Here is a 121896-nt window from a genome sequence, read left to right as displayed (position 1 = left end):
CTGACATCTCCTCCTCAATGACGTTGTCTTCTGTTTGTAAGCAATTTGGCAAGGGAAGACAGAAAGGTGCCCTTGTAAATATGGAAAGGGCATTCAAAGGTTGCACTATACTTGGAACTGACCACTGCATCCAAAAATGATACTAAATAAACAATGTCCTTCCACTGATGATGAATGTAAAATTATGTGGAATCCAGCAGTGACAATAGTATGTAAATAGTTTTGCACAAGGTAGGAAAAATTGCAAAGCTGCCTATCATAAAGAGGTGTGTCCTTGCTTACTTGCTAACTGGGACTGGCAACTGTCTCTAAGTGTTGCAGTCACTGAGATCCATGTTGCCATGCCAAGTTAGAACCAAGGGAATCGAGCTGAGGTGGCGCAGTGAGTAGGGTGCAGTACTGCAGGCCACTTCAGCTGACTGTTATCTGCAGTTCAGCGGTTCTAATCTCACTGGCTCAAGGTTGACTCAGCCTTCCATCCTTCCGAGGTGGGTGAAATGAGGACCCAGACTGTGGGGGCGATATGCTGACTCTGTAAACCACTTAGAGAGGGCTGAAAGCCCTATGAAGCGGTATATAAGTCTAACTGCTATTGCTATTAAGAGACATATCTTGTGATTGTGACTTGGCAACTTTACTTCCACATTCTCTGCAAATGCAATGGTGGAAGTCAGTTGTGAAGCTTGCAAATGACAATCATGAGACTGTGGGATGCTACAACAGTCATAAATGCATGCTGGTTTTGATGTATGAGAACAGCGATTGCACAGATGCTTCAATGGCTGTAAATGGGAGGATGTTTTCCAACCATTGAAGTTTTGAATGATTGCTAAACAAAACAGTTGGTAAGTAAGCACTACCTGCATTGTTTGGCTTTTTATTTTAATCAACATTGCTTTACATCAGGTAGACTCATGTAAAGAATAACTAAAGTTCAATTAACTTGCTAGACAAGTCTTCCAATCCAACAATGCTTATACATTTATACAACAGTGAAGAGAGAATTCTGATTTATTCAAAGGAAGGAGGTTTCCTCGTGGACATTGTATCAAAATGTAATAGCCCTTGCCCATACCAAGGCATCTACATGTACCTCAGAGCTTCAGTTTGGGGTGACTATGTAAGAGATAACTAAGCTCATATGTTTAAAGTGAGAGCAGAGGACCTTTGTAGTTGTAGCATTGCATATGCTTGATCATGACATACTCAACGAAGAATTATAATCAGATAATAAAACTCAATTAAAGAAAAAACAAAGGGAAGGCATTGGTCTTGCAAAGGTTACTCTTGAGGCAACTTGATAATTCTATTGATTTCATAGGGAAGTTGATTGTGTGAAACAAGGGTGAGGAACGTCTCCAGATTGTGCTGAACTACAACTGTTTTAGGTGGAAGCTCAGCAATATCCAAAGGGTTCCCTTGGGCTGCAAATAAGTCTGGATGACAAGATAATTTACTGGATGGAAACAAGGACAGGCAGAAAACCTCTTGCTGCCATGTAGTGATTATTCTGATTTCTGCAGCCCAGATATGGTATGTCCATGTACCCTTGATAGTGAGTGAAAAAAATACAAGTAACTTGTTTCAGAATCAAGTTTTACACACATTCATGTGTGTGTGTGTGTGTGTGTGTGTGTGTGTGTGTGTGTATTGTACTGCCATATTTTAGAAATGCCTATGCCTAATGTAAGATCAACTGGGCTAGACGAAAAGTTAACAAGTCCTGTATGCTTTTCTCACAATAGCCAACCGGATGCAAAGAATTGCATACAGAATACAAATACTATACTTCTTTCCCAAATGTTGTATCTCAGGAACTAACATTCAGATATATGCTACCCCCAACCTTAAAGGTAGTCTACAGTTGTCATGGCTGGTAGTCTTTCTTGTAGTCTTTTCTCCATGAATTTCTCTGTTCTTTAAGCTCTGTCTTCAAAGCCCATGAAATAAAACTGCAATCACCATTGAAAACCTATTTATAGAATTTGGAAAAGGCACAACCTTCTTGCAAATGGTTAGCAGCCAAATACCTACTTTGTCCTCTTGTCAGTTCAGTGCAACCTATGATTTATTTTATATGTGACATGCAAAGGGGGAGGATGTAAAATAAGAAACCTCAAAACAGAGTTTACAATATTAAAAATGCACTTCCATTGTTATAAAAAAGAAGAAATGGATTTACTCCGCAAAATTTGCCATTAATACATTTACAAGTAAAAGTTAGAAGCAGAATTAAAAAACAGTTGAGATTCTCAAAAATAAAGTAGAATTTTAAAAAAGGGTTCAACAATATTTATCAATCTGTACAATAAAATTTTACATACACATTCACAGATGATACATTGGCTTACTAAGGAAATTGTGAGAGGATATATCCCTGAATTTTTAGAACAAAACTATGTGTTAAAATTCAAGTTACACTTGCTATCAAGTAGTGAGAATTTCTTTTTCCCAAATATTAGCGAAGCAGAAAATCAGGGGAACATGATATCTTATATATCACCATTTAAAATCCTACTGCCAAGTAAAATTGAGGTATATGACAAATAGGAGCATCATTCAAACATAATTTGAACATGGTTTTAGCACACTTTTTTTAGAGAACAGGCCAAGTAGCACCATGATGTGAGTTGAGTTCCAAATCCATATATAGATATAGATATATATATATTGATATATAATATATATTTATATATTTGTACATTATTAAAATACTAAAACATTGCTTTAAAATTGTTTACAAGTTACTATACATCTGTTTTGCTTACACTTTTATACAAACTACCAAATTAAAAACCATCACAGCAAGCCAGCTGCCTCTACTGTATTCTCCCCAAGCCCCTAACTTCCTACAGTACAACCCTGTATTTCTTTGTGTTGACCCTTCTCAACATTTCCTAGAAAATATGGCCACATTACACTGAGCAGTGCCATATACCATAACATAAATAATCCATGATTAAATAAAGCAGTAACCATCATCTGTAGAATGCTATGGATCTTTAAAAAGTAGCTCAAAATCATGGCAAAATGGTCAAGTTTAACACGTTTTTGTATCTGTGACATATATATATATATATATTAAAAACTTAAAATGTGTACTATTTCAGAAAGGAGTTTTTCATTAAAATAGTTAAAATTAATATTTACAATATACCTGTGTAAGACGAGCACCAAAACACAAAGCTTGTATTTTTTTTTAATCCCGTTACCTCTGGTTGAATAGAGTAAATAAAGGATTTATTTTTTCTCTATTCTTTATTTAGCGAGTGTTTGAGAAATGGTTTTCAGTTTGTGTCTATAATTGGCTTAAAAACCTTGTCCTGCTGTTTGCAATTACAAATACCTTCTCCCCATTCCATCTTATATAAATTTGCCCCAATCAAATTTGCCCCAATATTGTTATTTTAATCAAAAGATTGTAATAACAATAATTGTAATTTGTTGAACGCTTGTAGAAGTTGAACATTTATGGGAAAAGAAATCTGCTGTTATAACAATCTTGTTTGCAGCCCTTGGAGCCTAACCTAAAGGATTTACTGAACATTTGGAAACCTTGAATTTATTGAACCTGAATATCTTAATTTTACAGAAAGCCACTTTGCTGGAAACGGGCTCCATCTTTAAGGTACTATCTTAATAATTCTTAAGTTCTTCATTAAGTCTTGAATTAATAAGTTTTCACCAATCTTGGACTATGATTCTAACTGCAGATTACTCTCTACAATCTAACAATAAGTTATTAAAAGTACATGCTACCCGACTCCCAGTGATTCCAGGTAATATTGAATTTAATATGCATATACTGCATACATTTATTCAAATAAGTTTCTTTTAATGTTACAGTAAATGTCTGGAAAGTTTTAGCACCCAGATAATATTATTCAGTGGCAACACTGCAACAACATCTAAAGAGTTTTTCAAGCACCATTCACAAAACATTTTTCTATTGTTGGCTGCTCTTAATCAGATCTTTGCCAAATGAAATGAATTCTGGTGAGATCCAACAAAGCTTATTTAGCACGGAGAAGTAGCAGAATGAGAATTCAGGGCTGTACCATGTAAGCCTTATTTGCATATTTTGCAGTTTTATCTTGATTTGATAATCAAAATAAAACTGTTATCTTCAATCGCTTTATTCAAATAAAAGAAGACCAGTTTCTTTTCTTATTTGCAATTCTGTGGGGCATTAAGCCACCGGGAAAATATTCCTCAAAATGTTAGCATAGATTGAGAAAGGATCAGAGATGGGCATCACATAATAGAGCAACTGGTTTGCCCAGCACCGAAACTGTGAGAAATCAGAAACAGGCAAAATAAAGCCTGATCATACCCATACTGTGTCATCTAAATCCTTTTTTGTTAAAGTTAATTAGGAAGTTTATATTGCATTTTGCATGCACTGAGTGCCAAAAAGGTTTGCCATCACTGCTATAGCACCTACAGAACATGGGGATGCTGAACACAGGACCTTAATATTTCAACTGTTCCTGTAGATAAACCAGAATGGATGCATACCCCAGTACTAACCAATGGTTAAGCTTTGTTTGTTTGAGAGATGCCATCAATTCCACGGTTCAGCCATTGAAGTGTGAGGATTAATTCTTCTAGGGCTGAATAGGGAGAGGTCTTCTTAGTTTAAAAAGGTGCCTTTTTCCTTTCATTATTCTAGCTGCTACTGGCACATTCTGCCTGCAGTGCTCATACAATAGCTTTGTTGGATCTTGCCCTTGTTTCATCCAGGTTTCCATGCTTTAAAACAAGTGCGTCCAACCCACAGCTATTGGTTGGACACCCATGCTTTAAACAATGAGTTGTAGCTGATTTTTTTTTTAAAAAAAATCAGATTAAGTGGATGTCATCACAAATGTAAACGTTTTGTTTATGGATTAAGGAGAGCAGGATTTTTTAAAAATCCTATCTAGTGCTAATAAAAGACATTAAAACTTGTCTAAATGCTGCAGTAGACACCATTTTTATATCTAGCACCACGTTTTAGAATAGCCGAAACAAATTCAGTGCTTTTGTTGTAAGGGTAGCTATCCTGATTAACATTAATTTATGTTAAAATCATAGCCAAAACAAAACAAAGCGAAACAAAAAACAAACAAACAAAATGTTCCATGCTAAAAACTACATTTCCAGTAAGCATTTCAGTATACCATCAGTTTAGCACCTAGCAGAATCTTCAATTTTCTGCAGAAGAGACACTACAGAGTTTTCACCATTAAAAACAAAAACACACTCTCTTGCTTTATCTGCTCCTGAGCAAAATGGTTATAGATGTACATTAAAAAAAAATTATGGTCATTCTTTTTTTTACCAGTAGTCATAGCAGTATTTCAGTCCCAGTTGGTTGTTATGTCGTCTTCATTTTGCATAGGATACTTTGGTTTCAGTTTCGAATTGTGACTTGTGACAGCTCTCCAAATAGATGCAGTGGTAAAATTACTTATTTTGCTGGGATGGAGGAGATCCCCTCAATGACAAGTGAAAAAGAAAAATACTGTGTCTTGCTCAGACTCTATCTAATCTAAAGGGAATAATTACTAACTTTTTTTTAAAAGGATGAGGTAATAAACAAAGGTGACTTTTATATATATCTGTTATAAGGCCCTGTAACCCGTGTAAAGGCATATGGAGATGTGGTTACTGTGGAATTTGTGGTAAGAGACATCGTCCTTTGTGCAAGGGACCTGATAAATCTAAAATAGGTTGGTTCCAGGTTCTCGTTTAATTCAGCAGGCTCCCGTTTTACTTTTTTGCCATGTACTTTCTGAGGCACATAATCTGGACCATACTTCTCACAGTCCTCTTCTTTTTCTCTTGCCTTCTCAGCCATTTTTGCCTCCCACAAAGCCAGCCCATGCTTTGGCTCATTCATACTTTTGTGTTGGTAGAAGACAAGTGATATCCTTGTAGGGTGATTCCTGTTGGGGTTTTTCACGGGAGTTGTAGCATGGAGTTCACGCTTAGCACACTCTATAAGGATTGATCCATGGGATGGGGCCACTGCAACGCCACCTATTTCTGGATCCAGAAAACTCTGCTCATTGTCTGACCAGACATCATCAGGGTCCTCTGCATTGAGTGCCTCTGTTTTATTTGCACCTACTTCGGAAGTAGTTCTATTAGCGTTGAAATCTGGAAAGAGGTTTGACAGCCCATTGGCTGCCTGACTATTTTTGTTCTGGAGATGGAGTGAATGAGAAGAGCCATTGAACAGGCTGTGATAGTCATGGGCAAGGTGTGCTGGGGGATACAGATGGTCACCATTTTTATTCATGAAGTCCACACCTGGATTATTCAGATTAGATTTCAGCCTGGAGGTGATGTCCATAAAAGGGTTATCAGTCTCATGCTGGGCGTAAGATGGGAAAGAACCTGCATGGTGAACATTTGGTCTAAAGGTGCATTTGTTGAAAGCATCTACTGGCACATTTTGGTTTCCATAATTCAAGTACCTGTGCCCAAAGTTCTGATTATTTGCAATCCTATGCTGATACAATGTATGTATTGGAGGTAGACTTAGTTTAGACAGAGAATCTTGGTTCTGATAGCTAAACAAGTCCATATGCTGAGTCTGAGCAGAATAGGAATTGTAATAAGAACAATTGTCTATTGATAAGCTTCCATTGCATGGGTAATGAGGATACTGGTTATTTTGACCTAAATGAATAGAATAGGGATTGATGAGGCTGGAAGAATTCAAATAAGGTCCTGTAGGTTGTGATGAAGTTTGGTAGATATTCATTGGATTGGATCCTCCATAAGGATTGGAAGGATGCGTAGAGTTAGAATATGGATTAGCTGGATTAGCAAGACTCATATAGAGATTGGTAGGGTCAGAAGCAGAGTATAAATTGCCATGATTTGACTGAGGTTTAGAAGGAAGAGCCTGGCATGGATGTTGATAAAGTTGCTGTTGTGGCACAGCTGCTCCTGAAAGATGCAAAAGATCTGTGCACAAGAAAGAGAAGGGAAGAGCTTTAAGGTGGAAAGAAAATATTTATCATTTGTATAGAATTAATTCAATGATGGAAAGATGTTGCCCAATCTAGTTTTCATGGAAGAGGTTTGTACAATTGAATTATGCCACAAATAAAGAGATATGGGAAATTACTGCAGATCAAACATGAATGTTACCCGCATCTTTCCCCTCTGAAAATAAAAATAGCCTTCTTGATGAATCAGGCCAAGGCTCAAATGTTGGCACTGTTTTGTTTCCCAGATATCTTAGGAGGGCTTGGAAGCAGGTGTGAAAAATAACACAGGTACTCGTCTGAAACATGTATTCAAAGCCCTTCTAGAGTTGTGCAATATTTGAATTCTGATGTAAGCAAACGGGCTTCAAATCTGGCATTTATATCCTCTTTGTACCAGTTGGAACAAGGGACGCAGTGGCTCAGTGGCTAAGACGCTGAGCTTGTCGATCAGAAAGGTCAGCAGTTTGAATCCCTAGCGCCGCATAACGGAGTGAGCTCCCGTTACTTGTCCCAGCTTCCGCCAACCTAGTAGTTCAAAAGCATGTAAAAATGCAAGTAAAAATATAGGAACCACCTTTGGTGGGAAGGTAACAGCATTCCGTGAGCCTTTAGTCATGGCCACCACATGACCACGAAGACATCTTTGGACAGCGCTGGCTCTTCAGCTTTGAAACAGAGATGAGCACCGCCCCCTAGAATCTGGAATGACTAACACATACATGCGAGGGGAACCTTTACCTTTACCTGTTGGTAATTTCTTTAAAAAGTCCTCTCTTTCCTTGGATTTATAGTCAAACAGGTTCAGAGAAAGGATCGAAGGAAGTATAATGAAGCAGTAATAGGATGCAATCAAACTTTTACACTTGTTACCTCAACTCAACCAGAAGCCTGCACAACTACTTGATGCTCTAAGAGCCCAGGTAAAAAAATGACTCCTTTAAGCTTCTGAAGGTACCAAAGACCAGATCTGAAGCACCTTTGTACATTTTGTTCTAAGTAGTGAACATTTCTATTTTTATCTTTAAAAGGCATCCAACGATCAGTCATCACTATGCCTAATGAATTCTGAATGGTTAACTGTACTAAAAAGCATTTCTTTTGTTTATTGTAAACCCCATGCCAATCAGCTATATTAGATGAGCTCTGCCCCAGGAGCTTTGTGAAAGTTAACAAAACAAAATAAATAACACCTCCTTTTCTACTTTCTTGGTGTCATATATAATTTACACACATTGACATGTCCCCTTTAAATAACCTATTCTCCCAATAAAAGTGTTTCAAATATTCTAGTCTTTTCTCATAAAAGATTCTTTGAGTCTCTTGATGGTTTTGATTGCTCCCTTCTGCATTCCCCCCCCCCAAAAACATTATATTTTTTTCCAGTTATGAGTGAGAATTTATAAGGGTACTATGATCCTGGTTGTCAGTTTTATCTTAATTCCCAGCATATATTTTCCCCGCCCCAAACGGCTACATATTGTGTCAACATCTTCATTCAGCTATTGATATCAGTGATATCAAAATGTTTTTTCTTGGTTAGTTGGGACCCCATCAGTATATATGTTAAGTAAGGTTTTTGTCAAAATATTTATCATTTGGCACCTCTTTAAATTGCATTTGTCATGTGTTTGTCCACTCAAAAGATGTCCTTCTTAAGCTCTTTATAGACACTTTGTTGGAAGCCCTAATTCCTCAGCATCTCATAATCTATTGAATATAGAAGGGATAGGATGCAGTAAGAAAGTTAAGAATTTGCTTTCTGTCCCTTTTCTTTGTCTTTTACGTATCCTATACTTAAAATGATTGCTGATCTCCTATACTTAAAATGATTGCTGATTTCCTCCAACAATGGAGGAAATATGGATTCTCCTTTTGGTAGGATGTAGCTAGCTAGGTGATAGACCTGTCCTGTAAATAGATCTCCTTTCTGTTTTAGAAATAAATCCTCTTTTGGTAATTATTGTTGAGATCAAATTCCTACTGTAAGGAAGACACATCCAACTCACTTTTTGGGTTTTTTTAAAACCTTGAGTAGTTTAATTAGAACAGAACAGATCAGAACAGAATAACAGAGTTGGAAGGGATCTTGGAGGTCTTCTAGTCCAACCCCCTGCCTAGGCAGGAAATCCTATAGCACTTCAGACAAATGGCTATCCAACATCTTAAAGACTTCCAGTGTTGGGCATTCACAACTTCTGGAAGCAAGCTATTCCACTGATTAATTGTTTTAACTATCAGGAAATTTCGCCTCAGTTCTAAGTTGTTTCTCTCCTTGATTAATTTCCACCCATTGCTTCTTGTTCTACCCTCGGGTGCCTTGGAGAATAGTTTGACTCCTCTTCTTTGTGGCAACCCCTGAGACATTGGAACACTGCTATCATGTCTCCTCTAGTCCTTCTTTTCATTAAACCAGACATACCCAGTTCCTGTAACTGTTCTTCATATGTTTTAGTCTCCAGTCCCCTAATCATCTTTGTTGCTCTTCTCTGCACTCTTTCTAGAGTCACCACATCTTTTTTACATCGTGCCGACCAAAACTGAATGCAGAATTACAAGTGCGGCCTTACCAAGGCATTATAAAGTGGCATTAACACTTCATGTGATCTTGATTCTATCCCTCTGTTTATGCAACCTAGAACTGTGTTGGCTTTTTTGGCAGCTGCTGCACACTGCTGGCTCATATTTAAATGGTTGTCCACTAGGATTCCAAGTTCCCTCTCACAGTTACTACTATTGAGCGAGATACCACATATACTGTACCTGTACATTTTGTTTTTGTTGTATAAATGTAGATTACTTTTTTTACCATTGAATTTCATTTTGTTAGATAGCACCCAATGTTCAAGTTTGTCAAGATCCTTCTGTATCTTAAGCAAACTTGGCCACCTCACTGCTTATTTAAAAGAATCATTGAAAAATTAAAAAGTACCAATTCTAACTGGTATTTCTACTTGCATAGAAATTTACCAACATTATTAAACATAGAACATTGTTAAACACAATTGAGAAAAATAAGGAAACATGCTGGTTCATTAAGAGAAGAACTGACTCCATGGACTCAACTAGATGAGTGCAAAAATGCCACCAATGCTTTCATGTGCATATTTTAAAATTGAAATAGCAACCACCCCATAGTTCAATTTGATCAGAACAGCAATTATTTAACCTTCTTCTCATATAATGATCTTGGACTAAAATAAACATTCCTCCTTCTCCAGTGTAAATGTACTGTTACTTTCTCTAAAAGAAAGTCCCACTGATTTTAATCCAAATGACTTTATATCTAAAATGATTTGTCCTAAATAAGCCTCTCATTTTGCAATAGATTCTGAAATTTTCACATCCAACCACAAAGTGAAAGCATTGTGACTCAACTCAAGTCAATGATTCTGTAAAGGTAAAGGTCCCCCTCGCACATACGTGCTAGTCGTTCCCGACTCTAGGGGGTGGTGCTCATCTCCGTTTCAAAGCTGAAGAGCCACAGCTGTCCGAAGACATCTCTGTGGTCATATAGCTGGCATGACTATTTTTTCTACTTGCATTTTTACATGCTTTCAAATTGCTAGGTTGGCAGAAGCTGGGACAAGTAACAGGAGCTCACTCCGTTATGCAATGCTAGGGATTCGAACCGCTGACCTTTCTGATCGACAAGCTCAGCGTCTTAGCCACTGAGCCACCGCGTCCCACAATGAATCTGCTTAATCACATATTGGGGAATAAGTGACATGCTAAGACATATGCCATTGTCATACAATTTTATTTCCATGTGATCCTGTCTCATATTTCTCATGTTCAAAGTACAAATAGCCCATATGGTACATGTGACAGAGCTGACATCATAGCTAATGTCAGTAAAAACATACCTGCTAATTGCTTGCTATGAGCTGATGCTTCTGCATTGACCTGCTTTTGACGTGCTGTGGCTGGTTTCTCTCTCTCGTGTTTGTTAGGCCCATTCTCCATGGAGGCCAGCTTTTCTGTTGCTGCTTTCTTGGCTTCCAATTTTTTTTGCCGACAGGTTTTCACAGGTTCTGCCAGCATCCTTACTTTTCGTCGGAAAGAACTAAGAACCTGGATGCTACCATTTCGCTTTTTTTCTTCCTGACCTTCTGTGCTTCCAAACTCATCTACATTGGATATTTTATACAAGGGTAGCACATGCAATTGCTCATCTTCTGGTGTTTGGCCAATTTCACGATTGTCTTCTCTGGTAAGTGTGCAGACCTGTTAAAATAATATGATGGAAGACACATTTGGACCAACCAATGACACGAGGTTAAACTTGGCCTACAAACGATTATGACCATAACCTTAAAGTCACACATGGCTAATTTTTCCTGAGAGGCAGCTTGTAAAACTAAATTAAACATGGATTATTTTTAACCACAAATATTCTATTTTTCAATAGCTTCCCCAGGGGTCAGTAACCCATTAAAAACAACAATAACAAATAAAAACATAACAATCTAAAATAATCTAGACCATGGAAGAATGTTTTGTGGGATTTGTTCTCTAGAAGATTCCATCATTTTTAATTACTTTTCTCCTTTAAAAAAAAACAAACAACCAAAACATTTAGAGGTCAGCGAGCGCCACCTAGGGGCACTTTGGACTCCATTTTGTCAACATCTTTATTCCTGTATTCACTACTATTTGTACATTATGTATGTTTGTATAAAATGAAGACTTTGGCATCTTTTTTCATATTAGGAGCGCTTAATATTCCTGGGAAATAAATGTTCCAGTGATGAAATCCATGAACTGATGACACAGATTTGGGAAAATATTGGTGAGTAAATCGACAAGGAATGGCTGAAAAGAAGAGAAATGGAGGATGCTGATATGGTCAAGGCAAATCCCAGATCTAGATCGCATTAATATGCTGTGAGGTGATTTGATATGGGATGTGCCCCTATGTCAAGGATCTTGACAAACTTGAACATTGGGCGCTATCTAACAAAGTGAAATTCAATGGTGAAAAAAGTAAGGTTCTACATTTAAGCAAGAAAAACTAAATGCACAAGTACAGTATATGTGGTCTCGCCTCAATGGTATACCTGTGAGAGGGATCTTGTCCACTGTGAGAGTGGACAACCATTTAAATATTAGCCAGCAGTGTGCAGCAGCTGCCAAAAAAGCCAACACAGTTCTAGGCTGCATAAACAGAGGAATAGAATCAAGATCACGTGAAGGGTTAATACCACTTTATAAAGCCTTAGTAACGCCACATTTGGAATACTAGATTCAGTTTTGATCGCCGTGATGTAGAAAAGATGTGGAGACTCTGGAAAGAGTGCAGAGAAGAGCAACAAAGATGATTAGGGGACTGAAGGCTAAAACATATGAGGAATGGTTGCAGGAACTGGAAATGTCTAGTTTAATGAAAAGAAGGACTGGGGAGACATGATATCCAATATCTCTGGTCTGCCACAAAGAAGAGGAAGTCAAGCTATTCTCCAAAGCATCTGAAGGTAGGACAAGAAGCAATGGGTGGAAACTAATCAAGGAGAGAAGCAACTTAGAACTAAGGAGAAATTTCCTGACAGTTAGAACAATTAATCAGTGGAACAACTTGCTTCCAGAAGTTGTGAATGCTCCAACACTGGAAGTTTTAAAGAAGTGATTGGATAACCATTTGTCTGAAGTGGTGTAGAGTTTCCTGCCTGGGGAGGGGGGGTTGGACTAGAAGACCTCCAAGGTCCCTTCCAACTCTTATTATTCTATTCTATTCTATCCTATCCTATCCTATCCTATCCTATCCTATCCTATCCTATCCTATCTTATCCTATCCTATCCTATCCTATCCTATCCTAATCCTATCCTATCCTATTTTTCATTTATAAAAAAAACCCCTGCAACCTGGGTTGGTTTCTTCCAAATATCAGAAATTAGAGCCAACTTAGTATTTCTACAGAAATAAAATGAAATAAATGGCATTATCTTTTTTGTTGAATAAATATTTGCTAATAATACATTTAATAAATAATAAAGTCAATTTTTCATGTTTTTGTCCAGTTGTGTCACCTTTACTTTTATATGTCGCTTGAATGAGGATAAAATATTGATAGGTCCACATATGTTAAAATTGAAAAAAAATTTTTACATGAGGTGTACTTCTTCACATACATATTCACATCAGCATACAGGTTGCTAATCATTGCTGAATAGGGAATGGTCTTTTTGGTTTAATCCTATGTCAATATGTCAATCAATAAGGGAATGATTGATTGAAAGATTTCAAATTTGGTGATCAATCTAGAAGTAGCACTTTGGGAATATATCTAGCAACCAATCTTCATTGGCACTCATGTTTAAAAGAGATCAGTATTGTATTCCTTTTACATTGCCTTGGCAAATGATTAATTTCACTTTAGCAAATGAATGGATTTCTCAGCTCTCTTCAGCCAGCCCACCTAAGAGAAGGAACTTAAAACAAAGCTGAAAGAAGAAAATGGCAAAGCACTTCTCTATACTGTTCGAGAAAAGTATATGTAGAAATTTGGATACTGTATAATGAAATTGTCATGTCAGAAGAATACCTTAATGGGAAGAATGAAGTTTCAAAAGTAGGTTTAGAAATGACAACATGGACATACCAAGGAAGTATGTTTATCTCAAGTGCTGACATTGAGTTCCTCTTTTTTAGAATGATACATATAACTGGAACATATGAGAAAAGAAGTAGAAACGGAGGAAATCTTGCAGAATCGCCAGAGTGGAAATTAAGCATATCTAATTGGATATTTTAGAAATGTGAAACTTGTGGATCAGAATATTTAATTAAATTTTTGTATACTACAAATACAATGACAGAAGGCATTAAAAAAGTCTGTGTCAAATACAAAATGTGTTAAATGCTGATACAACGCCTATGATAATATGCTGGCTTATAAAGCAGTTCCTACATTAGAGACTGTAGTTTGCATGTAATGGGATGAGCGACCTTGGGCTACAAAAGGGTTTGTACTAATGGCATATTGGCCCAAACTGGTTAATTTTCTCCATTACCATTAGTGGAGAATGCTGTACAAGAAATAGATATGACTAAAATAACCTTGACTACACATTCTTTGTTTAACTAAAAATGTTATGTGAATGTTTTAATTAAGGACCAAATGGAAGTGGAGAATCTATTATCCCAATAAATAATAACTATGTCATAGTTATATTGCGTGTCTATAAAACTGTGAAAAAGAGGGAGGATGTAATTGATCTGAAAGAAGAAAGTTTGATTTTGTTTGATCAAAGTTGATATATGCAGACAAAGGAAGCCATAGGCTTAACTAGGAATGAAAGAACAAAATATTGTATCAAAATGTAATTCATCTAGATTGTTGTGTATATGGAAATATGAATCTATAGATTGGTGACAATAAATGATAGTAGTGGAAGAATCAAATATGGGTTTTGGGGGAAAAATGCAACATTTTGGATAAATAGAATCCAGAAGAAATTGGTGAGGATTTAATGGATAGTATAAGATAAGAAAGTATAGAAAAATATGGGTGATTCAGGGACTCAAAAATAAATAATAGTGTCTATTTGGTGAGTATTTTAAAGACATTGTAGAGAAATGAATGCAAATATAAAATGGTCATTGTGGTGATTGTTTATGATAAAAAATTGAGTGAGAGAAGGATATAAGACTGATAAAAGCTTCTAAATATGGGATGAATTATATGTTGACAATATTAAGAACAGATCATGGGACAAATAGGCATGGAAGAAAAAGATGACATCAAACTAAAGTGAACGTAGAATGAATTTATGAAAAGAAAGTATGATATATACTTAATATATCAGAAGATGAGTAGAGTAGAAGAGGGAAATATGTATATATAAGAATGATTGCTGGAAAAATTAGGACAAAAGAAAGGTACTGAATAATATAGAAAAAAGACGACAAGATATGTCTGCTGGAATAAAAAATTGTGATAAAAAATGAACTACTTGAGACATGCAGATGATAGCACTTTATCAGCCCAAGTGAGAAAGATGCAGAAGAGTCCATTATGAAAGAAAATGTAGAAAGTGAAATATCTGTGTTAATGTTAAATATTAGAAAAGCAAAAATAGTGTTAACCAGAATGCTAAGTGAACTTACAGTTGATGGTGAAGAAGTGAAGATGGTAGATAGTTTTGTTTTCTTGGATTCAAGAATAGATAAAGATGTACAGTGCAGGGAAGAAGTAAAGAGGATATTAATCCTAGGGAAGAAGGCAATTACAAATTTAGACAAGGTTATGAAGGATAAGACTTTGTATGAGAACAAAGATCAGAATAGCTAAAGGAATGGTCTAATATAATGTATGACTCTGAAAGATGAACAGCAAGAAACAGCAAGAAAAATCCTTTGGATTATGGAGTTGGAGCTCTTACTAAGAATACAATAGCCAGTAAGAAGAACAAATTAGCTCTTGAGAAAATGTATCTTGATTGCTCCCTTGAGGCAATCATCAGCAAACAGAAAGTCACAAAGGCTAGGCATGAGATGTAAAGAGATGATGAATTAGCAAAAAAGGATTATGTGTGGCAAAGTTGAGGGGGAAATGGGAAGGAAAGACAACAGATAAAACAGATTATTATTTTCTTCACTCCCAGCATGTATCTTGGAGGTTGCCTGAATAAGTTCCTACAGCTTACTTAACAAGAATTTTCAGAAGGGGTTTGCCATTGTCTCTGAAAGTTGAAAGTGGCTGAAAGTGATTAGCCTTAGATCACTGAGCTGGCTTTTTGCCTAAGATGAAACTCACACTCTCCCAGTTTCTAGTTGGATGCCTTAACTGCTCCATTATGCTGGATTTCCAAAGGGATGTATGAGAAATGGGATGAATACATGACTGTAGAGGACATATTCTTTATGAGTACGTGGAACACCTTTCAAAGGGCTTCAATCTTTTTTTTTATTAAAAAGTTTTTTTTATTAAACACACATTAAAACATTGGACACAGTGTAACCATCCTGGCAATGTCTTTACCATACATGCCACAATATAAAGTTAAAAATTATAACCACCATGCTTATTTACAATTGGTCTATTCCGTATTTACAAATATAAGGATATCGTATTTCCATCCAAGTTGCTTTGTTCTTGCGTTATACATTTTCACTGTTATGATTTCATACATAATTCTAATCTCCATTCTATACATCTTAGTCATTGCTTATTTTGGGTCTTTCCTTTTTTGTTCCAACCATTGATAAAATTTATCCCAGATCTTATAATATTCTGATTCGTCTTTGTTCTTCAGTTCCCACATCAATTTATCCATTCCAGCACAAATTAGAATTTTCCCAATTACTTCCTCTTCTTGTGGAATTTCCCTTTTTTTCCAGTTTTGGGCAAAGACCATTCTTGCTGCCGTAATCATATGTATTATTAAGTAGATTACCCCCTTGTTATGTTTATCGTTTATGATTGCCAAAAGAAATAGTTCTGGTTTGAATTCTATTTCCTCTTTGGTTATCTCTATCAGCTACCTTTGAATTTTCCACCAATATTCTTTTGTTTTTTGGCATGACCACCACATATGGTATTACGTGCCTGATTCATAATCACATTTCCAACAATTTTGCGCTAAATTTCTAAACATTTTGGCTATTCTCGCGGGTGGCAGATGCCACCTATAAAACATTGCCAATGTTATTTTCCTATTCCTTTCCCATAGTTCTTGCAAAGGGCTTCAATCTTGTATGTCTGAAAAAAATAGTACTAACTTTACAGCAGTTTCTGTGGACTCCAATGCATACATTCTGCAATACACAAGCCAATCAAAACTGTATACTTTAAAGTTTCCAATTTCACTGTATTTCACTGTACTAAAAAAAAAAAAAAAAAACAAGAGAGCAAACAGGAGCAAGGAATTTAAGAATTAACCTTGTAAGGTAAAGGTAAAGGTTCCCCTTGCATATATATGCTAGTCGTTCCCAACTATAGGGGGCGGTGCTTATCTCCATTTCAAAGCCAAAGAGCCAGTGCTGGCCGAAGACGTCTCCGTGGTCATGTGGCTAGTATGACTAAATGCCAAAGGCACACGGAACACTATTACCTTCCCATCAAAGGTGGTCCCTATTTTTCTACTTGCATTTTTACATGTTTTCGAACTGCTAGATTGGCAGATGCTGGGACAAGTAACGGGAGCTCACTCCATTACACAGCACTAGGGATTTGAACCGCCGAACTGCAGACCTTTCTGATTGACAAGCTCAGCATCTTAGCCACTGAGCCACTGCGTCCCCTAATTAACCTTGAGAACCTCATTTTTAAAAAATTAAAAGCCTAGAGGATTTGCATTCATACTGATGCAATATTTCACAATTTTCCTTGGTAGCCATCATGTGCCAACTTAATAGAAATAGAGATTATGAAAAATGAGGAACTTAATGCAAGAGGTTTGTTGTGCACGAGTAATGGCTTGGTGAATCACTGACTTACCAATGTACTACCATTCTGCATATTGTGTAGGTCTCTATGAGCATGAGCACAAAAATCCAAGCAGGCAGTGACCCCTGAGAATGGACGACCTTCTTTTAAACCCAGACGACATTCAGAAGCTCTGTTTTCATGTTCAATCTAGACACAAATATATTTATATCGATTAACTCCAAGGTTAACTTCAGCCCAACAATCAAGTAACTAATACCCCAATTAAGGAACTGCAAAAGAACCATCAGTAAACAGCCCAACCAAAGAATCTCTAAGACCACCCACAAGCAAGTCACCAGAATATAAACTGACAGCAAACATTTCTTACTACGATTGATGATGTTACCTTGTTAGGGTAATGTAACGTCAGCAAGAAAATAAGCAAGCTCAGAGAGCACCAAGACCCCTTATATTTATATTATTTCATTTACCAACTGTGTGTTACCAAATTGCTCTTGCAAATAGACTTTTTAAGTTCTGAAGTTGTAGCACCACAGGGCTATAGCCAAGCTGGGAACAAATACAATAGTTTGAAATTAGCAGTGCTCATTCGTCTAAAATTATTAGCGGGCATTAATAGGCTGCAGTAGACCTCTTAATTTCATCTATTTATTTTCTCTCCCTTTCATAATGACAGATGCTATTCATCAACAGTAGTCACATAAGACATTCCCCAAAAATTCATAAAATGAAATATTGGAAGGAATTCCTCCATTTGTTCTCAGCATTTCCCAATTTTTTAAAAAATATCCACTTTGCAAAAGGAGATTTGGGGAAATCCAGCTTTAACATACCGTGTTTCCCCAAAAATAAGACAGGATCTTATTTATTTTTTTTGACCCCCAAAATATGGCTTGGGCTTTATTATCGTGTGTGTGTTTGTGTGGTGGTTATTGTTTTGGGGTTGCCGGAAGGTTGCTCTCTTGTGAGCAGGCTCCCAAAGAGCCGGGCACAGCCTCAGGGCGAATGGCTATGTTGCATTGTCACAGCAGCGCAACACAGCAGCCATGAGGGGACCACGCGCATGAGGAGCCACCCAGCAACCCCCCCTTTCCAGCTGGTAACAGAATATGCATCATCACGTTATAATCCAAATTCTTCTCTTTAATAACATAACAATATTTCATCATTTGGGCATCACTGTGATTAGGAATGGCTGAAATATACCTATTGCTCTACTTCTGTTGCTGAGGGCACTTCAAATTGAGCCTTTCAGTCTCTCTCTCTCTCTCTCTCTCTCTCTCTCTCTCTCTCTCTCTCTCCTATCTATCTATCTATCTATCTATCTATCTATCTATCTATCTATCTATCTATCTATCTATCTATCTATCTATCTATCTATCTACCTGTAAGGCCACAAGCAAGGGTGAAATCCAATTCTGACAGGTTCTGGAGAACCGATAGTGGAAATTTTGAGTAGTTTGAAGAACCGGCAAATGCCACCTCTGGCTGGCCCCAGAGTGGGGTGGGAATGGAGATTTTGCAGTATCCTTCCCTCAACATGCCCACCAAGCCACGCCCACCAAGCAACTCCATGCCCACCAAGCCACACCCACAGAACCAGTAGTGAAAAAAATTGAATTTCACCACTGCCACAAACTGAACATACTGTATGTCACCACAGTTAGTTTCTGAAAACTTTGTCTCTTGCAAATACTGTGTTTTAAATTAACCAGTTAATTTTTGTTGATTTATTTCATCATCTTCATTCAACTACCCCATAATCCCTTGTGGGGTGGAATCTGGGCAACTGAATGGAGCTAGCAGAGTGTTTTAATGGCCAGATGCCCTTCCTGTTGCCAATGCAGAGTTTTGTTTAGCAAATATATTCTCAGTGTATCCAGAGAGAAATAACTGCCTCTACCTCAAGAGCTCCACCTGTAGGCCACTGCAACACTCCATCTCTAATTCTTTCATATTAACGTATAATATAATGTATAATTAATACATAATAAATATGCAGCCTCATAAATGAATTCTACCTTCTAAGTATGGTAGTTTCTTTCAAAGTCTTGGGAGACTTATACATTGATAAAATAAAGCAATGAATCTTACATTTCTGTTTTTCTTTACTCACCTGATTGTTATAGGCGTCAGGTGCCAGTTTCTTGTAAGTGGGGGCCATCAGAGTTGACAAAGTTTGCAGATTGGATTCTAGCTTTTCTTCCTATTTTTTTTTTAAAAGAACTTCATTCATTAACAGATAATTACTACTTTTAGCTAATAGCTTTAATTCTGAAAACACTTATGGTTATTTCATTCAGTATAATGTGATTCAACAGATCATAAAACTATTTCCCAAGAAGAGCATGGGGCAAAATGATGTTTTCAAATATCTGAAGGACTTTTGTGTAGATAATGAAGGCTGCTGCTGTCCTCCGTTGTTCCAAAAAGCAATAGAATCAGTGAATAGAAATGACCGGAAAGTAGATTCTGGCTTAAAATTAGAAAAATGTTCAGCAATATGACAGATTGGCTTAGGGAAATAATGGGATATCCACTAGTAGTATTTAAGCAAGATGTGAATCAACATCTGTCAGGAATGGAAAAATTGAAAATAACTGCACTGGAAGTGGGTTTGAATATGTTTATTTGAATTCTAAATAACGTGATTCCATATTAAACCCAACTGATCCAACTTACGTATTGTTTCAGTTCTTGGAATTCTTTAGATAGAAGAGCAATGTTTAAAACTTACAAATAAAAACAACAAAAATGTAGAGTTGAAGCGGAATACCCATACTAAATAAAACAAAAATGGACTATTGGCACTGCCAGTCTTCTTTTTGTACCAAATCTCATCACAATAATTTATCTCTTTCTTTCTTCCCCCTCTCTATCCCCTTTCCCCCCTCCCTCCCTCTCCCTTCCTTTCTCTCCAGGAAAAATAATTGAAGGACCACCCTACCTCTTTTGGATCATCGCCTAATAGTTTAAACTTTCTTGGGATCTTGCTTCTGGCAAATTTGCAACCATTGTAGTACATACTCCAGGAACAACCAAAAGAAAAAGAAGCACCGCAAGTCTCAGGATCTAGACCTTGGCATGCACAGGTTCGTCTAAGGGGGGAAAAATAGGAAGGGCTATCAGTATACTTCCAATATACCATAGCTATTTTAAAGCAGTTTCTTCATCATATATTTATCACATATTTATCACATATTGCCTCTGATTACTATTGAAATGTAGCGGTTTTAAATTAAATAAGAACCAGTGTAGTTTAGTGATGAACAGACTGTGGTAGGCATGGTGAGGCACAGATTCACCTCCAGCTCAGTCATGGAAGCTATCTGGGTAACTCTGCACCAGTCATTCTCTTTGCCCTAATGTATGTGATTGTTGTGGGGAAAAATGGAAAGAGAGAGCACTATCAATACCTGAGCTAAAAGCAGGATATACTTCTAAATTAGAGATGACGAACAATGGCTCCTTATGACTTAACAGAATAACAGAGTTGGAAGGGACCCTGGAGGTCTTCTAGTCCAACCTCCTGCCTTGGTAGGAAACCCTACACCACTTCAGACAAATGGTTATCCAATCTCTTCTTTAAAACTTCCAGTGTTGGAGCATTCACATCTTCTGGAGGGAAGTTGTTCCACTGATTAATTGTTCTAACTATCAGGAAATTTCTCCATAGTTCTAGGTTGCTTCTCTCATTGATTAGTTTCCACCCATTGCTTCTTGTCCTGCTCTCAGGTGCTTTGGAGAATAGCTTGACTCCCTCTTCTTTGTGGCAGACCTGAGATATTGGAACACTGCTATCATGTCTCCTCTAGTCCTTCTTTTCATTAAACTAGACATACCAAGTTCCCACAACCGTTCTTCATATGTTTTAGCCTCCAGTCCCCTAATCATCTTGGTTGCTCTTCTCTGCACTCTTTCTAGAGTCTCCACATCTTTTTTACATCATGGCGACCAAAAATGAATCTAGTATTCCAAGTGTTGTCTTACCAAGGCATTATAAAGTGGTATTAACACTTCACGTGATCTTGATTCTATCCCTCTGTTTATGTAGCCTAGAACTGTGTTGGCTTTTTTGGCAGCTGCTGCACACTGCTGGCTCATATTTAAATGGTTGTCCATTCTCACAATGGACAGGATCCCTCTCACAATTATATTATTGAGCGAGACCACATATACTACATTTTTGGGGCTTTGAACCGGTAGTAATGGCGGCAGGCACCCACTCCTGAATGCCCACCATGGCTATGCCCACCAAGCAACCAGGCTGAGAACCCCTTGCTAAAACTTTTGAAGCCTACCCCTGACTACATATACCTACTTACCTGCTTTTACAGTGAAAAGAGGTCCCAGATCTGTAAGTTGTCTGCCAACCTGGCCATGCTATTTGGGAATATTAGGAGTTGCAGTTTGAACACATTTATTGTATGCTAAATGAGGAAACTATGTTTATTAGGATCTATGTCATTTATATTTAAACTGTAAGAAAATTTTACTTCCTGGAGGTGAAGGAAGTACATACTTCACTTACTCTTCATTGAGTGCACACCGCCGGTTTGTGAGTGTGCCATACTTCATTAAAGTGTCAGACAACTCAGAGTACAGCTTGTCTGCTAGGCTCTGAGGTATTCCTTCCCACACCAAGATAAGTACAACTATCACAGCTGTTTCACAGTGGTGGCCTGCACGTTCTCGCACTAAACAAAGAAGTTTTTCTTCCGTTCCATTTCGACGAATCACCTGAAAGTATACCAAAAAATATTTTTCCTGTAAAAAATTGTGGAATTTCAGGTTAGCAGGCCACATTAATGCTTTTGTCCAGTTTTGGGAAAACCAGATTTCTGCATATCTTTTGCACACCATAGTTCTCTGGTTCAGCTTGCAGTTTCTTTCCTTGTTTGAAATTTTCAAAGCAGGACTGGATAAGAATCTGCCTACAACTTGAAAGAGCTACTATGAGCCAGGAAAGACAATGGACCAGATCTGTGATGGCAAACCTATGGCACACATGCCAGAGGTGGCACACAGAGACCTCTCTGTGGGGATGTGCAACATCATCAGCTGCTCTTCTGGGTTCCATTGCTTGCATGCACGCCAGTCAGCTGGTCTTTGCATGAAGAACAACTGGCCAGCATACATACGTGTGCTGGAACCCGGAAGAGAGCAGCTGGGCAGTGTGCATGCGTGCCAGACCAGCTGGGCTGATGCGCATATGCACACTGGAGCCCAGAAACGCAGCTGGCTGCCATGCACATGTACACCAGTCAGCTGCTCTCTTCCAGGTTCCAGCGCTCCAGTGCATGCACGCTCCAGTTTTCGGCACCTGGTGCCGAAAAGGTTAACCATCACTGCACTAGATGGATTAATTGCCCATCATTATATCTTCTACCCAATTATACATTAAAAGGTAACAATGATTTAATAGTGGTATTATTAAAAGTTCATGAACTGTGGGGCTTCATTCCAACTTTAGGTCTGTGAGTTTCAAATTTTAATAACAGATTTGGAAAGGCAAGATAGAATAAACCTAGCATAATTTAAAAAGATATAACATAGTGAGATGGCAGGTCCACAGATTTTTAAAGGACTTATGTACATAAGACAATAATTTCATCTTAGTATACATCTTCTATAAAATTTCCAAGATAGAACTGTTATTAATCTGTCACATTTTCTTAAAAAATATATTCCCAGTTAACGTCTGTGATTTTAAAAAAATCTGAATAAGATTTATTTTTGTTAACATGCACTAATTTTATCTATAGAGATGAACAATATCCTTTATAAGGTTTATTATTTATTATTATATTCTTACCCATTTAGCTATAGGGCAGCCTTGAACACTTCTGCCTTCTTTTCCCGTGTAGACAATTTTCTCTATTCTGATGGCTTTGCCTTTTTGCCCATATCTTAAAAAAAAATCAAATCATGAAATGAATAAATATAAAAACATGAAGTTCATATAAATGTAAATGCGATCATATAAGAACACGGGAAACTTTTACTTTATGTCTTAAAATCCTTTCTTGTATTGAGATTATTTATTATCCATAGCATTTTAATTAGCTTGGTGCAGATTTTAAGGAGAGAGCAAATCCAAACCAAATCAAAACAAGCCAAACCAAACCCAAATGTTTCAAAAGCACTTTAATGCGGAAAGTTAATTTTGCTTTATATTTGTAACATAAAAATGTTTTACTAAATGTATATTTATAAAATATACATTTATATTTTTGCTTGTTAAAGATCAATTGAGTTTATGTTTCAATAAGGCAAATGAAGCTTCCCCCAAAGTATAGGAAATTTTATATTGCAAGGAAAAACAACAGCAAGGATCCAGAATTCATTTCAGCTTAACACAACCTAGTCATTTTTCAGGGTTCACTGATAAATACGCGCTTGACAAAAGCGCGCCGACGAAACCGCGGGGAGAAAACCGTGAGTTTGAAATCACACTGACGAATGAGTGCAGAAGCGTGCCGACAACAGTGTGCCAACAGAAGCGCGCTCTTAAACCTAACGCTAAACCTAACCCTAAACCTAACCCTAAACCTAATCCTGAACCTAACCCTAACCCTAAACCTAACCCTTACTCTAACCCTTACCTTAACTGTAATCACGCTTCTGACGGTGCTCTTTTGTTGGCGCGTCTTTGTGGGTGCGCTGTTGACGTCGCGGTTTTAACACCGCGGTTTTGTTGGTGCGCTGTTGTCGGGCGCGCATTTGTCGGGTCATGATTTTTCAGGCATGTAAAATTCAACTCCTAGAAATTTCACCAATGGCTACATTGGCTGTGGAACTGACAACTAAGTCATCATATGTAGAGAGTGCACAAGTTGGAAAAGGCTGTAATAGATCAAACAGGTTTTATACAAGCACTCTCATTGTTACTTAAACATAGAATACTACTATGTAAAGTGTGTGTGTGTGTGTGTGTGTGTGTGTGTGTGTCTGTTATTGATTAATGAGTCTTCAAATTGCACTGGAAATTTATATCCATGAGTGTTTAATTGATTAAGCTCATTTCTTTCTTTCTTTCTTTCTTTCTTTCTTTCTCTCTCTTTCTTTCTTTCTCCCTCTTTCTTTCTCTCTTTCTTTCTATCTCTTTCTTTCTTTGTCTTTCTTTCTCTCTCTCTTTCTTTCTCTCCTATCTCTTTCTTTGTGTTTCTTTCTTTCTTTTTTTCTCTCTTTCTCTTTCTTTCTTTCTTTCTTTTTCTTCTTACTCTTCATTTACTTCTTCAAAGCAAATAGAAAAGCCAGAGTTTGTATTTTGTTGTGATTTAACAGAGAGATTTCTTAAAGTACCTATGCTATGCATTCAAGATTGACCCCTGATTTCATTATCCAGCTGCTGCCCATCTTATTTGGAAGACCAATGAATGCCTTTTCATGTAGGCATTTGCTGGCATTTACCTGGAAATGGGCAGCTTATGACAGTCAACAGCAGAGCTGTCCAATATTGTGACACTCCATTAAACAGACTCTGACCAGGATTGGTAACGCTAGAATAGACAATCTAGCAATAACTATAATGGCTTGCAATGATGGTGTTATTTGTGCGTAGATTGGAAGAAATCCTGACATGCAAAAGTGGATAAATTTTTATATCTGCTGCATGCTTTTCTAATTCATTACCTTTCCTCCATTATTTCTCTAATAGCAGCGACATTAGGACCAGCTCCAAGGTGAGTATAGAAAGGGCCCTCGTCTTTTTCAATTATCTGTTCTGTTTAAAAAAAAAAAAGAAATGAAAAGATTAATCGGTATGTGTTAAAAGTTTTATATCACCCAGCTTTGATATAGTCTATACCTGTGAACCTATGGCACGAGCAGCCATTTGTTAGGGCACACGAGGCGTTGCCCTGTCAGCTCCAGTGTGCATGCGCGCGCTGCCAGCTGACTTCAGCTGTCATTTTCGGCCGTTTTTCGGGGCTCCTGGGGGGAGGCCATTTTTGCCCTCCCCAGGCTCCTAGAAAGCCTCTGGAGCCTGGGGAGGATGGAAAACAGGTCCATCACGGGCCAAAAGCCGGGGGGGTCACATGTAGATGTGCGCAGGGGGGGTTGCATACATAGAATTATGGGTGTGGGCATGCCCGCACATGACCCCCATGCGCTCCCCCTGCTTTTGACATGCGGTGGGAAAAAGGGTAGCCATCACCGGTCTATACTGTCTATTTAAACAATCAAGGTGAAGGGTGAAAACAAATAAAATATCTGTAAGGTTTAACAATAGTTTCTGTTCTACAGCATGATGTTTCTTAACAACATAACTAAAATTCCAAACTGGGGAAGCTTACCCTTTCTTAATAAACTATAAAAATTGGCAGAATTTATATCATTTATTTTGTAAACAATAGCAATCCAAACTTACCCACACAGCTACAGGAAGGAAAATCATACTGGGTTTTGACAGGTGTGTCCAGCAAGTTTTTTAAAGGTGTATCTAGTAACGAAGAAGGTGATTCCAAGAAATTATTGAGGGCTGTTCCAGCACTTCTTTTGGTTGGTGTTTTTTCATTCGAATGAATGGCTTGTTGTTCTAAAGAGGTGGCGTGGCTGTTGAAATCTGTACCATTACAATTCCTTGTCAGAATAGTAATGGGTCCTGCAGCCTCAATTTTGACCTGTTTGGGTGATTTGATAGTAAGGGACTTGTGATCAAAGGGTGTTTTGACCTGAAACTGTTTCAACTGCTGCTCCATGGTTTCAATGATACTCCTTTGTTGCATGTTCTCACAACCAAAGTGCTGAACCTCTTGTTTAATTGCTTTCTTCCATGGTTTGTTTTCCAACTGTCCAACTGGTGGAGGAAGGCAAGCATTCACCTTTGAGCCGGTTTCAGTTTTGACAGATTTGAAGCCCATAGCTTGACATGACTCAGCTTTATTTTGATTAGCCTGTTTATTCAAGATATGCCATCTAATAGCAGCATGCTTTTGAAAATCTTTGTGAGGTTGCGAGGGAAGACAGTGCCCATGACTCTGATCTATTGCATGGGATGCTGCTTGCTGACTGTAGGGTGAGTAAGTTGGCTGAATCTGACTAGCTTGTGAGTTATTCATGTTGGTAGTCATGTGAGAATATTCCTGTGTTTGCTGGAAGGGCAGGTGTAGAAATGAAGTTGGTGGAGATGGGGGGTTTTGTTCCTGAAAGCCCTGGGGCAGATCTTGGTTAGGAGTTATGCTATTTGGATAATATTGCATGTGCTGCAGGTTGCGAGATATATTTTGAGTTAAGAGGTCTGCGTTTATGGGATCTTCCTTCTTCTCGGAAACCAAATGCATGTTGTTTGAGCAGGAATGCTTCATTACATTATTTGTCTGATTATAATGGGATATTTTGTTGGCTGTATTTGAAATATGGTCCACTCTGGTCTGGGGAACCTGTACTGGGAACTCAACTGATTTGTAGTAATTACTTCCCACTTCAAAGCACTCTTCTAATTTAAGCCGATTTAAGGATGTTCCTTCTCCTTGCTGCTCTTGGCTGTTGCTTGACTGGGGGAAGATTTGGGACAACTTTGTGGTTTTTATTTGTTGTGTGGGGTTCATTGTTACTTGTGAATTCTGTGGTGGTTGTATTGGCTGAGTCTGGAGTATTGGAGGCAAAATTTGTGAATGTATGAATTGGTCATCCTCAAATGGAAGATCTAAGTGCTGGGGTTTTAATGGTGCCTTCAAAGCCTGTTCAAGGTGGAGTTCAGATTGTGGTTGAAGGTTAAAGTGCCTTGAATTTTGCTGCTGATCATTCATCTTTTTGGATTGTGGCGAGTGCTTTTGGAATGGGACGTGCAAATCAGGAGTAAAATGATGAGGCAGTTGTGCTCCTTCACTTTTGAATAGTGCTGGTATTTGCTCACCCTGCATAATGTTCTGGTAGCAAGATTGTCCTATGACTCCTTTTGATTCATTGGAACCTCTAATATATTGTTTTGGATGTGTCTGCTCAGGTGAATTTGTCTGGAGCTGAAGCATGGTCCTCAAAAGTGTTTCATTTGATTTTGGGGAAGAATCACTGGGGTGAAAGGGAGGGGAAGTCATTCTCATCCAAGAAGCTTGTGAGTGGGTTTGTGACTGCTCTAAGTGATTTTTCACCAGATCTTTGTCATGATCAAGAGTAGTCTGCTGATTAATCTGGCTCAGAAGATGTGGAAAGTGTTGCAATTCTTTACTGTTTCTTAATCTTTGTGGATCCTGAATTTTAGACTCCAGTTTGGACTGAGTTTCACTAGGATCTTGCTGCTTTATTCCCAATATTACTGTACTGAGATCAACATTTGTTTCACTCCCATTTCCTTGTGAAGCCTGAATCTTGTATTGATGATCCTGTTGAGAACTGAGAGTTTGTTGGCAAAAACCAGACACTTTTTTTGCATGCTCTCCCTGATGATGTTGCTGCCCTCTGTTATTTTCTTCTGTCAGATTGAAAATATTTCTAGGATCTTCTGAACCTGCAGCGGAGAGCACACAGTTCATTTCCTGCCCTGGAGAAGGTGGCGCAATAGGGGGTAGATTAAAAGAATCATTCCTGAACACGGAATCTTGTTGGAAGGAAGCACCGGTTTCTTCTCTTGGTTGTGACAAAACCTCTGAGCTACTATCATGAGTCTTCAGATTGTTGTTAGAACTGAGTGAGAAATCCTGACTGGGGACCTGCCCTGCGTTTTCTGAAACTTCACGGCTGTTTGTAGGTGGCTGGTAGGCATTTCCTGACTTTGGCTGCTCTGAGTTCATTATTTCTGGATGATGAAAATTGGTGCTTGCTTGTATGATGGATCCTTTAGTGGAGTTTTCTATATCGTGGATTTCAGTAGCTACAGAAGCTAGCACCTGAGGCAGCTCAGAGTTTGAGGTTTGAGCGGAACTTATCTGCCCTGAGGTATGCAGTAAATGTGATGTGCCACATGTCAACACATTAATAGCCCGAGTATTTATGGCATTTGTAAAAGATGTAGTTGTCTGCGTTCCACTGAAAACATGTTCTGGATTATACTGAGACGTTTTTTCCAGGAATTCACCATGCATGTTTCCCATGGAAGAGGCAGAAACTATAGCACCATTAGGCATTGGAGTTGCCTTGTTCTTATATGCCATGTCAATGTCCCTGTTGTGGCAGCTGCTATTTTCATCCCCTTGTTCGTTCTGAATCTGGGGAGCTGGAGAAGTTTCTGAAGCACCAGAGTTGCATCTTAGAGACTGAATAAGAACTGAAGATGTACTTTGTTCTGTTCCAAAACCCACAACATCCTTCTCACTGCACAAATTAGAAGCACCTGCTTGGTTGCTGACAGCGCATGTGCCATCTTGTCCTCTTTTTGCTTCTTCGTCTTGTTTAAGCTTCTTGTTCAGGTGTAGTCCGTACAAAGAAGGCTCACTAAAAGTGCGTTTTATCCCACCGTTTTGCAAATACCCACTGCAATGTTTTTTTTGCTGAAGGAGGTCAGGGCTTATTCGACTACTCTCATTCCTCGTTGCAGGATGCTTCATTCCATAGTTGGCCTTCCCATGCAGCCACATAGGATTGCCATTCAGTTCACTGTAGATCTTTCCCACTGATGTGTTTCCATTGTGCAGCTTCACTGACAAAGGCTCAGCTTGGCAAACACGAGAAGGATGTGGAATTAAAAAAGGATTTAAACTATTGCCTTCATCATGATTAGTTCTGTCCTGTTCCATCTGGCTTACTCAAGGGCCATCCACAAGGTTATCCTCTTACTGGATCTGGAAAGAAATGGGAGAGATAGAGAAAGGCATGTTTATTTGGCTTTCATACTATGTTTTCACACCTATAGAACATGCAAACACCCATGTTTCCAAATAGCCATCTATTGTATATATGATTTTCAAGGTTCTCTGCTTTGTATATCAAAAATTGCTTCACAAATTACATTAGAATGATAGGTAACTCTTGAGCCCTGGAGGTACCCATGATTGTTCCTCTGCAATTTGACAACTAAGGTTATAAGAACAAGTAGCAAGAAGAATTGAGACTCCACTATTTTTTAAAGACAATGGTTTTACAATCTATCCACACACACAGCTGAGGAAATTAGGCCCATATAGTTAAATGTATGGCTAATGCTAAGGCAAGTGACGTGGTGGCTCAGTGGCTAAGATGCTGAGCTTGTCAATTAGAAAACTTGGCAGTTCGGCAGTTCGAATCCCTAGCGCCACATAATGGAGTGAGCTCCCGTTACTTGTCCCAGCTTCTGCCAACCTAGAAATTTGAAAGCATATAAAAATGGAAGTAGAAAAATAGGGACCACCTTTGGTGGGAAGGTAACTGTTCTGCGCACCTTCATCATTTAGTCATGCCGGCCACATGACCACGGAGACATCTTCAGACAGCGCTGGTTTTTGATTTTGAACCAGAGATGAGCATTGCCCCCTAGAGTCGGGAATGACTAGCACATATGTGCAAAGGGAACCTTTACCTTTACCTTTTAATGCTAAGGCACAGAAAGCTTTTGTGTACATGGTAGATTTCTTCTACATAGTGAAAAGTCAGATAACTCTTATTGTCCACTATGGATAGCACAGAAAAATGAATTAAAAAGCTATTATTTGCTTATGAACCACATCATACTACTGAAACCTTATGTTTATAAAGAAGAGTGGACAATAATTTGTATCAATAATAAATAAATAGATAAATAAATGTATCTAGAATTCCCTGTATATTTAACATGCACTAACCTAGGATTTTTTTTGTAATAGGATTTTATTAAGTTTCATTATAATATAAAAATATAGAAGAAATGAGAGTTAGAATAGAAAAAAGAAATGGGGAAAGAGAGAGAAAAGATAGACTTAAATTTTATTTGGTGGGGGAGATGATTACAAAATAGTACATCAACTTTTTATTTTACATTTCACAAGATTTCAATCCATTTTTATAATTAGAAAATCATTCAAATCATCAAAACTTAAAATGAAAATGCCTCATTTTTTCAGTTTTTAGCAAAAAATCTATTTGTTTTTAAAGAGCAACAAAGCTATATAATTTTATTTAAATTAAAACAGTCAGTTTCACCATCTATGCTAACTCTATCACATTTACCATCCACACTTTCACTGTGGAAAGTATAGCGTCTTTCACTCACCTACATTTTAAAATACTTAAACAATGTATAGAGTACTTACTAATTTTTTTTAAAAAATGCTAGAAAATCTCTGGTTTACATCTCCATGTTCAAACATGGAGATGTAAACCAGTTTACATCTCCATGTTTGAACATTCCATGTTCAAAGTCATGATCAATAAATATGACTTGTTTTTCTTCTGGGTTTTCAGAAAAAGAACCTGTATCTATTACATTTCTGATAGGCAATGTAACAGCTAAAAGACATATTCATATTCCACAAGATCAGATTGAATATAACCTTCAGGAGAAGGTTCCGAATTTGACAAGGTAGGATCAATCAGGACCTTGGACAGAGTATTGTGGAAAAACTGGCAAGAAAGGACAAGGGTCTTCTGCATTTTACAACCTTGCTGGGCTCACACCAGAGGTGGGCTTCTTCCTGGTCAGACCAGTTCAGGCGAACCAGAAGTTCTGACCACTGGCTGAACCGGCCCACTTGCCCCTGTGCTATCCTGTCCTATGTAACTAACTCTCTGGCTCCCTCTCTCCGCTACTCAGCTGAGTTCCACGCCTCACCTGCTGTAGTCACCAGAGCTGTCTGAGAAGATTGGCTGTGAGTTTGAAGCTGCATTTAAGCACGGAAGGTGCATGCACGAGTGAAGCGAACCAGTTGTTAAGGTATGTGCAGCCCACTTCTGGCTTCTCTCCTTGATTAGTTTCCACCCATTGCTTCTTTTCCTTCTCCAAAGCACCTGAGGGTAGGACAAGAAGCAAGGGGAGGAAACTAATCAAGGAGAGAAGCAACTTAGAACTAAGGAGAAATTTCCTGAGAGTTAGAACAATTAATCAGTGGAACAACTTGCCTCCAGAAGTTGTGAATGCTCCAACACTGGACGTTTTTAAGAAGATGTTGGATATCCATTTGTCTGAAGTGGTGTAGGGTTTCCTGCCTAAAAGGGGGGTTGGATTAGAAGACCTTCAAGGTCCCTTCAACTCTGTTATTCTAAATTCTAAACTCACTTGTGGTTTTGGTGACAAAGAGTGGCAGCTATGCTCTTATCCATGGGCTTCTAAAGTTTAGGAGAAATGAACTTTACTAATCTGGGAAATATGATTTGGCAACATCTTCTGTTCCAAAAAAATCTTAATGTGGAGGATGGGCAAGGTGTACAGATCACCTACCATGCAATTTGAAATTAAGAATATTCATATCTTGTAGCAGTGAAGTAAATAATTTTCTGAGAATATTGAGAATATGTTAGAGAAATATAATTTGTAATTAATGTGTTAATTTTTGACAGGATATATATAGAGAAGATATCGAGCAGGAAGCAGGAGTGCTATCTGTTCCATGAAGCATCTCTGTGATAGGAGGGAATATTTATTTATTAAACTTATATACTGCCTATCTCACCATCAAGAGTGACTCTGGGCAGCTATTCCTCTTGGTTGGTCCAATTATTTTGAAGGATGCAGATCTTTTTCTAGAAATAAAAATTCTAGATCTTCCTTAAAAAGTTCTTTTCCTCTTTCATGTTCCTTATTCCCTTAAGCAAAATACATGGGTAGAAAGCAGTGAATCAGTTATATCTTGATCCATTTCAGTTTGATATTATTTTCCTGGCTCAGTGTGTTTATGTTTTTCATAGTTAAGGGGAAGAACTTAAAGAAGTAGGCAATTCACTGATTAAGTAATTAACTAGTGGATGGGGTTTTACTTCTCTGCCAATATCTCAGTTCCAATCAGCAGTCTTTGGAAAGAAAAAAGACAGTTGTGAACTTTTAAACAGGCCAATGCAGGCAGATACAAACAGGACTGTTTAGTGGCTGAGAATAGCACAAAACAAAAATAAAGGTGAGTTTAGGGATAGTAGGGAAAAAACCCAAGGCACCAAAAATAGGATAATTTAAGACAAAAGAATACCAAGTTATGAATAATAAGTACTATTATTCCCAGGAGAGAATTATGTTTTCTAGTTTTTGCATAAGACCAGCAATTCTAAACTTGGACAGCTTTCATATCTTCGGACTTTAGTTCTCAGAATTCTGAACAATGGCTAGTCAGAGAATTCTGGGAGTTAAAGTACAGAGATATAGCAAGATGCAAAACAATGGCCTAGAATATGCAAATTATGATCATTGTATTTAACTTCCTTAATTATCAACTCTATAACTAAGCATATATTTTTAGATTGATGTCTTTATGAAATACAAATGATGAAGTTAAAAAAAATCATTGGCACAAACAGAAGCTTTGACTTCTAATAAGTAGGGAGTTGGTTTAACTTTTAATAATGTAGTTTGATTTTATTTCCTGCATTAAAAGCTGCAAGATGTATTTTGAAAGCATTCACTTGTTTTCATTCATGTAATTTTTCATTCATGTATATTTGATTCTTATTTGCATGATAAACTAACATTTTGGAGTAATCCCGTTTGAAATTTTTTTTTGTAGATGAAACAAGGGGATTAATGCATTGGATCAACTTAATGGTAATCAAGTTTTTAAACCATCTGAGTTACTGCAAGAGACATATGGACTGCAACACACTTAATTTGTTTTTAAAATACAAATAAAATTGTATTGATAAGGTAAATATTTCTTTCAATAACTTTTTTCTTTTCTTATATTAAATAATGAGATAGCATCTCTGTGCTAAATTAGAGGACTTGATTATGAACAAGTTGATAGGTATAGGGATATAATAGAAACCTGATGGAACTGAGATAATTAATAGAATACTGTCATTCTTGCATACAAATTTTATGAGAATGACAAATTATGGTAGGATTTGTTCTTTATATCAAGGATGGCATAAATTGTAGCAAACTTTGGAAGATAAATTATTCCATAGAATTACTATGAGTAGCAACATTGCATACAAATGTAAATTACAATGTGTAAATATAGCACATTTTTAAATTGGTGAAAGAAATCAGGGAGGCATATTGTACTAAAATGCGCCTTAGTCTGACCTAGCATGCTTTATTTTAAATTGTAGTTGGACGATTTAATTTGCTGAACTTGCTTTAGAATGCTTATAAAAATATTATTTATAATTTTGATAGATATCCTAAGTCTACTAGTAGAGGCAAACTAAAGTTCTGGAAGCTATTGATGACCCATAGATGTTTGATGGGAACCTTGGATCTGGAGGTGGGATGGCAGAGTTTGTGAGTTTGTTTGATATGGGAGGGGGAGAGAATGCGAATTGGACAGGCACTACCATTCTGATAGTGATGGTAGAGGGAGTTATTATTTGAAAGGTGCATTTGATATTTTACACTCTTACTACCTTCTAGCTACTCCCTACTCCTGCTCAATAAATCCATTGTAGGCCCTGGGCTCGGATTCCTGTTGTTTAATCCCAGGTCAGCTTATAATAAGGCTATTCTTATCCAGAAATTTATTTTGAATGAGAGAAATGAGCAGGTGTACATTTATCCTTCAGACTTAAAGCAGCTACCATTAGTCCTAACAATGTTGAAATATTTCTGATCCAATTCCATCCTTTGCTCCTTGGAGATCATTTCCTGCTTTCCATAATTAATTCCTTTAAACAAATTACATCTCAAGAGTTTATATATAATGAAGATTTAAGTTATTTTAATTTTTTTTAAAAACCCAAATAATATTACAGTGTTAGTCCTCAATTTACAATCACAATTGAGCCCACAATTAAATTAAGGGAGACCTTTGTTAAATGAATAAATGAACTGTTGTAAGTCAAGGACAACTGTACTAAGAAAATATTTCAGTAGTAATGTTTAGAAACTGCAGAAAAAAACAATTACTACAACCTGCCTTCCATTGAGGATCTGTATACTGCACTAGTCAAAAAGAGGGCTCTGGACATCCTAGACATAATTTGCTTCAATTTCTACCCTCAGAACGACACTATAGGACACTGCACACCAGAACAACTAGACACAAGAACAGTTTTTTCCCCCGAACGCCATCACTCTGCTAAACAAATAAATCCCCCAACACTGTCGAATTATTTACTAAGTTTGCATTACTATTACTATTAGACTTCTCATTGTTCCTATCACCCATCTCCCTCCACTTATGACTGTATGACTGCAACTTTGTTGCTTGTATCCTTAGGATTTATATTGATTGTTTCCTAGTATGATTTGATTGCTTATTTGTACCCTATGACTATCATTAAGTGTATCTTATGATTTGTGACGAATGTATCTTTTCTTTTATGTACACTGAGATCATATGCACCAAAGACAAATTCCTTATGTGTCAAATCAGACTTGGCCAATAAAGAATTCTATTCTATTCTGTTTTACTGCAAATTCTAAATAATTCCTAAAAAAAACCCTTAATAAATATTTTAGCATTTGGTTTTGAATGACATGTTTAATACTTCCTTTTCCTTTAGAAAGATTCTGGAACTACTAAAAATAAAGTACTAAGGAGGGGAACTGGCAAGGATGAATTCTAAAAGAAAAACAACAACAAAATCCCTACTTTATTTTTATTTAGTGTTTGATTAGCTTTGCAGAACCATGGTATTCCATTCCTATCTAATGACTGCTTAGCAAGAAGAGAATTAGGTGGGAGAATGCCCCATTAACTACACTCAAAAGACATAATAGCATTGACCAAGGGCCAAAAGGAAGAATGGGTGGGGGGGATCCTATTTAATTCCCCTCCCCCCATAAACATGGTAATATACATTTATCTGTACAAATCGGGGAACAGTAAATGATAGAATTGAAGGCAGTGCTGCAATAATGAGGCCACAAACAATCCATATCGCATTGTGGTTCTTTTTTAAAAAAAAAAAACTGAGTAAATTATATCTTTTCTAAGCTAGATATCTACTATTGTGGTTTACTTTTCACTCTGTTCAGTAATTGTAGTTGAGCTGAGACAGTTAGCCACTTTACTATGGGTTTCCCTCCCCTCGCCAACCATTATGTATTAGAAATTCAAGGCACATGAGTAGCATCTGCGAAACAATTATTGCATCTAGGACCAACTTCGCAGTCTAATCCATCATAATTATGACTGGCCTCCTTGAAGATGTCATGATGCATGACTTAGAACAGCACATTAGTATGCAAATGACCGAGAGTCTTATTTGTCCAATATGCATTTTAAGAAATCTACTCCCACCAACTGATGCTTTGAGACACAAGGAAATGCTGGTATAATAGTTTTCATATGAGACACAAACTGTAAATACTAAGAGAGGCACATATTTCTGTGGGTTTGCAAAAGAATCCTTTCATCCACCTTCCTTCATTCTTAAAAAATGTCCCTTTATACCCTGTCACAGGTAGGACATTAGCAAATATGCCAAGAAATCATACAAAAAGATGAGTCATAAATTGTGGTTATCATTGTTTCATCTGACTTCCAGAAAAGTTTTCCTTTGAGGGGCTCACCATTTTTCTGAGAGAGAGAAAAAGGACAAAATATTATGTCAATAAATACTATCTGATAATTATCCTAGCAATCAGCTAGAGTGAAGTTTACTATCTATTTTCCCTGCTACAAAACCAAATTACATAATAGAGGGGTGTCAAACTCAAGCCACGCAGGCTGGATCAAGTTTGGGGGAGGTGCTTAGATTTGGCCCACGCGATGTCTCTGTCAGTGAAAATGGAGCTCGCAAGGGTTGGGAGGCTGTCACAGCCAAAAGTGGGGGTGCGGATGGCCCTCCCAAGCTCTTTTTCACTGGCAAAGGGTTGCAGGATGCTGTCACAGTCAAAAATGGAGCTTGGGAGTCTGTTTTTGCTGGCAGAGAGTTTGGGCCACCACAGGCATCCCCAACACAAGTGACATTTGGCTGGCCACCCCCACCCCCCCACCGAGATCAAACACAACCCTGATGCGACCCTCAATGAAATCAGATTTGACGTCCCTGGCATAATAGAAGGGATCATATCAATTTTTCTATTTATTGCTCTTTTTTTGCCTTTTTTTTGTATTTTCAAATAGTTGTATTGACATTAGCTTAGGATAATGAGAAAGACCAACAACACCAATAAGAACATTCTTAGATCAGACCAAAATCTTCTCTAGTACACTCTCTGCCATCTAGTAATCAAACACTTCCTTTGATAGGTGCTTTCATCTGTCTCATTTTCAAATTATTTACAGTTTGGTAAGAAGAATTTTTAAAGAATTATGTTTTCAATTATGATCCAGATAGAATGAACTTTTGTATTTTTCATAATTCTGATCTTTATTTTTCTCGAATATAGCTGTTGTTTCTTTACCACCGGTTCACATTATCATCCATGAATCTTAGACACAGATGCCCTGGAGATCTTTTTTCTTTTTTCAGTACTTTCAGTATTTGTAAAAAAAAAAATTTCACCAGGAACTCATAACTACCATTTTCCATCCTAATCTATGTGCCTGGAATTTCAACTTGAATATCTGATATCAGTATCATGGTCCATAATCTCATTCATTCACCCCAATTTTTCCATGCACAACACCCATGATTGGTGCACATAATTTTCTTGAAGTATTATATTGAAGTGTTTCTCATTTTCCTTCTGGTTCTTATATCATCACTCATTTCTAAAAAAATATTACAGAACATGAAAAATAATATAGTTGTCATTAAAATAATTGTCATGCCATGGAAAGGAAAATAAACTGAAGACAAAAAAGTATGTTTTTCGGTGTAAACAGTGTAAAAAAATGACAGAAAATTATGAAGATTCCTATCAGAGGTAGTATTCGGTAGGTTCTGACCAGTTCTGGAGAACTGGTAGTGGAAATTTTGAGAAGCTCATAGAACCGGTAAACACCACCTCTGACTGGCTTCGCCCCCATCTATTCTCTGCCTCCCAAATCCCAGCTGATCGGGAGGAAATGGGGATTTTGCAGTAATCTTCCCCTGGAGTGGGGACGGAATGGAGATTTTACAGTATCCTTCCCCTGCCATGCCCACCAAGTCACACCCACCAATCCATGCCACACCCATCAAGCCACGCCCACAGAACCGGTGGTAAAAATGTTTGAATCCCATCACTGATTCCTATGTCCATTCAAATTACATAAAATAATATTATTATAGGCACAAAATATATATTTAAATTATTTTGTTCTAACATACTGAAAGTTTTCTGACTAGGAAATATTCTACATACATCTAAATATTATAGCTTTTCTTATTTTTGTACCACACTTATTTTACAATGATCCAGTTTCATGTCTTGTACTTTAACAGAGATTAAAGTCCTACTCAATGCATATTGAATTTCTTGGGGAATAGAATTGTAATGATGAAAAGAACAATTTAAACAATCAAGATCAATCATTTGCTTGGTGAAAAAAATCTAAATCAAATTATCTCTGAGAAGCAACCATCTAACCTCTGTTTGAAGACATCCAACAAAGAAGACCTCAACATCACTCCAGGAATTGATTTCACTGTCCAACAATTTTTTATCAATAGGGAGGTGTTTTTATTTTTTTAGCCCTTTTGAATATTCAATTAGAATCTTACAACTTAAAGCCATTATTTCCTTCTGTGTATGTTCTTATAATATTTTGTCATAATATGTAGTTATACTTTCTTTATTGTTCCTTTGATTTTTTTTGGCTTCCTATTTTTTGACTCTTTTTGTTCACTTTGCCTAATATTGTTTACCTTGAAAGAAAATAGTGTGATGGGAATACAATGCATGTATATATACTTTTGAAAATTTTCCAAGACACTTCATTGGGTATCATCAGAGCACAGAAAATGGCTCAGTGGCTAAGACATTAAGCTTGCCGCATAAGGGTGTGAGCTCCCATTACTTGTCCCAGCTTCTGCCAACCTAGCAGTTTGAAAGCATGTAAAAAAATGCAAGTAGAAAAATAGGGACCACCTTTGGTGGGAAGGTAATAGTGTTCTGTGTGCCTTTGACATTTAGTCATGTTGGCCACATGACCACGGAGACGTCTTTGGACAATGCTGGTTCTTCGGCTTTGAAACGGAGATGAGTACTGCCTCCTAGAGTCAGGAACAACTAGCACATATGTGCGAGTGGAACCTTTACCATTACATCTGACAGAAAAATATGGAAGATGATAGATAGATAGATAGATAGATAGATAGATAGATAGATAGATAGATAGATAGATAGATAGATAGATATTCAGAAAATTTGCTGATCTGATTTCTATTATAGAAAAGCTAAATAATAAAGAAAGTAAATATTTCTCTGGCCAATAGCAAGAAGAAGAATTTATGGAAATACATCTTAACTATGTAATCGATCTAGCAATATTTGCAATAAGATAGTATTCTGGTATACTATGTATCACTATTATTCAATTTAACAGAGGTGAAATTCAAAAACATAGTAGTTTAGGGGACTTCAGTTACACACTTGAAGATGTCTTGCTAGGAGGCTCTCAGGATATCATATCCTGAATGACAACGATGGTCTTGTCCCATTGAAGCTCACTGTACTCCTTAATCAGGTCACAGGATATGGTTTGTTATGTTTTAAAAGACATGAACTAAGCATGTTTTAATTGGTAATGTATTTGCTGAAAAGGTTGAATATAAATCCAATACTGAGATGAAATTAATGGGAAAGACATCTAAATTGTATTTTTTAAAAGCAATTTTTTTCTTGAATAGAACTGTTCCTTGCATCGTGTTTCATCAATGATGAGATGGTATCAGTAGCCTTCGATTTCACTGGTATATGGTGATGTAGCACATTCCACTTGTGGTTATGGCTGAAAAAGGAACAGTAGCCTTCTTGGAAATGTATTAACCACAAAGCCCAATTAATATGCAGCATTTATATGCAAATGCAGGAGGAGCTTTCTTTCTCCTTGATAGTCACTTGTAGAGGCAACAGCTTTTACCAGAGCACACAAAGGGCTACAGAAAGAACAGGTGTCCATCTTTTTATGGGAATGTAGCATACCAAACATAATTTTAGCAAGGCAGATACACCATTCATAAATATATTCTCAAGACAAAGATCAGCAACAGATCTATGGAACCAATGAAATAAACCAGTCTTTTCTCAGAAAAAAAGCAAACAAAACAAAACAAAAAGGCAAGATTGGAAACTCTACTCTATTTCTTTCTAAAACTTCACCCTGGAAATATTTACACAATTGTTATGATGGTTGTAAAGTTCATCAGTGAAATCACAATAATAATAATCATTGGCGGTTTACCTGAAAGCTTGCTTGCCCCTTGTTTTACCAACTGTTCGTAGTAAGAGTGGTGATTAAAAAGTAAGTTTATGGCCAATTCTCATATTCACAACCTTTCTGGGGCTGTGAAACAAAGAAAAGCTTAAGTCAGTGTTTTTCAACCACTGTGCCGTGGCACACTAGTGTGCCGTGACATAGTGTAAGGTGTGCCGTGGGAGAATTACTTTATATATAGTCAATATAGGCACAGAGTTAAAATTTTTTAACATTTTCTAATAGTGGTGTGCCTCGTGATTTTTTTCATGAAAAAAGTGTGCCTTTGCACAAAAAAGGTTGAAAAACACTGGCTTAAGTAAGGTCGTAAGTACAGTTGCAGTTTCACTTACCAATCATTTTGCCTCATGACTGAGTTGCCTGTCCCAACTGTAGTTACTAAATGAGGGCTACCTGTTTTAGCGTACTGCAGTGATGGTGAACCTTTTTGGCACCAAGTGTCCAAACTGGAACATGTGTGCATGTGCATGCAGCGTGTGCATGCTGAAGCAACGGAAAGCTGAAGACCAGCTGGCTAGTGTGTGCATGCCTGATTTTTGGGCATTTCTGGGCATTTCTGGCCATTTCTGGCCATTTGGGGGCCATTTTCAGACCATTTTCAGGTCATTTTTCAGGCCATTTTCTGGCTCTTTTGGGGGCTGTTTTTGGACCCCAAAATGGCCTGAAAATGGTCCGAAAACAGTCTGAAAAATGGCCTGAAAATGGCCAGAAAATAGCCCAGAAAACGGCCTGGAACACAGCCTGTTTTTGATTATTTTTCAGGCTGTTTTCAGGCTGTTTTCCAGCGCTTCAGCACCCGCAAACACCAGCTGCTCGGCACGCTTGTGCATGCTGGAAACCAAAAGAGCAGCTGGTGACTGTGCATGTGCCCACAGAGAGGGCTCTGCGTGCCACCACTGGCATGTGTGCTATAGGTTCACTGTCACGATCCTAGCGTCTGCAAGGAAAAACAGTCCTTTTGGTTGTTGCTAATATTTGCATGCTTGACTGCACAATTTTGTATCGTTCATACGGCTGTATAGTTCATATGGTGAATCAATGTATGATGCAATGTTTGATGTTTGTGCTGCAGCTCAATTGTCACAGCAGAGTCATTGGGTTGAGAATCTGCAGTTGACTGGCTTAATTTTGTATGTAAGGGAAGACTGAGTTTCCTTGCGCCTAGTCTAGCCCCTTAACTTCTAGACCTTAGAGAACACTGCATACAACAATATCTGTAGGCAAGGGGTGGGGGAAATCCCACATATCCACTCTGCACTTGAATTAAAAGAACAGCAAAATGGGCAGATGACTTTTTATTTCTAGCTACCAGTTCTACATAAATTTAACCGTTCTGTGCATTTGATGATGCAATTCATAAAAAAGTATCCCTTTTAATGAAATGTATTATTCAGAAAAGGTGTTAGCAAACATCTTGTTTTTGGTCATCATTAAGTAAAGCTTGGAACAAGCATCATAAACCTTTCATTATTTCCCCATTTTCCTTTTCAAATACTTTCAAAGTTTTGAAAACAGACCGCCTGAGTATCCTCTGACAGGGCAGGGATTCACTTAAATTGGTAATCTTTCAGTTACACCAACTATGTAACTTTAGCTTGTTGAAATAGCATTAAATCGCTTCCTTCATTTTTATTATTATGGGCAATACATGAAGAGTTAATGAAAAATGATCCAGTGTCAGTTTTAACACAGAATCCCTTCACACACGGCCAACAGTCAATGTTATTTCACAGTTGGAAAACTTCCGTTTATAACACTGCTGTAATCATGGCTGTGCAATCGTATTCATTTGCTGAAAGTGAGCTAAAAATTTTTAAAGGGGAAGGTTGAATTTCTTCTTAACAATGAAGCAACACCTGTTGCACAAAATTACTTTTTTGTAAAGGTGGGTGGAGGTTTAGGGCGGCAATTGTGAATGAAGGTTTTATAGAATAATAAGTAGATACAAATTCCGGATTATTTTTTTAAAAAAGAAAGTTACTTAACAGCGACTTCAAAATTATATGAAAAATAAATAAAGCTGGGTTTTCAGAGGAAGAAATGGCAGACTGAAGACAGTTCACCAAGAGCAAGTAGATCGGCTCTTTGTAACTTGCCTCCAGAAAAGAGAGGGCTTAAAACCTCCCATAAGTGGCTCCCTCTCTCTGGAGCATCATTCCCCCAGAGATTAGAATGGCCCCCACTCTAATACTCTTCCAGAAGGCGCTGAACATATGGTTATATATATATATTAGAACAGTTAGAACAATTAATCAGTGGAACAGCTTGCCTCCAGAAGTTGTGAATGCTCAAACACTGGAAGGCTTTATGAAGATGTTGGATAGCCATTTGTCTGAAATGGTATAAGGTTTCCTGCCTAGGGGTTGGACTAGAAGACCTCCAAGGTCCCTTCCAACTCTGTTATTGTATTGTATTATATTCTATAAGCCACCTTGAGTTGTCATGGGCAAATAGGCGGCAATATAAATTTAATGATAAATAAATAAATAAAAAAGTGCTCCAGAAAGTTGCTCCTTTCAAGGAGACAAGGGAATCTTGCTCAAACCACAGTTGATGCCTTTAAGAGATTCACATACAGCCTTTTCTAATCATTTTCAGAAATTAATTGCTTTTCAGCTGTTAGAAACCTTTGGATCCACAAGTGTAACAGCACCAGGTGAGTTTTCTTCAATCCTTAGTGAAACAAATGTTACCTATAAGTTTTAAGAACTTTTTTTAAAAAATGGTTTTGGAATAAATAGCAAAAAGGTAATTAAAACTTTGATTTTGCAAATGGACTAATTGTGTCCAGATAAATTTGAAATAAAGTTTTGGAATAAATTATAAAGAATACTTCCCATGGGAAAATGCTTTTATTTTGAATTCTTTAAAAAAAATTAAGATAAGACTTTACAAACTGTGGAGTCCTTGGTGTTCTCTGTGTTTGCTTACAGACGTTTCATTATCCAACTAGTGCTTATCTTGGGGTTGATTGCTGGAGAGGATGTGTTTTGTTTCCGTCTTAGCTTTTTCAAACATTAAAGTAGAAAATAATATCCTAATTAAGGAACTATCAAGGATACCTCCAGCAACACTAGAAGGACAAGCTACTGTATATAAACAGGAAGCAAAGCCCACATTCACAAGCACAAATGACGTTACCTAGTTGGGTAATGAAATGTCTGCTAACCAAGTTCAAAGAGCACCAGGGATTCCATAGTTCAGTCCTGAGCTACACACATTCTCTAGCAATTAAACTTTTAAAAATGTACACTAGAGGGAACTAAAGATTACAATTAAAGGAGAACAACACATTAACTCAATGTACAATTATAGAATGAACAATGGATTCAGAAGTTAATTTTAATAATGCCAATAGAGGCGTATGTCTCTATGAAGAAAGTGCTAAACAAAATGATGTTAAATAAGCATACAAAAAAACCTATGTCTTAATAATTAGAAGGGATATACAAACAATCACAACAGTGATTGACCAGAATAATGTTCTTATATTAGATTTACAAAAGAGGTTGCTAAAATTTTGAAGAATCTTAGAAGAAGGGGCAAAAAAAGAAAGAAACACAATCAGTTCTAAGACATTATTTGACTGGATCAAAGATTTGGATTAATATAAACCAAAGGAAGGAATATAAGGTTGGTTTATTTGATCAAAATTAAAATAGATATGTTGCTATTTCTGGTAACCTTTAATGGCCTGACATGTTGATGATTTATAGATTTGTTTATAGATTAGAGAAAGGATATGGGAAAAAGAGATCATTTGTTGCATTTTAAGAGGAAGGCGATAAATTACAAAAATTGATGAAGTTGATGAAGTTGAGAATTCATTTCTTTATATATTTCTTTTTACTATATTTTTATTTTTCTCTTTTTTCTGCATCCACTACTTTTTATTCTTCTACTTTTTAAAAAAGTTTGTATTAGTGTTTACTGCTGTAATTGTAATCTTTAATAAAATTACTACCATGCAAACAATTAAGAACGCCACTAATAGTATTCCTTAGTTTTTAATCTTTTTCCTGCATCTAATGAATTCATACTACTGTCTTATTCTAATAGAATTCTCTAATTTCATTGGGCAGGATCTTCCATCTTACAAACTATCTGACACCTCTCAATTCATTTTCAATTTTCAGAAGGCATCAATGATACTGTAGTTGGCTTTTATTTCTTCATTTTTCTTTCTCAGGCTAACCAAGTGCCTATTGATCTGCTAGGGGGAATTTTTTTTTTGGGGGGGGGACTCTCCCTTTAACTGTCGCACAAACGTCCTCTTGCTCATTTACTGAAAGTGAATCTAGTTTCACTTCTACAATGAACTTCTACAGCTTCTTTTTACTCAGCAGGAAGCTGTCAGTCACCAAAAATGGATTATCACTGACTGTCGGTTCCCTCCACATATGTATCTTGATGTAGAGGCTAGGGTTCTTTGACACTAAATTTAACACTCTTAACTGACTCCTTTTTGGTGTTCCCAAAAGATATTGATCCTCCCATTGATCCAGTCAAGTATTGTACAAGAAAGTCTAAAATACACACACAGACACACACTTATTTGTATAGTTGTGTACTTCTAATCATATCCTACATTCTTTTCTGTTCTATCTAATATTCTCTAAGAAACCTCAAATCTTCTGAACAAAGAAACCTAACAGGAAATCCATTCCATCAGAACATGTACTCTACATCTAGAGGGAGGGAGGGAGGAAGAGGGGGGGAGGGAGAGGGAGGTCAACTGGATTTCTTTAAAAAATAGTGATTAAAGATTAAATTTCCAGATTAGCCTAGAGCACTGACCAGGCATAAACCTGTTTCAGTAACAGCAAAATTATTGCATTTTAAAGCTCAAGATCACTTCTGGCCCAACTTTAATGTTTTATATATAGTATAATGAGCCACGGTGGAGCAGTGGTTAGAATGCAGTACTGCAGGCTACTTCTGCAGACTGCTGCCTGCTGCCTGCTGAAGGTTGACTTAACTTTCCATCCTTCAGAGGTAAGTAAAATGAGGATCCAGATTGTAGGGGGCAAAATGCTGACTCTGTAAACCGCTTAGAAAGGGCTGCAAAGCACCATGAAGCGGTATATAAGTCTAAGTGCTATTTCTAAGAGCTACAATGCTCAAAATAATTTGGCAGCGAAACATATCCACAAATCAAAGCCTATTTGCTTGTGTTAATTACAATGTCCAATTTTGTCTATATATCCTCCCCTTCACCAAAAATAAACTTCTTTATATATTTGCTACAGACAAGTACGTTGTTGTAAGTATTTTAATAAAGAAGAATAATGCTTATTTGGAAAACAAGCCAATATATTGGAGGAGGAGAAAAGAGATAGGAAAGATTTTATGATCTGTAGCAATAAGAAATAAAATTGGAATAGAGTCCAGAGTTACTTTACAGAGTGAGATGGACAGCATATCTAAAAAACAAACAAACACTTACTATTACTATTGAAGACATATATTATGTTGTTCTCCATCATTCTCCAAATGTTTGATCTGGTAATCACATTTAGAATTTTGAAAACTTATTCTAGGCATTTTTGCAAATTCGATGTAGAGATGGAAGTTGTCCCCTTTCCTAAAATAAATCCATAAGGGATAAAGGCATCAATGTTCCAAAAATTATTTATCATTTCTCCCTACTATGCCAGCTTAGCTTTATCCTTTTGTTATGGCCACTTACCAAATTGATAGCAGGTGAACTGGAATTCATCTCCAAAGTGGAAGCTGGCATTTTGCTTTACAGTATGGCCACACTTTTAATTAAAATGTTTATTTAAATGTAAAAGATCAGGTAGGATAGAGGGCACTTGGAAACTGCTCATTCCACCAGCACTTTAGTGCTCCTGAGCACACTAGGAACTTCAGACTTAAGTGGATAATGGAAATTTACCTTGCAATGGATCATACCAGGGGTGGTATTCAGCGTGGCACGACAAAACCGCGCTGGTCAAAATCGCAGCGATAAAATCGTGGCGCTAAAGCCGCGACGTCATCGCCGCGCGTCATCACCGCCGCGACAACAGCGCGGCAACATAAGGGCGCTTTAAAACAGCGCCACGGCAGAAAGCCGACTTTATTTAAGGTAAGCGTTAGGATTAGGTTTAGGGGTTTGTTTTAGGGTTAGGTTTAGGGTTAGGTTTAGGGTTAGGTTTAGGGTTAGGTTTAGGGTTAGGGTTAGGTTTAGCGTTAGGTTTAGCGTTAGGTTTAGCGTTAGGTTTAGCGTTAGGGTTAGGTTTAGGGTTAGGTTTAGGGTTAGGTTTAGGGTTAGGGTTAGGGTTAGGTTTAGGGTTAGGTTTAGGGTTAGGTTTAGGGTTAGGTTTAGGGTTAGGTTTAGGGTAGTGAGTGCTTGGGAATGCGCGATTTTGCCCTCCGCGATTATGTCATTGTGGTAGGGTCGCATTTTTCCCCAGCGCTTAGAACGGCGCGATTTAGTCTTCGCGCTTATGTCTCCGCGCAGAAGGGCTTCGCGGATTTGTGGTGGAACCGGTATTCAGCAGGTTCTGATCAGTTCTGGAGAACCGGTAGTGGAAATTTTGAGTAGTTCGTGGAACTGGTAAATACCACCTCTGACTGGCCCCGCCCCCATCTATTCTCTGCCTCCAAGTCCCAGCTGATCGAGAGAAAATGGGGATTTTATAGTATCCTTCTCCTGGAGTGGGGAGGGAATGGAGATTTTACATAATCCTTCTCCTGCCACACCCATCAAGCCATGCCACAACCACCATGCCACACCCTCAGAACTGGTAGTAAAAAAATTGAATCCCACCACTGGATCATATTATGTTTGCAACTATTCCTTTTAATATTCCTTGATAAATGGGAAAAGACAGAAATACAAAGTAGAATAAACATTTCAAAATGTTCTCCCTTGGAGTTCGGAAGCATTTACAAACCCTTACAAAGAATTTTGTTGATATTTCAGCATGATGAATGGCTTAGTTCTACGCCAACTTAAACTGATTAATATAGTGTTATCTATTCATTCCCATTCTCTTTCACACTTTGGAAGATAGCTTCAAATTTTGCTTACAAAATAACCAGAATCTGCAAAGCTCAATTGCAGAAAATTAAATAGAACCTCCATTAAAATAATCTTCCAATATTTCACAGCAGAATTGGGGGTTATTTGAAACGCTCAGAGAAAACTAGATTGACTGAGGCTACATGTAAGTACCATTCAATACATTATGAAATAGAAGATTCCATCCATAGCTTCCATATTTCTGGCAGTTAGCCAGCAATGTATATATGTCACTGAATGGAAAGAACTGTTTTTGGGAACAGCATACAAAAACATCTTCGGGGGAGTTCATCAAAAGCCCAGGTGCTAGATTAGTTTAAGCATAATAATTTTAAATGTAGTTGAATTATCCTGTTGCATGCATCTAAAATGGGAACAATAAATGTGCTGGGTGAAAGAAGGGATGGAGCAGAATGAGAATGTGGAGAAGAAACATCATTGTGACCAGTACACATTGAATCCAGAGATGGTATTCAGCCAGTCCTCTCCAGTTTGGGTGAACTGGTAGCAGCGTCTGCAGGAGGCTCCACCCACATAATGGCCCCAACATAATATGTGACCTTCTGCGCATGCACAGAAGGCGGTGCACATGCGCAGAAGGTGCAAAGCCTGAGTGTGCTCACATTTGCGAAACAGTAGGGAAGGTAAGTAAATCCCACCACTGATTGAGCCAATCATATGTATAGATTTAACACATATGAACATCCATGTTAACACAGTGCCTCTTTCAAGGGTGGAGGCTGGCAATTCAGAGAATGACAGCATTTTATTTACTTTTAATCACATTCAGGTGCTTGTTGCTTTGATTATCTAGCTGGGATCATTCTTAGAAGGAACAGCATCTCCAAATAATCATTAACAGTAGCAGGAAATCATGCCTTCTAAGCAGGATAACCAAACATTCAGAGCTGAGAGAACTGAGCAGCTAGTGAATATTGATAAATATGCAGTACAAATAAATAAAAAATATATGTGATGATCAGTATTTTTATCATGCATCCAAACTGACCTCAATGGATCGAATCACTAGCTGCATAAATACTGACAGGTGCCGTCCCCCAATAAATAGTTGATATGGAAATAGTGCAATAATTATAAATAAAAACAGAAATGAGAAAACTGTGTATTCTGAGGAAAGGAACAAAGATACAGATAGTTTCCTAAACACTCTCATTTTAATTAGTATTTCTTCTGCTGGAAAGACTCATTTAAAGAAATGACAAATGAACCTTTCCCAGTCAAAATGAATAATGATATTCATGGTATCTGTTTTGTAGTCATCTTTCTGAATAATAAAAAAAGCAAACCCCAAATGAAATATACCATATTCTCTAAATGAATTAATCCAAAATTCCAATTTTCCAATTAAAACTCTAACTACATTTTACGATAGTCCCATGGGATTTTTTTCAATGCTATAGAATGGCATTTATTTATTTATTGAAATTTATTAACTGCCCAACTCCAATGAATTCTGGGATGATCTATGGGACGTAAAGTTGAAGCTTGTTAATATTTAGGTACCCTATGCTCTTTGAAGCCTGGAAACCATAAATCTATTTTAATCAGGTATTTTTCTTCCTAAGGTTATTCTGCTAAAAGAACAAAAGGAAACAGGACAAGGAGCTTCCCCTCCTAATTTTCATTGGGCTTCAGAAAATCTGTCAGCTTTTGTGAACAAGTAATAACAGCCACTGGCAAAAACTGTCTGCTATTTTGAGTTAAATTATTACTGACTATCACAAACCTTTCATTGTTTCCATGTTTTTGTTCTGTTTTCCAAACACCATTTCTCCTCCATAATAGCAAATATTATTGTTGCATTTGAGGGAGGGAGGGATGGAAGGAGAGAGGGGGAGCATACTCATCTATAGAAGAAATGCTGTCTAAAAGAGAAAGGGGTTTAATAACCTGTGCTGATTTCCTAGTAATTAAAATGTTAAAAGGTAAAAAAAATGTAAAAAATGTTACCTCTTGGTAACCTCTTGGTCATGTAGTATATATCTGCAATGATTAGAAGATTCAGCCTTACTTCTCCTCCCTTTCAGAAATGTTGAATCAAACTTTAGTTTTTTTTAGAAATGTTAAAAGTTAAAAGGTATGCACGAACATCCATATCTTTAACTTTAAATATTAAATGTTCAGGACTGAAGGAAATAAATTACATAGGTTCTCAGATCAGTAATAAAGCTGGCAACTTCATTGAAAAGGAAAAGATTATTATTATTATTATTATTATTATTATTATTATTAATAATAATAATAACAACAACAACAACAACTCCGCCGTTGCCGGTCCCAAGCCTGGATGAGAAAGGAGGAGGGTTGGGGTCAGGTTGGCATCTGGTCCCGTAAAAAAAACACCGCCAACCCATACAATATGGTGAAAAAAAAAATAAGAATTCCATACTGCATCGGTCGTCGCGTGGGTTAACAAGGGCCGCGGCGGATGTTGGGGTCCCTGGACATCCGTCGACAAGTGGGCTACAAGTGGACCAGCCAACAAAACGACAAAAATATGGTGCAGATGAAAACCGTGCCATAATGGCCTGTTACTACAACTCAGAGCCAGAAAAAAGAGGCTATTTAAAGCGAATGTATGAATTATGGAAACAACAATATCCAGATTCAAATGTTAGTGAACAACGACTAGCAGATCAAAGGCGATTTATTATACGGAATAAAGTGTTTAGTGAAGTTGAACATGAGGAAATTCAGGCAAATTGCAAAACCCAAAAAACAATATCACAAGCGGAAATAACTGATATTCAAGACACAACTAAAGACATTATAGTAGAACTCCCAGAAGAAGCTCTCGGGGAGGAAATAACATCACCACCAGTTCACCACCAACATCACTAGAACCAGTTATCACTGAACCAACTGATGAACTAACTCAAAAACAAAAAGAATTGAAGGATAAGATCATGGAGCACTTTCTGCTTAATGAGGAAAGGCAACATTTTCCATCACTAAAAACTGTGCCTAAGAAAATTTTGGCCCCTATCATGAAAATGGTTAATGCAGTGTTTTCAACAATTGAACCGGGATCCATCTTGGAAACAAACCAGTTAATGTACAGCACAGCTGTAATAGTCACTAATGAACTAGGCATTAAAATTAAAGTACCTAGTCACACAACAGAAAAAGCATCAAAGCCAAAGTGGAAAATCCGTTTAGAACAAAAAATCAAAAAATTAAGGGCAGATGCTAGTAACTTAAAGAACATGCATGAGCAACGGCTTAAAAACAACAAAATCATAGATCGGCTAATCAGAAGATTTAGATTGGATACAAGAAACATCAATGAAGCTGTAGAGATTGTAAAACAGCAGATAACAGCAACAGCTAGAAAAATTGAAAGATATGAGGCACGAATCATCCAATATAAACAAAACCAGCAATTTCGATCAGACCAACGGCGTTTTTATCAAAGTCTTAATGTGAATGGTGACACCAAAAGTGAAAAACCAGAAAAACAGGCCACAGTTGAATTCTGGAAAGAATTGTGGGAAAATGCAAAGGACTACAACAAGGAAGCAAAGTGGATACATGACTTTGAGAAAAGCATTGGCAACAAACAAATGCAAGTATTAGAAATAACAACTGAGATGGTCAAAAATCGAGTTAGAAAGGTAAAGAATTGGACATCACCTGGAAAGGACCAATTACATGGTTTCTGGCTCAAATATCTGACCAGTTTACATGCAATATTGGCCAGGCAACTGAATGAAATTTTACAAAAGGGCCAAATTGATGAATGGTTGACAACTGGAAAAACATACTTGATTCAGAAAGATGCAACTAAAGGAACAACACCTGAAAATTACAGACCAATTATAAGATTATAAGTTATAAGATACACAGCTGGTATAGTTAACTGGACACAAGCTGATTTGGACCTTTTGGACCCAAAAACCAGGAAACTAATGACAATGCACTACAGTTTACATCCACGTGGTGATACTGATAGACTATATCAGAGCCAAGGTGGCGCAGTGGTTAAATGCAGCACTGCAGGCTACTGCTAGATCAGCAGTTCAGCGGTTCAAATCTCACCGGCTCAGGGTTGACTCAGCCTTCCATCCTTCCGAGGTGGGTAAAATGAGGACCCAGATTGTTGGGGGCAATATGCTGACTCTCTGTAAACCGCTTAGAGAGGGCTGAAAGCCCTATGAAGCGGTATATAAGTCTACTGCTATATCTGCCCCGAAAATCAGGTGGCAGAGGATTATTACAAGTGAAGCAAACAGTTGAAGAAGAAAAACATGCACTGGCTGATTATTTAAAAGAAAGTCAAGAACATCTATTAATCGAAGTAAAGAACAAAAATCTACCGAAGGCCCAACAGACGAAACAAGAATACAGAAAAGATGTGATAAAATCAAGAATGGAGAGTTGGCAGAACAAAGCACTGCATGGCCAATTTCTGGAAAAAATAAAAGATAAAGTGGACAGTGAACAAACTTGGTTATGGTTAACAACAGGTACATTAAAGAAAGAAACAGAGTCACTAATCCTGGCTGCGCAAGAACAAGCTATCCGCACAAATGCCATTAAGGCCAAAATCGAAAAATCCTCTGATGATGCCAAATGCAGACTTTGCAAAGAAGCTGATGAAACTGTTGATCACATACTCAGCTGCTGTAAAAAAATCACGCAGACTGATTATAAATTGTGGCACAATTCAGTAGCACAAATGATCCATTGGAATTTGTGCAAAAATTATAATATTAAAACAGCAAAAAACTGGTGGGAACATCAGCCTGAAAAAGTCACCGAAAATCAGATGGTCAAGATCTTGTGGGATTTCCGTATACAAACCGACAAAATATTGGCGCATAATACACCAGACATCACACTGGTTGAGAAAAATAAGGTCACAATCATAGACATCGCAATACCAGGTGATAGCAGGGTTGCCGAGAAGGAACATGAAAAAATCGCAAAATACCAGGACTTAAAAATTGAAATTCAACCACTATGGCACAAACCAGCAGTGGTAATTCCAGTGGTAATTGGCACACTGGGTGCTATTCCAAAAGCACTGGAATTACATTTAAAACAGTTAAAAATTGACAAAATCACCATCAGTCAAATGCAAAAAGCCGCACTGCTTGGATCCGCACGCATATTACGAAAATACGTTACGACGCCCTAGGCCCCTGGGTGAGGCCCGACTAGTAACCAATGCCAAATCCGGCAAAACAACTGGCCGCTGTGATACAATTGTATAATAATAATAGATACAGTGCTCTGAAGAGACCACAGGTTAGTGCTTGTCCACTCCATAAAAAGATGCAAATTCCAAATTACTATTACATCATACAGGAAACAGAAATAATCTTGGCTGAAATGTTTCATGTTCATGTATCTAAATTTCCCTCTGTTTCCTGGAAATTCTAAACTTTAATCCATACGTATAAGGAACAATATTACCCTGTGTATTCAATGGAGTTCTCTCCTTTCTTATAAAACACTTTTTCCCTATTCCTAGCATAGGAAATATGTTAAGTATTTGATTCCATCTGTGGTACAAAACATTTTTCCCATGTGGAGATAATTATTGTCACTGATCCTCTAGCTAGCAGTCTGGCAAGCAGATACATGCACAAGCAGTGGGTATGTCTGCCTATCATCGTATTTCTGAGCATTATACTCCAAATCACGTCATGTTATTATTGCACAGGGTACAGTCCTATGTTTAGCCAGATAGACTTGTAAGTTTAGGATTTATACATGAATACACATGTTCAGGAAAGGAATACAGTATAATTATTATCCTACATTGGGCATGACCTTACAAATTAACTCAAATCAAATGGAATGCAATTTTTTCTTGAGTAAATGTTGTAAATGTAATGGGTAAGTTTTTGAAACTAAGGATTGCATGAAGGATGCTTTATTAAAATCCTTTTGCGTGCCAAAATTCCAATTAGGACAAAGAATTTTCTGATAACCTTCCATTTCAATTACTGCAAGACATTCTGCATGAGTTAGTCCATAAAGATGAGTTTGATATTCCAGCAGCGGTGGTCTTCAGCAGGTTCTGATCATTTCTGGTGATCTGTTAGTGGAAATTTTGAGTAGTTCAGAGAATCGGTAAATACCACCTCTGACTTGCCCTGCACCCCTCTATTCTCTGTCTCCCGAGTCCCAGCTGATGGGGAGGGAATGGGGATTTTGCAGTTTCCTTCCCCTGCCATGCCCACCAAACCACGCCCATCAAGCCATGCCCATAGAACCAGTAGTAAATCCCACCACTGTATTCCAGCTAGCTTTAGGATTTATAGGCTGTGCTACAGATCACAACCCTGGTCATGAAAGACACGGCAATGGCTTTTGATGTTGGTCTTCAGAGTTTAGTTTATGGTCCTTATCAGTTTGGACTCTCATCCCTTCGGGGAATGCTTCTTGCAGTACAAAGATCTTTGAGTTCAAGTCCCATATTGACCATGGAAGCCACTTTTGAGCCAGTCATTTCCTCCCACTCCAACCAGGGTGGTTGTTGTGAGGAAAATAGAAAGAGGAAGGTATGTTGGATATGTTCACCACCTTGTTTGTAAAAATAATAAATGTGGGATACACACAAACAAGCAAATACTGACTAAACATTTAGAGCTGAAAGAGTTTCCTCAGTCTCCCAGAGTTGAGAAAGACATTACATGAGAGTAGGTGGGTGGATAACAATAGCAACAGCATTTAGACATTTACTGCTCTGTATATAAGGGATGTGGTGGCTCAGTGGCTAAGACACTGAGGTCGATCAGAAAGGTCAGCAGTTCAGCGTTTTACATCCCTAGCGTCGCATAACGGAGTGAGCTCTCGTTACTTGTCCCAGCTTCTGCCAACCTAGCCATTCAAAAGCATGTAAAAATGCAAGTAGAATAATAGGGACCACTTTTGGTAGGAAGGTAACAGCGTTCTTGTGCTTTTGGCATTTAGTCATGCCGGTCACATGGCCACGGAGACATCTTCGGACAGTGCTGGCTCTTTGGCTTAGAAACGGAGATGAGCACCACCCCCTAGAGCCGTAAACTACTATCACGCATGTGTGGAGGAACCTTTACTTTACCTTTACTGCTCTGTAATGCTGTACAGCACTCTCTGGGTGGTTTACAATGTCAGAATTATTTGCATATTGCCTCCAAGAATCTGGGTCCTCATTTTACCAACCACCTAATGATAGAAAGTTGAGTGAATCTGGAGTTTTGTCAGCACTGAACTCTAGACTTTGGACAGAGTTTGCCTGCAATATGGCATTTTAACTACAGCACTACCAGGGCCCTGGTTTGACTAGTTTTCTATTGTCCTATCGTGGCTTTGCAATGTTATTCCTCCATATGCTAGATCAGTGTTTTTCAACCTTTTTTGTGCAAAGGCACACTTTTTTCATGAAAAAAATCACGAGGCACACCACTATTAGAAAATGTTAAAAAAAATTAACTCTGTGCCTATATTGACTATATATAAAGTAATTCTCCCACGGCACACCTTACACTATGTCACGGCACACTAGTGTGCCACGGCACAGTGGTTGAAAAACACTGTGCTAGATTGATGCAAACATTATGTATCTTAGCATTAAATGAAGACCAATATTTTGCTTGTACATTCAAGATTTTGTGTTTATAACCCCACTGTGATTTCTTTATCCCCTAAGTGTCTCTCCATCAGTATTATTGTGGTGTGATTTTAAAGGACTGTTTATTGTACTTGGGTTTATTTTTTTTGCTTATTCTGAGATGCCTACTCTGAGATGTAGCCCACCACAAGAACCTTTGGATAATGAATAATATATAAAAACACACACATAAATTTTCTGAGATATAATACCATCTGTTGAATTTAAGAGAAAAAGAGACTACATCTGAACCAAATATGAGATTTGAGAAAATGTTTTCTTTTGTTTGATACTGTATGTGTATGTATGTTTGCAAAATATGTAATTTTTGCTTTGAATTAGCTTGACATTCCCCTGAAGAGATTTTATTTTCGTTGCAGTTTGCTTTCTAAGTAAGATGTTAGTCAAGAGCCATGTCCTAAAATAAACATGTAATAAGGAAACTGGAAAATAAGTATTGCCTGGCATTAGCTGTGTTTTGTGATACCTAGTCTTTATGTGTTAGCATTATGCACAGATATTTGCCTATTCTCTTTTCTTAGAAAATGCACATGCAATAGCCTTTCTACTCTAGCTGTAAAAGGACAGCAGTTCTTAGTTTGAGCATCTTTCTATCCTTACTGAATAAAAAAGTAAAGTTGATAACCATAATATTTGGCTGTCCCTCTCTGCTTAGGAAGCCTTCCAATAACCTAGAGGCTTGGGCTCCCTGCTTTTAAGAACAAAAGAAAACAGAACAGAAATTGGGACAACAATGTCATTCTATGATGACAGAAGGCCAACTCTACTGGTATGGACATGTCCAGAGGGCAGCATCTTCCACCATGTCCAAGACTGCCTACCAACTAGAAGTCAATGGTCGGCGACCTCACAGGCATCCAAAACAGAGATGGCAAGACACCATCAACAAAGATATGGAAGCCACAGGCCTGAGCCCTGAAGAAGCAGCTGACCCTACAAAAATGTGGTTCAGTGATCCAAACAGCGGGCCCTGCACCTGTGGGAATATGCTAGGAAGAAGAACAAGGAGGAGATCCTATGTTCTACCAGATTGACCTAAAAGGATGAAATTAAGGTGAGAAACAAGTTGTTTGTATGAGTATGTGTGGATAAATAGTTATACAGACAGTCAGTCAATCAGTCAGACAGACAGACAGAGAACACAAGTAAAACCATAGGAAGAGTATAATTCTTTTCATATTTTATTAAACAAAGTAATTTAAATTCATAGATAACTCAGTGGGAATCTCTAGCCTTTTGTAGCATGACAAAATACAAATAGAGTTCTGTTAATATGCTACTACATGTGAGAGAATCCCACATTAGTCCTATCTCTGACAATATTGTTCAGGTCATGCCAGCAGCCTGTAGTCAATTGTACATTCAGCATGACGATCTACAGGAAGAACGCTTCATGCCTACACAGGAGTTGGCTTCCATGTGTGCCAAGAGTCTGCATGACTGAGCAACATCAGTGGAAGGGGGGGGGGATTTTCCAGAGAACAAACTGGTGAGCAGACATAAAACAGTGATGCATGAACAGAGCTTATGTTTACTGAAATAGTAGTTTACAATTTCAGCCTCCAGTTTATAGCTGCTCAGCACCCATAAGAATGAGGCTACACGAATTAAAACCTAAGCAGGAAAATCAGTGCCTATTTCAAAACAGCAGGAATGTACAATAGAGAAAAGTAGCATAAGAACATGAGATGGAGGAAGGCTGGACAAATATGCCCCCAAAATAAATAAATACACCATCTGTAATTGATGCATGCATTTGTTCAAAATCAGGCTGCAGCCTGACAGCAGGGTGATTTATTAAACAGAAGTCTGGAAAAAATCCTACCAAGTTCACCTAAGGACAGAGGGTAGTATGCATCATGGCCAAACATGATAAATGAGTTCATGTGCTATCAACTGGAAGGTCAGCAGTAACTTAAATAACCTCTTTGAACACAAGAGGTTTGTGTTGCAGCCCCCAAGTACTTTCCAAGAAACGCATTTAGTACGAGATCTTAGGAAGCTGTCTTACATGATGAACTGCACAGGCATCTAGCCAAGTGTTGTCTACAGAAGTTCTGTTAAGACTTTTAGGCAGAGAGTTTACCACTCTGTATTTTAACTGGAGGTGTCACAAAATGTGCATTAACTGGAGGTGTCACAAAATGTGCAAAATGTGAATCCTGCATTTAAAGAATGTCATCTCTCCACGAAAATAATTTTCACAATCAAAATAAATATTTATGCTTGAAAACAGAAGTTAGAGAGACATCTGAGTTCTTAGTAGGAAACCCATTTTTAATCACCTTGGGTTCCTATGAATCTATCTATAACTTTAGGACCAAGCAACAGATGAACACAACTGTGTTGCACTGGCATTCAGAAAAGAGTCCAGAAATATACAGTATATGATGAGACATTTATGAGCCAGTTCATCTTTAAAATCATGTCTGAGTGCAAATGATCCAACATGCTTGTTTCAAGTACTATTTAGTTAGTGGATAATTCTGATTTCTGTAAAGTCAATTAAACTGGCCAGAGTGCTTTATCTTAATTCCAGAAGAACATGCTGATCTGATCTGTATTATTCAGTCTTCATAGAATGAAGAAGTAGTCCTTGATTTATGACCATAATTGAGACTGGCAATTATGGTTGTACATTTTGATGGTCAAAAAGCAGGCCAACATATCTGATCTTATGACCTTTTTTCTGGCAGTCATTAAATCACTGAAGTCATTATGCAAATGTTATAGTCATTAAGTAAACCCATTATTCACAATGGGCTTTTTTTTTTTTGCCAAAACCAGCATGTAACTGTGGGATTGTAAATATGAGCCAATTGCTGAGTGCCCAAAAGGCAGGGGCTGGAAAGGGGGACAGCCATCAGAACTTTGGAACTAGGTCATAAATAACTGTGAGTGGGACCACTATATGACCAGTCATAAGTCAAGGACTACCTGTATTGAAGATATCTAGAAAAACAGCAGTCTTGTACTATAGGAAATCAATCTCCTTCAACAAGTACCAGGTCTTATTATAAATGTGAGCATTCAGTGACTATATTTGTGGTGGAAAGTAGTCTGGATTCCCAGGAGGAAGGGTTGCATTCCAGCAGGCAAAGAGGCAGCAAAACATGGAAAGTTTGGTCAGAAAAAAGAGAGGGTTCTCTAAGTATCCCTATTGTCAGTGGTGGGTTTCACATTTTGTTACCACTGTTTGGTGGGTACATGCCCCCTTCTGTGCATGCGCCCAACCTTCCATGCTTGTGCTTTGTTCACATGTGCACCTTCCGCACATGTGACAGGGCTCAAAAATGTGCCTAAATAGGACGACAAAGAGCTGGGGTAGGTAGACATGCCCACCCGCAATTTCACTACCAGTTTCGGTGAACTGGTCTGAACCGGCTGAATACCACCTCTGCCTATAGTGATGAAAATAGTTGCTTTAGTTTGGCAAAAATTCTGTCTACAGGAACAAAGAAGGAAACTGCTCAGCAGTAATTCCATATGTCTTTCTTGGTTTTGCAGCCTTGACAATATTTTATATTGAGATGTGCATATAATTGAGATGTATGATATCTTATCAAATAGTTTCTATATCCTGTCAAGAAAGAAGATTAAAGCAATCTTTCCCCCCTCATCTTTTCCAGCAGGTTAAATTAATGATTTTGATGTAGCCTAAATGCTACTTTGGAAGGACACAAAGTCCAGGTTCTCAATACTATTAAACCCAAATGTTTGCAATTCATCTACATTAGCTTCTTGTTGTTCAAGGGGAATGGAGGCAAAGGAACAGGAGTGTAAATTATTAAAGCCCAAATACAGCCAAACACTAAGAAACTTCCACTGATCTTATTCTATGGCAGTAAAGTTACTTTATTCCACTCTTCACCACTGAACCAAATGCAGCTTTTATGGAAGACAGAAAGAGCTGTTTTGGAATAGGAACTCAACATAAACAAAAATGTTAGTACTGTTCTTAGACATCTGCAATCCAAGGTCTTCCAACCTGACTAGAAAATGGTTATACTGGCAAGTATAAGTGAGATATCACTTTATATACATAATTGTCCTGGACTGTAGAATTGAACAATGGGAGGATTTATCAACTCCCTTCAGATCTTAAAACAAAACAAAATGGAAAGCCTGCCCATTCTTGCTGCTTTTTTCTTATTTGTTGACTACTGTTTTTATCTGTAACTGTTCTTAGGTGAACATTACTAAGGTACATTTTCTCCCCCAAAAAACTTTCAAGATGCCTATTGGTGGGGAGGGAATGTATATGAAGACCTAATCCAGGGGTGAAATGCTATCGGTTCAGACCAGTTCACCTGAACCAGTAGTAAAAAATGCTACCAGTTCAGGCGAACCAGTAGTTTCAATGATCAGCTGTGCGACAATCAGCTGTGCCACACGATTAGAAATTGAACTGGTAGCTCTGACAATCAGCTGTGTTGGCACACATGGCAAGATACCATCTGTGCTGATTGTCCCACAGCTGATCGTCCGGTAGCATTTTTTACTACCGGTTCGGTCAAGCTGGTACTTCCGACAATCAGCTGTGTGACAATCAGCCGTGCTGCGTGATTAGAAATTGCATGGCACAGCTGATTGTTGCATAGCTGATTGATCGCCCAAACAGGTAGCTCCAACAATCAGCTGTGTTGGCATGCATGTGCGCGCGAAGCAAACCAGTAATAGACTTCAGAACATTTCACCCCTGACCTAATCTAATGAGAAATACATGTCACCATCCAAGCATACCAGAGGTTCTGACTAGTTCTGGAGGACCGGTAGTGGAAATTTTGAGTAGTTTGGTGAACTGGTAAACACCACCTCTGACTGGCCCCGCCTCCATCTATTCTCTGCCTTCCAAGTGCCAGCTGATTGGGAAGAAATGGGGATTTTGCAGTAACCTTCCCCTGGAGTGAGGAGGGAATGGAGATTTTGCAGTATCCTTCCCCTGCCACGCTCACCAAGCCATGCCATGCCTGCCAAGCCATGCCCACAGAACCTGTAGTAAAAAAATTTGAATTCCACCACTGAATCATGCCCAATCTCTCACCAAGAACATGATGGAAGTTCATCCTTTAAGACATATTAAGAAATCAGGGCTTATTGAACACTGGTAAAGAGCGGAAAAAGGGACTCATGTTCTGCTCTTCTTTAACTGAATTTTTAAGAGAGCTGCATTTTCTTCCTATGTTTTGTGTTTTCTTTAAAATGTCTTTCCTTGGCTGGTTCTGCTTTTGTAAGCATCAAATCTCAGCCATTTTATTCTTCTTCTCCTTCCAAAAGATTAAGCATAGGTGAAGATTTTATTCTTTGTAATTGGAATAGAGATTCATGAATCATTTTTCCATTGAAAACAGAACCTGCAATCTTATGAATATCTATTAGCAGTCCCTAAAGGAAAACAGGGCAAGAAAAACCAGATGAGAGTTTAACTGTTACTTGCAAAATCATATCTAGAATTTCAGTTCTATCAAGCAAGTTGCTGTACTACTTCAGAAACATGCTGCCAAAATAAAAGTCCCAAACATACAGTAAAATGTTCTTACTTTCTTGCTTTGAAAAGACAATAACTCCTGTTCTTTTATTTTTGATATTGCAAAAGCCTAAGATATATTTGTGCGCCTTAGTGATACTATCAAGAACATTCTATCCAAGAGTTTAAGCCAGCCAGGCAGTTAGTCAGCCTGTCCTAAGAAAAATTGGCCCCTGTAATCATAAAACATACACTTACACTATGAGACCAAACAATACTTCTATTTTTATTTGTTTGCTTTGCATAAATTATTCCTTTTTCATTAGTCACAAAAGGGAGAAAGTAAATGAAATGTTAAAAGCTAAACATTTATTATTCTTTCTATCTGATGAGCTAGTATTTAATACTGCATTGCATACTTGCAAAGCCCACACACACGCACGCATAGTTCTCGACTTACGACAATTGAGCCCAAAATTTCTGTTGTAAAGTGAGACATTTGTTAAGTGAGTTTGACCCATTTTACAACCTTTCTTGCCACAGTTATTAAGTGAATCACTGCAGTTGATAAGTTACTATCCTGTCTACTCCATTGGCTTTCCTGCTCAGGTGGTTAGAAAAGCTGATCACATGACTCTGGGACATGGCAACCATCATAAATAGGAACCAGTTGCCAAGTATCTGAATTTTGATCCATGATCAGGGGATGCTGCAAAGGCCATAAGGTATACTCTGAGTGACAGTCATAAGTCACTTTTTTTAGTGCTATTGCAACTTTGAACTGTCACTACATAAACTGTTGTAAGTCAAGGAGTACCTGTTAATTTCTCTTATGAAAATGTGTTAAGACTGCCAGGATCTTGACTGCTTCATGAACAGAATGGGTTTTATGCCTCTGAGCATAATTGTGAATTGCCTACACATTACAATATTCAGGCTGTGAAGCTAAAATGATGGTTAACGGGTCTGAATCTGGAGGGAGATGAAAGAATCCCTTCTCATGAGACAGAAGTTTGTCAAAAGTGGTGATGACCACTGCTTTAATTTAAAGATCAAGACACCACCAGAGTTCAAAGTGAGAAAGCCACATTAGCCAAAGGAGGCTCAACACATCAAATGTGGTTACAAGGGATACTATAATTAGTCTATTCTCTTACCACAGACTTTTACCGCTATTTTTTTTAAATTATTGAAAGTAAGAGCAGACAAGCTTTCTTTTTTCACAGTCAAATTAAATTACCGTATTTTTGGAGTATAAGACGCACCTCCCTCCCGTAAAAGAGCATGGAAATGTTGGTGCGTCTTATACACTGAATACAGCCATTTTATACCTCTTGAAGCCCCACCCCTGCATCCCATTTTTGCTAAAAGCAGGGGGGATGGGCTGTTTTTTTTTTTAGCAATAGCAATAGCAGTAGACTTATATACCGCTTCATAGGCCTTTCAGGCCTCTCTAAGCGGTTTACAGAGAGTCAGCATATTGCCCCCAACAATCTGGGTCCTCATTTTACCCACCTCGGGAAGGATGGAAGGCTGAGTCAACCCTGAGCCGGTGAGATTTGAACCGCTGACCTGCTGATCTAGCAGTAGCCTGCAGTGCTGCATTTAACCACTGCGCCACCTTGGCTCTTTTTAAAAAACCAGAGGCTTTTTTTCCTTCCCTCAGCCCCCAGCAGCTCTCTGCAGGCTTCAGCAGGGCTGGGGCAAGATAAACAGGGGCGTTTTTGCCTTGAGGGAAGGCAAAAATGTTTTTTTCTTACTTAGCTTTTTGAAATCTTGGTGCATCTTATACACCGGTGCATCTCATAGTCCAAAAAATATGGTACTGTGAATGAAAACATAGTCATGTCTACAAACTCTCATCTTTGGAGTACTGCAGGTTCAATATTCCCCCCATGTTCAATAACTACTTGAATCTGCTGAGGAGCTCATCTAGAGCCTAGTATCAGTGATATATTGATGATAGCCAATTATACAACTTAACCCTGTGCGATTTATATGCGTACTACATACTTCTATTGTATAGAGGTTGTGCAAGTCTGGATGGGAGATGCATCTAAACATTCAAGAACACATTTGGGCAGTTGCGGTCAGATGACCCTTTCTACAGATCCCTCTGGCATGCCAATTGTGCCCATTCCTGGATCAGAAGCTCTTTGGACAGTCACTGCTCTATCACTATAAGCATGGACTACAGCAATGTGCTATACTTTAGGGTGGAGTGTCAAACTCAAGGCCTGCAGGCTGAATCCAGTCCGCGGGTGCTTAGTTCTTGCTTGCGGGAGCACCCTGGAAACAGCAAAGGAGCAGCCTGCAATGCCTCTGCCAGTGAAAATGGAGCTTGGGAAGGCCATGACAGAGGGTTGCAGGAGATTGTCACAGTCGAAAATGGAACTCGGGAGCCCGTCTTCACTGACAGAGTGCTTGGGCCATCACAGGGGCCAATATGAGTGATGTTGAGCTGGCCACGTCCACACTGGCCAAGTGTGGTCAGGTCAAAGACAACCCTGATGTGGCCCTCAATGAAATGGAGTTTGACACCTGCTTTAGGCTGTCCTGAAAAATCACTAGGAAACCATAGCTGGTCCAGAATGCGGTGGTGCAATAATAAGCATATCCCAGCAAACCAATGTTACACTTTGAGCTCCATTGGTTGCCATTAGCCTTCTGAATGAAATTCAAGATGATGGCTATTACATATAAAGTCTTTTATAGCATAATGCTTGATTATTTGAGGGACTACCTGTTTCTGAATAGTTGCACTTCAGGTTCAATTTAAACTCAATTTAAACAGTGCAATCTAGTGATAAAGTATACCTTCATTTTTGCAAACACCAGCCTTCTGTACCTACCCCCAGATATGGTGCCAAGTGTAAGGATATTAAAGAAGGATGTTGAAAAGCTGTTTAATTGTTTTGTATGAGTTAAGGTATGGGCTTTTGTTGTTATTGTTGTTGTTTTTAGAGGTAGGGGGCACATCTCCTTATTTTTTCATTTTATTGGTCCAGCTTTACCACAAGTAATTCTCAGTTTATGACAATTGGGACCAGAATTTCTGACATTAAGTAAGGTGCTTGGTAAGTGAGTTATACTTAATTTTATGACCTTTTGTCACAATTCTTAAGCAAAACACTGGCTTATTAAATGAATCATGCAGTCATTACCTGAATCCAGCTTCATTGACTTTGCTTGTCGGAAGCCAGCTTTCCAAGCATGCTGCAACCCTTGTAAATACATTCTGGTTGCCAAGCACACAAATTTTGATCATGTGACCATGGGGGTTCTGCAATGGTTGCATGATGACCAATCATAAGTCCCTTTTTTCAGCAGCATCATAACTTTGAGTGGTTATGGTTTTAAGTCAAGGACTACCTGTAGAGCACGGGTACAGTGCCCAGAGTAAGGCATTTTTTTAAACTGAAGTAAATATTGGAGAATTAGTTTGATATAGGAATTTTTAAGGCAGTGATGGTTAAAGCATGCACGCACACATAAATGCACATGCCCAACCCCCCCAAATGCAATGTGTGCATGGCACACATCCTACACACACTCTTCCCCCCTGCACATGCACACACGGCTCCCTTGCTCCCCTGCAGCCACCTTCCGCCATGCGCTCTGCCCGCACATGTGCGCAGCAGGGACTTGAAGACTATCTTGCCGGCAGGAGGCACGTACACATGCATGATGGAACTGAACTGGGGCGACGGCTCGCATGCCCACAGAGAGGGCGCTGCGTGCCACTTAAGGCATGTGTGCCATAGTTTTGCCATCACAGCTTTAAGGCATCAACTAGAAACTGAAAGACTTTAGGTTCTAGTCCTGCCTTAGGCACAAAGAAAGTTGGGTGATCCTAAACCAGTCACTCCCTTTCTCAGGAAGAAGGCAAGGGAAAACCACTTCCAAAATCTTGCCAAGAAAACTGGTCCAGGCAGTCACCTGGAATCAAGACGAATTCAAAGGCAGAAAAAAAACAATGTTTGCTGTAAAGATTACCATTATTTTAATAAGCACTACTGAACCAAATTATTGCTTATCACGAAGACATTTCCTCATTTTAAGCTCAGTCTTTTGGATCCAGACTATCTCAGTCCCAGTACTTCACTTCAGCCAAGTTACTCAGCTTCTTTCCCTTAGTGTTGTCAATGAAGATTTAAGTGAAGATTTCAGGTATTGACTAGTAATATCTTCCTGAACAAGAGCTTCTCACATCAAGTTGTAACCGGTTCTGTATTTTTTAATCATAAAAATACAAGAAGAGCAGTGGTCGGATTCAGAAATGTTTACTACTGGTTCTGTGGACGTGGCTTGGTGGCCATGGTTTGGTGGGCGTAGCAGGGGAAGGATACTGTAAAATCTGCAGCATTCCCACCCCACTCCAGGGGAAGGATACTGTACAATCTCCATCCCCTCCCCACCCCAGGGGATGGTAACTGCAAAATCCCCATTTCCTCCCGATCAGCTGTGACTCGGGAGGCAGAGAATATATGGGTGCAAGGCCAGTGAGAGGTGGTATTCACTGGTTCTACAGACTACTTAAAATTTCTGCTACTGATCAGAAACTGCTGAATACCACCTTTGAACAGGAGGTTCTGATGCACTGCTGTCTCCTTTCCTTTCTCTCCCTGAATAGTATGTATGCAGAATTATCCCAGTTACCCTATCATACAGCAGCAGCTGAACGGAGCTATTTTTAGAATATATCTTCACTCTCATTCTATGTAGAGTCAAGGAAAACCTGAGCAAAGCTCAGAAATATCAAGGGTCCAGTTCAAGTGCATCCCACTTAAAATTAAGAGACCACACACATGACCATATTACCATTATATTCCATCTTATGCTACTACAAGTGTTTACTTCAAGAGCATTTCAGCTATTTAGCAAGGAGACAGTCATTATACTAACCACTGCATTCAGAGTGCAGTTCCTATAGCAACCATCTTATTAAAGCAGCCATCTGCTTTAAATATTAAACTTTGCAAGTCCATCCCTGCTGGCTTTAAAATAATATCACATGTTCATGAAATATTAAAATGGGAAACAAAGGAGTGCATGCAAGAATATCTTTCTTGAATATTTTTGACGTCTGCTGCAATTTCCTGGAACTTGTTTCAAATCTTTAGAAATGTAAGAATGTAGTAGACCTTTGCACAATACCTTTAATAATCACATCTTTTATATTCCCAGAGCTGATTTAAGCACTCAAGTGGACAAATTTCAAACCGTTTCTCAATGATCTGCCTTATTTATGTAGCAACTGTTTGTATTATTGATTGAGGGGTTTTTTTGTGTTTAAAATGTGGCTATTTTATTCTTGACATTTCATCCTTTTTGATTATTGAAGGATGCTGTGCATCTTTTCCTACGATTCTAGGAAATCTAGGAACGCAGCAGTCCTTGTATGAAAAGCCATCCTCCAAAGCCTTCTAGCATGTCTTCAGTTCTGTTCAATGATACCTTTTCTACAGAAAAATAATTGTTGTATAAAATTGGTTTCTAAACATAATCTTTCAATACCTGAAACTCACTTCTGTTACAGCAAAAAGACAGGACAGATCATTCAAGCTTAAGGTGTGGCTTTGCTAAACCTGCTGGACAAGATTTCTTTCTTCCTTTTTGCTGTTTAGATGACAAACCCATGAGAGCATCTGTATTTATTCTGAGTCATTAATCTAAGCTGACACACGCAGCAATTGCTTTTTGCAAATCTAAAAAGCTGTATTTGACTGTGAAAAAAGAAAGCTTGTCTGCCCTTACTTTCAATAATTAAAAAAAAAAATAAAGTCTGTGGTGAGAGAATAGGCTAATTATAGTATCCCTGAATATTGCCTATGTCCCCTAACTTGTACTTAGTAGATTACTACTACTAGAATACTACTTCCAAAAATATGGATCATATCTACATGGGAGCAAGAGGACATAGCAACTGCTATGTCAAGTTATTGTAATTTGATCCTTGTCAGCCCTGATACACTAGCCATACTTTACATTCTCTGAAGTATTTCCTGGTAGGCTAATATAAGGGGTAGAATCCCCAGAAAAATTAATTATTTCATTACAGATGCACTACGATGCTACTCAACACTTTCAAACAATGAAGAAGATATCAGACTGGGTATAAAATGTATGTCCTTGACATTTTCTTGCACATACTGAATAAATAAAAGCCTACATACAGAAATACCCTTTTCTTACCAGTCTATTTTTATGCTTAAAGTGAATCGCTTTCCAATGTAATATTCAAATTTAAAAACCCCACTTTCAATCTCAAGTGACTCAATAAAACACACACACAAATAGACATCTTGCATCTGCTGCTTATAAAAAATTGGGCCTACGTGTGTCCCTAAATAGCATAACTTTTAAATCTTTTTGTGATCTTTAGAGACAATTTATATCTTCACCAAAATTGCTGAAATTGTTGAAATGCTGAATATCATTTTAAACACTGCCTCTTTGGAAATATTGATTTACTAAAACAGCAAAACAAGGAAAAAAGAGTTGAATTCATTATATATACTAAGCAAGATCTGTTAACTACAAAAGTATATAGAAAAGCTTGCAAATATGTTTTGATGCTACAAAAAAAATCCAAACCTGGAAAATTATACCTTTCCTTAAAAACAATAAATTGTATATCAGTGACACTTGGCCATAATTATTCTAAATTTACAGAGTTCCTTTTTATTATAGCAGCTTGACTGTGAAAAAAATAACAGATGATTCTATTTGCACTGAATTTTATAGGGTAAAAAAGTTGCATTATATTACTGCACAGTTGATGGATTTTAGTATTCTGCTTTTACTGAGATAGTAATTGTTTTGTTTTCTGTTTACCCAGTTGCAGCTATGTTGTTTTAAAATAGTACATTACTTCAAAGGCTCTTGAGGTCAGAAGAATGATGTAAAATACTTCCAGTGTTACATGTCTAGCCAGAAATAAGTCTCATTAAGCTCAGTGAAGCTTCCTTCAAGGTTCACAATTACAACCTTCAAACATTTAATTCTGTGCAAAGGATTTTGCCTTTATTATTCTCCTCCTGAATCTTAAGGGACTTTGTATTGTTGTACCTATCTTCAAAACTATTTGATTATGATAGTGAATTAATGCTTTAAAATATAGTCCTTTGAAGCAGGGCTCACAGCATTTAAAAATAGATAAATACCATGGGATGTCAGCAATGTATACACCATTGGTTACCTCATTCATATGAAACAACAGTTGAAACAGTCAAGTGACTTTAGCAAATAATCTAATGTGATCAGCAGAGATTCATCTCCAAAGTTTGCACTGTATATATGTAGGGACACTGAACTCAAGGGGGTTCAGTGGGGAAAGGAAAGATATAATAGAAACATTAAAAAGCATGGAAAATGACAATAATATTTCATGTTCTGAACTTATCATTGATTTTGTCCTTGAACTTTTCCAGTGTAATATACAATTTCATAAACTTTTGATAACAAAGGTGCCAACTTTACCTCATAACATTTTATTCTGTTTCTGAATGTTCCCATTTAAAGCAAGAGTGAGTTGCTGATTTTCCTTCAATATATACTCTGAAGCAACTAAAATGAGATACAAGGATGTAACAGAATTGCAAACCATCTACAATCTGTGAATTCATCTGGATGAACACCCAACATGAAGCTTCCTCTGTCTGTCAGCTGTAACGCTAAGCTATAATGATTAAATTCATTCATGGTATCAATGACATTCTACCTTCAGAACTTCTGAATTAATGTGTAAGTATACCCCATTCCTAACAAAACATCATATAATAATGCTTTACACACACTTTCAATGAGATACTATATGGATGCTGGATTAATTAATGGTTCAACACCAGGGCTTGCAAATCCTTTGAAAAGGGTATTTTGCCAAAGGCAAAAGTCTAGACAAAGAACATTTCTTCAAATTAATAAAGCAGCCAAGCCTTTTTAAAAGCATTCACAGCTGTTTCATAAGTTACTCCTTGGTTTCTGAATGAGTGTGTATGTGCATCCCTTTTGCTCTCTAAAGGATCCCACACAGTCATATTCAGCTTATATATTTGATTAATATCAATGATGGTTGTTCACTCAACCTATGATAAGCCATGGTGGGGCAACGTTTGCATTAGTCATTTATGCTTCCCTCGGCATTATTTTTAATCACAAGGGTGGGCTTCAAAAATTTTAGCAAGGGGTTCTATAGCTGGCTGCTGGATGGGTGTGGCCATGGTGTGCATGGCCTAATTTGCCTCCTACGCCACAGTGTGTGAGTGTGTGTGTGGGTATTTTTGCCCTTTTTTCAAGCCTCCAGGAGGGCAAAAACAGGCTCCCCAGGCTCTGGAGGCCCTCTGGAGGCCAGAAACGGGCCCGTTTCTGGCCTTCTGAAACTTCTGGTAGGCCATTTTACACCCTCCCCAAGCCTCCATGTGCACCCTACACTTGCCTTCATCCAAAACGGGCTGCGTGGGGACTCCTGGGAAGAGTGGGGTGGGCAGGGCCAGCCAGGAGTGGGACTTGGGGGTTCTTCAAACTACACAGAATCTTAGCTAGAGGTTCTCCCAAACCCCCCCGAACCTCCAGCAGCCCACCCCTGATCTAATACCATAATAGCTAATACTTGTCTCTGAAAATCAATATTAATTAAAACACCAAGGTTTAAGGTTACATCTGTGGTGAACTACAGAACATCTCTAATGTTTACTTTTACAATTTAGAAATGGCAGAAAATAATATGAATTATGTTGCTGCAAAAATAACACTGAAAACCTAAAATTGATTCCAGGAGTGAAAACAAAAATATATTATGGCAACAGATTGTTTTTAATATGCTATAAGAACAGAAAAATATATCCCTGAAAATCTGTTATGACTATATTTATAAATACAACAGACCAGCTTTTCCTATGATTAGCATGGCATTCACAAACTTTTAGGATTTTCACAGCATGTATGGAATCTTAACATATGGCAAATGAGTTGATTAGCACCCACTGGCTTCATTATTACTATAGGTTGTGTAAATACTGTGTGGTTTCCAGTGAGACTTTTAATAACTACATATGATCTTTCACAATATTCAGCATTCTGCACACAGAGCAAACCTGTTGCAGATGAAGTCCTTTACATAACTCACCGCTTGGACAAATATTTGCATTTGCAAGCAGTTCTTCCAGTCTTTCTTTTTAAAATACAATTTAAATGTCAAATACATTTTAATAACTAAGAAGATCCTTGAGAAAGAGACCTTTGCTGCTATAATGTTCACAATATATTCTAAATCACAAAAGCTTACAGTACAATACAGAGAATATATCATTGCATTTTTTCTATATTCCTGATGCTTTTGCTCACGACTCCGAAAATAGCTGCAAAAGGAATGTTGCCTGCTCAGGTATATCTAATGTGCAGTTTTTCCCAGGCTCTGCTTTTTTTCCTGTCATCCAACGGTTTCGCTGAGACTACGCTACACCGACATCTGCGATCCAGGTCATTTAGTCAGTCTGATACTGTACTTGCTGGCTGTTACATAACCACCCTCAGGAATTCTGGGATCATGTTTGTAAACATTATAACCATGTGTGCGCGACCACGTTGTGAAATGACAAAATGACCTGTAGCTCTAGCTCTGGAGGTACTCTGACACTGACATAGTTTATGCCTCTAAGCTGTCTTTGTCATATAGAATAATGTGAGGTTCTTTTGAGGTCAATGAGTTCTCTTGTTATAGCTGATAAGATGCTGTCAAAAATCTGTCTTAAAAACAATTTAACTTTATTTCTAATTCTAAAATGTCCCTAAGTTCAAGGAAAGGCTAAGGTCTCTGCTTTCTTCCATTACAATTAACTTTTAAAAACAATTTGCATTTATAGAAAGAAAATTAATCCAAGGAAAAACATTCAGCCTTATTTAGCAAATAATATAGAAAATATTTAACTATTTCTGGTCAATTTTAATGTAGCTAATTATAGTCAGTTTGTTGTACATACAAATTGTCCATTGCTAAATCTCACCTTTTAAGAAAAAAATAACTATTTAAAAACCAAATAATCTGTACAAATATTGTATTAATGGCAAACAAACTTGGCAAAATTTCTTTAACAGATACAGCAACAAAAGGAAGCCTAATTTTTAAAGCAACTCAAATATTAGACATTACCTTTTTTCTTCTCTTGTATTCTGTTTACTAAATGGAAGTATTTTCAACATCTGATTAAAATTTACATATAAACCATTTATAATAGATTGGTGAGATTATCATTAGGATTATTTTATTTCAATTGTTCCACAGGTCTACCAATGGTTTAGTAAAAATCTATCTATCTATTGGGCATCCTTATTAATTCTATCTCTCCATCTATCCATCCATCCATCCATCCATCCACCCACCCATCCAAATTAAATCTACTGATCCTGAGTAATTTATACCAATGGTCCCAATTTTTGCAGCTTAGCAGCCTAGCTGGTGGAGAGGAGAGGGGAACTGAACCTATTTGCTCAAGTTGAGCTGTGTGTGTGGGGGGGCGCGCGCGCACGCCGGCCCATTATTTATGTGCAGAGGTGGGTTCCTACTGGTTCGGACTGATTCAGCCGAATAGGTAGTTATTCAGCCGCCCACACTTCTGAACCAGTTCTATTGGTGGCTCTATCTTGTTTTTTGCTTCTACACATGTGCAGAAGCAATTTTTTCACTACTGCCCATGTGCGCACAGCACGCATCCAGCATGCACCTGTGCACCCAAAGTGCGTCCCTGAGCTAACTGGCAGTAAAAGAATCCGGAATCCACCCCTGCTTATCTGGCCACTTGGGAGTGGGCCATGGCCCAGAGGTTAGGGCTCCCTGATTTAGACTATTTAAATCTGGAACAAGGAAAATCTATAGCTTTCATATTAAGCCAAGTCAAAGACTGGACCTTTGAATTTATAAGCTACTTGAAGTCTGCAGTATTTTATTTATTTATATATCACATTTAAAGACTGCCCATTTCACTCACAGAGCAACAGTGAACATGTGTTATGGATAGCAAGAGTATAAAAGGGATTTTTTAAAACAGTGATGATTCAATAAAGGTACTTAAAGTGCAGAAAATATAATAAGATATTGCAAAATTTATTACATACCTATGTTTGTTTAAATAAATACTTTAAAGAACAATTAAAACTATTACTTTTGGCATATTGTTTCAAAATCAAGTCCCGCTAAAAGAAGGAGGGTTTTTGAGAATTTATGTGATTTCATCATGGTTGATACTAATTGCTCTCTGGGCCAGCCACATAAAACATGTATGGCAAATTGGTTCAAAATTATTATAATTTGTGCCTTGCTGTTTAAACAGCAGAAAGCACTCTCTGGTTTAATAACTGTGAATTGGTAGTATCCTGTCCATCTTACTGGCCTTAATGCACTAAAGGTTCTAGCTAAAGAGAAACTCAAAATAATAATAATAAAAGCAACAATAATAATAATACAGGCTTTTTAATAAGACATAGCTTAGATTACCTTCCCCCTTTCCAATATAAATTCTGTTCGCTTGATTTACAGCATCCAAATATATTGTACCTCTGGTTAATAATATATGCTGATTGGATTGTGTCACACTTTTTACAATCCCCCGAACCAGAACTTATTTATCCTGACTTATATGTGTTTGTAACTGCAGACTTTTTATTAGCCTTTTTGACAAGCCGAAATGAATATTTATTCACTATGACACACAATCTCTAGCTTGCACTGCCCAGTTCGCTGTCAAGTAGTGACGCTTCTATTTTTGGCTCACCACAGATGACCTTATTGTACGCTACAGAGCCGGGCGTCACCAAAACAAGGGTTTTTTTTTAAAAAAAAAGGGAAGCCAACTTCCCCATCCCGCATGAATATATCATCCAGCCTGCATTAAATATGTGGTGGTTATGTGCAGTAGCGAACAATATAGTAGAAACTGTGGAACTTGTGCAGAGTAATGCTGTTAACTAGTGATACGTTGCGCCTGCTTGGCTATTACACACAGCTCTTAAGGATTCTGGGAGGGTGTTTGTAAACAGTGTAGTAGCCATGTGCGCAAAGTCCACGTGGTGTCTTTACTCTGCCTGGATCTGAAGAAACGCTGAATAGGGAAAAACAAATACTCAGTCCATGGTAGAACAGAGGCAATACATCTTACTTTTTTTTTTTTTTACAGGAAGGTCAATCATGGAACGTATTTGAATTCTGGAAGCACGACAGACATTTACAATACTAGTTTTGCTGTCCTCACTCTGAAACAAGACCAAACTGAGTACCGAACTTCAATGATTACTAAAAGGGTTATATGAAGACAGAATAAAATACAGATATATTTAGTACCAGAATAGATAAAAAAAGGTTAACAAAAACATGCAAGGGTTTACCTGTGCATTTAGGTTGGGTGGTGGGAGTCAAAATTATCGTTTGAAACAAAAGCCTGGAATTTATTTTGAGAGTTTAAAATTAAAAATTAAAGATGCTGTTTGATTATTGCTCTTTTATTACCCTCAATCTAATCTCACAGAAGTAACCTTGTGGGTAATTTCCTTTTATTTTCACTGTACTTTTGTTTGGGGATATGTAGATTGATATAGTAGCAGTTTGTGAAGATGGAAATATAAAACCTCTAACTAAGGCATACTATCTCTCCAGCCCAAAGAAATGATGGGAGAATAGTTTAGAATGTGCTAATATTGATGCAAGTTCATTTTCTTTGGACAATTATACAGTTAAAGTGATTTATGCAAGTTGCTAAATCAGCATTATGGGTTCATGTTTGTATGATACAGATAGATTAAATATGAATTCATTTATGAAAATATGTGTACATATTTGGAATGTGATCTGCCTCACTGCATACATTTGACACCACAAATTTGGATCGTTTGTTGAAGTGACCTGCTACAACCCTATGCCCTTACTTCATCATAGAAATGTTCTTGTTTAGAATAACATAGCAATGTTTATACTCAACAACAAAAATAGCCTAAAGGATTTTTAAAAATTAGTTTGGTATGTTTTCTTATATACCCTTCCAAGTTCTGGACTGAGAAAAGAGAAAGCACCTACATCTTTCCTCTCCAACATCCGAAGTTTTCCCCCTCCAACATCTGGGGTGGAGTTTTAAAAGAACTATTTGTACTATGTCCCAAGCCATTTAATGGATTTAAAGCTAAAAAGTTGCCAGCCAATTTCCTAACTGAACAATATTCTTTTATTGTCTGGAATAAGATATTAAAAATTTCCACTCAATCTATGTCTGACTGAATTCTCATTCTCATTTTAACAATCCAAAAGATTAATCTCTACAGCAACAGAAATTTTTTACAGAAAATATACTAAGCAAATGTAATTACTACAATAAATGGCAGGCAGCAACATTAGAAAAAAATCACAACTCTTCTGGAAATCACCAGTGAACTATATTAAGAGGAAATGAATATTCTTTTTAAAATTCAACTTACAGTATACCATTGAGTTGAGCAAAAAAGGAGTAGATGAAATACTTTTTCATTAAAATATGAATTTGCAAGAGCTAAAATTGCTAATTTCAATGTCATTATATGTGTTATTTTAACTTTGATATGAGATTTAATATTTTTGGACATTCATATTCTTTTGAGCTCTTTCTGGTATTTCTCCTGCATGGAAATTTATTAATGGACAATAGAAATGGATTCTTTACTCACTTACCGAAAGATTAGTTCGTCAATGTGGAAAGATAAATTTATGGGCCAGTTATTCCGTGGATTGAAGACCTACTGTAATGTTACTTTATGTACAATTTAAATACATGCTGTTTATTACCACAGATTGTATATGGGGAATTATAATAAATAAAGTCAGACTTTATTTAAATTGTTGCATAAAATTTTATGTGAACTACATACATACATGTGAGAGAAAATCTTATATACTGTAGATAATTTTGATTAACATTTTGGTTTCTTCTTTGCTGATGTTATATTAAAGAAAGTGTGTTTGTATACACACTATACTGAGTACATATATGATAGCAAAACTTTGGATCTAGTGAGACTAAAAGCTCTCTCCTGTGAGTCAGGCATAAAACATGGGCAGGGTAATTAATTAGCAGTTGAATTCAATAGATCCAACTCCCCAATAATTAAAATCAGAATAAAGTTTTATTTTTCCAAGCACCAAGTTGTTCCAACAGATGTCTACAGTAGGACTTCACCAATTGAAGAACATTCAGATTCAGCTGTAGAGTTTATATTTATTTGGGAATGTTTGCATTCAATAAACTTCGTTATGAACCGGGGTTATTTCTCGTGGGAATATTTTGTTGTTGTTTAAAGCCACTATTCCTTACAGATTGTCAAGACTCAACCACAACTGAGCCTAGATTTCCATTGTTAAGCAAGGCAGTTTTTGTCCCATTTTGCAATCTTCTTTTATCACAACTGTTGAGCTAATCATTGCAATTGTTAAATGAATCATTGGTTTTGCATGTTGGAAGCTGGCTGGGAAGATTACAAATAGGGATCACATGATCCCAGGATAGTGCAGTTGTCATAAACACAGGCCACTTGCCAAGTGCCCAAATTTTGATCATGTGACCATGCTGCAATGGTGGTGAGTGTGAAAGTTATGTCACTTTTTCAGTGCAGTCGTAACTTTGGTCTCTAAATGAATCACTGTAATTCGAGGGTTACCTGTATTTTTTTTTCCACCGCTGTGAAACTAAATGTCTGAAGATTCCTACTTTTCTTTTCCACACTCAGGTGTTTTCAGGTTCAGAATTCTGGAGAAGGGCTCATATAGCCCTTAAAACCTGGCTGTCCCGACAGGCCTGGGGCTAGAGACCTCAACCCCACTCGAATAGTATGACTGTTGCGTTTTTAATGATGTATTGTCTTTATGTTTGTAACTTGTTTGTCCCCCCTCCCCCTGAATTGTGAGCCGCCCTGAGTCCCCCCAGGGAAAAGGGCAGCATACAAATAAAGCATACAAAAAATATAACAAATGATTTATATTTATTTCCCATATATGCTGCCTGTATATTTTCCACGTTCCAGTTCAACTAAACCATTGACTACACACATATTTTCAATGAGTTCTGTTCCCTTCCAACATAAGATGTTTTGGGAGTTACCTGTAAAGCATGGAAAATATAGGCATGGAAATAGGATGATTACTAATCTACCACTTCTACCAAAACTCTGTATATTATTAACCACTCTTTATTTAATGTCATTGAAAAATGAAATTTCAAAGTATGCTTTCTGCTCAAGATTCACACCAAAGTCTTCAAAGTTCAATCAAAAAGAGTCTGAAAGCTACTCTAGTCCATATCAATATGGGATAAAAGAATACATTCAAGAGAATAATTATATATAGCTGTAGCCACAATGCCTTTCGTCCATATTTTGCAGCCTGCTTGGCAACTTACTCTCTAATGTATTATACTAGAACAGGGGTGTCAAACTCGCGGCCCGTGGGTCAGTTGCGTCATGTGCCCTTGCCTGGTTTAGCGAAGGGGAGGAAAGTCCTGTTAGCTCATGTGACGCTGCCGTGACGACACAAGTTTGACACCCCTGTATTAGACCTAAATATCCCTCTCCAATATATTGTATTAGACCTAAATATCACCTAAATATCCCAATTCTCGTACATTATACTTTCCTTAAATACCTCAGGCAAATGAAGAAAACGGTTACCTCAGTTGTAATTACACCAATGGCAAAGTACTGTATAATATACATTACATCTGTATTATTACTGAAATAATCATAATATAGACACACAAAAGGCATACACTCTGTTAAGACACCTAATCAATGTATTAATACTTTTCAGGCCACCATCTGCTGAAAAGCAAGACTTAATTTCCTTCTAATGGAGATTCATTCAAAGATGGGCAGTGAGATATTACAAGTATTGTAAATGAGTCCATCAGTCTTGTGATTCTATAAAGATGTGCAGAAGATCCATTGGGTATCAAGTTCTATAGTCCATATTCTCTATGTCATACAAATTCCATGACCCGTCAAAACCGCGGAGGACAAAATTGCGCTCGATGAAAGCGCGCATTTGACGTCATCACAGCGCGACGAAAAAAATTAAAAATTGAAATAAAATTAAAATTAAAGCAAGCCGATTCACATAAAGGTAAGGGTTAGGTTTAGGGTTAGGGTTAGGGTTAGGTTAAGGGTTAGGGTTAGGTTTAGAGCGTTAGGGTTACATTTAGCGTTAGGTTAAGGGTTAGCGTTAGGTTTAGCGTTAGGTTAAGGGTTACGTTTAGGGTTAGATTTAGGGTTAGATTTAGGGTTAGGTTAAGGGTTAGGTTTAGGGTTAGGTTTGGGGGGGTTAGGGTAAGGTTTTCGCTTTATTTTTACATTTTTCGATCACAGCGCGATGTTTTCGTCGCGCTGTGATGACGTCAAATGTGCGCTTTCGTCGAGCGCGATTTTGTCCTCCGTGGTTTTGTGGTGGAACCACAAATTCAGTTATTTCACAACTGTTCAGCTGCTACAGGATTACTACAATGAGATAACCTAAAAGAAAACTGTTTATGTTACCTCATCAAAAGTGTATGGTAATGAAGAAACTTAATATAATAGAAAATTCTGGTTTTGCAGAACTTTGCAAATTATATCTTGATATACCAGGATAGGAGAGTCTCTTGTTTATATAAATCTCTATCCATCAGTGGTAGATAACCGTAGCCACCTAATACTATACTGGATATTCCTAACGATCTAATTCATTATCAAGTAGCTTTCTGTATAATAAGAGAATCTGGAGCTCAATAGAAAGTAGTTTGCCTAAGGCCATAGTTCATAGGTTCATTAGTGTATAAAAGGAAGAATCAAATTGGATAGCCCTTTAATATTTCAAATTCTTAGTAACTAATATAGATCAGGACTGACAGATGCTGGTGCTTATCATTCAGGCAGCTACTATAAGTTCTGGAAATGGAAAATAACATCTGAGCTCCAATGCAGAGAAGATACTTTTCAATTCTGTACAATACACAACATAGAATCAGTAATATCAGCACCATTAAAAAAATCTGAACTAAGTTTCTATAGGTCAAGTAAAATACTGTATATGTGCTGTTACCTGCCAGTCTTAGAAACAGTAGATATACATGTGCAAAAATCCTTTTTAGTTTCTATCTAGTCATATGATTATTGTATTTCTGATTCAGACTGCAGTCAATTTTTTATGATTCATAATGCATCCCACTGCGTTTCAGAAGCAGCATGTCAAGCAAATTGCCTTTTTGAATGATGTCACAGCACTAAGAATTGGCAAAATGCCTTTGCAGCAATCAGGAAACAGAAATAAATCAATAATTTTATCTTCTAAGACAAATTAATTTGTGACCATAACCTCATGTTTCTTAGATAGTTTATCAAGTCTTTTTAAAACTGACCACCTAAAATGACTCAAAAGTATTTTAAAAACCAAGAGAAAGACACAGAGTAGAGACATGATAGCACTATTCAAATATATTAAAGAGAATACACAGATGGTCATAAATTATTCTCTATTATCCCAGACTGGAGTACAAGGAATATAATTTTATATAGGAAATAAAATTACACTTCGATGAGATGAAAACCTTCCTAATAACATAAAAGTCAGACAGCTGAACATGCCACCTGGAAAAGAAGCATTCATTTCACCGGGTGCATTTAAACTGAAGTTGGACAGCCATCTATTGTAAAGCTTTAATTGGGATTTTTGAATTAACCAGAGGGATGGCCTTCAGGGCCTCTATGACCCTTTCTATGATTATGTAAATATACAGATGGAAATGCTGTAACTTAGAATTGGCCAGTAATAGCCCATATTAAAGTGAGAAAGCTATGCTATAACAATAGAAATCCTGGGGGGAAAATTGCTGAAGCTGTAGCAGCTGAGTGAGGTCATCTAGAGTAATTACAGATATAGTAAAACTAGGCTATCTTCACTCACAAAAACATTACTACTAATTTTTGATAGGCCAAAGAATATTTGGCAGTTAGTTTTGAGCAATTTACAGCATTTTGTCACTCAATTTCAACAAGATTTGAAAGTAGTGATATATTGTTCAATATAATGGTGTATATTTAATGGTAGGGGTAATATAGCAGTTGGTATGGCAATAGCACTTAGACTTATATGCCACTTCAAAGTGCTTTACATCCCTCTTTAAACAGTTTACAGAGTCAGCATAATGCCCCCAACAATCTGGGTCCCCATTTTACCAACCTGTGAAGGATGGAAAGCTGAGTCAACCTTGAGACGCTCAGGATCAAACTCCTGGCAGTGGGGGCAGAGTTAGCCTACAATACTGCATTCTAATCACTATGCCACCACAACTCTTCAATATACTTACTTTCATGGAGTAATATAATTTTCCAATTCCAGGGCCCATTCCCACCTATGTATTCCACATTTGGATGTAACATGAAGGTTAAGAATGTAACATACTTGAACATAGATTTTTAGCAGAAAAATAAAATATACATGAAATAAATATCAAGAATCTCTATGGTCTTGCCGGGATTGGAATTTTCATGGGCGTAATGGATTAAAAAATACTTAATAAAGCTTAAGCTCATCTGTCCAAGATTATTACAAGATCATCACAACTATAAAACATGTGTGGTTTGATATCTTTATGTTCTTGGGTTATTTTTCAGAGTTTAAAGAAAGTAAAATAATTAATAATAGCTAAACCATAAGGAACAGGCCAGTCAACATATCTATTAATTCAGAGGTGGGTTTCAAATCCCGGTACTACTGGTTCACTTGTGCTCGCGCATGCACAGAAGTGTCCGGGCGGGTAGGTGAAGCCTCCCACTGCCGCCACTACTGGTTCAGTCAATCTGGGCCGAACCGGGAGCAACCCACCTCTGCATTAATTGCATATAGAGATTTGTTTGCAAAAGAATAAGTTTGCAAAGCTGTTCTTGCTGAATTCTGAATATGGTTGCCGTATGAAAATTCTCCATAAAATAAGAGCAATAATATTTGGTATAAAACCTTTTGCCAACATTAATTTCAACAACTTCTTATGCCTATTTGAATTTCAAGCAGGCACCTATTAAGTTTATATTTCTTCTACAGTATTTATGCCAACACAACAATTACTCAGACTTTCAGAAGTAATTCTGAATAAAGCAACCTCATGAAGACTCTGTAATTATAAAGTAGAAAAGGACTGTGGTCAGAAATTAAAAGCTAGATATGCGGTAAAGATAAACTTTAATCAAGTTGTACAGTTTGTGCAGTTTGAAGCATTCATTTTATTCAATAGAACACACAACTGAATAAGATGAGAATTTTAAGAGGACTTTTTAATGCAATGTGTAATCATTGTTTTCAATGGAATCTTAGTGGTAAAAATGTTTTTGACAACAACAATAAAGCTATTACAGGGTAGGAGTTAAGGTGTTGGACAAGAACTAGGGAGATCCGACTCCCTGCAGCTCATTGCATGACTTTGAGTCAGTCATTTACACTTGAGTTTACCTCATGGGATTGTTGTTGCTGTGAAGAAAATGGAAGATTTCCTGAACAATATGTGGGCTATAAATCTAATAGAAGTGAATGAATGAATGAGTGAGTGAGTAGGTGATTGCGTGAGTGAATAATATCAGTAAGCCCAAAGCACATTTATTTGGCAAAACCATGTTGTATAGATATTCTGAATGTTCACTTTTCCAATTAATTTGGATGGTGTCAGCTTCAGGTTAGATAAAAATTCAAAAGAAAGCCTCACTGACTGCAGCTAGAATATGCTTATGTCATTATTACCAATGTTAAAATTATTGTTCACAATAATAGTTCATGAAATGCAACATTTGTGGCCAGAAGATCAAGTCACTAATGCGTAGTTTCATTTTGTTCTTGAAGAAAAACAGTGCAGTTATCTTATGCTTGGTGAAAAAAGATCACTATTTTTAACCTACCTACTGAAAAAATATTAATATTTTCAAAGAAGTAATACATTCCTTCCTTCCCCCAACACACATACTTTCTCCCCCTGTAAAACATATTGTAAATTAAATATCCTCAAAAGCTCTGTGAGATGCTTCATACCATGATAAAGCCCTTTCCTCTAAAGAAATGCTTTCAATGGCATTCTGTGATAAGCAGGAAATATATTTGATATTTACTCTATACACTAACTGTATTGAGGCTTATAACTACTTTTCATATTGTTTGGAACTTCAGGAACACTAGACTCAACCATTTCAGATGGAACACATCTCTCTATTTCTGAACAGCCAAGGGCCATGTAGATAGTCCCAAGGTGCTAATTGAAAATTAGAAGTGTTTGAGGGAGGGGAAGTTTTCAAGGATGCCATCAATTATTTGCTTTGGCGGAAAGGCAACAAAAAGTTATCTCCAAATTAAGAAAAAATAACATTCTCTTAAGATTACAGAGGCTCTTCTAATTCTGTCAATCAATGGAAAACAACCACCAATTGCGCTAAACCTCAAAAGAAACACGAGGAACATTTAGAGGAAGCTTGGGAGGAAATAAGCATGAAAAAGCAACTAAGAATTGATGAGCATGTTCTGCCTGAACCCCATTAACCTGAGATCTCAGATTGGACGTAGGTTCCCGTTAGTTTAACTTTAGGTTAAAGCAGAGAACATGGTGAGCAGAAAGTAATTAGTTACTTATTTTACTACATGTGTATTGGTACTACTATCCAGACATATCTCTATGCATCCATGAATGTGAAATCTACAACAGTAATTGAGGACATGAACTATATTGTAACGCACAGGATTATTGTGTATATACTGAGTTTTCAAGTATGATCTTGTGCTGGACTTTCTAACTAAAAACGACAGTATGTGGGCAGAAGCATTCAAGATCCAAATATTTAAAGATTTTAATAGTTAAGTTTCATAAAAGCTTGGTACATACATTTAACAGCCTTATGATCAATTCAGTCATGGATAAAGAAGCTAGGTGTACCAAGGGGCCATCAATAGCTTTCTTCAAAATAAAAGTCTTGACACCTATCTATAATTGACATATTTCAATAAATCTAGCAACTTCTATTGCCAGTTTTGAGAAAGAAGGGGAAATGCTAATTCTTAAGTTCACAGAATAATGGCCAAGTGTACTGTAACTGAAACAGCCCAAGCGATTTTATCTCAGCCATTCAGGATGCACTCTAAAAAGTCTGCAGCTTGTTAACTTCAAGAAGGATGGCAAAATTGGGAAAGGTGGCTGGCAGCATGCAATGTTTTGGGGGGGATATCTGGTAAGGTGAATGTCTATGCTTTTTATCACCCCCTATAACTGAGACTTTTTGTGATCCTTGACCATTAACATCTATCTGCTGAATTTGTTTAACAAATAAGCCCTGTAATGTCCCCTTCTTCACTGAGCGTGCCATCACAAAATACACATTCAATTAAGCAAATGAATTTACAAGCTACCCACTATTCTGTCTTCCCACCCCCTTTCCAATGTTAGCTGGCTATTAAAATGCAAATACAATGGCCTCATTAGCTGACAAACAACAGCCCTGCCTTTCTCTAAATGGAGAGATTTGTCTCCATTTTAAAAAATATGAAGCAAATCTCTCTCTTACATCACTTGCCATGTTGTAGTATCAGCTTTTGCATCTGCATATGCTCACTGTGGGAGGGGAGGGAGGAAACACTCCAAATGAGATCATTAAGAGTGAATGTGTCTGTAAGCCTCGGCTCAGCTCCCTTCCTTCCTTATCTCCAACCCCCATAAACAGTCACAGAAAGAATACTGTACCCATGATAGAGAGCTGAATCCACATTTTTTCCCCTTCTCTTCACAAAGCTGACCTGCACATAAATTAGCTTTGGGGAAAACTTAGCTCGATTGGAAACAATGTTATAAAGGCTTCCATTACACATCCAAAGTATCACTGAAGAGGTGGCTGGGATTTCTTTTTCTTTTTCCCCCGTGCTAAAATGAAGCATTTTGAATGGAGCATTCCTTGCCAATATTATTTATGAGCTTGTCACGGGGCCATCATTTTTGAGGGATGCGTGTTTCTGTGTTTTTCTGGAGCCCACGCGGAAAACAGGCCAGCAGTTATTATGACAAAATATAATAGCCATAATATAGATAATGGGGACGATACTGTTCAATGGGGGAAGGGGGAACGACCTTAATGTTTCCAATTCTTTCCAATTCTCTTCTCTCCTCGGATGGCACCTCAGTGTCTTCAAGCGCGCTGACCTTCTATCTAGTCCTCAAAACTCCACAAATCTCTCTCTTTTCTTCCCTTCGGCCACCCCCCCACTTGCATTGCGCCTGTCTTTGTGTCTGCTTGTCACTCACTGGTAAACCAAAATGAAGGTGCAGTCATGAAAAATACAAACCCAGGAGAAACGCTTGCATATATAATAATAATAATAATAATAATAATAATAATAATAATAATAATAATAATAATAATAATAATAATAATAATCTCACCAAAGATTAACCAAATAATAATATTAAATTCGCCCAGCCCACCCGCTTTCTGCCCCAGCAAACGGAAAGCTCAAGAGACTTCTCTAAACAGAGTTCGCCCACCCGCCACTTTTAAAAAGAAAAAAAAACACGACAAATGCTGAAAAGTTTTGTCCAGCTCACCCAGCCATTGATTTCTGTGCCCTCGTCCCGTCGTCGTCCCCTCCCCGGTTTCTTTTAAGCTCCCATCCAAAGTGCTCCCACACACCCCCACTTAGGAAACGCTTTCCAGAATAAAGCCAAAGCGATGGAGAGGTCCGCACGTGTGTGAACGGGAAGCATATATTTAAAGGGCGGAGGAAGGGAGAGAAGGCAGAAAGAAAGGGAGGAGAAGCGCAACTTAAATAAAAGCAGGAACTTTCTCAAAATGACAAGCGTGACTTCGCTGGAAACGGACGGGAATAACCAGCCACCCCTCCGGGGTCGCAGGAGCTCAATAGCAAAGTTCTCCAGGCGACGGCGACGCGGAGAGAAAAAGGGGGAAGAGAAACGCGCGAGCGAGCGAGGAACCTCTTTTAAACCTTCGCTTTAAAAAACCCTACTTGACAGCCATGTTCCGATTTGACACCTATAATTTTCCCTTCTCTCGTCGCCCCACCACCACCTTTGTACTTAGTACTGCAGGCTCGGAGAGTTGAGTGGGGGGCTTCCCCCATTTCTCCCCTCCCCTCCAAGAAAAAACAGTCTTTAAGTCATGCCACAAAGCTCGACGGAGAACGCAGAGAAGGGAAAGGCAGGAGAAGGCAGGGTGAATGAGGGAGAGGGAAAGAGAAAGGAAGAAGGAGGGAGAGAAAGAAAGGACGCGGGAAGGGTTCTGACCTCCTTCGACAGTCCCTCCGCCTCGCCGACTCCAGCCAAAGCAATCTGTCGATCCAATCCTAAAGGGCAGCCATCTTGCTTCCTTCTGCTCCTTTACGAAAGCAGCCTTGCCTCCGCATCAATATTCATAAGGCCGTTTTGACGTCTGTTCTCTCATCACTCGATGAAGCCCCAGCGACGCTCCCACTGCCGGACGTGACTGCCATGCGAACGAGTTCCAAAGACCCACCGGGGAGAGGAGGGGGAGAGGTGGAAGGGGACGATCCGCCGCGTCTCCCGGCTCCGGGGCGGGCGAAAGGCCGGCCCCCGCTACTGTCCCCTTTGGGGAGGGCAGGGGGGGGGGAGAGCCCTTTCTGATGGGCTTGCCCAGAGAAATCCAAGAACTATTTCCCGGGAAATCTTTTTATGGGGATGGGGATTATTTCACACACTTGTCCCGTCCAGGGTTAGGGTGCACAGTAGATTCTCTAGTGTTGTTGAGTGTGTGTGTGTGTCTGTCTCTCTCTGTGTGTAGGTTGCCTTAAAGCTGCGGAGTTTGCAAAGTTTAGGGGAGGAGAAATAGCTTGGGAAAGGGAGATGCGGCCAGAGAGGAGACCGTCCCCCGACAACGAGTGCTGGGTGAGCCTTCAGCAACGGGAGACACTTGCAAACAAAGGGCTCAAAACAAGGAGCTGTCATTCCTAACAGATGTTGTTTCCTGGTGGACGGGAGGGGTGCGCGGGGTGGGTGGGTGGAACACGCATCCTCGCTCCCTTTAAGCCGAAGGAAGCTTTCACAATGGCTCGCTGCCGAGCGTCATCCCACTCGCAAGCCCCGCCCCTCAATTTCCATACTCGGCGCTCATTGGTGGCGAGAATCTCCGGGAGAACTGGGGGTCCTTTTCAAAGGTTGCCTCGGAACTTCCCCGAAGTTGACGAGGTCTCGCTTAGCGTAGTTCCTTGTGACTTAGCTGCGCCCGGTTGAATGGCACGCGCGTCCTTTTGTGCCACTTCCCTAATCTCTATACATTCCCCTCCCTCTCCTCCGCCCCCACTACCCCTGCATGGAAAGGATACCCCCTCGCAAAACTTTCTTTCCAACACAGTTTCATCGGAAACCCCGCATGAATGCATTTTGGCGGATTTAATATTATAAAACCCGGAAAAATAGATGGGGGCGGGGTCGGGGGGGAGACGCTTAACTATTATCTTTCATTGAGCAGAAAGTACAAGTCGGTGCAGAGAATGACAAGCTGGCAAAAGGGCTATAAAGCGTTTGGGGATCCTGTTGCCAGCGGTCCTTGTTTAGAACTGCAAGTTATTATTAACAATTTCTTAGCCGTAACATACAGTCGATTACAACTTTTAAAAAGATAAAGAAAATGAAGTCATAGATTTCGGTCCAAATGATCCATAAAAAGTTCCAGTGTTTTAATATTAGAATGCTTCTATGGTTTGCTTTTTTATTGTCTATCAAACCTGAGCAGAAAAGTGGTATGGTATAAAAATCTTTCAACTATAACAGTTGATAACTTTGTATAGACCTAGTAGCATTGAAACAAAATCATGGAGATCAACATTGTAACTAGGAATAACTACTATTTTATGAGATGCAGAATGGAAAATTGACAACACTGTATTCTTCCCATTTTGGACAGTCACACAATCTTTTGCAAAGATGAAAATTTCTGGAAAGTGCCTATTCTTCAACTAACATTTGGATATGGTCAGTTAAAAAGCCAAATCTATAAAAGTTGTTCCAAGCTATACAACTTCATATTTCTAGGAGTAAGTTTTAATGAACTCTGGGATTTATGTTTGACTGACATAAATAGAAAAGTGTAAACATTCACTGCCTAGCAGCAGTCCTAACAATAACCACAACATGTTGTCCTATAGTAATGTTATGTGCTTATAGATTTTTCAAAAAGTGGTTGCTATGAGATGCAGAATTTCCTCTATTCTGTGTTTCAGCAACAGTTTGAATCCTGGTGACCTCAGGAATAAATCAATACAAATTTATTGGCAATAATATAGTACTAGGTTTATTATTATTTTTTAACTTGCCAGGCTAATCTAGAGCACCGTGTCAAACTTGCAATGACACATTGTTGTCATGGGGCACATGTCACATGGCATTCTCCCCCCTTTGCGAAAATGGGGGTGGGGGTAGCCAGTGCATGATGCATCCGGCTCATGGGCTGTGAGTTTGACACCCCTGATCTAGAGCTCAATGAGTTCCACACAGTCTTCCCTGCAAACATTAATCAGGTGTAACCTTCCTTAGTTTCCAGTCACAGACAAAGCTGGCCAGGGCTGCGGTCTACTAAGACATCCTGATTTATTAAAAAAAAAAAAACCCTTGAAATTAACATGGCTTGCAATTTCCTAGGACAATTTAGGCCACTGCATATATTGTATGATTAGGAAGATAATGATAGAACATCCTTGTAAAAGTGTACAAATTATTTTGTGTCTGAATCTGCCATTGTTATGTTTTTCACAGGCTTTAGTAAAGCTAGGTTTAAAATTCAGCTTTATTGTTCAGGTTTTATTTTCAAAAGGCTGCATATGCTGCAATTCAATGAAATGTATAGGATTACAATTTGACAGCACAATTGATTATTATCATCATCCTGAATCAATTCACTCCAGGATGAGGTTTCTTCACTAAAGATTATATACTATAATCTATTAACATAATCCAGGGCAAGCTGGGAGGCAAATGCTTTATTTATGAATAGAATAGAATAGGAGTTGGAAGGGACCTTGGAGCTGTTCTATTCCAACTCCTTGCTTAGCCAGGAAACCCTATACCACTTCAGACAAATGGTTATCCAACATCTTCTTAAAGACTTCCAGTGTTGGGGCATTCACAACTTCTGGAGGCAAGCTGTCCCACTGATTAATTGTTCTAACTGTCAGGAAATTTCTCCTTAGTTCTAAGTTGCTTCTCTCCTTGATTAGTTTCCACCCATTGCTTCTTGTTCTATCCTCAGGTGCTTTGGAGAATAGCTTGACTCCCTCTTCTTTGTGACATCCCCTAAGATATTGGAACTTCTTCCCAGTCTGAGAAAGAAGCAACTGACCCAATATCACCCAGTCACCCATATGTCTTGGTCTTCTTCTATCTTCTATCTTCTATCTAGGGATTTCTCCTTTATATCATGCTGACTTTCACAAGTGAAGTATGACTACAAAGATTTTTTAAAAACTAACTTATTTTAGTGAACTTGCTGCAATAACCCCCTGCCACAAGATAGGGGACCTTATTTTATTCTGGATAAATGGCTATCTAATCTTTTCTTGAAGACCTCCAGTGATGGAGCACTCACAACTCCAGCAGGCAAGCTGTTCCATTGTTAAATTGTACTGCCAGGACATTTATTCTTAGTTCCAGGTTGGATCTCTCTTTAGTGAGCTTCCATTCATTGCTTCTTGTACTGCCTTCAGGTGCTTTGCACAATGAATTGACCCGCTTCTCTTTGTAACAGTCCCTCAAGTACTGGAAGAAAACTTACCAGTCACTCCCAACCTTTCTCTTCTCTTTGCTTTCTGTATCCGTGTTCATTATGTTTACTAAAATGATCAATAGAATCAACTCTTCCTCGTGTTTGAAGTCTCTGCCAGCCCTGATCTCTTAACAGGTGGTTCTTGTCTGTCTGGAATCTTCTTTGGCTTTCTTCCAGCTTGGAAAGAAGCCTATCCTCCTTTCCTTGCCAATGTTTTTCCATCTATGCCATGGCATCTGCTGATCCTTAATGCCTTCCCCCTCCCATCCACAAAAAAAGCAGCTGCAGTTCATTTTTTTAAAAAAAAATCACATACTTCCTATAAAACATAAGATATGGTTTTGTTTTGCTATGTAATGAAATAAAATGCAAACATCCACCTATTTTCTCTTTACTTTTGAAAAGCAGAACATAATTGCATTCTTGAAGTGCTTATTCTGTGGGTGTGGCTTGGCTATTTTTGAGAAGGTTCTTGCTATAAAAAGCCACAAATCTTATTGCTTAAGGGTTGATAAAGCTACATTAGCCCAACTAGCAGAATATTATCTCACAACACAAATTAATATTTGAATGAAAATTGTATGCCTCATTATATAAATATAATGATGAGAATAGTTGGGAATTGTAACCAGGTCTTCATCTCAGCCAAAATTAGGCTGGGAGGGGTGGAGTGTTTAAAGGCACAATGACTGTATATGTATACGTATACTTTTTTGTACTATTTCTTAAAAAAAAGGAGGAGGAAGATATATGTTAAAATTAGATATGTATATTGAAAAGGAATTATAAATACCATCAACATAAAATGGAGCTCGCTCAGAGGCTGAAATACACCAAGTAAATGAGAGGAAGAGTGTGAAGCAGAGGAGAGAGGTAAGGGAAGAAGATAGTGATAGGAGAGAGGTGGGGAGGGGAAGGGAAGGAAAGAAAGGAGGAGTGGAAAAGGGAGAGAGGAGAAGGAGAGAGGAAGGGGAAGTAGAGAAGGGAAGGATGACAGAGGGAAGAAAGGAGGTAGGGAGGGGGAGGAGAGGGGGAGAAGAAAGTGATTGATAGGGTACAAATATGGTGTATGGAGAGCAGAAGAGCCAATAATCATTTTTGGGAGTTGATGGTAAGATGAATTTATGTAAACATTTAATAACACAATACGATTTTGGCTATATAATAGTATACATGTGATTATATGTTATGAAAATGAATTTTTTTTTAAAAAAAGTATATGCCTAAAGTAGCTTGACTTCCAAGTGGACTTCACATATTTTGATTAATGCAGGGGTGTCAAACTCCTGGCCCATGGGCTGGATGTGTCATGGACGCCCACCCCATTTTAGCAAAGGGGGGAAAGTTGTGATATGTCACGTTACAACGTGAGTTTGACACCTGTGAATGAATATATCTACATTTCCTTCCCACCACACTCTTAAGGACCCAGAAATATTATAGGCAAAGTATTTCACTTTTGCTGAATCTTATTCCGACCCTCACATTCAGGGTTCAATGAAGAGTTTTTTCCCTGCTTATTTACTAATTTGGATGTAGGGTAGCCTTAGATAGCTTACAAACTAAGCTCTTTTACACAATATATCATGCATAGAAGTATCATGACACAGCAGAATGTAAAACTTGGCCAATCATATCCTTCCACGATTGAATCATTCAGAAATGCTGACTAATAAGTGAAGATATTCAGTATATGTTAAATATTGCACCACAGATTAAGCTGAAATGGTGCCAATGTATGTTGTTAAACACATTCATCCATCAAAATTTAAATGTATTTCCATTTTTTTAAAAAATCATTGCCAAGAATGTTTTTATTAGACAGCTGTTAAATGTCTATCAGTATCTACTCATGAATCTACTTAGAAAGTTCTACTGAGTTGATGAGGACTGACCTTCAAGAAGGCATGTGTAGAATCTCAGTCTAAGCTACTATAATAAAAATTAATAATTTTAGAATTTATCTTCTGATAAGCTCTGATATATGCATATCCTCTGACCCATCCAACATCATAATAAAGTTTGCAGATGACACAATGGTTCTGGGTCTCCTAACTGGAGGGATGAATCAGCATACAGGGAAGAAGTCCAGAAGGTATCCTCATGGTGCTCAAAAAACAACTTACATCTAAATAGACAAAGGAGATGGTGCTGGATTTCTGGAAGCACATAGAGGAACCTGACCCAGTATATTATTGAGGGGGGCTGTGTGGAGAGGGTTTCCTCTTTTAAATTCTTGACAGTGCTTGTTAGTCAAGATCTCACCTGGAAACAACATGTTCCTGGTGATTGGCAAAGCCCAACAGAGATTTCATTTCCTTAGAGTCCTGCTAAAAAATCAGGTGGAACGACAGCTGATGACCTCTTTCTATTGGTCTACAATAGAAAGTGTCCTCACATACTGCATTACAGTATGGTACGCTAGTTTAACTGCTGTGGACAGGAAGGCAGTACAGAGAGCAATCAATTCGGCATAAGAAACCATTGGCTGCCCTCTAAGACCATCGGATGACATCACCAGGTCTCGCTGCTTTAGCAGAGTAAGGAAGATACTTAGAGATGATTCACACCCTGATCAGTGTCTCTTTGCACTTTTACCATCGGGCGGAAGACATCAAAGCATAGCCAGGGGAACAAATAGATTTTAAAAAATAGTTTCTATCCTTTGGCTGTCAGACTCTTAAACACAACCACAAACAACCCATGCACATATGGAAACATATGACTAGTTTTTCTTTTCTTTCTTTTCCCAATTACTTGCATAGGAATTATTCTTGTTACTATTTATGTTGTTTGTATTTGTTGTCATGGATTGTACCAGTGAGGCTAAAACTAATTTCATTGTGTACATATGATGTACAATGACAATAAAGGCTATACTATTATACTACTATACTACAACTTACATCCATAGAAGCTTGCATAGGACTATATTTTAAATGATGTCCTTTTTCTTATATGCAGACCAATTACTTGCTATTGAATTAACAGTCAGGCTACACAATCAAATTAATCAATAGAATATTATTAATACTTTGCAAATACATTTTACAAATGTTCTGTTTTTTTGTTATGTATTTGTAAAGTACTAATAATATTAATTCAGTTGATTAATCTGATTGTGTAACCTGACTGTTAATTCAATAGCAAATAATTGGTCTGCATATAACAAAATGATGGAATTTAAGATATAAGACTTAAAACAAGATGGATCGACAACATCAACAAGTATTGTGACCCCAATTGGCAAAAGAAAGCTCAGGACTATATTGGTTGGAAACATACAGAAGAGGCCTTCATCCTGCAGTGGATAGACAATGGCTAAAACGATATAACAAATGTTACATCTCAACCACTTAAAGGTAAATAGTTTTATGCATTTGTACAGTACATGAAAACATTCACATATAATGAACACCAGAAGTATTTGGTCTGTCGGCTGAGCAGAATCACAATTTCCCATATACTGTATACATATGGGGTGGAGGGTCTAACTCTTCCTCTGAAGCAATTTTTTAATATTCTGTGACATTTTAAATGATGCTGAACATTTTTAGTCTTCTTCATCCTTGATCATATTTTTCAACAATCAATAGATGGCCCTAAATTTGTAAGTAAAATAAAAAAACAAAAACAAAATTGGAGTATCTCATCATTTATGTCATTATTAGAGGGAAAGGTAATCAATGACAATATTTTTTTCAAATAAATTAGGCGTTTTTTAAAAAAGAAATTAGGGTTTCTCAAAACTTAGGCTCCAGTTGAAGAGATACATATGGTGTCTCCTGGTGCTGGACTTCAATATTTATAATCCTGAAAGGGTTTCACATTTTGAGAAAACAAAAAGGAGATTATCATACAAGGTGACATAGCTCTTGATTAACATTCATATAAATACTGCAGGAACTACAAAACTAGCACTAGCAATTTGAGTTCTTTGCTTAATTTTTCATCTTTCCTTATCCAATAACATTTATATGTGTTGGAAGACATTATCTCCAGTTAACATGTTGATTGGGGAATTATAACTCCAGTATTTGCTGTATTCCATTTATGAATTGATAAATAATACTGGTTGTGTGTGTGTGTGTGCGCGCGCGCACGCATTTGTTTTGCCATTCCCTCTTAGCAAGATGTTAAAATATTTAAATTTAGTAACTGGAGTGGTGGGGTTGTGCAGTGAGCCAGAAGGCACAGTTATTGATTGGTTGGAGAGTGCTGGCTCCTGTGTGAGTCAATCTGTACTGTGATTGGTTGCTTTGGGTGTGGAGTGGGAGTTTCCCTTTTTCCCGCCTTTTTCTTCTGTGTGCTCTGTGATTTACCTCATGATGCTCCTTCTAAACATCTACCGTATTTTTCAGAGTATAAGAGCACTGGAGTATAAGACGCATCAAGATTTTGAAGAGGCAAATAAAAAAAGTTTTTGCACTCTGCAGACCTCCTGAAAACGGCCATTTTTTTTGCAAAAATGGGTCCATTTTTGTCAAAAAGGGCATGCATAACCTTTAGGAGGCTTATAGAGTGCTTCTGGGGGCTGGGGAACAAAAATGAGCAAAAACAGCCAATTTTTCACTCATTTTTGCCCTCCCCAGCCCCCGGAGCACTCTGGAGGCCTTCTAAAGGCTATGCACGGCCATTTTTGCAAATGGGTTGGGGTTTTGGGAGGCCAAAAATGCTGTATTCAGTGTATAAGACGCACCCAGATTTTCACCCTCTTTTTTGAGAGAAAAAGGTGTGTCTTATACTCCGAAAAATACAGTAGTTTGCTGTATATGTAGATGTAAATATATATTTATTTATATTAAACTACAAGTTCATGTCAATATATCTGGCTCCATTGGGACACTTGCTGCACAATTCCTTGACATATAATATGTAAGTGCAGAAAAAAATTGAGAGATAGTGGTTAAAATAAATGTAAAAAATATTAAACTTAATCTACTTTTTTCAGGACTAACCCAACACAGGTGTATTTTATTTTATGTTACTGAATACAGTTTTAAAGATGCCTAGGTTAGCTTTCTGACAGTTTTTGTTTATTCATTATGTTTTCATGTTCCTGTTCACCTCAGTATTGTATTGTATCCTGTTCACCTCAGTATTATATTGATTAAGATAGGCAAAAGTATACGTTTGTTTCACAAATAATAAAACAAATAAATGCAGAATCATCACATTGAACCTGCAGTCAAATTGAGCTGATTGAAAATGTTTTTCATCCATATACTCACTTAAAAATGCCCAGAAAAGACTATGAAACTTTGGATAGTTTCTATTTCAATAAACTTAGAGGGAACGTGGGAAAAATTCCATGGATGAGACTCCTCAAGGGGAAAACAACTCAAGAAGCTTGGGAAATTTTGAAAAATGAGATTACAAACTCCCAGTCTAGCACAATACCAATGAAGAAAAAAAATAATAGCTCCCAAAAGAAACCAGCATGGCTGCATAAAGAACTCTCTGACAAATTGAAAGACAAAAAATATAACTATAAAAAGTGGAAAGAGGGGGACATAACTAAGGCAGAATATCAGCAAATAGCCCGAGCCTGTAAAGATGAAGTGAGGAAAGCTAAGGCTCACAATGAAGAAAGTCTTGCCACAAAAGTAAAAAAATGACAAAAAAGTTTCTTCCAACATGTTAAAAACAAGAAAAAAGTTAAGGAAACAATTGGTCCATTGCTGGGAGAAAGTGGCAAGAAGGGGACAAGCAACAGGGAGAAAGCAGAACTATTTAACTCATTTTTTGCATCTGTCTTTACCCAAAGGGATAAAACAGTCCAACCTATCAAAAACAGCACCACAAAAATGAGATTAGGAACACAAGTTGAAATAGGGAAGAAAATGATAAGTGAGCACTTGTCTACCCTAGACAGGTTCAAATCACCAGGACCGGATGGATTACACCCCAGGGTTCTGAAGGAACTGGCAGACGAGATCTCAGAACCACTGAACTATATCTTTCAGAGATCCTGGAACACCGGGGAACTACCAGAGGACTGGAAAAGAGCTGATGTGGCTCCCATCTTCAAAAAAGGGGAAAAAATAGATCCAGGAAACTATAGACCTATCAGCCTGACCTCAATACCAGGAAAGATTCTGGAAAAGATAATCAAGCAACAAATTAGTGAACACCCAGAAGCAAACAAAGTAATAGCCAAAAGCCAACATTGGTTTGTCAAAAACAGATCATGCCAGATTAATCTTATTGCATTCTTTGATAATGTGACAAAATTAGTGGACCAGAGGAATGCCGTTGATATAGTTTACTTGGACTTCAGTAAGGCATTTGATAAGGTAGACCATAACCTACTACTAGATAAAGTAGAAGAATGTGGGTTAGACAGCATCACCACCAGATGGATTCGTAACTGGCTGACCAACCACACTCAACGTGTAATCCTCAATGGAATTGCATCTACATGGAGGGAAGTATGCAGTGGAGTACCCCAAGGCTCTGTTTTAGGCCCAGTACTCTTCAACATCTTCATCAATGATTTGGATGAGGGAATAAATGGGGAACTCATCAAATTTGCAGATGACACCAAGCTGGCAGGAATAGCCAACACTCCAGAAGATAGGCTTAAGATACAGAAGGATCTTGACAAACTTAAACATTGGGCACTATCTAATAAAATGAAATTCAGTGGTGAAAAGAGTAAAGTTCTACATTTAGGCAAGAAAAACAAAATGCACAGGTACAGTATAGGTGGCACCTTGCTCAATAGTAGTAACTGTGAAAGGGATCTTGGAGTCCTAGTGCACAACCATTTAAATATGAGCCAGCAGTGTGCAGCAGCTGCCAAAAAAGCCAGCACAGTTCTAGGCTGCATAAATAGAGGGATAGAATCAAGATCACATGAAGTGTTAATACCACTTTATAGGGCCTTGATAAGGCCACACTTGGAATACTGCATTCAGTTTTGGTCGCCATGATGTAGAAAAGATGTGGAGACTCTAGAAAGAGTGCAGAGAAACAACAAAGATGATTAGAGGACTGGAGGCTAAAACATATGAGGAATGGTTGCAGGAACTGGGTATGTAGTTTAATAGAAAGAAGGACTAGGGAAGACATGATAGCAGTCTTCCAATATCTCAGGGGTTGCCACAAAGAAGAGGGAGTCAAACTATTTTCCAAGGCACCTGAGGGGAGAACAAGAAGCAATGTGTGGACACTAATCAAGGAGAGAAGCAACTTAGAACTGAGGAGAAATTTCCTGACAGTTAGAACAATTAATCAGTGGAACAGCTTGCCTCCAGAAGTTGTGAATGCCCCAACACTGGAAGTCCTTAAGAAGATGTTGGATAGCCATTTGTCTGAAATGGTATAGGGTTTCCTGCCTAGGCAGGAGGTTGGACTAGATAGAAGATCTCCAAGGTCCCTTCCAACTCTGCTATTGTATTGTATTGTATTTATACATGAATAAATAAATACATCATGTCAATTTGATAGTCACTGAACAGAAAGAGCATCATGAAATAAGGCAACCAAGGTTTAAGTAGAAACACATCATTTCATAATAAAAGTCAAACAGGAAATAGCATATATTTTGATTCTGCATAGTTTTTGAAAATAACATAGTGGCATGCTATTTTAAATATTGGACACTTATTTTCTGGATCATCTTACATTTCATTTGCAGAAAGGAACCTTTGAATCTCTTACTTAACTTCTTTTGTGAATAGCATCTTTTCTCATTCCATATCAGATTATCTTCAACAATACATCATTTATTTTAGCACATCTGTCTGTCCATCTGTCTTCTCTTAAACTAACCTGCTGGCATGAATAAAAGAGGTTCATTATAATAGGAAGAGCTGGGGGCAGGCAAGGAGGAGGCAATAGACTGAGGAAAAGCCCAAATGAATTCTGCATGACATTATCATTACTCTTCTAAAATGCTGCTTTCCTTTTGAAAACCCAAAGACACTAGCATCCTTGTCATCTACTGGAGGCACCCATTGCTTGGAGCATTATCAGCAAGTATAGTAATACAGTATGTATTCATGTTTCAGTCCCATTTGAATGCAAGAGAAAATGCCCTTTGATTGACCATACCATCGTCATACAACTGCCTCAGACACATAATTCTGGCAGCTTCTTGACTGAGTATCCATGCCAATGGTAATTCCAGAAGACAGCTGATGTTGCTTTCTAAATGCTTTGCACTGGGTACAATAAAGTCTGTGATAACTGGAAATCTCTTTAGAATTACGGAAAGAGTAAGTAAGTCATCTAAGACCGAGAATGTCATATTGAACAGTTTCCCCCTGACGTTCCTACCAGTTTTTAAATGTCGTTCAAAGTAAACAAAAAAGGACTTCACGTAATTTTTCCTGGTGTAGGGCATTTCATATCGCAGGTAAGATATTTAATATTGATGATATGTTTTTGCTATATGATTTTATTGACTACAACACCTCCTGAGGCTTCTGCTACAGGCAGCAGAAGACATTTGTAGACTTATTTGGTTTATAGCCAAACCAAGTAAAATGACTGAATTATGAGAATTACACCTGGTGTTCCATTTGTTATCCTGTTATGGGTAGTCCTAAATGGTTGCTTATCAACCATTTGAAGTTATCGTGGACCCCCCTCCCTCCCCCCAAAGTACTTACAACCTAGTTCTGAAGTTCCAACAGCTATTCTTCTTGTCATGTACCTGCAGTTTGGGCGCTCAGCAATTTGGCCATTTGCAGCATCCCATAATCACATAACCAGAGTTTATCATGTATTTGCCAAAACCTGGCATTTATTTCTGGTTTTCACCCCAAAAAAAAGCCGCATATTGAACAATGCATTCATTTAATGACTTCCATGGTTACTTAATGACTACTGCAAAAAGAATAATAAAATCAGGTACTTTCTTATGTAATTTGACATTTTATGAAGAACTTTAGCTCTACTGAGCCTTGGAATCAGCTAAGAGAATTATCTTATTTGTTGGATCGGGTAATGGAAAGGCACACTCAGGGTAAAGGCAACAACAGCTCTTTATTGTAACAGAACAAGTATGTATAATCCAGCAAACGTCCTTGAACTCCTTAAAAATTGCTTCAGCACTCTAGTCTTTCAAGGCGTTGATACTGGTCAATTCTAGGCCCAGGGCTTCGAACCAGTCAAGCCCCAGGAAGCTCTGCAGGTCACCGCTGATCACCGTCACTGGGAGCTGGCTGTTGTATTTCTTGAATTGCACCCGGAAGGTGCCCTGGCCCATGATGGGGATTCGGTTCCCCTGGTAATCGTGAAGGCGGATGTCAGGGGAGCATAGATGCTGCTTCTTCAGGTTAGGGATAGCCCACTTGAGCGTGGACCATGGAATGATGGTCAGTGATGACCCCCTGTCAATCTCCATCTTGCATGGAGAGCCCTCGATGAGGACTGTGATCTTCAGCTTTTTTGGTCGCCTAGTGCAGACTTGGCCAATTGAGGTGTGGTAGGTGACTCTGGTGTCGCCCTCTGAGTGCTGTGGTGACTTCTGCCATGCCCCTTGGTTGGGCCTCTGCTGGCAGTTAGCTCAGCTTCTTGGCTGCCAGGTCGTTGAAGGGTGCTCGCTTCTGCAAACTTTGGTGATGTGCCCCTTTCGCTCATAGTGCTGGCAGATAGCGTCGCGGAAATGGCAAGCCGATCGGGCATAGTCTCCTCCACAGCTAGCACAAGGCAGGAATCGTGGTTCAAATTTGCGCACCGGCTTGGTGCGGTTACTGCACATGTGGCAGCTGTCATCTTCTTTGCCTTCTGAGCTCTCGGCCGCTGCAGCCTCACGATGTACATGTATGTGCTTTTGCACATCTTGTGGAGTGTTTTGGCACTGCAGGGTTTCTGTTGACTTGATGCCCAATTCTGATGTCCTGGCTTCGTCCAAGGCAATTTGTAGAATGAGGTTAGATTTGGCAAGTAACCTCTTCTGTAAATTAATGTCCCGCACATCGCATATGATGTGGTGAAGAATAAGCTTGTCAAGATCTCGGAACTCCCAGTACGCTGCGGCCTTTTGTAGCACCGCAACGTACTCATTGATTGATTCGCCTTCCTTCTGGTTGCAAATATTGAATTCATGCCGGCGGAGTGCTTAGACGGCTTGGGAGTGTAGTGTGTCCTCAGGATCTGCTGGAGCACAGACCAAGTGACCGATTGTAGCAGCGTCGGCTCTGACAGGTCTTTGGCAGTTTTGAACACTTCCCATCCACAGTAACCGAGGAACATGTTCTTCTTGCAGCCTTCAGAAAGGCCCATGAGGTCATTGGCTTCAAGGAAGCAGTCGAACCTCAGCATATACAAGTCCCAGTGCTTGGGACATATGGATTTGATGGGGCGTGCATGGCCATTTTGTGTTTTGAGGGCATTTTGAGTTTGCCGTTCAAAATGGCTGCTCGAAGCTGCACTGAGCTCCGGCCTGGATTTACTTGCTGGATTGCTACGCTCTTTTTTGTTCGCCTAGTTGCCTTCCAATCCCATACTCGTCGCCAGTGTTGAGTCGGGTAATGGAAACGCACACTCAGGCTAAAGGCAACAACAGCTCTTTATTGTAAGTACAATCCAGCAAAGGTTGAGTCTGACCCTTTTATAGGGAGCTGTCAGACCCTTTGACCAATGAGATTAAACCTCTGTTCCCGCCAGAACAGAAGACCTTGATGGAAACGACTATAACTGAAGCTGGTATCTAACATTATTTATAAACAAAAAGCTTTAGATGTTAAGGAGAGGATTCAAGAGAGATGTTTTTTTTTTAAACACATTTTTGAAATGACCCTAAATGTAATAACTTATTAATAGGTTGGGCTTGCTTTATATTAGTATTCCATTCTGGAAATTCTGCTATGTGAATCTTCTTTTCCCCCCAAATGTTCATTAAATGTTTTATTATGAAGTTGCTGCTGTATTGCCTTTTATCTGTGTTAATTTCACTTATAATATGTTTTAAAATCAAAACCTTTATATAAAGAATGCAGTGTTATATTATGTTATAATTTATTTTAATAATGCTAGTTTATGGATGTCTTACATATATTGTATCTCATAGATGTGATTGATAACTATTGTTGGAATAGTTATAATCCTAACTGCTTTTATAATATCTTGGAATAAATCTTGTTGCCTACCTTGTAGAGTTATATTGTTACAACTCTTAGTCCAAAAAAAAAAAAAAAAAAAAACCTCCTACTGTACTATGCAATGACTCCATTTCTAGACTTATGACTATAATTTATTTTACGTGGAGTCCAAGATTAGTCAAAAAATATTTTTGCCATCTTTGGTTTTATTCATTTAATTTAAGAGAGCAAAGACAAAAGAACAAAGAGAACAAACAAAAGGAAAGAGAGAAACAATATAGATTTATAGTTATTAATGACTTACCCATGTGTTGCACATAGTAGATTGTTTTAAATATGGAAAATTACAATGAACTACAGTCATTCTTTCTTGCAAATTCTACAAAATTTTACATACTTATTTGAGAAATTCACCCCCACCACACAAACACACACATACATTTTTATTGTTGTTTTGCTCTATAGCAGAGGATGACAATTTTGTAGCAATCCAAGCCATCCTCTTTCACTTGCAGCCATTGCTGGCAAGTCTATGGGTGAAGCAGCACAGTAGCCATTGGGTGGTTTGGCCCACCAGCAAAAACAGCTGATAGTACACACTCAGGGGGAGAAAAATTGAGAATGCTACTTTGGAATAAAGAGAGAATTTAAATATAATTAAAATCCTGGAATGTGTTTAAGATGATCCATTATGTAAAATGGTGCACCAAATTTCAAAAAGGTCACTACTCAATAATCCGGCCAGCTAGTTCAAATAATTTGTCATTCTATATATCTTTTTTTCCTCTTTATTTGCATCCCTTTCAGACTTCATCTCTGTTCTTAACCTCTTTTCCTGCAGCCCTCTCCCCATTGTTGCTCATTCTACTTATTCTGTCTTTTTTAACTTTTAATTAATGAAAGCAGAATACCATCGTATAGCCTCAGCCTGGTGGTTTTTTCACTCTAAAAATTGTAGATAGGCCTGCTAAGCAGGTTTTGGAAAATAAAAAAAAAGTGACGTAGTGGCAGGCTAGCCTTTTGGAAGTGTGATCTATCCATCCAAAATGGAATCAACTATTGATAGCACTGAGGGCAGCAGTAGAGGTTTGGTGTGTCTTCTGGTAAATGGTAGCCATCAACCTAACAAATCCCTTAAAAGAGTGTTTACATGCCCTTGGCCATTCATTTCCTAGGCTATTCTCTTTTGATTTTCTCTCTAGAATTCCTCTCCTCCTCTTCCTCCTAATCTTGCTCCATTTCTGGGTAAGAACTATTAGCCAGTAGGTGCCAAAAATCTCAGTGACAGGCTGAACATCCATGGCATTAAGTGCAACTCATGAGTGATTTTACATAGTGAAAAATTACCCATTAGTTGTGGGTGAAGCACTGCAATCCTTGGGTTTCTAAGCAATTTAGCTTATTGCTTGTTTTCCACACTAATGAATGGTCTTTTTTAATAATTAGATGCCTATTGTTTCCTCATAAACACACTGCCAAACCTGGGATACGTGAGAGGGAACAAATTTAAAACTTGAAATTAAACTTAACATTAAAGCTGACTTCTTTTAACAAATAATCACGCTCCTTTTTAAAGTTTGTAACATACCTTTTTTTTCTTTACCATATCTGCAAACATCCCTGATATTCCTGTAGGATTGTGGGTCCAGGTAGGCAGCAGCATTTAGTTGGCCTTGGTTAATCTAGAAACTAAGTTGATTGGCCTGAATGGAGGAATCACCTGAATTGAGGAACCCTCTGAGAAGTCCAGGACTGTAGGCTAAACTGGAATGATTAAGAAATATCCCGGAAGAAGGCAGTAAGAAATCACGATGGATCAGACCATATAAATCACAAGGAGGGATCTTGATGTGAAAGTAACTTGCTAGAATTGTGCTCCAAGGCATGACCCGTCAAAACCGCGCTCGACTAAGCCGCGCCCGATTAAACCGCGTCGCTGATGTCATCAACAGGGCGACAACAGCCAGTGCGGAGAAAGAAGGGCACTTTAAATAGCGCTTTGAAAGCAAGCCGATTCAACTTAAGGTAAGGGTTAGGTTTAGGGTTAGCTTTAGGGTTAGGTTTAGGGTTAGGTTAAGGGTTAGGTTTAGGGTTAGGTTAAGGGTTAGGATTAGGTTTAGGGTTAGGTTAAGGGTTAGGTTTAGGGTTAGGTTTAGGGTTAGGTTAAGGGTTAGGTTTAGGGTTAGGTTTAGGATTAGGTTTAGGGGGGTTAGGTTTAGGTGTAAATTTTAGGTTTAGGTTTACAGCGTGCTTCTGTCTCCGCGCTGTTGTCGCCCTGTTGATGACATCAGCGACGCGGTTTAGTCGGGCGCGGTTTAGTCGAGTGTGGTAAAAGTAATAGTAGTAAAAGCAAAGTAATATTTCATATGTTTGGAAGCGTCTCTCAGAATTATTTCACTGACTATAGCAATAGAAATTCACAGTTTATTTACTACCTCCTGGATTAAGAGCTGTTTTGATCTACATGATGTAATTACAAATATGATCTTGGAAAGTTTCATCTAGTCTTTTGTGGCCAAAGACTTATTACTACAATTCCTCAACATAAAGTAATTTACAATCCTCACTTTCCTTTATGTATACAGCTTGAAATAACACTTTTCAGTGTTTGCAGACCAACTGTTTGGATCTTGAAACAATACAGCTTTCCCCTCTTCTAAGCAAATATTTCATTTTCTCAAACAATGCATATAGCCGCAGCTATTGGATTATTTACCTAAAAGTGATAACTTGCAACATTTTGCAAGTCTAGGTTTTTTTAAGTCTTGCTTGTTTGAAATAGTTTCTATTTGTTTCTCTGCTTGCCTTTCATATTTTGATAACTGATGCAATTCACACTTGAATCTCAATTCCTCACACTTTCCATTCATGTAGCAGTCTCGTCACACAGATGCCATTCACACATTCAGTTTACTAGTTAAATTACCTCACTGTTACAGTCTTGCCTTCTCTCTTTTGTGCATCTTTTGCATCAGTTAACTTTATCTGAATATCTATGCTTACAGATCTTTTCTATCCTTCTTAGCAGTTGGAAAGTTAATAAACATTCCATTAGAACTCAGCAGGCTGAGCCAATAGCCTAGAGGGGTCTTTCAATATATAGAAACCAGAAATTTTATAGCTAGCAATTAGCAATAGAGTTTTCAAAATCTGCAACTTATGTTCACCTGAGCAATAGTGAAGGAGATATTATTTCTGCATAATTTAGAAGATAAAAACACTGTATCTAAATAAACAGATTAAACTGAGCTTAGTTTTGCAAGCAGAATTTTAATATTAAAACATTAATATAACATTAATATCAAATGAAATATCACTGGTAACTGACCATTCAACATTTCTTAGTAAACAATAATGAAAAGTATTAATGGTTTTAAAATCTAAAGGAGATTGAGTTCCTATTATTTCATATTTTTTGTATAAAACTGTGTATCTATTTAGATTTGCAAAGTCCACCCGCCCACCCACCCACAAAAAAAAAAGATAACAAGGGCTCATTAAGAGATATAAGCAGTAGTTGGCCTGGTGAGTTTAGCATCTATTCTGGGGAAGATAAGGAAACATCTTGATCTAAGTAAATACTAAGCAATTAAGATGATGAAGCAATTAAGATGATAAAGGGGTTGGAGGAGCTTCCCTGCGACAAAAAACTTGTGATTTTGGTTTTTTTTTAATCTAGAAAGAGGCAAATGAGAGGGGAACATATTGAAAAGTACAAAATTATGCATAGTGCAAGTAAACTGGAAAAAGAGAAGCTATTTTCTTCTTCCCAAAACTCTAGAACCAAAAATCACACAATGAAATTCAATCCTGGAAGAATCAAGACAGACAAAAATGTTTTTCCCTATAATATGTAATACACCTCTGGGGTTTTCAATCATAATATGTAGTATTGGTTTCTAGCTTTTTTAAAAAGTGGGGGGGGGAATTGAAGTATTCATGGGGATGAGTGATGGATTTGCACTGTGACTATCTCTAAAGGCTATCTGCTTGGAGACCAATGGACTTTGTTGTGCAGTAGATTGGCCTCTCTGAGTTCAGATTGCTAGACAAGATGGACCAGGGATCCTGTGGAGTCCTGCTTATGCTCCAATGTTCTTATAGTGAGACATTTGATAAGCATTTTCTGGATTGCCTAACAATCATCTCTCTGTTTACAACAAACCCTCAGAAAAATAAAAATATCTCTTATTTATTGTACAGAATTATGAATATTACACTATGATTGAAAGATTCATCTTTACATTCAATACTGTACTTGTTCAATACATGGATAGTAAGTAGCTAGAATGATCCACACAATGCAGAATAAACACTTTTTGGGGTGCATGGATAATTTTACAAACTTTCAGTTTACTCCAAGCATGCTCATCTGATTTTCTTGTGAAATTATTAGGCGTGATGACTGATGCTCACAGTTACATCAAATTATTGAATAAAATGAAATCCATTTGAAATATGCATGGGGTGTGAGGAAGGAAGGAAGGAAGGAAGGAAAGGAAGGAATACCAATTCAATCTAAATGTCTTTGAGGCACTTACTGTACATTATTTGCTTTACAAGAAATTATTTCAAGATTAAAAGGGCACAGATGTCTCCATTGAGTTTATACAACATTTGTGACTCTTCTACTTCACAAGTTTTGCTACTATTAGCAATCTATTTTCTGCTTTCTTATAACTTTTACTGTTAAAGCAATTAGTCAGCCTTATTGATTTACAACACATAAGTTGAGTTAGTATCACCAGGAAAACATATGATAAATATAAGACGTGTCAACTTTTTTTAAATCTCACAATGGAATTCATAGGTACAGTATAGGTGGTACCTTGCTCAATAGTAGTAACTGTGAAAGGGATCTTGGAGTACTAGTGCACAACCATTTAAATATGAGCCAGCAGTGTGCAGCAGCTGCCAAAAAAGCCAACACAGTTCTAGGCTGCATAAATAGAGGGATAGAATTAAGATCATGTCAAGTGTTAATACCACCTTATAGGACCTTGGTAAGGCCACACTTGGAATATTGCATTCAGTTCTGGTCGCCACGATGTAGAAAAGATGTGGAGATTCTAGAAAGTGTGCAGAGAAGAGCAACAAAGATGATTAGAGGACTGGAGGCTAAAACATATGAAGAACGGTTGCAGGAACTGGGTATGTCTAGTTTAATGAAAAGAAGGATTAGGGGAGACATGATAGCAGTGTTCCAATATCTCAGGGGTTGCCACAAAGAAGAGGGAGTCCAACTATTCTCCAAAGCACCTGAGAGTAGAACAAGAAGCAATGGGTGGAAACTAATCAAGGAGAGAAGCAACTTAGAACTGAAGATAAATTTCCTGACAGTTACAACAATTAATCAATGGAACAGCTTGCCTCCAGAAGCTGTGAACGTTCCAACACTGGAAGTCTTTAAGAAGATGTTGGATAGCCATTTCTCTGAAATGGTATAGGGTTTCCTGCCTAAGCAGGAGGTTGGACTAGAAGACCTCCAAGGTCCCTTCCAACTCTGCTATTGTATTGTATTGTATTGTACTTATGTGGACCAGGAAGCCTTGACATCCCTTATCACCTTACATCTAGATGATTGCAACATGCTCTACCTGGAGCAGCCTTTGAAGAATTTTTTGTTGGCACAAAGTGCAGTAGCCTGTAGATACAGTCATCTAATAAAAGCTGTGGTTCCTGGTTACTGAACTGCTTCCGGGTCCTATTCAGAGTACTGGTAATAACTTTAAAGTCCTGAATGTCTTGGTTCTTAGATACTTGAAACATTCTCTTTCCCCATTCACAATTGTCCTGTCTCATGTGTTCTTGTAGGGCAGGTTTACTTAAATGTACATTCAATATAGAATGACATAGAAAGAGTCCAGTGACATGCCTTCTCAAAAAATGTCCACACACTCAGAAATACTTCAGTTTCTGGCTGTTCTGCAGAGCATTTGGATTCCAGTGGTTTGTGTGTATTAGATAATTAGATTTTTTGTTATAATATTGCATTTATGATTACTTGTAACAGTGGTGGGTTTCAAAAATTGTTCGAACCTATTCTGTGGGTGTGGCCTCCTTTGTGGGAGTGGCTTGCTGCCCATGTGACTGGATATGAAGATACCGATGACACTTGTCAGAACCACCTTAAATTATCTCACACACAGCACTGACTTGCATAAGAATATGATGTAAACTTGTTTTTTAAAAGGCATCTTTGATTTGCATTAAAACAACTTCAGCACACACAATGTTCTGATTGCACCACAAACGCAGTAGTCATCCTTACCTTTCACAGAGGCACTGAGTTTTATAAATATGAGCACGACAGTGTAGAATAATCATATCCAAGGACCAGTGGTGGGTTTGAAAAAAATTTGGAACCTATTCTGTAGGTGTGGCCTGCTTTCCGGGTCCACTGGTGGAACCTCTTATAACTGGTTAGGTAGATTTGACGAACCAGTTCTACCGAATAGGTGCAAACTGGTAGGAACCCACCTCTGACTTGTAAACTACTTTAAGTCTATAGAAATAGTCAACCTATACATTTGTGAAACAAAAAATAATATCCATTCTTCTGTGGATATTTCAATTTTTTTTATCTGAATTAGCCTTTACTGAATGAAACTCATGCATTTGTTTTCTTTTTTAAGGTCAGAATACATAAAGTATCACACTTGGATTGGATAACAATCCATTAACAATTTCCTCTGATTTTAACTTGAAAGAGAGTCTTTCTGCATATCAGTGCCAGCAGAAATCAGCACAAATAATTGTTAACTCATTAGCAAAGACTGTGAATGCCAGTTATCCTAATATTAAGCCTTCTGCCACTCTCCCTGGAATTGTTTGACTTGATTGCCTCCCTGTTACACTGACAATCTGTTTTCTGTTATCAGCAGATAGGCTGGCAGCCATTTAAATTCTCATTTAGAAAAATCCATCCCAGAAGGATGAATCACCAAAACCAATGATTTACACAGCATAAAAAGAGAGGAAGTGCAGGGAGGTGCTGAGTTTTCCCAGCCAAAAAGCAGCCAGCTGTGGGAGTATGGTATTTGTTCATTAAAGAACAGGAGAGAGATTATTTTATATCTCCATGGGGGAACAATGCAACCAGCTATCTTTCTATCAGATTTCTGCTGTCTCATTAAAGCATAGTTGAAAGGTCTTAATAAACGTAAAGGCTTCCTATCTTGTCTTCCTCCTACTAAGCCTCTAATGTTTGCCACTATCAGTGGTTTCAATGGACATGGTTTCATCAATTATTTATTTGATCAGATCTGAAGAGTCAGTGGACAAGGGGTTTTCTAGCATCCCTTCAAATGTACCGTACTGCTCTGTCTATTCCATTGTTGCAGTTCAAACTTCCACTCCCTCTGCTCCATCATTTTTTCCTATCTCAGGGTCTCCTCCAAGCCTCGGTTTACTAGCTTCCATATTCTGTGAGATTCCTTTGAAATGTACATTTCTTATTTCTCCACAGTGTCTAAAAGGAGCATAGAAAAATAGTGCAACCAGACTGTACTGTATGTATGGTAAGCACAGCAAGAGATTTCACTCTTTCCCCAAGTATGTCCTCTTTTAGGGGGTCTCAGAACCAATGAACAAGCTTGAAAACTTGACTAGATGGCATAATGCTTAAGTAAACACTTAGTGGGATCCAACACCATATTCAATGGATGCTTCAATTGAATGGTGAGAGGCCTTAAGAGGGGGGACCCAAAATTTGGTGGTGTGAACTATGTTTTCAGCATTTTTATTAATTATTTGAAGGACAAGATTGAGGCAATGACTGTCAATTTTGTAAGATGACACAATATTATGTAGGATATCCTAAAAGGCACAAAACAAATTCAAAATGATTGAATTGGGGATATTGAAAAAATAATAATGATATTTAACAAAAGCCAAGGTTTTTACTTAAGAAAAAAAAATCAAAACCAAGGTACAGGATGAAGCATATACAGCTTGATAACACATATGAAAAGGAATTAATAATTACTCTGATCATAAGCTATGTATCATCAGTGTCATGTGGCTGCAGAAAAAGCAAATAACATTTTAGGCTCCCCAAAACTAATATCAATTCAAAAACATAGAAAGCAATACCACTATACTTATACACTCATAAGATCTTTACCAATTCTGGATACAGAGGCCAGTCAAACAGTCTCAGAAAAAGGCAGAGAAAATGGAGATAGAAATTATTAAGAGAAATTGAGGGAACTTGGTGGGTTAAGACTTGAAAAATGCAGATAGAAGATAAAACAGATAAAACAACAATAATCAAATACTTCAATGCAATAGAGAAGAACCCTTATTCTAGAATGCAAGACACGGAAGAGCAGTTCAGTTATAGAAAGGCAGATTCTAAATGAGTGATAGGGAAAATAATAAAAACAGACCATTACTAGCATCTATTACTCAAGAGTTAGTATTTTTAATTCACAGGCTATGTTTAGGATGTGGCCAAGCAGGAAATACTGTAATTTGGATTGCAAGGCTAAGCAAGGGGCCGCACTCAAATGAACTTTATGAGCCCTTCCAATCCTATGATCTCATTTCCATTTGTTGTTTTCTCTACCATTAGCCATGCTCAATGAGTACTCAAATAATTCTTAAGCCGTTCCAGATGAGAACATTTGTTCCTATTTTTATTATTTCTAGAAAGTACCAGCTAATCCCTTCCTCTTCTTAATGTTTAAGTTACAGAGCGATTCACTCTTGGAGAATAATACATTATTAGCATTGTTTTATGGTTCTAGTCAAATTGTGACACCTATCCAACCTGGGCTCATCTCAATAATCTCAGCTTTGTTTACTACTTCAACAGTATAGGAGACTACTGGAAATATCAGGGCCATAAGAAAGATTGTGAAGTAGAAAAACATGTTTGGAGGAATCAGAATCACAGAATCACAACTATAGAAGAAGAAATCAGAACCATAGAAGAAACTATGTGCATTTAGTATACTTAGACTTTATAAGGCATTTGATAAAGTAAACCCCTACCAAGAGTACTTCTTGGTAAGCTAGAACAATGTGGGGTAGACAGTGCCATCACCAGATGAATTTGTTGACCAATCACATGCAGCATGTGATCCTCAATGGAACTTCATCTACATGGAAGGAAGCATGCAGTGGAGTACCACAAGGTTGTGTCTTGCGTCCAATGCTCTTCAATGTCTTCATAAATGACTTAGATAATAGGATTGAAGGGTCCCTCATCAAATTTGTAGATAACACCAACCTTGAGGAAATTGCTAACACTTTGGAAGACAGACTCAAGAGTCAGAAGGACCTTGACAGAGTTGAGCTTTGGGCCTTGTCAAACAAATTGCTGTTCAGTGCTGAGAAAAATATTCTTTTATTTTTGCATAAACACAAAGAAGGTATAAAGCTTTCTCCCTAGTGTATGTCATCTTCTTTTCATCTTTTCCCATTAATGGACCACCCATTTTCTTAACTTGCTTCTTAAACATTAAAGAATCTTTTTGATGGTGTGTTTGCCATTTTATTGCAAGTCTTATTCTGAACCTTAGACTTCCTGATACAGTCCTTGCAGATTTTTGCTATTTTTTCTGGTATTTTGTCCCAATTATATGCCCTTTTAGGATAACAGCACTAGGATAAATGGCCAATGATGAACCTGAAAGTGTGAACATTTAAACCCACCTTTCCTAACAGGTAACTATAATTTGCACAATGAAAATGTTACAAAATTTCATTGAGCATCAGGTAAATTCACATAAACTATAACATCAATATAGGAAGACTTCTCAAAAGAAAAAATCAAACCATTATCTAAGTTATACAGCTAGTCCTCATTTAGTGACTGTTCAAAGTTAGAATGGCACTGAAAAAAGTGACTTATGACCATTTTTCAGAGTTACAACCTTTGCAGCATTCCCATGATCATATGATCAGAATTCAGATGCTTGGCAACTGGTTCATATTTATGACCGTGGCAGAGTCCCAGGGTCATGTGATCACTTTTTGGGACCCTTTGACAAGCAAAGTTAATGGGGTAGCCAGATTCAGTTAACTACCGGGTTAGTAACTTATTAACTGCAGTGATCCACTTAACAACTGTGGCAAGAAAGGTCATAAAATGGACCAAAACTCATTTAGCAAATATCTCACTTAATAACAGAAATGCTGGGCTCCATTGTGTTCATGAGTCAAGGACTACCTGTATTCAGCTTACCGACATTGATTAGATATTTATCTCTTTGAAACAAGGATAATTGAGCCAAATTTCTGGAATTTTAAATGCAAGTCCTAATCTTATGTATTTTAATAGTTACTGTGACCTATTAGCATCAAATTTTATTTAATGTAATCAGGTAAGATTTTAAGTTCATGTATTAATAAGGTAATGTTATACATTTATAGGTAGAGACTACTTGTGGGAAATGGTAGGGTCTCCTGCTTGAGCAGGGGGTGGAACTAGAAGACCTCCAAGGTCCCTTCCATCTTTATTCTATTCTGTTCTATTCTGTTCCGTTCCGTTCCATTCCATTCCATATAAAACAATTTGAAACTTATAAAACATGAAATATTATCTGTAAAGAATAAAATTCGACAAAGTGCTTTCTACTGTAATTCCATTGCTATTTAAAAAAATTGTGACAATTCAAGCAGAGTTCTAAAGCTAAATTAAAAAAAGAAAAGATGATAATTTTTGATAGGTGAAGCAAAGCCTAATAAAGGTGAAAATGCACTATTGTTAATCACTTGTGATTAGAAGCTGAATAAATCATGTTCATCCACAGCACAACATTTTGTGTAAAACAAAAATAAGTCAAAATCCATTGAAATACACAGTATACAGTACATACATTTCTTTCTCTACATATAGAAGTGACTTTTGGCTAGATGGCTTCTCATTTTTTTTAATATCTAAAGTTAAATTATACAGTATATATCCTAAACTCAGACCATGCTTCTGAAGCTCACTGATTTATCTGATGATTATTTACATACTTTAAGGGATATTTGAATGTATCTTTACTGAAAGATAAAGATTTTGTTAATCAGGTGGAACAGGAAACAATACTTCAATTTAATGGAATTGTTTATATTACTGCTTTTTGTATGCAACACCACCAAATTATAGCATATGCTTCAACTAAAAGAAACAACTGTTAGTTAAGTTTAAATTGTTAGACGAGAAAAAGAATTATTTAAGAATTATCTATTCATTTCATGCATCTTTCAATTGATATAAAACATTGATTTATGATAAACGTAATTTCACAAACTTTGTTTCTGAAATAGAATTTTTATTCCACTGCTTAAGTCAGTCAGTCAGTCTGTCTGGCTGTCTGGCTGTCTGACCACTCCCAAACCAAGAATACTTACAAATGTCCACACAGATCCCAGAGAGAACAAGAGTATATAATATAGCAGAATAACAGAGTTGGTCTTCTAGTGTCAGGCAGAAGATACCATTTCAGACACTATAAGAAAGGAATACAATTTACATCATCTTCCAAATTTAAAATCAGGTACGTATTCTAATATGTAACTAATTAAACCAAACATCTTTCTATATTGTTGTCTCCCCACCCCCTAAAAAAACATAATGCAGGATTTATTCTTTGTTCAGTAGATTTAGCTTTCTTTCATCCATCATAGAAAATTGGAGAAACATCACAATAACTAAGCCTACCAGTAGTACACAAAAAGTGATAGCAAAAGAGAAGCTGATATTCTGTTAAAATCATCAAAAATATTAATATTCCATGTATTCGTGCTTCTGTAAGGGGAACAGATTAACCCCTCCCATCTTAGTTAAATTCCTACCTTGTGAAAATTGGACCAACAAGACAGAGATTTAGGTACTGTATATATCTTTGTCCTAAAGCCTCCTATTAGACTTCATTAAATCAGTTTTAGCTGGATCAACAGAATTGTCATGATCTTCCAGTTGAGATAGTCTGTTTTTCACTGTATTCAATCTGGTATTTATGGACATAACAATAGATTTAATATAGTTTATATCTCTCCCTGATCCCTTGAAGGCAGACACAACATCTAAGTCTACGCAGCTGTTGCCTTCCAGGGAAAGTAGAAGCAGAACTTTCTTGGGTGCCATCCAAGCAATCAACAAACAGACCCTCTTTGATAATAAAACTGGAGTTAATCACCTGTTTCTCCTTCCAACAGTAACATTTAAACAATTGTCAGGATAATAAAACTGCAGGGAATGCCAGAGTATGTTGATGCTTGTCTGACTACTGTGCCATTTCAACTGGAAGCTCTTTAAAGGATCAATCTTGCTTGAGTTATTTGTTAGAATTATAGCCTGCTTTTCTTCCAGATGAAATACACAACCTTACTGCCTCCATTTTGTCTTCAGAATAACCATATCGTGAGACAGAATTGTAATTTGTAATTTAATTGTAATTTAATAAATTTATATGCCGCCCAATCCCGTAGGACTCCGGGTTGAGAGATAATGAATAGATGGAATTTACCCAGCAAACATCAAGGGCTTAGGTAGAGTGTTTCCCCCCTCTATTTTTAATAAAAAACAAAAACAAAACAGCCCCCCACAAAAGAAAAAACACAAAACAAGACATTGAAAAAAGTGCATAAAAAGAAAACTAATACCTATACAAATATTATCCACCCCTAGTTGAATACTGGTTTACTAAAGTATTAGTTTCCCACCCTTGTGAAACAGGCTCCCCAAATTTTTAAACAACTAAATCTATTTGAAAATTATTAACCTTTCACCTTTTTACTATATTTATTGCAAAATAGTTAACAAGAAGAACAAGAATAATAAAAAAGGCAAGATAAAGTTTCAAAATTGTCTATTAACAAATTGTTATTGTAATCTACTCATAGAAAATTTACCATGGCATTTTATCTATTCCAAATCATCCCAAGAATTAATAGTAATATGTTACTGTTTCAAATATAAAGCCAATTTATTACAGTACTTATCCACCCAATCAAGATTTCTGCTGCTGCAAAAGAACACAGACTTTGGAGAGGCGTATGTTCTAAGTTTATACAGTCCATATTTCTTTCCACTGAATCTTCTGTTTTCAAATCATGTTCTTTTGTGAATCTAATTATCCAAAACTGCATGCATCTGAATATTTTCCACAGAGATTATAATTTGATCAAACTTTTAAAAAAAGCTTTCAATGAAACAGTTGCATGTTACCAAATAACCTTTTTTCCAAATATCAGACACATTTGCTTACCTGAAATATAATGCATTCTTGCTCTGTGTAACTTAATAATGCTCTTGCTTGCTCTGTGTAGCTTAACAATGATAAATAAGAGAACACAAGGAACAAAGAATGCTAAAGCAAAGTGAAGAACTAGATAGAGAAACGGAAAATATTTTGGGGATATTTTGATCCAAAGAGAAAATAATTTTTTTTAAAAGCTCCAAATAATTTGCAAATTAATAAAATGCAAAAACTCCGTCTTGATAAGCCCAATATAGATGTAAATCAAATAAAACCACTTTAACTATCTAGGAACATGCTGTCTTTCCTTATGGAAAAGTAAACGTTATTCAAAGTAACACTATAAAGGGGGTGGGGGTGGGGAAACAGATAAAGCCCAGCTAGGAGTTAAAATGAATCAGCATTCAGCCAGCTGGTCACCTTTTACAGATAAAAAGCAAAGTGAAACAAAAAAAATTCAAAAGATGAAGTTAAAATCCAATCATACTAAAAAAAAAAATGAACTGCCAAGAGGAAGTTGGACGGCCAGTGATTTTCTGACTGCTCCCAGAGGAGCTGGAATCTTCAAGACTCCCCTTCCCAGATGGGTTCCCAGCTGTTTGAAACACAACTTGGGTCATTCCTAAGTGCTCCCATTCAAATCCAGGGAGTAGCACTGCCAAAGATCCAGCTTTGGCTGAAAATTCACCAGATGTCAGCAATAAAAAGAAAATTTCCTACCATTCAGCAGTCATCCTGGAGAAGAGTCCCAACTTAAGGTAGACTAGAACCAAAGGGCTCTATTAACATCTTAACCATCGTACCAAACTGTCCTTTTAATAGCCTGATCCCATGTAGCAGTATTTTCGAGACCTGGGAACTTTAAGATTTGCGGACCACAACTCCCAGAATTCTCTACCCAGCCTTACTTCAACTTTACAGTTCTTTAAGTTTCCAAGGTTGAAAAACATTGCCATATAGAATTGTGTCACATAAGTCAACTGATTTGAAAAGGATCAAGTTACTGATGAAAAGTACTTTATAAGTGGGCAAAACAATGCTTGCTTGTGGAAGGATATGCTTCCCTTTGGTTTGTGATATTGTCTCTTTCTACAGAAATCTTAATTGGTAATTGAAATTTGACTATTTTATATATTATATAAATATATATTATTTTATATATTATCCCATTACAGCAAGACCTAGGTTGCTATTAGGTTCTCATGCATTTTGAAGAAAGCATGCAATAGGGATCAAGAGGCTATCTGCAATTTTAATAGTTGACCTCTGGATGGGGTAGCCCTTTAGAGTTTGATTCCCTTTGGGTTCCCTGAGATGGTGCTACCTGAATTTAGATAGCTTTCTATGAGAAGCTAAGAAAGTTAACTTTGAGTTACTTGTGAATCAGAGGTGGGTTCCTATCAGTTCGCACCTATTCGGTAGAAACGGTTCGTCAAATCTACTGAACCAGTTAGAAGAGGTTCCACCAGTGGACCTGGAAAGCAGACCACACCTACAGAAGAGGTTCCAAATTTTTTTGAAACCCACCACTGATCCTTGGATATGATTATTTTACACTATCATGCTCATATTTATAAAACTCAGTGCCTTTGTGAAAGGTAAGGATGACTACTGCGTTTGTGGTGCAATCAGAACATTGCGTGTGCTGAAGTTGTTTTAACGCAAACCAAAGATGCCTTTTAAAAAACAAGTTTACATCATATTCTTATGCATGCCAGTGCTGTGTGTGAGTTAATTTAAGGTGGTTCTGACAAGTGTCGTCGGCATCTTCATATCTGGTCACATGGGTGGCAAGCCACTCCCATCCGGTCACATGGGTGGCAAGCCACTCCCACAAAGGAGGCCACACCCACAGAGTAGGTTCGAACAATTTTTGAAACCCACCACTGTTGTGGATGTTAAAAAATATTAGCACACAAAGCAAAGATTAGACAGATGTATTGTCTAACTGATCAGAGCCACTCAAGAGCTAGATTACCTAAGCCACTTAGGTCTCTGCTATAAATGCATAACAGTTTATAGGGTATTTCTTTTGTACCTAATGCATAAAAGAGTGCAGAAAGAATCAAATAAAATTATTTCATTGGCTTTAATCTCTGGCAAGAAATCTTTGATTACTTTGTCATTTGATTTCTATATGTTTGTTGCTGCTATTTCAGGGGAGTCAAACCCGATCACATTGTTGGTCTTATTGTGACGTATCAGGATTTCCCCCCCCCTCCTTGTGGGGCTAGGATGGCCATGGCCTGTGAAGTCTGGATCTGGCCATCGGGCTGAGTATTTGACATATCTGAGCTATTGTGTTGCAGCCTGGTTTTAAAAATGCATACATTTATGTCTATATAGGAGGCTATTCTAATCTGAGTTGATTTTGACTTCTGAAATTTTGGTTCATAATCCAGTTTGATGATAGAAAAATGAGGTGGAACTTTAATTACATGAAACTTTGCAACCAATCTCTATGAAATAATGTACCCCACTGTCACGCCTTCAAGGTAAACTAGACTATGAAACCAAAGCCATGTAGACCAATATTATTTAAATATTTATATTAACATATATCCCCCCTCCTTTATCTTCATGACAGTTAGGGAGGGCTTCTTCTGAGACATTTTCTCAGGTTACCATTCTACCCTTTCAGACTGATGTTAGCCCTTTGAGGTAGTCCAGATAAGAAGCACATCAATGAATACTAACACTGTCTTTATTGTAACATTATATCAACAGAATCTGGCAAGTCTGAAAGGATCTCTTCTTTTCTTCCCTTTTTCTGCTCAGAAAATTAGGGGGGTCCCTTCTGAAATGCTTTCCATGGCCTTCTGTGGGTTGAGATGCCTTTTATCTGATTTTTGAATAGTCTGTGGGTCTTCTGTCTCCAATATACTGTTAACACATGTAGATGACTCCACATTCCTTGCTGACAAATGATTTCTTCTATTGTTTTTGAAAAGAAGCAGGAAAAGGACAGATCTCTGAGGCACCTCATAAAGTAAAGGTCTTCTCTCTTACTCTCCCAATATACAGTACATTAAGAAATGTGGAAAGGAAGATAACTTTAATATAGTATCATTAATGGATAATGAAAAGGACAGAGATGAAATGAGAGTTTACTGGTAATTATTCCAAATAATAATTGCATTTTAGATAGTGTGTGTTAGGCAAGAGAAATTATGCAGTTAAAGAATAAAAATTAATAAATTGCTAGGTTTAGACAGCAAGCTGATGCAGTTTACAAAGGCTGTTACAAAATTCTCCAATGAGACAAAACCACTTGTAACACAAGATCTTCAGCCACCAAGATATCTGCACCCTCCAGTGGTGGCCTGACCGCAGGTACCATTAGCCTTAAAATCATTGACTGCTCCCTGGAATGGTGTTTTAAAGAATAACGACAAATAGTTTCAAAATCCTGATGATCACTATAATGAATTACTAGACAATCCATGTCTTGAGTCATTGTTTCAGAAATATTTCCTTACCAGGTTCTTCAGTGCTTTCAACAATGACAGAGCTTATAATGTGAGTGGGATAATAGAAGTTCTTAAAAATTCAGGGAGATATTCAGAGATGTATCTGCCTCCAAAGCACCCCATGGTGAATTGTGTAGTACAGTCAAAGATCAGGAGTTGACCACAGGAAATGTTTTGTGACATTTTGTATTATGTCATAAAATACTTTATAAAAACAGCAATAACACTTACATACTGCTTCAAGGTGCTTTACAGCCCTCTCTAAGTGGTTTACAGAGTCAGCATATTGCCTCCAATGATCTGGGTCCTCATTTTACCCATCTGGGAAGAATGGAAGGCTAAGTCAACCTTGAGCCTGGTGAGAATTGAACTGCTGAACTGCAGCCAGGAGCCAGCAGAGATAGCTTGCTAACTACTGTGTCACTAAGGCTCATTATGACAATTTTTATGTCATAAAATGTTTCCATGACAGGAGTCATGGATCCTGAATCTTGGCAGCATTCTGTAAATTAGCCCATTTCAGGTGTTTCGGTTGAAAAAGTTTTGTCCTGTGATGCACTGTTAAAGGTTACAGAACTAGTGTTTTAGTCATATAGTAATTAATTATCTGTGTATTTGCTCTCTAGGGGTTCCCTGGAGTTTTACAGTCATATGTGAAAGTTCTAGATGCCGCATTAAATTATCCCAGACTGGGACAATGATTCTGAAGAGGTCCAGGATTAGAATAGAACAATTATTGAAGTTTTTGAGATAAATTAAAACCTGGCTCTTTTCTACTCTGTGCTGCTTCTGAATTTGGCCAAATCTGGCACATGTCCTTGAAAGAAATATATATAATTATTCACTACCCTAGAGATTTTTGGAAGCTATCCTTTTCAGTTACTACATGCCTATGCACATAACAGCTTCTTCCCAGAAAAAAAATGCAGAGAAGTGCCTGTGCATGAATATTCATGTAGTGACAGCTGGGAGCAGCTTCCAGAGTAGCTGAGCTGGCCTGGAAAATGACATGGCTGTTTTAACAATTCAAGATGTCCTTTGTAGATATTGCTGCATATTTTAGAAAGCTTTTTCCCCTCCAAGGATTTGCACAGACCTATTTTCCACTGGCTGATATGATTTGCATTTATTTAAAGAAAGAAGAGAAAATGAAAATCTAATTTGACCTAAGTCCTCTGAAACATTTATCAGTGACCTTGCACAGAATTGCAGAATTGAAGTATGGGTTACATAACAAATGAATAGAGAAACTATTCTGGAATATATAAATGTGTTTCAAATATATTAGAAATATGCACAGCATTTTATCATGCTTAGTGGACATGTAAAAAAGCTAAAAAAATTGGATTCATATACATACATTTATACAGAGGATTTTAAAAATTAATATACCCAGAACTTTTACTTTTAGGATTGATGGTTAAGCAATTGGAAAAAGGCCATGTAAGTTTATTTCAATAGACAATATGATTACTGCTGCAAGACTTCTACCCTGTTTCCCTGAAAATAAGACCTCTCCGGATAATAAGCCCAATGCAGCTTTTGAGTGCATGTGCTAAAATAAGCCGTCCCCAAAAATATTGCAAAACAGCAGCAGCCATGAGTTGACCACACTTGCAGCCTTCTGCACCTCAAAAATAATAAGACCCCCCAAAAAACAAGGCCAAGGGCTTATTTCAGGGGTCAAAAGAAAATAAGATCCTGTCTTATTTTAGGGGAAACACGGTATTTGCACAAAGATAGAAAAATTTGATATTCCCCATGGGGAAGAATGGACAAACCGACATCTTTGATTAGAGAAAGAATATCTACATTTATTGGTGACTGGAAATCCCTTATGGACCTCCCCCCCCCCAAATGTTCAAAAATGAACTTGTAAATTATGGTTTTGATGATTAGATGGGATTTATTATAAAAAGAGTCATTATACAACTTGAGAGAGAAAGTCTAAAATATAATTGTACTTATAACCACTGTGAAGAATATCAGAAGCTACTTCTTTATACCTTTATATTTTTGTTTATATTTTTCCTGTTTTTATACTTTTTTCTAATATTTTCCTTATTTCATTTTCAGCTTGTTCTATTATTTTCCTCCTTTTTATTGTCTCTGTTCTATTAGTTTGCTGTAAAACTTTCAATAATATACAAATTATATTATAGTGTGTGTGTGTTTTGTGCGTGTCTGTGTACTATACTCTTGTATATAGGAAGCTTTATATTTTGTTATATGTTTTATATTAAACTATTTTAAAAGTATTATTTTAATTTTAAATATATAATTATATATAATTTTTAAGATTTGGTACTTAAATATGTTTGATTCTAAAAGAATCCACTTGTAACAGAATTGAGGAAATATTGCAACACCCCATTACTCTGAATATCTTTTTTAACAGATGTGCCCTCCCATTAGATACTCTTAGTTTGCTTAGTTTTTCTTTTTCTGTATCAAAATGGGATTGTCACAAAAGCCTGTGTTTTTTCTTAATTAAATGTGTTTGAAAAGTGTGAAGGTGCAATCTATTGTAATTAATGCTAATTAATTATTACATGGTCAAATGAATAAGCAAAGCACAGCGAGATTCTGAAAAGTTAATTATATGAAAATTGGACAATCAATTGCATGTTTCAATGTATGCTTGTGTGAATCAATGGCTGCTTGACACTGCTCTTCATTTCCCCTTTTCTCCTAAAAGAAGTTGGAGCAGTATTTTGGGGGGAAAGATACTGAAAACTGAACCATTGCCAAAAAGTTTTCTCCTTGAATAGGAGAAAAAGTAAAGAATCATATGTCGAGAAAGTAAAAAATTAATTTCACAAGCCTTCAACGATATGGCTTTACTTAGTAAAATAAAGAAAATAGCCTAATTCTGCCATCTTTCTTTGGAACAGAGTTTTTAAGAAGTGTCAAACCCTACTCCATATAGGTGGATATGTAATTAATCTACGTTTCATCTTGGAACTGCTGGAGCAGGAACTAAAGGTAGAATACAGGGCTATCAGTCTTTTGTGGAGGCCAAATCACTTTCTGGTCAGCTTGAGATCAGCTATTTTTGCTGATCTTTGCAGGGGTGATGGACCAATAGATGCTTGGAGAATTTTTCAGCCATACAATGGGAGCGTGACCTGACAAAAGGGCGAACGACAAAACTGCGCCCGACTAAACTGCATCGCTAAAACCGCGATGTCATCAGCGCGGCGACAATAGCGCGGAGACAACAGCGCGGAGACAGAAGGGCGCTTTACAACAGCGCGTTGGCAGAAAGCCGATTTAACTTAAGGTAAGGGTTAGGTTTAGGGTTAGATTTAGGGTTAGGTTTAGCGTTAGGTATAGGGTTAGGTTTAGGGTTAGGTTTAGGGTTAGGTATAGAGTTAGGTATAGGGTTAGGTATAGGGTTAGGTATAGGGTTAGGTATAGGGTTAGGTTTAGGGTTAGGTTTAGGGTTAGGTTTAGTTTTACAGTGCGCTTCTGTTGCCGCGCTGTTGTCGGCGCGATTCAGCGCTCATTCATCGGAGCGCTTTAGAACATGCGGTTTTGTCACCACGGTTTAGTCGGGCGCGGTTTTGTCGTTTTGTCGTTTGTAGCCTGTTTTCTGACTCCTGATTGGTCCCAAGATTTTCTTAGATTACTAGGAGCTCCAGAAGATGAAGAAGCAACATTGTGGTAAGACATTTCTAACCAGTCTCCAATTATTCTTTTTAGAGAAGATTGTGGGAAAAGGAATAGGATATCAGCAGCAAAGAATCCCAGATGAGATGAATTATCTAGATCATTTTCATTCAAGAATTATACTAGACAGAGCAGAAATGGCAGTGGTCACTTGGTTGCAGTGGTGGGTTGCAGGCAGTACACCCTAGGAAGGGGGTACCGGTGCCTGCCGGGAGCATGGGCTACCATTCTTATATGGTGCTCTGGAAGGCCCACCCGCCCACCCACTGTCCTTACCTGTATTTGAGCTCTTCAGTGCTTCCATGCATGCACACGGAGTGTACGGTGCCTGTGTGATGCTCTGCCGAGCAGCTGGAGCATCACAGGAGGTAAGGACGCATGCGTGCACTGTGCACATGTGCACATGCACTGCACACATTCATGTGGTGGACACCGTACCAGTTGCAATGGGATCCGGAACCCACCACTGCTTTGTTGGTATCTGTGTTGTGGAAGTTCAACTCTTCTAGTCCTGTGGAATTCCCAGAAGCTTTTGATATCACTTACTATGGCATTCTCCTTCACATTCAATGAAGACTAGAAGTTGGAGAGATGCTGTATTACAGGGAATAGTATGTATTCATGGTACATACATGGGAATGGGAAGTCCAGCCTTTGGTTTCTACTCTTTAGAATACTTCAGAGTTCAATGCCCTCCCCCCATGCTATTCAACTTCTATACGAAAGTGCTATGGAAAATTATCCACTGCTTTGAACTAAGCACACACCATGAATTAAAACAAAACCTTTTTATTTTTGAAGGCAGAACTTCAATCATACAGTTGTTCCAAGATGTTTGCTGTGCTTTTTCACTGAAATACATCCCATCGTATTGCAATTTATACAAATTTAATTAGCAATATAAGAAGAGAATGAGACATGAAAGTAACATAAACATGAATATTTAACATTTAAAAAAAACCCTAACCCTGCAAACTAATGAAAAGCAGCTATAAGAGAGAAACCTAACTCTTTATTTATTCATTTATTTGTTTATTTAGTTTGTCACTCATGTACAAGATAACAGGAATAAGAATAAACATGAATAGGAACATAGGAAATGGGTACACATAAATGGGGACATTAGGACAAGGACGTTAGGTATCCTGGTGCACTTATGCGTGCCCCTAACTCTTGATCATTGTATATGGAGATTCTGGGTTAAACAACTCATAGTTGCCCCAAAGGTGCTTTTTCCAAAAGGCAGCTAGGTTTTCTTGTTTTGTTTCCTTTTTCTTTTCTGTTTTCTTTGGAAAAGCAAAATGTTTTCAAAGAAAAAAACCCAAGAAAATCCAGCTGCCTTTTGGAAAAAGCACCTTTGGGGCTCTTGAACATTGTTTTGCCCTGTTTTGATCTCATATAGTTTAGAATCTGTACAGGGATGATCAAGTGAGATCAAACAGATATGCACAAATATGAATAATGGTGTAATGTAAATGATGGCTATGAACAATATTAATTTATACATTCGGATACTTTACCTTTTTGCATCATTTATATGCCTGCTTCAGTGCTGGGATTCAATTTTTTAAATATAGGTTCTATGGGCATGGCTTGGTAGGCGTGGCATAGCTTGATGGGTGTGGCAGGGGAAGGATACTGTAAAATCTTCATTCCCACCCCATTCCAGGGGAAGGTTACTGCAAAATCCCCATTCCCTCCCGATCAACTGGGACTCAGGAGGCAGAGAATAGATAGGGGCGGGGCTAGTCAGAGGTGGTATTTATCGGTTCTCCGAACTACTCAAAATTTCCACTAACCGTTCTCCAGAACTGGTCAGAACCTGCTGAATACCACCTCTGGCTTGCTTCCCACATTGCACCTGGCCTATCTAGAGCCAATAATTTGTACCAAGCCAGTTTAGCTACAACACAACCAGCAATTTGAAGCAAGATCAATGGTGTATGCTGGAAATTATAGAGCCAACATAACTGCTTCTCCAGTTGTCTGGCAATTTATCAGTTCAGGAGAATTAACAACTCTCCACAATTTCATATTTCTCATTCATCAAAATTCATTTTTTTTTAAAAAAAATCATTTACTTCATCATAAAATTCTTCGAAAAGCACAGCACTTGCCAGAGCTAATTGGTACACCTATCAGTGAAAGCTGCTTTCTGAAGAATCATATCTGTCACTCAAATGTTTCTTGGTACTTTTACGAAAATTATGAAATCATTGCTTTTTTTCTTTGCGACCTCTCGCTTCTGGCATTTGCTTGTTGAGTTTGGTGTCCATTTCAAGTGGTCCAAAGTGGCCCTAATTCTTCTGTTAGATTTCTTAGAGATACCTGTCATGAGTTCATGTTTTGTAAGGATGCTGAGTGACTTAGCTTCCAACATTTCAGTAAAATTTGTAAAGGATTTCATCCCATGGCAAAGAAGGGGGAAAAAAGCTTGACACATTGTTTTCATTTGTTTCATCTCTAAAACAGACCCACAGTATCCTGGAGCATTTGTCCTCACCTGAACTTTGAAAACATCCTGTCATTTTAACAACTGGTCAATAGCCGGAAGCTGAGATAGCATCTTGTTGAACAATGTGGAAAGTGATTACAGCGATGAACAAAATCACAGAAATCCTTAAATTGACCTCTTCTGCTAACAGAACACTGAAATATGTACATAGCTTGAGAAGAGTGTTGTGTGGATCAAAACCAATTATTCCTGCAATGTATTGTGTTGTACTATGCAGAACATGCAACAGACAATTTTCAGCACCATATGTTGGAAGGTATATGTTGGATTTTTGATAAAATTAAGTCTGGAAAACAGCAGTATCTAACATTATCCACGCTGTATGCAGACAGTTTATGCAGTTTATACAGCTGCTCAAGCTCACGTATTATAATAGATGCTATCATCAAGCAGCTGCGTAGACAGTCCAAGCATCGATGACCGCCTCATTTTTCAACCGGGCCTCCTTGCTCTGGCTTTGCCAGGTGCAAGAAAGGATCCCGGCGGCCAATGTGAAAATGCACCAGGACATTAACAAGCTCAAGGTAGCAGTCCAGTTCTTGGCAAATGCCATGGTCAAAGCAGCCAGATTTGCCTCAAGGCTATTGCCTCTTCTGTAGTGGCTTGCCACATGCTCTGGCTATGCCAATGGTAGGCGGACACCTTCCACAAATGGTGACTTGCCTCATCCCCCTTCAAAGGGGAACATCTATTTGGAGATGCTCTGGACCCAATATTGGTGGAGTCCAGAGACAAGAGACTCTAATAGAGGCAATTTTCGCCCCTCCCCGTACTTTTTTCGGCCCTCCTTTCGGGCTACAGATACAGGTGTGGGATTCCTCTGGCCCCAGTAGAATTATATCCAGAGACAATATCCAGATAGATCGACCAGAGCTAGACAGTCTAAGTGGCCCTTTTGTGGCAGAGAAGGTCAGTCCTTTCATTGCCCCAAGTAACTGCAGGTCCAACCCTCCCATCAGGGGTTACCTAGCCTTCTTTGCTGACCGAAGGGAAGAGATTACATTGGATGCTTGGGTCTGGGAAATGGTGAAGTCGGGCCTCTCACGTGAGTTTCTCTCCATCCCACTAAAGGTCTTTATCCACTACCCAGTCTCAAAAGACCTTTTAAAGAAGGCCCTCATGGAACCAGCAATACAGCACCTGCTGGATATTCAGCCAATCCAGCAGGTACCAGAGGGCCAGCAAGGGCAGGGATTTTATTTGATCCTTTTTGTGATTCTAAAGGCTTGAGGGTGGGGTGGGGTGGGGTGGAGAGCTATTCTGGATCTCAAAAGACTGAACTTGTATACCCGTGGTTCAAGATGTAGTCACTCCAATCTATCCTGGGAGGCATTCAGGAGGATGACTTCCTCATGTCCATTGATTTGACAGGCCTATCTACATGTCCCCATTTTGCC

General features: G+C 37.9%; 1 protein-coding gene across 1 annotated transcript; it reads right to left on the bottom strand.

The window, feature by feature from the left end:
- Nucleotides 1-1653: 1653 nt before the first annotated feature.
- Nucleotides 1654-83381, bottom strand: TET2 (tet methylcytosine dioxygenase 2). Its single transcript, XM_032224171.1, has 10 exons — nt 83100-83381; nt 25746-29094; nt 25010-25100; nt 23190-23283; nt 21906-22114; nt 20322-20472; nt 19491-19580; nt 17423-17560; nt 10850-11210; nt 1654-6960 (listed from the first exon to the last, which is right to left on the bottom strand). The coding sequence occupies exons 2-10, from the start codon at nt 29047-29049 to the stop codon at nt 5594-5596; spliced, it is 5805 nt and encodes a 1934-aa protein (XP_032080062.1). The 5' UTR covers nt 29050-29094; nt 83100-83381; the 3' UTR covers nt 1654-5593.
- Nucleotides 83382-121896: the final 38515 nt, after the last annotated feature.

The sequence above is a fragment of the Thamnophis elegans genome, chromosome 9 (assembly GCF_009769535.1).
Source record: "Thamnophis elegans isolate rThaEle1 chromosome 9, rThaEle1.pri, whole genome shotgun sequence".
In the NCBI taxonomy this organism is placed as follows: Eukaryota; Metazoa; Chordata; class Lepidosauria; order Squamata; family Colubridae; genus Thamnophis; species Thamnophis elegans.
The sequence above is the reverse complement of the archived record's forward strand: the minus strand, read 5'-3'. Positions and strand labels throughout refer to the sequence as shown.

Excerpts from the sequence above, each read along its gene's own strand:
- TET2 (XM_032224171.1), bottom strand. The coding sequence starts at position 29,049 with ATGGAACAGGACAGAACTAATCATGATGAAGGCAATAGTTTAAATCCT. Across the intron at positions 19,581-20,321 it reads TAGGCGATGATCCAAAAGAG|GAAGAAAAGCTAGAATCCAA; the intron begins GTAGGGTGGTCC and ends AAAAAAAAATAG. Across the intron at positions 17,561-19,490 it reads CTGACGCCTATAACAATCAG|ATTGAACATGAAAACAGAGC; the intron begins GTGAGTAAAGAA and ends ATTTGTGTCTAG.